The sequence below is a fragment of the Chiloscyllium punctatum genome, chromosome 1 (assembly GCF_047496795.1).
Source record: "Chiloscyllium punctatum isolate Juve2018m chromosome 1, sChiPun1.3, whole genome shotgun sequence".
NCBI lineage: Eukaryota > Metazoa > Chordata > Chondrichthyes > Orectolobiformes > Hemiscylliidae > Chiloscyllium > Chiloscyllium punctatum.
In genome coordinates, this window is record NC_092739.1 from 23,960,436 (window position 1) to 24,062,030 (window position 101,595).

A 101,595-nucleotide genomic window follows, 5' to 3' on the forward strand; every position below is an offset into this window, starting at 1 on the left:
GGCAATTTTGTGACCAGATTTACTCTTTATTTCTAGATTGTGACCCCATTGTTCTATTTCTTAGATTACATCCTGAAGCATAATAAATATCAATCCGTGATTGAGGTCTAATCAGAAGGAAATTCTTTCAGGCATCACCATAAGTAATTAAAATAATTTAACAGGATTTTCCAAAAAAAACAGCCTAACTTGGAAAACTGTATTTAGCACAACATGTGAAGATGACGACTTATTTTGGTCCCTTAATTTTGAGCTGTTACAATCCAAACAAACCTCAAAGCTGGTCGAGAAACAATGTAAAAATGCTAACAATGTTCCATGACATTTTTATGTAAATTAGCAGGTGTGTGTGCATTCATAAACTTTTTTTTAAATGTGGAAAATACACAAAGTACTTTAATGTGTCAGAGAGGGAGGTGTGTGAAACTCTGGCTGGGAAAGCGAACGCAAAGTTCAACAGCATGTAGCAGGCTATCCGGGAGCAACGACAATGAAGCAGGTTGTGAACAGCGATTAGGAAGAAATAATATCCCGTGACAGCGCTAGCAAAGCCCAGACTTGTTTTTGATTAGGTTTCGATTATGGAGGGTACGGAGTGGAATGACGGTCCCGCTGGGGAGGATTTCCTTTTGTACACCATCGAGGAGGAGAGGTCGAGCCTAATTTCTGAAGGCACCGCTCGGGATTGCCGCTTGAAGAGTAACTGGGAGTTGGGGGAACCAGGAAGCGACCCTGTCAGCAAGTTTCTGGACAAGCCGGCAACAGGAGTCACCCAGTCAGACATGATACGCGACTCAAACGGTAATGCATAAAAGTTTTGATGTACTTTCCTTCAAAGATTAATTGTTTTTCCAGTGACTGTAATAAATAGTTTCTCAATTGAAATCAAGGCCCTTAAAGAGGACTTTGCTTGTTTTGTTTTAATTAGGTGGAATCTAACCTTTTTATATATTTAAAAACTCCTTAAAGTAATTGTGCTACAATAACGCGCTATTATAGAAAGCTACAACATTCTGTGCTCTGATACATAGTCATTAATGTAAATAGCAAGCACTTGTGGGCCCACGCAATAAGCCCGACTATATTCCACTTAATATTTCCCCCAACAACACCAACACAGCCAAAACATTCATTTTACCGAACATTTTAAAATCAATTTGCAAACTTTAACTTGAATCTCCACACCTTTTTGAGTTTAACTAGACCCCCCGATTTGGAACTTGATAAAATAACCTTTCTGTGAAAATCTTGAATGAAACTTTGAAGGGTTTATTACTGTTGCTTTGCGTTTTGACTTGCTCTGGACCAAGCAGGTTGGTCACACAGCACCTTCGCTTTCTAAAACTGCGTTGATTCCTGATAGCTTTAATAATGAAATAAATTATTTCACATTGAACTGAAGTTAAGTTTGCCATTTTGTGTGCTAGTTTGTCAACTTTCTTTACAATGGATACCTATGCGCTTAATTTTAATGTTTTGTCCCAATGACTTTGGTTGTAATACCATTATTAGGAACACTCAAATGAATTTCCTATTCTCTTTGTCTCTGTTAGTACTGTGTCATTTAGAAAAATCTAAGCCTGGAGATATGCTTGTTTTACAACTCTGATCTCATTTACATCAGCACTGAGCTTTTTAACAGTACTTTCATTTATGGAGAAAGAGAAAATGTATATGTCACCTCAAGTGAACACTAGGAGGAAGTAATCATTCAGCATTTTTATTGTTTTATCATCCTCTTCAGGTTTACGCTTGTTTTGTATGTTTAAATGTTCCAGCCTTTTCTACTGTGGTATCCTGCTATTTTACACACTTTGGGAAATATGCTGTTGTCTCCATTTTATACAGTTAATTGGCACTTCTAAATGTAATTGGTATACATTACTAAATATCTTGCTAACTTGTTGGAGCTGCTAGTTTGCATGGAACGTAATATGGAGGCTCCGGTGGTGTCTTTACACAATCCTGCCAAGCGGATGCCAAGGAAGCTGGTCTGAAAGCATCCTCTCCTGAGATGAGATGCCCAGCACCAAGGTACCAATCGCTCAAAATGAGCACCTTTTGGGTGGTGACATTCGTATGCCTTACAGCAGACTGTTATGTTTGGAACTTGATCATGGCAGGCGACTCTGAAGTGACAATAGAAATGCTTCAGGGATGTCCTTCATGCATCCCTAATGGTGTCAGACTTTGCCAGTTCATGGAAGTCTCTGACTTGGTGACCAATCACAATGTGAAGGTGAGACTTCATTTTGAACATGCAGTGGAGAAGTGACACGTTGGAGAGAGTGTTCAAAATTCCAAAGAATTCATCTACTTAACCCTCCATGCACACTCTGTAAGAGGCAGAGGTTACAGATTGTGCATTGGACTTAACCAACCATCCCAAGAACTCAACGAACCAAAGTGAAAGTAGTTTATCCTCAATCCTACGCATCTGCTCAAGAAGGAGAAGAGGACAAGGCTAAATTGGAAAACTTCTGTTGGAGAAAGGGAACTTAGCTAAGTGTTAATCCTTTAATTTCCATGTGCATGGGGCAGCTGCGTGTTTTAAAAGTGGATGCCTGTCATTTGTTACGAACAAATAAGATGTATGCTGTAATTTTGTCTGGAAATGTGTGTGCACTTTCTGCAGTTAAAATAGTAGGGACTGCCTGTTGGCATCTGAAAAACAAGTGCTTTAAGATTTTGGAAGACAAAAGAATAATTTTAGTATTCCTGCATTGTAAGTTAGGGAGCTGATCGGTGCACCGATCAGAAATTGAGGCCTATTGTGCCTATTGTCCCAACCTTTTTGCCCTGGAAAAGTAGCCAATCTCTGTCTGTCATGTGCTGCTGGGCATAGGATGCATTTTCAGCATTTTCTGATTTGATTTTTGCCTCATCCCACAGATTTTTTTTTTAAGGATTACATAAGCAGTGCTCATTTATTTCTTGTTACACTCAATTTTTAGGGAGGTCAGGGAAAAACACTTCTACTGGAAAGAAATCTGGAGTTGGGCTCACACTGGCCTTGTATTATTCACTAAATGGGAATGCTATAATTATTGTAGATATTTGAATAGAATATCTCCTCAAAGAGATGGAGGAGGGCACAGCATCCTGCCAAGGGGATGCAAAACAAAACCTTGGAATAGGAAGATGAGGATCAGAAAATGAGAAAGGGGAAAGAAGATGAATTTGAAAAGGAGAATTGAGAAAAATAGGGGCAAAAATGTGTTCTTCCAGTAATGCTTGAAGTTGCTGCTGCATCAAGTAAATTGATTTCCCAGGAACAAGCAGCAATGATGGCTCAGCTGTATGGTTCACTTAATACTCACCATTTCTCATTAATATCAATAAAATGTGGTCTATACAGGTAGCAGTCTACATCGGTAATTTGTGAAGGGGTATTATAGGAATAACTATTTCCCCCTGTAATATATATAGCAGTAACTTTTACATGCCACAGTGTCTGTTCTTCTATAATACATGATCCATATTTTTAGTGCTTTTTCCCTGTAAGTTTTAGGAGAAGAATCAGACCCCCTGTTTGGCTGTATCAGTGATTTTTATAGGACATTGAATAGGGATTAAAGCAGAAAGAGGCTGTTCACTCAAATCAGGGCAGCACGGTGGCTTAGTGGTCAGGGACCTCAGGGACCCGGGTGCGATTTCAGCCTCTGGCGGCTGTCTGTGAGAGTTTGCACATTCTCCCCATGTTTATGTGGGGTTCCTCCCACAATCCAAAGATGTGCAGGTGAGATGAACTGGCCATGCTAAATTGCCCATAGTGTTCAGGGATGAGTAAGTTAGGTGCATTAGTCAGGAGCAAATGTTGAGTAATAGCGTAGGGGATGGGTCTGGGTAGGTTACTCTTTAGATGGTCGGTGTGGACTTGTTGGGTCAAATGGCCTGTTTCCACACTGTAGGGATTTTATGATTTTTTATCATCTAAATGATTGATATAGCTTGCTGAAACTAACCGAATTTACAGTCATAGGGTCATAAAGGTGTGCAGCATGGAAACAGAGCCTTCGGTCCAACTTATCCGTGCTGACCAGATATTTCAGATAAATCTAATCCAATTTGCCAGTGTTTGGCCTATATCTGTCTGAACCTTTCTTATTCATATACCCATATAAATGCCTTTTAAATGTTGTAACTGTACCAGCCTTCTCCATTTCCTCTGGCAGCTCATTCCACGTACGCACCACTATCTGCATGAAAAAGTAGCCCCTTAAGTCCCATTTAAATCTTTCCCCTCTCATCTTTTGAACCTATGTTCTCTAGTTTTGGACTCACCCACCCCAGGGAAAATCACCTTGTCTATTTACCCTATCAATGCCCTTCATGATTTTATAAACCTCTATAAAGTAACCCCTCAACTTCCAGTACTGCAGGGAAAATAGCCCCAGCTTATTCAGATCAAACCCTCCAACCGTGACAACATCCTTTGGAAATCTTTTCTGAACCCTTTCACGTTTCACAACATCCTTCCGATAGGAAGGAGACCAGAATTGCATGCAATGGTTCGGTCACATTTAGAACAATGTCCTGTACAGTCGCAACATGACCTTCCAACTTGAATACTTAATGCATTGACCCAAAAAGGCAAGTATACCAAATGCTGCCTTCACAATCCTATCTACCTGAGACTCCACTTTCAAGGAACTATGAGTCTGCACTCCAAAGACTCTTTGTTCAGCAATGCTCCCCAGGAAATTACCATTGTGTATAAGTCCTGCACTGATTTTGTCTTTCCAAAATGCAGGACCTCACATTTATCCAAATTAAACTCCGTCTGTCACTACGTGGCCCACTGGCCCATCTGATCAAGATCCCTATTTGGTCAAGATTCTATGTTCACATCCAAATCATTTATATAAATGACAAAAAGCAGTGTACCCAGCACCGATCTTTGTGGCACACCTCTGGTCATAGGCCTCCAGTTTGAAGAGTAACCCTCCACCACCACCACCCTCTACCTTCAAGTCAGTTCTGTAACCAATAGCTAATTCTCTCTCTCGTCTATGCTAACCAGTCTATCATGAGGAACGTTGCCAAATGCTTTACTGAAGTCCATATAGATCATGTCCACCGCTCTACCCTCATAAATAGTCTTGATTACTACTTTAAAAATAGTGTATCAAGTTAGTGAAACACTATTTCCCATGCCCAAAGCAATGTTGACTATCCATAATCAATCCTTGCTTTTCCAAATACGTGTAAATCCTGTCCTCAGGATTCCCTCCAACAACATGCCCACCACTGATGTCAGGCTCACCAATCTATAGTTCCCTAGCTTTTTCTTACCACCTTTCTCAAACAGTGGCACCATGTTAGCCAACTTCCAGTCTTCTAGCACCCAACTTGTGGCAATTGATCCAAATATCTCAGCGAGGGACCCAGGAACCGCTTCCCACAGAGTTCTAGAGTACATCTGATCAGGTCCTGGGAATTTATCCACTTGTATGTATCTTAAGTTGTCCAGATCACTACATCTGTAATATGGACATTTTTCAAGATTTTTCACTATTTATTTCCCCATGTTCTATATTTTTCATATCCTTCTTCACAATAAATGCAGATGCAAAATTCTTGTTTCGTATTTCCCCCATCTCCTGAGGTTCTGCACATAGGTGGCCTTGCTGATCTTTAAGGGTCCCTATTCTCTCCCTAGCTACCCATTTGTCCTTAATGTATTTGTAGAATACCTTTTGATTCTCCTTAACCCTATTTGCCAAAGCTATCTAATGTCCTCTTTTTACCCTCCTGATTTCCCTCTTAAGTATTCTCCTACTGCCTTGATATGTTTCTAAGGATTCATTCATTCTCTACTGTCTATACCTGACGACATATGCTTCCTTCTTTTTCTTGACCCAAGTCTCAATATATCTAGTCATCCAGCACTCCTTACACCTACCAGCCTTGCCCTACACCCTAACAGGAACATGCTGTCTCTGGAAAATCATTGTCTCATTTTTTTTTAAGGCTTCCCATTTTTCAGCTGTCTCTTTACCTGCAAGCATCCACCCCCAATCAAGTTTTGAATGTTCATGCCTAATACTGTCAAAATTGGCCTTTTTCCATTTTAGAATTCTAATTTTTAGATCCGGTTTATCCTTTTCTATCACTATTTTAAAATGAATATAATTAAGGTTGCTGGCCTCTGTCTTTTGACACACTTTCCTCTCTGGCTTGTCCTGAAGGTTTTGACTTCTTATTCAGAAATGATATTTGCGCTACAGTATCTTGTCAAGATCTGACCCATCCATAAGGTGGAAAGACATGTTAATGTTTTAGCTATGGGCCATTTATTGGGCCTCGTCAGGGCAGCGTCAATGAAGAAACTGCGCTCGTCTACAGGAGTAGTGCCAGAGGACTGGAGGCTAGCAAACGTGGTTCCCTTGTTCAAGAAGGGGAGTAGGGATAATCCTAGTAACTATAGGCCAGTGAGTCTCACTTCTGTTGTGGGCAAAGTCTTAGAGAGAATTGTAAGGGATAGGATTTATGCACATCTGGATAAGGATAATGTGATCAAGGATAGTCAGCATGGTTTTGTGAAGGGCAAGTCGTGCCTCACAAACCTTATTGAATTCTTTGAGAAGGTGACTAAGGAGGTAGATGAGGGGAAAGCGGTAGATGTGGTATATATGGATTTTAGCAAGGCGTTTGATAAGGTCCCCCATGGTAGGCTACTGCAGAAAATACAGAGATATGGCATTGAGGGTGAGTTGGAGGTTTGGATTAGGAATTGGCTGGCTGGAAGAAGACAGAGGGTAGTAGTTGATGGCAAAGGTTCATCTTGGAGTGCCGTCACTAGCGGTGTTCCGCAAGGATCTGTTTTGGGACCATTGCTGTTTGTCATTTTTATAAATGACCTGGAGGAAGGGTTAGAAGGTTGGGTGAGCAAGTTTGCGGATGATACGAAAGTCGGAGGAGTTGTAGACAGTGAGGAAGGATGTGGCAGGTTACAGCGGGATATAGAGAAGCTGCAGAGCTGGGCAGAAAGGTGGCAAATGGAGTTCAATGTAGCTAAGTGTGAGGTGATTCACTTTGGTAAGAGTAACAAAAAGATGGGGTACTGGGCGAATGGTCGGATACTTGGTAGTGTGGAAGAGCAGAGGGATCTTGGTGTCCATGTACACAGATCTCTGAAAGTTGCCACCCAGGTAAATAGTGCAGTGAAGAAGGCATATGGCGTACTGGCTTTTATTGGTAGAGGAATTGAGTTCCGGAGTCCTGAGGTCATGCTGCAGTTGTATAAGATTCTGGTGCGGCCGCATCTGGAATATTGTGTGCAGTTTTGGTCGCCATACTATAGGAAGGATGTGGAGGCACTGGAACGGGTGCAGAGGAAGTTTACCAGGATATTGCCTGGTATGGTAGGAAGATCCTATGAGGAAAGGCTGAGGCACTTGGGGTTGTTTTCATTGGAGAAAAGAAGGTTTAGGGGTGACTTGATAGAGGTGTACAAGATGATTAGGGGGTTAGATAGGGTTGACAGTGAGAACCTTTTACAAGCTATTACAAGGGGGCATAGCTTTAAATTAAGGGGGGGTAGATATAGGACTGATGTTAGGGGTAGGTTCTTCACTCAGCGAGTCGTAAGTTCATGGAATGCCCTGCCAGTAGCAGTGGTGGACTCTCCCTCTTTATGGGTATTTAAGCGGGCATTGGATAGGTATATGGAGGATAGTGGGTTAGTGTAGGTTAGGTGGGCTTTGATCGGTGCAACATCGAGGGCCGAAGGGCCTGTACTGCGCTGTATTCTTCTATGTTCTATGTTCTATGTTCTATAAAACAGAAACCTCTTTTCTGTCACCAATTGCAAATGGGTGTGTTGTTTATTTGGTCTTTCCAGGAGCTTTTCAAAATTTTATCTTCAACTTCCACAAGTGACTGTTCTACTGTGTGATTCTAGATAGTGGTGACAAGCTAGTTGAATGTATGGTCTTTGTAACTGCACTTGGTGATGCCTTTGGCTTGCATCCACATACATGAGCAGTTACATGGTCAGTGATCCGAAACGGAAACATGCGGGTGTGGATTTCACTCCCTCAGCAAATGGCACTGAGAACCAATTAATATTTATGTCACTGATGCAAGCTAACTAGTAGAATGCATCAAAGTGAAAGTTACTACTTTCTGCGCAAAGATATCTCAAATGTAACTGACCCAAAGATAAAATCACTGATTTTGGATTTGCCCAAAATTGCCATTATTACTTATAAAGATTACCACAATAAAACAGAAAGCAACACACTGGCTCAGTGGTAGCGCTGCTGCCTCACAGTACCAGGGACCCTCGATTGTTTCAAGCCTTTGGCGACAGTGCAAACTCTACTCAGACATTCTCCCCATGTCTGCATGGGTTTACTCTAGGTGCTCTCCAGTTTCCTCCAAAGATGTGCAGGTTAGGTGAATTGGCCACGCTAAATCGCCCATAATGTCCAGGGATGTGTAGGTTGGGTGCATTAGTCAGAGGTATATATAGGGTAGGAGGAATGAGTCTGGGTGGGTTACTCTTCAGCCCAACAAGTCCACACCGACCCTTCAAAGGGTCTGTTTCCACACGGTAGGAATTCTATGATCTTATGATCAATGCCGCGCTTTCATTGCAATGATTGCTATTCATATAGCAGAATCAATTTTGGTAATACCTATTGTGTGCATTCTAGATGAAATACACTTTTTTTGCTTTATTGGGGAAATGACTCTGTTTCAGATTGCTGCACTGCCCAGTTCTGGAGCAATAGAGGACACAGGTATTATTTAGGAATTTTAAAGTTCACTGATAATAATGAATTCAATTTTCTAAATGTAAGCAAAACTATACAAAAACGTGCCTGCCATTTGAAAAAATTACAATATATGTGCAATTTTCTAATTATGTACACTTGACAGAGTCCCTGAATCTGGGAAGTCCTTGCATAGGTAAAACATCTTCAATTACGGGAGAAGACCGTAAATAAACAAATTGTTTGTTTACTTTATTGTCAATTATTCAGAATCAGTTGGACCTAAATCCATACTTCTGAAGGTAAAAGCACTGCTGAAATCCTGTTGTTTTTTCCCCCTTGCTCTTCTACCTTTTCTGCCATTCTTTCATTTTATTCTCTCATTCACTTTCCAAAGATGTGCAGGTCAGATGAATTGGCAATGCTGAATTGCCGATAGTGCTAGGCGCATTACTCAGAGGGAAATGGGTCTGGATGGGTTACTGTTTGGAGGGTTGGTGTGGACTTATTGGGATGAAGGGCCTGTTTCCACACTGTTGGGGATCTAATCAAACTCCCTTTTTGTCTTCTGGCAATGATCAATTAAGCAAAGAGCATCGAGAATATTAGCAGTTGGTGAATGGGTTAAAATGAAAAGGATGATGCAAGTGTTGATGAAAGAAGTTTGAATTTGCTTAGTAAACAGGAAATATTTGTTCTGTAGAAGGAGTTCATAGCTCTACGTTCAAGTTAATCATCAGTATCCATCAGGATAAGAAGCTGAAGTGTTCAGCGTCTTCAGGAGGGATATCTATCCTTTTTCTGTAGTCAGCAAAATCTGAAAACATTGTTCTAATTGTTGGAGGCTGAATTAATGCAGGATTTGAACTTTGCCTTTGTAGTAGAATGACATGTCAGATTAGAGTGAAGGAGAAGTAAATATTTGTGTTACGTCAATTCGAGTTCCAAACAAAAAGCCAGAATATTTGATACCTTAGCTGAAATCCAGGGCCTTAAAATCACTAGATTTTCCAGAGTGAGACATACAGTAGACAGTTACATTAATGGATAACTTTCAACTGACCAAATTTATTTTTTGTTAAGTTGTGTACAGTTGTTTGGAGTAATTAATATAGAATTTTAAAAATGTAATTGCCAAGGATCGCAAATGTTTTCCTTTTGTGCCCCACCCCCACCCACCTAAACACGTTAGTTTGTTTTTGAATTGGTGCCTCATGGTGACAACGGCCTTCATATAATTAAAATAAATGGCTAAACTTCTAAAGAAAAACCTGATAGTTAACATTCCAGTAGCAACTATGCTGCCATTCATGGAAGTGCTTTAGATTAGTTGCCCTTGACAATGGTTAAAACACCTGATCAGTCAAATTTAGAATAATTTATTGATAGCTTTAATGTGATTTTTGTTAAAACCACACAGTAAATATTTTCTATTGAAACTATCTTAAGTTATGATTACAGAATGGAGCTAAAAATTCCCAATATGACTCCCTAAAAAGAGAACATTGGGAGGAGAAGCTAAAGTTGGCTTTTTAGTCCTTTGAGCCTATATATCCATTCAGTGAGATCATTGCTAATCTTCAGTTTCTTCTTTAGCCTCATTTACTAATTTCAATCGTTCAAATCTATAGAAGTCAAAAACATAGCTATTTCAGTTTTGAATAAAAGTAATGACTGAGCATCAAACGCTGTCTGAGGCAAAGGTTCATAAGCCTGTTGAATGAGCGCTTTCACCTGATCCCAGTCCAAAATGGCTGCCCTCTTCAAACATGATTGCAACCTCTAGTTCTATTCTCCTCAGACTGGGGAATATCCTTCCAGTGTCCATCTTGTCAAGGCTATTAATTTTAAGTAAAATTGATGTATTGTTGTCATGTGCCAAGAGACAGCGAAATGTGTTGTTTAGCATCCCATAGAGGCAGGTCGTACCATATCGAGTGCATCAGGGCAGTAGCAACATATAGTGTTACTGCCGCAGAGAGCGAGAGAGATCAACATTAACATTTAAGAGGTCTGTTCAAAAGTCTGATAAGTGGGGAAGGAGTTGTTCTTAATATGTGTTTCTATTAGATTCTCTCATTCATTCTTCTAAATGCATGTGAGTATAATCTATCCAATCTTCCATCACAGACAATTGTCTAATCCCAAGAATTAATCTAGTGAACGCTTGGCTCTGTAAGGCAATTAGATCCTTCCTTCAATAAGGAAACTGGGACTATACATGGTACTTGATGTATAGCATCCCCAAGATGTTTTGCTTCTTACACTTGGACTCCAGTCCACTTGCCATATCATTTACCATCCTAATTTCTTGGCTGTACCTGCACAGCAATTTTCTGTGATTATTATACAAGGTCACTCTAAATACCAACTTTTCCCTTTATCTGTCCATTTTGAAAAAAAACTGGTGAACTCATACTTGCAGCACCCCTCCAGCTAAACTTATTTGAATGAGACTGACCCGCTATTCCCATTCACTGTGCTAACCCATCCTGTGGATGCATTTTTTGTCTCCAATTCCACGAACTATAATAACCTTCCGATGAATGTTTTTGTCTTTGTAATGTACTTGGAGTTTCAGATTCTACCCTACCCCCCGCCCCCACCACCCCATTTCATTCACTCAACCTCTTAAAATGCTTTATCAAACATGTTTTCCTATACTTAAATCCAGATAAAGGAAGGTTCATGGCTCCCTTTTTTATTGATTTAAACCCTCTTGATCAGTTGCAACATTTTTTTTCAGCTTTTGTGTTTAAAAATAAAAATATGTCACAGTTTTAATTAATTGGGTAGTCAGACCAACAACAAAAGAGAACTAATTCCAATGCTCTTTTGGAGTTGAGAGGATGAAATCTTGTTACCAACCACTATGGACAATAATACTAAAACATATCTTCAAGCATAGATGTAAACAAAGGTAATGAACTTATGGAAGTGAGGAGTGGTATCTAGTAATGCAGGAAAGTAAAGGCAAATTCATTAACAAAACCTAAGAGTCCTTTGGTTACAAAGATGAAAAAAATCTGCATTGAACTGTTTGGTTGTTGTCCCATTTGTTTTGCAGTGACAAAGTTTACAGATTTTGCAGTTGCAGTTAACAATGTTCTCCATGTTACTTTTCACCACCACTGGTATCTGTGACTAAAACAGAGAGCACCCAGTATTCTTGCTATCATGAGTTCATGTTGCTCTAATCGTCTTTCTGCTCAAAGGTTGCTGTTAATGCATTGTCTTGGCTTGTCAGACGCCATATTAGGTTGGCAGTACACTCTATGAAGTTATTATTAGTTCATGGAAATCTTGAGTATTGAAGTCAAATGATGAAAATTGAATATTGATAGTCCATTTTCACTATTATTGTAACACCATTCAGACCTCTATATTGACTGCCTAAATGTATAATAGTTTCCAATCAACTCTGTTCCACATCTTCTATTCTAACAATTTCCTTTTGATGTCTGTCAAGCTGCCTTGTAATTCATTGTTTTCTCTGTCTTCCCTTTCTATGGGGCTTAGATTCAAGGGGAGTAATGAATATTTAAAAGTAGTGCATCCATTGCATTAGCCAGAGCCAAAATGGTTTTGTGAAAAGGAAATAATGTTCAACAAATTTGCTCGAAATCTTTTTGAGGCTAAAACAAGCAGAGATGATTAAGGGGAACCACTTTTGTAGTGTATTTAGTTTTTTTAATTTTAATAAGGTGCCAGAAAAGGTTATTGTACAAGGTAGGGCCTCATAGTATTGGAGGAAAGGTTTCAGGTTGGGGATTGCTTAATGCACAGAATACAGAGGAGAAAGTGAGGACTGCAGATGCTGGAGATCAGAGCTGAAAATGTGTTGCTGGAAAAGCGCAGCAGGTCAGGCAGCATCCAAGGAACAGGAGAATCGACATTTCGAGCATCAGCCCTTCTGCACAGAATACAGAGTCAGGATTAATGGGTCTTTTTTCAGATTGGGAAGATGTTACTAGTAGAGTGCCACAAGGATCAGTCACAGGGACTTAATTATTTAGTCATCTATATTGATTACCTTGATGGCCGTATGTAGTAACTCCAAACTTGTCAATAATACAAAAATAAGAGAAAGTGAGGACTGCAGATGCTGGAGATCAGAACTGAAAATGTGTTGCTGGAAAAGCGCAGCAGGTCAGGCAGCATCCAAGAAGCAGGAGAATCGATGTTTCGGGCATGAGCCCTTCTTCAGGAATAAGGGAAGTGTGTCCAGCAGGCTAAGATAAAAGGTAGAGAGGAGGGACTTGGGGGAGGGGCGTTGGAAATGCGATAGGTGGAAGGAGGTTAAGGTGAGGGTGATAGGCCAGAGTGGGAGTGGGGGCGGAGAGGTCAGGAAGAAGATTGCAGGTTAGGAAGGTGGTGCTGAGTTCGGGGGTTGGGACTGAGACAAGGTGGGGTGGAGGGGAAATGAGGAAACTGGATCATCCCTTGTGGTTGGAGGGTTCCTCGGCGGAAGATGAGGCGCTCTTCCTCCAGCCGTCGTGTTGCTATGGTCTGGCGATGGAGGAGTCCAAGGACCTGCATGCCCTTGGTGGAGTGGGAGGGGGAGTTGAAGTGTTGAGCCATGGGTTGGTTGGTCCGGGTGTCCCAGAGGTGTTCTCTGAAATGTTCCACAAGTAGGCGGCCTGTCTCCCCAATATAGAGGAGGCCACATTCACCTGCACCTCCACACACATCATTTACTGCATCCGCTGCATCTGATGTGGCCTCCACGTAAGGTTACTTAAGATAAAAGCCTATGGTCTTGGAGGTAGTATAGTGGCATTTAGCGAGTTGACTCTCTGGTGAATTGAGGTAAAGGGAACACTTTATCTCAAGGTGGTACGAGGGGAGTTTCACATCAGTCAGTGATGGGACTACAATTATATTAGCAACTTGAATAAAGAAAGTGAATGTACTATTGCCAAGTTTGCAAATGACAGAAAGACAGGTGGGAAGGCAAGTAAGTGGTGAGGATGACCGAGTTTACAGTGGGATATAGACAAGTTAAATGAATGTGCAAAGTCTTGGCAGAGAGCATAGAAGAGCTGAATGTTATTTAAATGGGGAAAGAGTGCAGAAAGCTACAGCACAGGGAATCACAAGAGGATAGCATCCTAGTTTAGGTAATAAGGAAAGAATTTGGATTGTTGGTTCTTATTTCAAAGGGAATTTGGTATAAAAATGGGGAAGCCTTGCTAAAGCTAAAAAAAAGTCACTCCATCAGGCCATAGCTGGAATAATGTCAACAGTTTTTGTCCCCTTATTGAAGGAAAGATCTATTGGCATTGGACTTGGTCCAGAGAAAGTTCACTAGGTTGATTTTCTAGGTATGGAGGGATTTTCTTATGAAAAGACATTGAATAGATTGGGCTTGTACTTAATGGAGTCTCGAAGAATAAGAGGAGAACTTATTGAAATTCATAAGATTCTTTGGGGGCTTAATAGGGTAAATGTGGAAAGATTGTTTCCCCTTATGGTAGAGCATAGGATCAGAGGCCATAATCTCAGATTAAGGGGTCACCCATTTGAAGTGAGATGAGGGGGAATCTTTTGAGGTTACTGACTCCATTGAATACTGTAGATGGCTGTACAAGCTGGGCTGTCAAATACATTTAAAGTTGAGATAGAGGAATTTGTAATCAGTGAGTGAATTGGGAGTTATGGAGATAAAGCAGGAAAGTGGAGTTGAGGATTATCATATCAGCCATGATCTTGTTGAATGGTAGGGCAGGATTGATGGGGCCAAATGGTTTACTTCTGCTCCTGCATCTTATGGACTTGACTAAGTATCTTTGCCCAAAGTCTCGAAGGCAGGCACAGAATTCTTTAAAGATTTAGGATCATTGGAGGCACCTCCATGCATCAACCTATCGAATGAGGTTAGAAACTATGCAGCAGTAAACCCGGTCTGCAAGAGAATGTTCCTTGGTCCCTTGGGCATCACCTCAGCATGTAGGAGGCCCAACAGCTCTCCCATGGGACTTTCTGATCTAGAAATTGTTTTTGTTCCTCAGCTACAGCTTTTGTCTGAGTTTTGTTTGTGCTGATTCTGTAATTGCAGGGCCCAATGAAGAGCTTTTGCCTGGAGGAAAAAAAATCTGGTTAAGATTTGGTTCTTTCAAAACACTAAACCCAGTCCCAGATTTGGAACATTTTATGGTGTTTTTTTGGGCAACATTTGCTGTCTTACTCTGTATTCTGAGAGTAAACTAATTAAATTAACTAATTAAAATTAATTAAACATTTTGCATTTTCGAAAACTGCACATTCCAATCATAAATAATTACAAATCGCAAATTGTTTAAACAATTTCTTTCTGTGAAATGCCAATAAATTACACACTCAATGTTTGTTTCAGGGAAGTCATCCTTCCGTTCATCCATAAGATCCTCAGGCTATTGGTCTGATCCTTCACGCAACTTGCTGGAATCCAGTTCAGCCTCGACAACAAGAAAGCAAGGAGGCCCAGATGAATGCTAAATACCCAAATATAAATCCACATTTGCTCAGAGCCTGGGATTGACTCCTGTTGTATAGTGCAGGGGTGAGACTGTTGGGAGTGAAATTGAATGTGAAATGACAAAATCAGTTCCTTGCCCTTGGATAACGGCTGGATGTCCAATTCAGGCATTGGAACATGCAAAAGGTCCCCTAATATGTAAAAATCCATCCACCAAGGATTTCCCACAGTTTTTTGCCCCCTAACCATTGGTTATTCATTCAGGTCAAAGCAAGGTACTGGTGTCTAGGTCAATGCACTGCTGAAAGTTAAGCCAAAAGGTGTGTTCCAGACCTAGGTGAGGAACGTTGCAGTGTTAACTGGTGTTTTGATCAAAGAGCTTAATTCCAATGGGCCTGCAAATTTTGTAATCTGTCTTGCTTACTTTCCATTGTGGTGCTAGGCACTAAACTTGACACAGTTAGTTTAATGTGAGTTTTAGGTTAATGACCTGATCCCTAGATAGACCCTGACCCGATGGTCTAAGTCCACAAGTAATGTACAAGTCTTGGTCTGCTATAGTTTCAAAGCAGAGCAAGACTGACAAGTTTTGGCCCATCTCTGAGTGATTATTAGAAGCTAGTATCAAAACAATTCAACCTTTTGTTAAATGACTGAATTGATTACTTTGAGATACAATTGATTGACAATAAAGTGGAGGTTGTTTAAATCAGTTGGCCGGACAGATGGTTTATGAACAACGCTAAAAGTGTAGGCTCAATTTCATGCAACAGCTGAGGTCACTATGAATGTCCTGTCTTCTCGATCTTGCCCCTCGCCTGAGGTATGGTGACCTTTGGGTTAAAATTAACACAATTCATCGTTTTCTTATGAAAGAGCACCCTAGGATTCTTTAGGACTTTGATGGCTTGCTGTAAAGTAATCCTAATCCGGTTGTCAGTGCAAAAAAAAGGCAGCAAATGGTAGAAATATGAAATAAAAATATAATATTATTTAAATACACTGCACATTCAATCGCTGTGAAGAGAGACAATAAAGGAATTTTTGAAATCCACCTTCAAGGATCTGTCCAAAAGCATATCAGGAATTTGAATATATGTTTAATTTGAATGGAAAGCTGAGGGTTTGGTTGATTTCCTGATATAAGGTGATGGTGGACAATGCTTTCTGCTGTGATCTGGCATAATAAAACTGTTCCTACAGGCTAATGTTATCAGATGTTAGAATTGTGAGTTGTTGTTGTTTATAAGCTGTCAATGACAGCACAATTTTGGTAGTCGGTGCAAAGCAAAGGGGCTTTCCTGCTAACTTTAAAAGAAGCTGAGAAATCCAGCTGTTTTTTGGTGAGATGTGGTGCGAGCATTAGTCCTTTCAGCGTACAATTGACGGCTCTGCAGCTTAATGAAAATTCCCAGTGTTTAGCTGCAGTGATCTCATCAAGATGTCTAAGCAGTCAAATACATTAAAGCGTTTTCATGGCAGCAAATCCGGAAATGAAAAACTTTCTTCAATAAAGCAAAATCAAACTAGGAAAATTTCCCTGGGCGAAGGTAAAATCTGAAATATAGTGAAAAGTCTTAAGACAATAATCATAATGGTGATATTTGACACCATTCCATTTTGGAGGCCAGATCAGCAATAGTTGTTACCCAGGTCTTCATCTAAACTCCTATTGAATAAAGAGTAAATTGATGTGGATTTCCAAACAGTGGCAAAGGAAACATCCCACCAAATGATTTCATGGGCTCTGGTTGGATTTATGCAATGGACAAAGAGAAACATGTGGGAGGGATAGTGACAGGCAGTGGAACTTTGCCATTCTTGGATAGAATAACACTTTTTAAAAAAGAGAAGTTTTCTAATGACTAACATACAGAATTCAAGTCAAGATTTCATGTTTAAGACTTTAATTGTAAAACAGAAACTGAAAGCAACATTGACTAAAATATTCAAATAAAAGCGCAATAATGCAGATGCTGGAAATCTGAAAAACTTTCTTCAATAAAGCAAAATCAAACAGGAAGTGTTGCAGAAACTCAACAGGTCTGACAACATTCATGAGAGTTGTTTCAAGACTAATACAACTCTTCAGTTCTTCAGAATTTAAAAATAATTCTTAGTAAGAAACTAATAAACTACAGAAAAGGTATTCCTTGTTTACTTCTAAACACAACTGCAAACCACACACCATGCTTATGCATATCTATAGAAATGAACTACTTTGTATCAAATCTCAAGCTCCTCCCATCTTTAACAGGATGTCTTATCCCTGCCTACATAATGAACCTTTCAGTGTCCATTTAAACAGCATCTCTTCACCCAATTTTGTCAGCAAAATCGAATGAACTTCCAGTAGCAATGCACTCACTGGTGACTCCTTGGGCTTTTACTCTTGACGAGCCTTGGCTGTTTGAATTGGAAGTCCATTTTCACCAGCACTGTGCTTGATCATTAGCCCCAAAATCCTTGTCTTCTGCTTGGCATAACAATGCCTTCTCAAGAGTCTATTTCCCCTTTTCTTTTTCTGATTGGCATTGTGTTGGTGTCAGAACCAACTGCCTCCTCCTTTCTGTCCAAGATGTTAAAATGTACACCTTGCAGTAAGTTTTAATTTGAATTTCAACCTCTGTATCAAGCAGGTCATGTTCAAATCCTGGCTGTTCTGTTGTTGATCGGATTCCCCCCCTTTAAACTATTGTATTTTAGTTTGAATTAAACTGTGCCCTTTAATATGAAACTTCACAAAACGGTTATGTTGAGGATTTCTGTTTTCCTCTATATTTACTGTCAGATTCGGAGAGCTGATGCTGATAATGATGAATGGTGGTGGTTTGCCCTGAAAACACTTGCAAATTTTAAGCTATTGTGTTTAGAAGGATTGCACAAACTCATGATATTTTTTTAATTCAATGCATTCTAGTACAGGGTCCATTAGAAGAAAATGAGGCAACCGTTTCACTTCCTGAAGAACCATCACATGATTCATCAGCCTTAGGATATTGGGAAACAGGTGAGAATGATCCACAATTATACGGTAGCAGTTACAATGTGCGTATGCTCCATAAATGTATTTGAACCATTATAAAACTGAAACCTTGCGTACTGAACTTTCACAACATTGTACTATCTCCTGTAGAATGTGTGACAATACTTTAAAAAGGTTTTTGTCCTTTTTTTTGGAAGAGAGGTTGTAAAAGGCAGAAGAAGTGCTTAAGGGTCTAGCTTAACAATGGAAGGGGAGTAGTCAGTTCTCCCAGTTCAGTTTATTTCTATCTTGTTTTTTGTTAAAGCAATCGCAAGATATGAGTCCAGGCGAGTTGCAAATCTCAGTAAGGAACTCCATTGACTTTCTTTTAAAATCTCTCTCTCTGGGTGGTGCTTCCTCCTGCCTGTAAGAATTTGTTTGAATTTACCTTTTTGCCAAGGGGTGTGTTCGTGGGATGTTACTATATTGGAACAGTTAATTAGCGATAGTTGCTATATCGGGTTGGTTAAGATTTCCAGTTGTTCTAAATTCTGCTTTCTTTTGTTTGTATTTCAACTGTAGTATTTAAATAAATTCTGTTTTTGCTTAAAGCCAAGTGGTTTGACCAGTTGCATCATACCTAGAACACCCACTACACATCTGCCTTTAAATAAGAAAAAAAATTAGGGTCCAGGTTACATACTTAAAATATTTTGAGGGGGTCTGGTCTGATCGATAACAACTGTAAGTATTAATGTATGGAGACTTGTGTAGTAAATTCTCCCCTGAATTACTTGTTGTTGAATAGGTAAATACGTTATCAAGAGAACTGTTTCAAATTTCTCACGTAAATAAAATTGCACCTGAATTCTCGTTAAAATTCTGCATCAGTTCCTTTTATCGCAAGTCACTTCTTCCTCTCTCAATAGGGTCAAAAGTTTATTGAAAGTGTCTCTTTCCCACAGTTGCCAGAACAAGTTCGCAGTGATTAATTGTTCCCACCATAATGGGTAAGAGCTGCTGGAAACTATCCATGTGACAGGTGTCACATTGAGGAAATTTTCAAAATAAAATGTCTTGAATTGGACATGGCTGGCAAAGCTGGCATTTATGGTCTACTTGCAGTTTCCCTTGAGAAGACGGTTATGCAGAACTTCCCAAACTGTGAGTGACATTGAGATTTTGGAGTAATCCTTTCCAATGCAGCAAAAGCTGGCGTACAGCTCAGACTGACTTGTGATAGCTAAGAGGCATTCATAAGTCTTTTTTTTTTGTGGCTGAGCAGACTGGTCTCTGCGGTTCAGTTGCTGCTGCTGCTGCTCCTTTGAATGAGGAGGCATTTTTTTTTTGTTTATTGGAAAAACTCAGCTTTTTAACCAACTACCACTATCCCCCACCTCAATGAAGGAATTGGTAGGGAGGATGTGGGAGTGAGATGTGGAGGTGGAAGGGGAGATATAGGATTAGCAGAGTTGTGGGATAGGGTGGAGCTGGGGTGAGAGGTAGAAGAGGGGAAATATGGGGCAGTGAAAGGGGGAGGGGAGATGCTAGGGGTGCAGATGGGTGAAGAACGATGAGGTGCGGGAGGATGTAGTTGGGTGAAGTAAATGGTGAAGGATAGGGTGAAGAAAGTGAGGGACATTGGGGTTGGAGATCTGTGAAGGAGGGGAAGGAGGGCCATTCATCGTGGAGTACTGAAGCCGTTAAGTGAAGGTACATGAAATCATGATGATTCAAATATAGCTAACCCAAAACCAAGGTGTGACAAAGTTGTCAGCTGTTCCTGCTGGCAAAATAGGAAATTCAATAGAAGGAAGAACATGAGAAACTGAAATTCTGAATTGAAGATCATAACTCTTTCAACTACTACACGTGTCATTTTGATTATTTTTTAGTGATTATATATTTATATACTTGGAACATTATATTTTGATTCGATCACCAATTCTCTCTTTCTTTCATTTGATAAGTGACCAACTTTTTCAGGGAAAACAGGTCTACTGTATCAAATCTCCTCTTGGTAACAGTGGTTAAATCTACCTTTTTAATCTTATTTGCTTTAAAGTCTACAATCCCAGTTTCACTAGTCCCCTCACAGAATCTAGATTTCTCCAGCTCTGGTAACATTCTCGTAAATATCCTTTGCAAGTACGCACTGTTGGCATGAGGTGGTGGAGGGAATGGAACTTTGAGCTGAAGCATGGCATGCAATCAAATGAATTAGTTTGTTTTGGTTTGCATCTAGTTTTGTGTGTTGCAGATAAACACATTCAGGCAGGCGAAGAACATTGAAGTGCCTTTTAAAGGCTAATTATTTCTCTGAACATCGCAATATATGCATAAGACCTTCGATGCAGGATCAAACAATATTTCACAGTGCCTCAGAGCTTGGACAAAAAAATCAAATCGGTTTTTGAAGCTGATTCAGGAAATGGAGTCGTACTGATGCTGCTGCTGATGGTCTAAACAAAGCAGAAAACCCAAATGTGCTCATTAAATATTAGGCAAGAACTTTCAAAAGTTGATTACGGGGAGTCAATGTTCACAGGTAAAGGGATGACTAGAAAATGGGAAGCATTCAAAAGTGAGATCACAAACAGTATGAACCTGTTAGGGTGAAAGGAAAGGCTGGTAGGTGTAGGGAATGCTGGATGAATAGAGAAATTCAGGTTTTGGTTAAAACAAAGGAAGCATGTGTCAGGTATAGACAGCAGAGAGCAAGTGAATGCCTAGAAGCGTATAAAGGGTAGTTAGAGTATCTTGAAGAGGGAAATCAGGTTGACAGAAAGGGGACATGAGATAGCTTTGGCAAATCGGGTTAAGGAGAATCTAAAGGGATTCTACAAATACATTAAGGACAAAAGGGTAACTAGGGAGAGAACACGGCCCCTTAAAAACTAGCAAGTCAGCCTATGTATGGAACCACAGGAGATGAGGGAGATACTAAATGAGTGTTTTGCATCAGTGTTTAGTGTGAGGAAGGATATGGAAGATAGATAATGTGGGGGAATAAATAGTGACATCTTGAAAAATGTCCATGCCATAAAGGAAGATATGCTGGATGTCTTAAAGCGCATAAAAGTGGATAAATCCCTAGCTGGAGTACAACCTGAGAAAGTGTGAGGTCATGTACTTTGGTCAGAAGAATAGAGTCATGGACTATCTAGAGTCAGGAAAGGTCCCGGATGATTGGAAGATGGCTGTAGTAACCCCCTTGTTCAAGAAAGGATCCAGGCAAAAGATGGAAAATTATAGGCCAATCAGCTTAACCTCGGTTGTTGGTAAAATTCTAGAATCCATCATTAAGGATAAGGTTTCTAAATTCTTGGAAGAGCAGAGTCTGATTAGAACAAGTCAACATGGATTTAGTAAAGGGAGGTCATGCCTGACAAACCTGTTGGAATTTTTTGAAGAGGTAACAAGTAGGTTAGACCAGGGAAACCCAGTGGATGTGGTCTATCTGGACTTTCAAAAGGCCTTTGATAAGGTGCCACACGGGAGGCTGCTGAGCAAGGTGAGGGCCCATGGTGTTCGAGGTGAGCTGCTGGGATGGATTGAGGGTTGGCTGTCTAACAGAAGGCAGAGAGTTGGGATAAAAGGTTCTTTTCCAGAATGGCAGCCGGTGACGAGCGGTGTCCCGCAGGGTTCGGTGCTGGGGCCACAGCTGTTCGCATTATATATTAATGATTTGGATGAGGGAACCGGGGGCATTCTAGTGAAGTTTGCCGATGATACGAAGTTAGGTGGACAGGCAGGTAGTACTGAGGAAGTGGGGAGGCTACAGAAGGATCTAGACAGGTTGGGAGAGTGGTCCAGGAAATGGCTGATGGAATTTAACGTGAGCAAGTGCGAGGTCTTGCACTTTGGCAAAAAGAATAAAAGCATGGACTACTTTCTAAATGATGAGAAACTTAATAAAGCCAAAGCACAAAGTGATCTGGGAGTGCTAGTCGAGGATTCTCTAAAGGTAAACATGCAGGTTGAGTCTGTGATTAAGAAAGCGAATGCAATGTTGTCTCTTATCTCAAGAGGGTTGGAATATAAAAGCAGAGATGTACTACTAAGACTTTATAAAGCTCTGGTTAGGCCCCATTTGGAGTACTGTGTCCAGTTTTGGTCCCCACACCTCAGGAAGGACATACTGGCACTGGAACGTGTCCAGCGGAGATTCACACGGATGATCCCTGGAATGACAGGTCTAGCATATGAGGAACGGCTGAGGCTACTGGGATTGTATTCGTTGGAGTTTAGAAGATTAAGGGGAGATCTAATAGAGACGTACAAAATAATACATGGCTTGGAAAAGGTGGATGCTAGAAAATTGTTTCTGTTAGGCGAGGAGACTAGGACCCGTGGACACAGCCTTAGAATTAGAGGGGGTCATTTCAGAACGGAAATGCGGAGACATTTCTTTAGCCAGAGAGTGGTGGGCCTGTGGAATTCATTGCCACGGAGTGCAGTGGAAGCCGGGACGCTAAATGTCTTCAAGGCCAAGATTGATAGGTTCTTGTTGTCTAGAGGAATTAAGGGCTACGGGGAGAACGCTGGCAAGTGGAGCTGAAATGCGCATCAGCCATGATTGAATGGCGGAGTGGACTCGATGGGCCGAATGGCCTTACTTCCACTCCTATGTCTTATCTCTTCTAAGTGGGGAGAAAATTCAGAAGTCTGAACTGCAAAGAGACTTGGAAGTTCTAGTCCAGAATTCTTTCAAGGTAAACTTGCAGGTTGAGTCAGTAGTTAGGAACGCACATGCAATAATGACATTTGTTTTGAAGGGATGTACCTCTGAGGCTCTTTAAGGCTTTGGTCAGACCACATTTGCAGTATTGTGCACGGTTTTGGGCTCTATATCTCAGGAAAGATATACTGGCCTGGAGTGTGTTCAGAGGAGAATGGTCCCAATATTGAAAAGCTTAATGTATGAGGAATGTTTGAGGACTCTGCGTTGATACTTGATGGAGTCTGGAAGGATCTAATTGAAATGTACAGATTACTGAATGGCCTGGACAAAGTAGATGTTGAAGTGTTTCGTTGGTAGGAGAGACTAGTATCCGAGGGTACATCCTTAGAGTAAAGGGAGGACCTTTGAGACAGAGTTAAGGAGAAACCTCTTCAACCAGAAAGTGGTGAATCTATGGAACTCATTACCACAAAAGGCTGTGGAAGCCAGATCATTGAGTATATTTAAGACTGAGATAGATAGGTTCTTGAGTATCAAGGGGATCTAAGTTTTATGGGGAGAAAGCAAGAGAAGGGGTTTAAGAAAATTACCAGCTGTGATTGAATGGCGAAGCAGACTCTAATTTCTGCTCCTATGTCTTAAGGTCCTATGAACCTAATCAGGCGTACCCTAGAACTCTGTAGGAAGCTAAGGAAGAGATTTATAGACCCTTTGCTGAGATCTTTGTAACATCGATAGCCACAAGTAAGGTGCCAGAACTCTGGAGATTGGCTAACATGGTGCCACTATTTAAGAAAGGTGATGTGGAAAAGCCAGGGAGCTTGAGACGGGTGAGCTTGACATCGATGGTATGCACATTGTTTGAGAGAATCCTGACAGACAGGATTTACATGTTGTTAAAAACAATGACTGCAGATGCTGGAAATCAGATTCTGGATTAGTGGTGCTGGAAGAGCACAGCAGTTCAGGCAGCATCCAAGTAGCTTTGAGGATTTACATGTATTTGGAAAGGCACGGACTGATGAGTGATAGTCAACATGGCTTTGAGTTGGCAGTTGTCTCACTGACTGGAGTTTTTTTGAAGAAATAACAGAGATCTGCTGATGGCAGGGCAGTGGATGTTATCCATGTGGATTTGAGTAAAACCATTCTACAAGGTTCCTCATGGTAGGCTGGTTAGCACCTGTCTCTTGATTAAATTTTAGAAAATATAAGCCATAAGTATTAAGTTAGCCTGGAACAGTGCTTTTTTAGAGCAATAAGACTGCTGTTTTCTGGGTCTGTAGATTGTCAAGGAGCAAAAGTGGCCTTCAGTAGAGTGATATGCTCTTCTTGTCAGATGTGGGTGTTCAGAGAGAGTCTGTATTACTGAGGATTTTATCTGCAATAAATGTCTTTTGGTTGTGAATTCTATCTGATTGAATGGATCAGTTGGAGTGACAGTTAATGGCAATGAGGAATTTATAAGAGCATGGGGTGTGATAGATGGCAGTTATAGGAAGGGAGAAAAACCACAGATACAGTTGGGTAGAAGGATTAGCTCCAGGAAAGGTAGGGGAGGTGTGCAGGTAGTACAGGAGTCTTCTGTGGCTATCCCCATTTCAAACAAGTATGCTGTTTTGGAAAATTTAAGGAGTGATGGACTCTCAGGGGAATGTAGCACGAGCAGCCATATTTCTGGTATCAAGATGGGCTCTAATGTAATGAGGGGTATGTCAGGTTCCAAGCGATTGATTGTGTTAGAGGGCTCTCTAGTCAGAGGCACAGACAAATGTTTCTGTGGCCAGCAACAAAAAATCAGAATAGTGTGTTGCCTCCCTGGTGCCAGAATCAAGGATGCCTCAGAGGGTGCAGAATGTTCTCAAAAGGGAGAGGGGCCAGTAGGAAGTCATTGTACACATTGGAACTAACAATATAGGAAGGGAAAAGGATGAGATTCTGAAGGGAGAATATAGTAAGTTAGGCAGGAATTTAAAAGGGAGGTCCTCAAGGGTAGTAATGTCTGGATGACTCCCAGTGCTATGAGCTAGTGAGGGTAGGAATAGGAGGATAGAGCAGATGAATGTGTGGCTGAGGAGCTGGTGTATGGGAGAAGGGTTCTCAGTTTTGAATCACCTGGAATCTCTTCTGGTGTAGAAGTGACCTGTACAAGAAGGATGGATTGCACCTGAATTGGAAGGGGACTAATATACTGGCAGGGAGATTTGCTAGAACTGCTTAGGAGGATTTAAACTAGTAAGGTGGGGGGAGTGGGACCAAGGGAGATAGTGAGGAAAGAGACTGACACTGGTACAGTTGAGAAAAGAAACTAGTCAAACAGTCAGGGCAGGCAGGGGCAAAGCAGAGAACAAGGCAGGATTGATAAATTAAACTGCATTTACTTCACTGCAAGGGGCCTAACAGGAAAGGCAGATGAACTCCAGGGCATAGTTAGGAACATAGGACTGGGACATTGTCGCAGTTACAGAAACGTGGCTCAGGGATGGACAGCACTGGCAGCTTAACGTTCCAGGGTATAAATGCTACAGGAAAGGTAGAAAGGGAGGCAAAGAGAGGAGAGGAGTAGCATCTTTGATAAGGGATAACACTGCTGCTGTACTTGGGAAGGATATTCCTGGGAATACATCCAGGGAAGTTATTTGAGTGGAACTGAGAAATAAGAAAGAGGTGACCACCTTAGTGGGATTGTATTATAGACCCCCTAATAGTCAGAGGGAAGTTGAGAAACAAACTTGTAAGGAGATTTCAATTATCTGTAAGAATAATAGGGTGGTTATGGTAGGGGATTTTAACTTTCCAGACGTAGACTGGGACTGCCATAGTGTTAAGGTTTAGATGGAGAGGAATTTAAGTGTATACAAGAAAATTTTCTGAGTCAGTATGTGGATGTACTGACGAGAGGTCACCAAACCTTGACCTACTCTTGGGAAATAATGCAGGGCAGGTGAGTGAGGTGTCAGTGGGGGAACACTTTGGGGCCAGTGACCATAATTCTATTAGTTTTAAAATAGTGATGGAAAAGGATAGACTGGATCTAAAACTTGAAGTTCTGAATTTGAGGAAGGCTAATTTTGATGGTATTAGGCAAGAACTTTCAAAAACTGATTGGGGACAGATGTTTACAGGAAAAGGGACAGCTGGAAAATTGGAAGCCTTCAGAAATGAGATAATAGGAGTCCAGTAACAGTATATTCCTGTTAGGGTGAAAGGCAAGGCTAGTAGATGTGGGGAATGCTGGATGATGAGAGAAATTGAGGGTTTGGTTAAGAAAAGGAAGGAAGCATATGTCAGGTGTAGACAGGAGAGATCGAGTGAATCCTTAGAATATTAAGGCCGTAGGAGTATACTTAGGAGGGAAATCAGGAGGGCAAAAAGGGGACATAAGATAGCTTTGGCAAACAGAGTTTAGGAGAATCCAAAGGGTTTTTATAAATACATTTTAAGGACCAACTGGTAAATAGGGAAGAGAGTTGGAGATGAAAATGTGTTGCTGGAAAAGTGCAGCAGGTCAGGCAGCATCCAAGGAGCAGGAGAATCAATGTTTCGGGCATGAGCCCTTCTTCAGGAATGAGGAAAGCAGACTAAGATATCCCCTCAAATATCAGCAAGGCAGTCTGTGTTGAGCCACAGGAGATGGAGGTACTAAACGAGTATTTTGCATCAGCGTTTACTGTGGAGAAGGACATGGGAGACATGGAATGTGGGGAAATAGATGGTGACATCTTGAAAAATGACCATATTACAGAGGTGATGGTGTTGGATATCCTGAAACGCAAAATGGTTGGTAAATCCCCACTACCTGGTTGGGTGTACCCTAGAACACTGTGGGAAGCTAGGGAACTGATTGCTGGGCCCCTTGCTGAGATATTTGTATCATTGTTTGTCACAGGTGAGGTGCTGGAAGACTTGGAGGTTGGCTAACATGATGCCACTGTTTAAGACAGGTCATAAGGGCAAGCCAGGGAACAAATGATCTCTTTGTTCAACAATACTCCCTAGGACCTTACCATTAAGTCCTGCTAAGATTTGCTTTCCCAAAATGCAGCACCTCGCATTTATCTGAATTAAACTCCATCTGCCACTTCTCAGCCCATTGGCCCATCTGGTCCAGGTGATCCTGATGTCGGTGGTGGACAAGTTTTTGGAGGGAATACTGAGGGACAGGATGTACACGTATTTGGAAAGGCAAGGACTGCTTAGGGATAGTCAACATGGCTTTGTGGATGGGAATTGTGTCTCTCAAACTTGATTGAGTTTTTTTGAAGAAGTAACAAAGAGGATTGATGAGGGCAGAGCAGTAGATGTGATCTATATGGACTTCAGTAAGGTGTTCGACAAGGTTCCCAATGGGAGACTGATTAGCAAGGTTAGATGTCATGGAATACAGGGAGAGCTAGCCATTTGGATGCAGAAATGGCTCAAAGGTAGAAGACAGAGGGTGGTAGAGGCTTGCTTTTTGGACTGGAGGCCTGTGAGCAGTGGATTGCCACAAGAATCCGCGCTGAGTCTACCACTTTTCGTGATTTATATAAATGATTTGGATGTGAACATAGGAAGTATAGCAGATGACACAAACATTGGAACTGTAGTGGATAGTGAAGAAGGTTACCTCCGATTACAACAGGATCTGGACCAGATGGGCCAATGGGCTGAGAAGTGGCAGATGGAGTTTAATTCAGATAAATGCGAGGTGCTGCATTTTGGGAAAGCAAATCTTAGCAGGACTTATACACTTAATGGTAAGGTCCTAGGGAGTGTTGCTGAACAAAGAGACCTTGGAATACAGGTTCATGGCTCCTTGAAAGAGTCACAGGTAGATAGGATGATGGAGGCATTTGGTATGCTTTCCTTTATTGGTCAGAGTATGAGTATAGGAGTTGGGATGTCATGTTGCGGCTGTACAGGACATTGGTTAGGAATATTGTGTGGGTTCAGAAAAGATTTACAAGGGTGTTGCCACGGTTGGAGGATTTAAGCTGTAGGAAGAAGTTGAATAGGCTGGGGCTGTTTTCCCTGGAGCGTCAGAGGCCGAGAGTGACCTTGTAGAAGTTTATAAAATCATGAGGGGCATGGATAGGGTAAATAGACAAAGTCTTTTCTCTGGGGTGTGGGGAGTCAAGACCTAGAGAGCTTAGGTTTAGGGTGAGAGGGGAAAGATATAAAAGAGACCTAAGGGGCAACGTTTTCGAGCAGAGGGTGGTACGTGTATGGAATGAGCTGCTAGAGGAAGTGGTGGAGGCTGGTACAATTGCAACATTTAAGAGGCACTGGGTATATGAATAGGAAGTTTTTAGAGGGATATGGGCCAAGTGCTGGCAAATGGGACTAGGTTAGGTTGGTACATTTGGTCGGCATGGACATGTTGGACTGAAGGGTCAGTTTCTGTGCTGTACATCTCTATGACTCTATATAGCTATTTAGTTACAGAACTGGCTTAAAGTTCGAAGGCAGTGGTGGTGGAGGTTTGCTTTTCAGAATTAAGGTGTGACTAGTGGGGTGCTGCAAGTATCAGTGCTGGGTCCACTGCTTTTTGTCATCATAAATGATTTGGATGTGAACTTAGGTATGATTATTATGTTTGCAGGTGACATCAAAATTGGAGGTGTAGGGGCCACCTAAAAAGGTTACCTGCAAGTACAATGGGACCTTGATCACATGGGCGATTTGGCAAGTGGAGTTTAATTTAAGTGAGATAATGTGAGGTGCTGCATTTTGGAAAGGCAAATTGGGGCACGACTTATACACTTAATGGTAAGGTCCTGGGGAGTGCTGCTGAACAAAGAGACCTTGGAGTGCAGGTTCTTAGTTCCTTGAAAGTAGCGTTGCAGGTAGATAGGATAGTGAAGAAGACATTTGATATGCTTGCCTTTCTTGGTCAGTGCATCGAGTATCGGAGTTGGGAGGTCATGTTGTGGCTGTACAGGACATTGGTTAGGCCACGTTTGGGATATTGAGTGCAATTCTGGTCTCCTTCCTATTGGAAGGATGTTGTGAAACTTGAAAAGCTTCAGAAAAGATTTACAAGGATGTTGCCAGGGTTGGAGGGTTTGAGCTATAGGGAGAGGCTGAACAGGCTGGGGTTGCTTTCCCTGGAGCGTCGGAGGCTGACATGTGATTTACAAAATCATGAGAGGCATGGATAGGATAAATCGACGGGGCTGGGGGAGTCCAAAACTAGAAGGCATAGGTTTAAGGTGAGAGGGGAAAGAATTAAAAGGCATCTAAGGGGTGATTTTGTTTTCACGCAGAGGGTGGTGCAGGTATGGAATGAGCTGCCAGAGGAAGTGGTGGAGCTGGTACAATTGCAGCATTTAAAAGGCATCTGGATAGGTATGTGAATAGGAAATGTTTAGAGGGATATGGGCCAAATGCTGGCAAATGAGATTAGATTTCTATAGGATATCTGATTGATATGCATGTGTTGGAACAAAGGGTCTAATTCTGTGCTGTATATCTGTGACTGTAAGGCAGCATCTGTGATGGGAGAAGTCAAGTTAGTATTTCAGGTTGATTACTTTTATCAGAGCCTGTGTTTTTTGTCTCTGCGCATATACCCTAAGTCTTGCTTTCAAGCATATCTTAAATTATGTTTGTCCTGTGCAGAGGAAAAGGTGACAAACTGAAAGAAGTGCATCTAAATTGAAACTGCTGGGGATTCCCGAGTGTGGGAGCAAGAGGAATTAGGTTGAAAAGAGCTGCAACTGCACCACCATTGGCAGAAAAAGATGCAGGCATCACCCCCTTTCAAGTTCCTTCTTGTATTTTTCCTGCATCCTTTTCGCATTCTCCCAGTTTGTGAAATGCTTTCCCACTGCAACTAATAGTATTGAGACTATGCTGAACTTGCTGAATATCGCAAAATGTTCACATTGTGCTCAAAAATACTCATGCACAGAAATGTTAGCTTGTTTAAACTATAGCAGTTTTTTTTATTTGAACAGTATCAAACTTTATGAATTTGCTACACTATCATTTCAGAATGTGTGAATGTAGTTCAGATATGGTGTGGATTTCCATAAAATTTCTAATGAGGGTCGATCAAGTAGTAAGACTTGGAAAATGGATGATTATCTGCAATCCAGTATCCTCCTTTGCAAAACAAAAATTGACTATTTTTCAATGTTAAAAGATTGTTGTGAGATACAATGGTAATCAAAACCATATAACCTTATGACAGTTTAAGTTTTCTGCAAATAATTTCAATACATTCCTTACATTGGATTTGCTGCCTTTCATTGTCATGTTTTGCTGGGAACTTAGCTTGGTCAATTTTGATCCACAGGTCTTATTTTTGCAGTAAATTCATTCACTTGGGCGAGGGGGAAAAAATTCAGCCAAAGGCAAACTCTCTTTCTTTTTATCCCTTTATTGATGGAATCTCTAGCAACATGAGGAAGACTGCAAAGAAGTTCTTTCTCCAGGCCAACAAGAGGGATTGAGTATAGAAGCAAAGAGGTGCTTCTGCAGCTGTACAGGGCCCTGGTGAGACCACACCTGGAGTACTGTGTACAGTTCTGGTCTCCAAATTTGAGGAAAGACATTCTGGCTATTGAGGGTGTGCAGCGTAGGTTCACGAGGTCAATTCCTGGAATGGCAGGATTGCCTTACACTGAAAGACTGAAGCGACTGGGCTTGTATACCCTTGAGTTTAGAAGACTGAGAGGGGATCTGATTGAAACGTATAGGATTATGAAAGGACTGGACACTCTGGCAGGAGGGAACATATTTCCGTTGATGGGGGAGTGCCGAACCAGAGGACACAACTTAAAAATACGGGGTAGACCATTTAGGACAGAGATGAGGAGAAACTACTTCACCCAGAGAGTGGTGGCTGTGTGGAATGCTCTGCCCCAGAGGGCAGTGGAGGCCCAGTCTCTGGATTCTTTTAAGAAAGAATTGGATAGAGCTCTTAAAGATAGTGGAGTCAAGGGGTATGGAGATAAGGCTGGAACAGGATACTGATTAGGAATGATCAGCCATGATCATATTGAATGGCGGTGCAGGCTCGAAGGGCAGAATGGCCTACTCCTGCATCTATTGTCTATTGTCTATTGCCACCATTTTGTTCAAGCTCCATATGCAATGCCGAAAGGGAAATCAAAATATATATATTTTTTAAAGAAAAGCAGCACATAAGACCAAGATTCCTTTGTAGGGCTGCAGGTGCCAGTGACCTCTGTTCCTGACACCATTAGAGAAATCTGGTGACAACACAAGGTTCCGTTACAATTTGTAGCTCTAACAGGAAGCAATTGGTACGAATTGTTAAATGCAGGTAAGAATTCCATCTGTAAAAGGGTAGTTACTAATGTAAGTACAAACTACTTGTACATTTATAAAGTGCAGTAACTTTTGTAGAAGTAAATTCCTTGCCTATGTTTCCTTGATAGATATTTCACTGAAACTGATAATGAAACGACAAACAACAGGACTTCATGACATTCAGCTGCAGGACATGCTGAGAGCAAAGCTGCGCATTCTAGAGAATGACTGTGGAGAGGTTGTTGTCCTCCTTAGTGTAAGTGACAATACGAAGACTTGCTTCTTCGCTGCACGTAAAGTGTAGTAAAAATAAATAGGGATTGGGAAACGTGTTTTGTTGGGTTGTCTATTCCGACTCTGGAAATTTAGAATTTTCTGGGGAAGCCCAAGTGGGCAATAACTGAGCATATCTCTGCTGTTGGCATAGGCTCAGCATTATTAATAAAATTAGAGGAATGTTCCTGATTTTCCTATTTAAACTTTCAAAGTATCCTTTCTGAGGTGCCCAGATTCTGGCTCCCCAAAAATATGGTGCTCAATACCCTGGAAATCCTTAAGGACTGGGTCTGAATCAGGAATGACTGAAGTTACAAGTCAGATTGTGTCATTACCTCTTGTAGTTTTCAAGGAGGACGTTGAAAGTTTGGGCTTACCAGCTGCCATTGTAATTTACTGTTCCAGTCCCACATTGATTTTAAAAAAAGAGAATACTCTGGATGCTGGCAATCTGAACGTTTCCAGTCCTGAAATGCTTACTGTTTGTCTCTCCACTGTCTAACCAGAGTATTTTCTGAATGTTCTGTTTTTTTTAGATTCACTATAAAACCTTATTTTCCTCCATTTACTTTTAGGTAAGCAACCATCAGTATGACATTTTCTCACCAACATACTCGATGCTCACCATTGTGCTGTTTCTCCATCTCTCTCTCTGTTTGAGGTTTTGCACACTCATTCTGCTAATTTTCTTCAACCTCTGATTGCTTCCCAATGTTCCCCTCACCATCTAGCACCATTTTCATCTCCCCCACCCCAAAGAACCATGTTAACAGTCCCTTTCTCACCTTCCATCCTACCAGTCTCTGTCTTCAATGATGATCCACAACCAATACCAGTGAGATTCTATCACCAACCACCTCTTCTTTCTCTGTTCGCTTCCTATCAGTAGTTTGAAAGAACCATTCCTTCTTTAACACCCTAGTACACCCTTTTCACATCTCTCTCTCTCGTGCTCTCTCTCTCTGGGTGGAGACTTAACACAGACTGTGATTGCTTAATTTAAAAAAAAAGACTGCTTTGTGGAACATCTCAATTCAATCCACAAGCTTGACCTGTTGCATAACTTTGTTTCTGACCTTTTTTTAATCCGTGTCCTACTTTAGTGAAAATCAAGGCAAGCTTGAGGAACAACACCATCTGCTTCAACTGGACACTGTGTTCAGCCTTCTAGACTCAACCCTAGATTCAACATTTTTATTTCATAATCTCTGGCTCTATCTTTTTTCCAGTGTTGGTTTGGTTTGATCTTGTCTTGTTTCTTTCTTTATTCCTTCATTTCTTTCACATACTCATTGCTGCTGTCTTTTGACTTTTGCAGCATCATGTCTCTCATCATTTAATCCCTCCTACCCATGATTATTTGTTATGACCATTCCTTTTGTTATTCCCTCTGCCATCAACTCAAAATCTATGACATTTGTAACTTTCTTTAGTTCTCATGAAAGGTTATCTCATTGAGAAGTGTTGGGCTGGATATTGCAAGGCCCAGCAAGTTTGTTTTCACACGTGGGTGGTTAGTGCGTTACCTTTCCATCCAGCCCTAAGCTTACACCAAAGTACAGAGCATGGGTGGGTGCCAAGATCATCAGTCTGTAAAGAAATAAGTAAGGGTGAAATTAGTTTATTAAAAGTTTAGTTTACCTCATTATTTCTTTGCCCTTCAGCAACCCTTTTTTTTTTGCTTTTAAAATTATGTGAAGGGAGGATGCAATCTTCGGCTACGCTTTTTGATTTGGGGGGGTCCCCTCAATGTAAATAGAATCCAGTTTTTGCACCTACGTATCCTTTAAAGCCCAGTTCTCCCTCACCCTCATGCGCCATAAGGAGGGGGTATGTTCCACACCTGGTACTCCTGACTTGCTTCACTCTGGCATTCATCAAGCCGTCTTTGTAAGCCAGTCTGTGGTCTCAGCAGTGCCCTCTACTGAGATCCATCACTGCCAACACTCTTGGAGCTGCTGGCCAATCAAATTGGATGTCAGTTCCAGAAGCTCAGACTTTCTGCCCAGTTTCATGCTCTACAGTGGACAGTGAAGCAGGTTATTTGAGTACAGCAGGATCTTGATCAATTTGGCCAATGGGCTGAGGAATGGTAGATGGAGTTTAATTCAGATAAATGCACTTTGATAAGACAAGCAAGGGTAGGACTTACAAAGTCAATGGTAGGGCCTTGGTAGGTGTCAAACAGAGACACCTAGAGGTTCAGGTACATTGTTCCTTGTAATTTGCATCACAGGTTGTCAGGATGGTGAAGAAGATATTTGGCACGCTTGCCTTCGTTGGTCAGGGCATTGAGTATAGGAGTTGGTGCATCATGTTGCGCTATACAATATGTTGGTCAGGGCACTTTTGGGGTACTGTGTACAGTTCTGGTTGCCCTGCTATAGGAAATCTGTTATTAAGTGGAAAAAGTGCAGAAAAGATTTGCATGGATGTTACCAGGACTGGAGAGGTTGATTTATAAGGAGAGGCTGGACAGGCTAGAACTTTTTACCCTGGACCATAGGAAGTTGAGGGATTAGATTAGATGAGATTACATTCCCTACAGTGTGGAAACAGACCCTTCGGCCCAACAGGTCCACACTGAACCTCCGAAGAGTAACCCACTCAAACCCCTTTTTCCCTCTAACTAACTAATGCACCTAATTGACAATTTAAGCATGGCCAATTCACCTAACCTGCACACCTTTGGACTGTGGGAGGAAACTGGAGCACCCGGAGGAAACTCATGCAGACATGGGGAGAATGTGCAAACTCCACACACAGTCACCCGAGGCTGGAATTGAACCCAGGACCCTGGTTCTGTGAGGCAACAGTGCTAACCACTGAGCCACTGTGACACCCTACAGGGGTTCATAAAATCATGAAGCGCAGAGATAAGGGGAATAGCAAAGGTCTTTTTCTGAGGGTTGGGGGACTCAAAACTAGAGGTCATAATTTTAAGGTGAGTGGAGGAAAATTTAAAAGGGACCCGAGGGGCAACTTTTTCATAGCATGTGGTATGTATGTGGAATGCACTCCCAAAGGAAGCTTTAGGTACAGTTATAACATTAAAAAGATATTTGGAGAGGTACATGAATAGGAAAGAATTTAGAGAGATATGGGCCAAATGCAGGCAAGTGGGACTAGTGTAGTTTGGGAAATCTGGTTGGCACGGATGAATTGGACCTGTTTCCATGCTGAATGAATCTATGACTCAGTGACTCTATGGCTTACAATATGTTAAGGCTGTGGAGATTTTCTACTCATTGCCATGCTGTAGCCTTTTTTTCTATGATCCTACCTCTGTCCTTAAATCCTTTGCCCCATTACTTTTTCTCCCCAGAAATGCTGCCTGGCCAGTGTTCTTTTTTTCAGGAGTTTGTTTTAAGTACACCTTCACATCTGTATTAATTTTACTTTTGTGAGAGTGCAGCTGATGATGTGGAAATGGACATTTTTAAAAAAAATCTTTTTTTAAGAAGTATCAAAGAATAGACTTATTGGGGAAAATTTTAAAGTGTGACTAAAAGAACAGTGATTATGGATGTGAAATGGCTAAGGAACAGAAAACAAAGATTAATGATAAACAGTAGTTTTTCAGATGTAGAGGCAGTACACAGTGAAATTACCTGTGTTTAATATTGGAACCATCACCCATTTGAGTATATAAATGGCTTGATATGGGCACATAGGGAAGAATTTCAAAATTTGCAAATGATGTACAGTTCAGAAATATAATGGTGGGTGCAGTTTAATGCAGATGAGTATAAATTGAAACATTGTTTCTCATTATTTATCCTGGAAAAATATGAACAAGAGTGACACAGTGGCCCAGTGGTTAGCATTGTTGCCTCTGGGGATTTGAGTTCAATTCCAGCCTTGAGCGACTGTCTGTCTGTGTGCAGTTTGCACATTCTTCCTTTGTCTGCATGGGTTTCCTCCCACAGTCCAAGGATGTACAGATTAGGTGGATTGGCCATGATAAATTGCCTGCAGCATCCAGGATGCGCAGGCTAGATGGATGAGCCATGGTAAATGTGGGGTTACAGGGATAGAGCAGGGGCCTGAGTCTGGGTGGGATGCTCTTCAGTTTGTCTGCAAACTTGATTGGCCAAATGGCTTCTTTCTGCATTGCAAGGATTCTGTGATTTTGAAAGTAATTATATGGGATAATTAACTGGGCTAGTGTACAGTAGAAGGCAGTCCTACTAAATCTATTGATGATATTTCAGCTGGAGTATTATGTTCCGTTCTAGGAATTACAGTTTGAAAAATGTCAAGGCTTCAGGGAAGCTATGCAAGAGCTTTACTGCCAAACCTTCAGCATGATTGGCTATTGGGCAAGAAAGGCTGCAACACAACAAGTCTTCAAGCAAAAAATAAATAGTGAGGCATGGAAAGGTTGTGGTGGGGTGTCTGAAGGTAGCTGGGGGATTAACGAGGCCAGTGGTTTCAAGCCTGAGAAGTGGGTAACTTTCTGCAAGCACACCTACTCCTCCTGGCTTACAAGCAGTGCTGTAAATGCACTTCTCTCAGTTATCCAAATGCGGCCAGCCTGCTAAAATTAGAAATGTTGTTTAAAAGCTTGTCTCGAGTAAGCTTCTGCCTCATCTTGCCTCTGACAAAACCATAATTAGGTGAGTTTGATATGGTTCCTCCATCAGATATTTACCTTACTAATTTACTTCCTAACCTAAAACACACATTTGGGAGTTAAATTTGTCCAATGCTTTTATATCCCATATGCTCTTGAACAGTCTTTAAGCTTTTTGTACTAGTGTCAATGTTTTCTGTATTTAAACCCCAAGGTTTCAAAGTTCCTGCATTCCCTTAAAAAATGTAGCATTTAGTATACATTGCACACATTATTCCTTTCAAAGTACACTTCTCCGTATTACATTTCATTTTCAATTGTCTTTGTTATCTTACCAGTCTGAAGTCTATTACCATCTTCACCACTTAATTAACCTTCCACTTTTCTTGCATCTAAAGTTGAAATTATCTCCTGTATACTCCAGTTGAGGCCATAAATACATATTTAGCTGTATTAATAGCGTTCATTCAAACAATCTGAACCATGTAGAGCACACCATTGCTTTTAAAATTAAAAGGTGCCATTAACAAAAGTTGATCAAGGGAAATATCCATATTGCATCTCCTGCAGCTCTCCTCAGACTTAGGTCAGAACAGCACAAGAGAAAAGACTGGGTGAATTTTGTAACAGTGTATATTAAGTATGTGACTTTGTTTAAATGACTTTTTATTTAAAAAGAATGATTGGTTGCATATTTTTTTTTGTGTGATGTTGACACATTTGACATTCCCCAGGATTCTTGGCTCTACTTTTGAAGGAGAATGTTAGATATTCAAAGGATTTTTTTTTCTGTGTAATCCACTTTTACTAGTTGATGGGCATGTGAGTCAGATATCATAAAATACTATATAGGCTTTTTAGTGGAAAGAAAAAAATGAGGCATTACATTCTTTTGCATTGCCTTATTGTAATGCTTCATGCTGTTACACCAAGACCCCATGTAAAACTCCCCAATTTGGTACTATTTCAGATAAGAATACTCTAAACTGTTAAGCTCCAAGGTAGTGAACTGGCTCACCTTCATCAATCATTTGTCCCCGGTCAGTCACATTTACGGTTAATTTCAAAAATGAAGGTGAGGACACCTTTCAGATCCAAATTAACTTTTGTTTCATAAAAAAATTTCCAGGCTTTCTTGAGTTAACAAACGAGTTTTTTCAATTACTACATGAGAGAAGAGCAAATAATAAACACACTAATTAGAAATAGGAGGTGAATCCTTAAAGATAAAAACATTTACTGCCAAAAAAAGGCTTGGGCTCTGAATAGTTTGTGAAGTGTGGACAGTTGAACTTTGAAGCAGTTGTTGTGGAGGTTCGTCGTATCATCGACATTGATAGTTGAACAGTCAGTTTCCAGCTTTTTAGTGTTTGAAAATTGATTTGAGATTCTGTTGATTTGAGTCATTTTGACTATGATTGATTTTAAGGTGAGTGTGATACCTTTTGTTGTTCTGTTTCCTTTTGTCTGGCTTGCTAGTCAGCTGACTTCCAGCACTTGAGGAGTGAGTCCCCTTTACCTGCAACACAGAGGTGATTAGTGGATAATTCTTTGATTAGGATCTTTACAGCATGCCAGCACTAAAACCTAAGCGAATACACATGAGAACTTCAACCCCACTAGCGTAAATATGGGAACATTCAGACCCACTGACACACTCCAGTGGGTCAGTCTGGCTTTTTAGCCTTTTATTCTTGTGCATCTTTGAAAAGGAAAAACACAATGTGTCTGGAATTTGAGACATAATCTGCAGAGGACAACTTTTTATTGAGCAGGGCACCATCAGCCCCTCATTATCTTTTGTGGGCATAAAAATCACAGTCCAGCCTGTTTAGGCTCACTTCTTTCCCCCTTTATGAAGGATGGCCGTTTGAAATTTTTGCATCTCTTTGAGCAACATTCTCTCTCCTAGTCTCTTTCTCTTTCTTCAGACCAGCATTTCGTTTACATTCACAGCCATTTTTGTTGTATCAGTCCTCCTAGAAAATAACATTTTGGAATTACAAATTAAAAATACCTATAATATTTTGAGATTCTGATCTTACCATAACAATAGAAACACTTTACATTTACAATTATGCAGATAAAATTTTGTGGAAAATGAAACATAATTTGTGCGTTTTTAGGCACAAGTTTCCAATGATACCAAAATGAAAACTTTAACCCATTGCATGTTTTCCCGTTTATAGCATGTTCCTTACTCATATCAGAAGTTAATTAATTCCTGTGTATTATGCCTAACAGCAAGTTTGTGGCTCAGCGGTTTCTGAAGAAGAATTCTATCAGACTCAAAACTCCACTGATGTTGTCAGACAGTGTCTCTGGCATTTGCTATTTTTATTAGCCAACTGAATTGATCGGCACGTCGTTCCATAGGAGACGTTTACATAACAGTTGCTGATTATGTTGCTTTTTAAACTTGTCCATTTGAAGGAAAAAATTGATTAGTTTAAAAATGATGCCCTCTTCCAGAACAATTCTGCTATGCCGCATGTATTTGTAATTGTTTAATTATATCCATATTTCCCTTTCTTTTAGGAACTTTCAGCCAGGCTGCTGTCCATACATAGTGACCAAGACCTGATTATAATTACTTTTAAAACGTTTGAAGAAATTTGGAAATTTTCAACATACTACTCACTAGGTAATAGCATTTAATGCTTTGATGTAGTTTACCTTTTTTAAAGGTTACTATGGAAAAGCAAGAGTTCATGGTGTAGCATATTGGCATGAATAGGTGATTGGCTGGCTGGAAGTAGTGTGTGTCTATTTCAGATTGGCAGGATGTAATAAGTGGTGTTGTACAGGGAGTTGTTTATACAAATTGTACCAACTGTAAACTGACTTGGATGAAGGGATGGAAGTTATGGTTGCCAAATTTGCTGATCACATCAAGGTAGATAGGAAAGTAAGTTGTAAACAGGACATGCAGAAATAGATGGTTTAAGTGAGTGGGCAAAGATGTGTCAAATGGAGTATAATGTGGGGAAATGAGAAATTGTTCATTTTGGCAGGAACAGTAAAGAAAAGCATTATCTAAATGGTGTGGGCTTGCAAAGATTTGAGATGCAGAAGATACCTGGGCATCTTTTTTGCATGGATTGTATAAGATTAATATTCAAGAATAGTAAGTATTAGGAAAGTTAACAGAATGCACTGTTATTGTGAGCAGAAATGAAAACAAAAGTATGAAGTATATGTTTCAGTTGTATAGAGCATTGGTAGGACAATAACTGGAGTATGAGGCACAGTATTTATCATATGATTTAAGGAAGTTATAAATTCTTTGGAGGCAGTTTAGAGATTAATAGCTAGAATTGGGTTGGAGGAGGGTATGGTGGGAGATGCCTTAAGGAGAAAGGTTCACTAGACTTGGCTTGTGTTATGAAGATGTGGGTGTACTGGACTTTTAAGAGAGTTAAAAGCGAGCAGTTACAGCACCAAGTGTTCTCAATAAAACAATGTAACATGTGCTCCTTCTACTGGAGTAGCTGGTTGCCTGGAAATGAAAACAAACCAGATTTGAATTTGGCCAATCAGTTTAAATTATACCCTTAAAAATACCAAATTCCAATCAAGTTTGAATCAAGTATATTGACAATCTTAAAAGCCAGTGACACAATCTGATGCTTTGGGGTATAAGACCGGGGAAACATTGAACAGTTGGGAGGAGAACTGCCAAGCCCCAACAGGTAAACAGACTGCCTGAAAAATAGCTCTCTTAAAAGGTACCTTTTTTGACCAGTAACCTGTGTGAAGCAGAAATCCCTAAGAAGAAAAGAAGACACAGGAAGATCCACATAGAAGATCCGAAAGCTGCCTGGTTTTGAGAAAGAAGTTTCGTTTTGTAAATCTTAATTGGGAGTTTTATTGGACTCTCTCTTATAGAAGGGGAGGTAAAAGATAGGTTAGAGGAAGGAGTTGTGAATCGTTGTTAGTTAATTATTCTCTGTTATACTTTTAAAAATTAACTTTATTTCTTACTTTAGCTAGTTCTTGGCCACTCAAATATTTACAGATTACTGCACGAGGTAAATCTTTTCTGTGTTGCTGGTTTTTAAATTGCAGGAGAGTTTACCCCATGTCATAATACTTGTATTCTCTGGACTCTAGAAAAGTAAGAGGTGACTTGATTGAAACATAAAAAATCTTCAGAGGTCTCGACAGGGTAGGTGTGGACGCATGTCTCCTCTTCTGGTAGACTCGAGAGTTATGCAGTCAGTGTTTAAAAATCAGGAGCTACCCTTTTAAAACAGTTGAAGCAATAATATTTTATTCAAGGTTGAGCATCTTTGGACCTCATTTTGGGAAAGATGGTGGAAGCAGAGTCCTTAAATATTTTTAATCAGAGGCGTGTAGATCCTTATTAAGCAAGGGTTGATAATCTGTCAGGGATGAGAGAAAATGTAGATTTTTGCCCAATCAGGTTAATCATAATGTTCTGGAATCGCAGAGCATGCTTGAGGGACTGAATGGCGTATATCTGCTGCTAACTTATATGCTTGTACATCTTAAGGAAATCACCTGCATCTGTTTTATTATAATTCACTCTTAGAAGTGTCCACATTCATTGTACAATAATATGAAACAAATATTTTTGAAGATTTATACTTAAATATGTTAACAGCGCAAGCACTGAGTAGAAAATAAAAATTGATAGATGTCTAGATGATCACTGTCTTGTTCTGCAATTACTATTCCTGTTGCTCTTTTAGGCTTGGTTAGTCACTGCATGGAAAACACACTGTTAGATCAAGGCTTTTGGCTGAATTGTCTTGATGAAGAGGATATCAGAATTGAGGTGCAAATAAGTGACGAGTCTCTCAAAGTAATGTGCAAAAGTCTTCTTTTACAGGAAGGTGAGGATCTGTTATTCTAAATTGCATTTAAACTAAGAATGACTCTCCCAATAACTTCAGTCTCAACTTGCATTTACATAGCACCTTTCCCCCAGTAAAGCCACATAAGGCACAACACAGGACCACTATCAAACAATAACATCAAGCCACATGTGACTAAGAAGCAGCTCAAAGATGTAGCTTTTAAGGACCATTTTTAAAGAAAGGGAAAAGATATTAGCCTGGACTTTTGCTGAGTTAAGATGATTTATAAGCTCTTTTTATAAATGAGTGTCCAGCCCTGATTTTCCAGACCCGATGCTTGGTTTTCAGCTTTTTAATCACAAGGACCTTTTAAGGGCATGGCTTGTTTAGGACCAGAGTCTACACCTGGTGCTCCAGACCAAGTTCGCTCCATTGCAGGGTTAGGCTTGACCAACTCCATAACCTTCATGGAATATGGTCAGCATTTTCAAGACAGTTCACTAAAATATTGAAATGCAGAGAAACCATGGTCCACATAAGAGAATCCTTTTGGTGCACGCACCAAACTGTCTCAATTCCATGTCTTGGTTTAATACTTCCAGTCTATTTACATAAGTTTGATGGTTCAAGTGCATGATTGACATCTCAGTTTGTCAGTGTCTGATCTGTACTACTAATTTCACAGTTGATTTACATAAGCCTGTATTAAAAAGGTGTTTTCTTTTAACATAGTTGAAATTTTAAAAAGAATAACTTTGACTTATTCCAAGAATTTGTTGTACAACTGCTCTTATTTATTGCTACTACAGTGTTCATTGCTGCTATATAGTCTGTAGTTTATACCCTGGCATGTTGAGGGGGTTTGGTAATGAGCAGCCATGAGGGTTGTTTTGGGGTTATGAGATGGCATGAAGGAACGTGGAAAGTGTTGAGAGGTTTTTGGCATGAGGACTACAGAGCTATTCTAAGTGAGCTAAGTGAGTCAAAGTTTGCCAACACCAAGGCATCCTTTTCACTTCCACCCCCTGCAACCCATATCTACCACCAAACCTTCTCCCAGGCCTGACTTGCAGATTACAGTCACCCCTGTTTGACTGTTGTCGGAGTTGCACTCATCTAGGCAAGTGGGAATATTCCATCATATTCCAGAATTTTGCGTTGTAGATGATGGACAGGCTTAAGGCCATCAGGAGGTGAGTTACCTGTTGCAAGATTCCTAGCTTCTGAAATGCTCTTGTAGCAGCATTATTTATATGGCTAGTCCAGTTCAATTTCTGGTCAATGGTAGCAGTTAGGATGTTGATAGTAGGGGATTCAGTGATGGTGACATCTGTGAATGTTAAGGGAAGATGGTTTTATATTAGATTCCCAACAATTTGGAAACAGGCCCTTGAACCCAACAAGTCCACACCGACCTGCCAAAAAGTAACCCACCCAGAGCTTCCCTCTGACTAATGCACCTAACACGATGGGCAATTTAGCATGGTCAATTCACCTGACCTGCACATCTTTGGACTGTGGGAGGAAACCGGAGCACCCGGAGGAAATCCACACAGACGCAGGGAGAATTTGTAAACTCTACACAGTCCCCCGAGGCTGAAATCTAACCTGGGTCCCTAGCACTGTGATGCAGCAGTGCTTACCACTGAGTCACTGTGCCGACCATGGTTAGGTTGTCTCTTATTGACGATGGTCATTCTCTGACATTTATGTGGTACAATTTGTGCTTGCCATTTTTCAGCCCAAGCCTGGATATTGTCTAGTTCTTGCTTTGTTTGAGCATGAACTGCTTCAGTATCTGAAGAGGCATGAATGGTGCTGAACATTGAACATTGCACAATGAACATCCCCGTTTCTGACCTTATGATGGAGAGAAGGTCATTGATGAAGCAGCTGAAGATGGTTGGGCCTAGGACACTACCCTGAGGAACTCCTGCAGACAGATCCTTGAACTGAAATGGCTGACCTCCAAAAACCTTATTTATCTTTCTATGTGCCGGGCATGACTGTGATCAGCACCAAGGAGGATTGTAGATTTAATTGGAGCTCTGATGTCTCCAGTCCAGGATATCTCTGCAGTGACTTGAGCTGATTAAAAACTTTTTGCCCTTGTCTCAATTTGCAGCATATCCTGTTTAACCATTACCCTGTACGCACTGATCTGTTGACTCTTGGGTAAACAATGCCAATTTTGCTTCTTGTTTTCACATTCTTATAGACTTGTTGCTTTCTCCCTGTCTCTGTGAATGTCTCCAGCTGCACACCTGTCTGAGATACCTGAGCTCCTCCAATTCTGAGCAGATTGAGCATTCCTGATTGGAATTGTTGTACAGTTGCAGGCCTTAGGCCAGACCAGGAGCTACCAAGGCCTTAAACTCTGAAATGCTGTTTTTAAACTTCCCATCTCTTTTTGCTCATAATATATCATTTTAAAATCCACTTCTTTTAACCAAGATTTTGATCATCTGCCCAAGAACCTCCTATTGGAGCTTGGTATCATATATTTTGTTTGATATTGCACCAGTGAAGAAGCACCCTTGGACATTTCACTATGTTGAAGTTGCTTGATATAAAAACAGATTGCTGTTTGCTCTGCATTTGGTTATGCTCTGTTGGATTGTTTACAGGTACGCATATCAATTATCTGAAATGGAAAGTCCTTCAATCTCTCGCACTGACATGAGCCCAAACTGATTATTAAATTAGAAGCATCAAGTAGCACTGAAGCTAATGATTTATTCCTGTTACTGTCCAGCTGTGAATTCCTTGTTGTAAATCAAGGACCTGAAAATCTAAAATTCACTTCCAAACAAGGTCATCAAAATGATCAGCTTAGGAGTTGACTCCTGTTGGGTAGTGGGGCTGCCAGACTGTTTGATGTTTTCTCACTTATAATTTTATAGAATCCCTGCAACGTGGAAACAGGCCATTCAGCCCACTGAGTTTACACTGACCCTCTGAAGGCCATCCCACTCAAACCCACCTATACCCTGTAACCCTCATTTCCCATGGTTAACCCATCTCGCCTGCACATCCCTGGACACAAAGAGCAATTTAATTTGGCCAGTCCACCTAATCTGCACATCTTTGGGTTGTGGGAGGAAATCCATGCAGACACTGGGAGAATGTGCGAACTCTACACAGTTGCCCGAGAGTGGAATTGAACTCTGGTCTCTGGTGCTGTGAGGCAGCAGTGTTAAACATTGAACCACTGTAGATGTCCACTGGGGGCTACTGAATATTCTTGCACGCTGTGTCTGAGATAGAGGGGATGAGCAGGTCCCCTCAAATACAGGTGTTCTGATTGGGATAGTGGTCTGTGGTGTCACATGAGCACAATATTAAAATTGAATGACATCTCCCTGATCCCAGACACTCTGGTAGGGTCAGAAGTAGAAGTTGCTAAATGTTTGTTAGTTCACATTATTCTTTTCTTTTCCTTAGGAATATTTTTTGTGAAGTATCCCTTCAGTTTTCAGCAAAATGAAGAAAATGACCAGCAGCCTAAAGGGAATGACCTTGTTGCTGTCGATAAACCAAAGAGTGGTTCTCACTTGTCAGGAAAGTCTCTGATCAGTGGAAAGAAGATTTCAGTTCCAAAATCTTACATGGAGCTGCTTGTCCCTTTTCATCAGTAGGTGCCAGAATTTCTCTGATCCTGTTGCTTTAAAGTAGTGAATTTTAGGGAGAGGCTGGCAATTTTACAGTAAGTAATTCTCCTCCCTTTATATTTGGTCTTTGTTATTCTTGTATGGGGTAAGAACATTTGTTGCTTACAAGGTCATGCTGGAAATTGGGGTAAGGAAGACAAGTTGCAAACACATTACAGTTGGCTGGAGTCCCATGGAGGCTAGATTGGGTAAAGTTGGCAATTTTCCTTTCCAAAAGTGCATTAGTGAACGAGTAACTAGTTTACAATAACCGATAATAGTTATGATCAACATCACTGAAACTAACATTTTCTTCCAGATGTATTAATAGAACTGCCATGGTGGAGTTTGAAGTTGTGTCCCCAGAGGGTTAGCCTGGACCTCTGGAATACTGGCCCAATGACATTTTCACCATTTCCAACACATGAATCAGAAGTGTAGTGCCATTTTCTCCCATTACATGGTTAATGAAGCTCCAACAACATTTAAGATAGCCAATACCTTCCAGGACAAAGCAGCCCACTTGATCAAAAGCCTATTCAAAACTCCTTTCTTCCACTGTCAGTGCACAGTGGCAGTAGTATGTAAGATTTATAGGATGCACTGCAGCATCTCTGAATGCAGCTTCTAAATCCAGAATTTCTACGACCTAGAAGGACAAAGGGCAGCAGAAGCAAAGCCATCATGTGCTAGCTCACCTCCAAGCCATGTCTTCTCCTCTGTGGTCCTAATATAGTACTTATGAAATCATGCAGTTGCCAGTCCATGATTTTACTCCCATTCATTGCTTTGGGCAGAAACTGGTATCATGCAAGTGAAAGGTGAAAACCTCTGAAATATGAGTGTAAAGGTAGATTTACCTTCATGATTTTCTTGCTGAGCAGAGGACACAGATTAAAATGGCTAAAATTAATCATATTAACTGCATAATAAATTCATGCTGGAATTTTCTCTGCTTTTAAGGTGGTTTTTCAAAAGGCACAGTGAAAGCATTGGTACACTGAATAACATGGCAGCAGAATTTCCTCATCCACTTGGTAAGCAATTAATGTTTTACTGGATTCTGGATTAGTGGTGCTGGAAGAGCACAGCAGTTCAGGCAGCATCTGAGGAGCAGTAAAATCGACGTTTCAGGCAAAAGCATCCTAGGATGCTGCCTGAACTGCTGTGCTCTTCCAGCACCACTAATCCAGAATCTGGTTTCCAGCATCTGCAGTCATTGTTTTTACCTAATTAATGTTTTACAGCAATTCATTGGTATGAATTACTTATGGAAAAGATGCAAGCAGTGGAAAAATAATTTGTCATAAGGGACATTAGTTTTAAAATTATGGATGAGTAAAAAGCTGCATTAAATATAGCTGGCAGTGTCTCAAAAGTGAGTTAATATGTTTTAATTGTTTGGCCAGGGCAGGGATCCTGTGTGGCAGAGGTTAATTATGAAGGTGTTGGACCTGAGGAACTGAGCTTTCGAGTGGGTGAAAAGATTGAGATAATTGGCTTCCTCAGTACATGTCTGCAATGGTTTCTGGGGAAAAATGAAGCAAATGGAAGAATTGGATTTGTGAAAATAACTCACGTGAAGCCAGAAGACTTCACACCCCTGTAAGTAGCTTGTTTTAAAAGGTAGGTTGTGGACACTGGTCACTGAATGAATGAAGTTACACCAGTCCTATCATTCAGCTGTTATTCGTTGTCCATCTTATAAATGAAGAACAGTCTCTTAAATAATGAAGTGGAGGCTGGACATGCTTTTGAAATGATACATGAGGTTAAAAAGAACAGCACCAAAGATGAGTTGAAAGCAAACAATTGTGATTATTTGCGATATGATCTATTCAAGTTAAGAATTAGGTATCGGACAAAAGGCAGTTGAGAATAACCAACAAGTGTATAAGTAAAGGGAGGAAATTTTCAAACCAGTTCAGCACTAACATTGCACACTACAGATTAAACCCATTTTGTGTAATTCTGATTGTCTTATTCCTTTAAATGATCTGACATTTTGTAAGGAGTAGCAAGGATTCTAACATTTTAAAGCCATGTGGTATGAGGAGAGGCTAAACAAACCAGACTCCCCTTCATGGGAGAAAGGAAGTTTCGGCTCCTTTTTATAGTATTGAATAGTTAGGCAGATAAAGTTGTCAAACATCTCCAGTTTCTCCAATAGGCTTGGATAGAGTTTAAGCACAAACAATGGGAGGACCATGGGAAAATCTGAGCATTTGACTTGCACTCCCCCGTCCCCAAACGGCTGCCACCACCACTAAGCAAAACACCTCCAACTTTCTCATGGCAGGGTTTGTGGAGCCTGTTTTGTCACCTCTGGACCTACGATTCCAAAATGTAAGAAAGACACCTCAGTCTCTCGTCACTGCCTTAGACAACAACAATACTTAACAGGTTCTACTACTTAATTAATTCCCAGCACAACCTGACAAGCTTTGGTTATTGCATCTTTATTAACTATTCATATTGGGCTCAAATTATTAATTGCCTGAAGCAAAGTTAGAAAGTCAATCCTCAAGCCTGTTCAATGTTAACTCTGCTCTGACATAATTGATTGCAGATTTGAGAAAATCTCTCTCATAGTGAACAGCATAAAGCTTTTTTCATCGTTGCAAACAGAGACACTACTGAAATAAATTCATCAGTGAAAATACCTTCTTACCCTGAAACAACTGGATACAGAGGGCATCCATTTAACATAATGCTGTTGTGATACATGCCTTTAAAAAGGAATTAGGGGAGGAGAATTTAATGGGCAGTTTGCCCTGGTACATTTTGCCACCATCTTCACTTTTATTTTCTTTATATAATTAAATTTTTTTTGCAGTTGCTTTGTACTGAACATAAGGGATGTCGATGCTAGTTAACTAATAGACAGAAATCTCTACCCTAACAAAACTGAGAATGCTAGAAATCTGAATTAAAAACACAACTGGTTTTCTCTGTGGAGACCAAAAGAAAAGAGAATGTTTTAGGTTGACGACCTTTCATCAGAATTGGCAAGTTTTCTGTTCCTGCTATGAATCATTGTCATTGTTGCTTTGTTTTCTATATGAATAAATGAGAATTATAGAAAGATTTATCTAATAGAGTCTCAATTTTACATAAATCCATACTGTCAGGAGATAAAATATTTTCAAACCTAAACAATTTTTATTTTGTTTGAACTTGTCACAAGGTAAAAATTTAGTAACTTCAGGCCAGTCCCCTAATATCTAATACACACTTGGTAATTTTTTTTCTATAATAAATTCCAGGTCCACCAATAATAATGAGCTTCCGATATATGTTTGACATATTCTAATTATTTTTCTCATTCATAATTGTGGAAATCATTGGCTGAGTTAACATTTATTGCCCATTTCTAGTTGCCCTTGAGAAGGTGATGGTGAGATGTTTTTGAACCACTGCAGTTCATTTGGTGAAGGTGTGCCCATAAAGCAGTTAGTGAGGAGGGGAATTCCAAGATTTCAACACAGCAATGGTGAAGGAATAGTTCCAAGTCAGGATAGCGAGTGGCTTGGAGGGGAAACATGGTGTTTTAAGTGCTTTTAATTCCATGGTTAACATTTTGGTTGCTAGGTGTAAGTATCTCATTGATTGATTGTTTGCCAGCCTGTCTACTGATATCTCACTGCCTGTGTACTGAGACACTCCCTTGACTTGACACCAGATTTAAATTGCCCATCTAACTTTCTTTCCAGTTTTTAAGAAATCTAGATCAATATACACTGAAATAAAGTTTATTTTGAATGGGCATTTTTTTTTTAGTGAATTGGAATTGCTTCTATCTGTTCCCATTAAAACATCTCTTCAGCTAAGGTGGTTTATGTTTGGATTATGAGTGTCCACAGAGTTACCAGCAAGGAAATTACATGATTGTCTGATAGAAGACATTGTTTAATAAAAATGAGGTGACTTAAATTAGTTTTGCTCTACTTTAGGATATCTCAAAACTGGAAAGGATTGCAACCTTTAGCTTGAGATTTAAATACTGTAATATTAATTGTAATTTTGATTGTTTGGCAGTTTAGTTAGACTGCATCTAGAGGACTATATGAATTTTTGATTCGTTTATGTAAGGAAAGATAGTAATGCCACAGAGTGAGTGCAATAAAGGTCTTGGCAGGACCATCTGATTAAAGTGAGATTAGGCAAACTGGGTTAGTATTCTCTTGAGTTTTGAAGAATGAGAGGTGATCTCATTGGAGCGTACAAGAGGCTTAAAGGGATGGATAGGCTAGATGCAGGTAAGATGCTTCTTCTGGTTAGGGAGTCTAGAAGCAGTGGCACAATTTAAAAATTAAGAGGAATGTCACTTAGGTCCAAGATGAGAATTTCTTTTATTCAGAGGGTTTTGAATCTTTAGAATTATCTACCACAGATGTCTGTGCAATCTCAGTCTTTGAGTGTGTTTACGATAGAGATTTAATAGATTTCTAATTTCCAATAGTGTAATGGGCTATAGGAATAGTGTGGATTAAACGCATTAAACTGTTCAGTCTGTATTGAACAGCTGGGCATGCTTGATGCACTGAATGGCTTCCTATGTTCTTCGAGATTCTACACATGTAGTATCTCCCACCCACCCTCCTCCTCTAACCTTCTTAACTACTCTGCTTTTTCTTTTATGGTAAGGATTTTTATTTCTTTACCAGGGACTAGTTAAAAATTTACTTCGTTTTTTTTGTGTGTGTATACATCAAGTCCTTAGGGTAAAAAAAAAACTATAGCAGAGAGGTATCAGAAGGTATTCTAACTCATACTTGTACAAAGTAAGAAATTAACTAACTAAGCAGAGATGGCTGGGCAGGTGATGTGCTGTTGCTGTATGATGTGGGAGCTGGCTGATCCCATTGTGAACGGCAGTGACCACATCTGCAGCAAGTGTTGGTTGCTGGAAGAACTCCGGATCAGAGTTGATTATCTGGAATCTGAGCTTCAAACACTGCGGCACATCCGGGAGGGGGAGAGTTACCTGGATGCTTTGTTTCAGGAGGCAGTCACACCTGGGAGATTAATTAATTCACACTCAGCTAGTGATCAGGCACAAAAGAGTGTGACTGTAAGTGAGGCAGGTAGGGGGAACCTGAGTTCAGGAGTGGAGGAGCCTCAGCCCTTGACCTTGTCCAACAGGTACGAGATTCTTGCTCCCTGTTCGGATGAGGAAAAGGGCTCTGGACAGGATGAGCCAACTGACCAAGGCACCATGGTGCAGAAGGCCATTCAAGAGGGGGGAGCTAATAGACAAGTAGTGGTTATAGGGGATTCTATAATTAGGGGGACAGATAGTATCCTTTGCAAGCCGGATCGGGAGTCTCGCATGGTGTGTTGCCTGCCCGGTGCCAGGGTGCGAGACATCTCTGACCGGCTTGAAAGGATATTGGAGCAGGAGGGGGAGGATCCAGTTGTTGTGGTCCACGTTGGTACCAACAACATAGGCAAGACTAGGGTGGAGGACCTGTTTGGGCATTACGAAGCACTAGGCAGGAAATTGAAGCACAGGTCCTCAAGGGTCATAATCTCCGGATTACTGCCCGAGCCACGTGCCAATTGGCATAGAGACAAGAAAATTAGGCAAGTAAACATGTGGCTAAGGGATTGGTGTGGGAAAGAGGGATTCCACTTCATGGGGCATTGGCATCAGTTTTGGAACAGGGGGGATCTGTACCGTTGGGACGGTCTCCACCTGAACCGATCAGGTACCAATGTTCTAGCGAAGAGGATAAATAGGGTGGTCAGTAGGACTTTAAACTTCTGAGTTGGGGGGAAGGGAAAGTGAAAGCAACAGGGAGTATGGAGGTAAATGGAAAGATAAGCAGCAGGATAGCATGTTTCCAGGCGGATTTAAAATTGAGGCAGACTGAGAATGCAGAAAAAAGCAAGGATAACTTAGGACATATGACTTCCAACATCTCTAATGATAAGGAAGTTAGCATTAAGGCACTTTACCTGAATGCTCGTAGCATTCATAAAAAAGCCGATGAACTAATGGCACAGATAATAGTGAATGATTATGATGTAGTAGGCATCACAGAGACTTGGTTACAGGGGGGTCAGGACTGGCAGTTAAACCTCCATGGTTTTTCAACTTATCAAAAAGACAGAGAGGTGGGCAGAGGGGGTGGGGTTGCCTTGTTAGTTAAGAACAAAATTAAATCTATGGTATTGAATGACATAGCGTCGGATGATGTGGAGTCTGTGTGGGTGGAATTGAGGAACCACAAAGGCAAAAAAACCATAATTGGAGTTGTGTATAGACCTCCTAACAGTGGTCAGGACCAGGGACGCAACATGTACCGGGAAATAGAGAAGGCATGTCAGAAAGGCAAGGTTACATTGATCATGGGAGACTTCAATATGCAGGTGGACTGGGTAAATAATGTTGCTAGTGGATCTAAAGAAAGGGAATTCATGGAATGCTTACAGGATGGCTTTTTGGAACAGCTTGTCATGGAGCCCACAAGAGAGCAGGCTATTCTGGACCTAGTGCTTTGCAATGAACCAGACTCTATAAAAGATCTTAAAGTAAGGGGACCCTTAGGAAGTAGCGACCATAATATGGTAGAGTTCAGTCTGGAGTTTGAAAGGGAGAAGGCAAAATCGGATGTAATGGTGTTACAGTTGAATAAAGGTAATTATGAGAGCATGAGAGAGGAACTGACTAAAATAGACTGGAAGCAGAGGCTAACCGGGAAGACACTAGAGCAAAAATGGCAGGAGTTTGTAGGTATAATTGAGGACACTGTACAGAGGTTCATTCCCAAGAAAAGAAAGGTTAACCGGGGAGGGATTAGACAACCTTGGCTGACAAAGGAAGTCAGGAAATGTATTAAAGAAAAAGAGAGATCCTATAAAGTGGCTAAGAACAGTGGGAAATCAGAAGATTGGGAAGGATACAAAAGCAAACAGAGGATAACAAAGAGTGTAATAAGAAATGAGAGGATCAAATATGAAGGTAGGCTAGCCAGTAATATTAGAAATAATAGTAAAAGTTTCTTTCAGTACATAAGAAACAAACGACAGGCAAAAGTAGACATTGGGCCACTTCAAACTGATGCAGGAAGCCTAGTGATGGGAGATAAGGAAATAGCAGGAGAACTTAACAAGTACTTTGCGTCAGTTTTCACAGTGGAAGACATGAGTAATATCCCACAAATTAAAGGGTGTCACGGGGCTGAGTTGAGTATGGTTGCCATTACGAAAGAGATAGTGCTAGAAAAGTTAAAAAGTCTTAAAATTGATAAATCTCCTGGCCCCGATGGGATACACCCTAGAGTTCTGAGAGAGGTGGCTGAGGAAATAGCAGAGGCATTGGTTGAGATCTTTCAAGAGTCACTGGAGTCAGGAAAGGTCCCGGATGATTGGAAGATGGCTGTTGTAACCCCATTGTTCAAGAAAGGATCAAGGCAAAAGATGGAAAATTATAGGCCAATCAGCTTAACCTCGGTTGTTGCTAAAATTCTAGAATCCATCATTAAGGATGAGGTTTCTAAATTCTTGGAAGAGCAGAGTCTGATTAGAACAAGTCAACATGGATTTAGTAAAGGGAGGTCATGCCTGACAAACCTGTTGGAATTTTTTGAAGAGGTAACAAGTAGGTTAGACCAGGGAAACCCAGTGGATGTGGTCTATCTAGACTTTCAAAAGGCCTTTGATAAGATGCCACACGGGAGGCTGCTGAGCAAGGTGAGGGCCCATGGTGTTCGAGGTGAGCTGCTGGGATGGATTGAGGATTGGCTGTCTAACAGAAGGCAGAGAGTTGGGATAAAAGGTTCTTTTTCAGAATGGCAACCGGTGACGAGCGGTGTCCCGCAGGGTTCGGTGCTGGGGCCACAGCTGTTCGCATTATATATTAATGATTTGGATGAGGGAACCGGGGGCATTCTAGCGAAGTTTGCCGATGATACGAAGTTAGGTGGACAGGCAGGTCGTACCGAGGAAGTGGGGAGGCTACAGAAGGATCTAGACAGGTTGGGAGAGTGGTCCAGGAAATGGCTGATGGAATTTAACGTGAGCAAGTGCGAGGTCTTGCACTTTGGCAAAAAGAATAAAAGCATGGACTACTTTCTAAATGGTGAGAAAATTAATAAAGCCAAAGCACAAAGGGATCTGGGAGTGCTAGTCGAGGATTCTCTAAAGGTAAACATGCAGGTTGAGTCTGTGATTAAGAAAGCGAATGCAATGTTGTCTCTTATCTCAAGAGGGTTGGAATATAAAAGCAGAGATGTACTACTAAGACTTTATAAAGCTCTGGTTAGGCCCCATTTGGAGTACTGTGTCCAGTTTTGGTCCCCACACCTCAGGAAGGACATACTGGCACTGGAACGTGTCCAGCGGAGATTCACACGGATGATCCCTGGAATGACAGGTCTAGCATATGAGGAACGGCTGAGGCTACTGGGATTGTATTCGTTGGAGTTTAGAAGATTAAGGGGAGACTTAATAGAGACGTACAAAATAATACATGGCTTGGAAAAGGTGGATGCTAGGAAATTGTTTCTGTTAGGCGAGGAGACTAGGATCCGTGGACACAGCCTTAGAATTAGAGGGGGTCATTTCAGAACAGAAATGCGGAGACATTTCTTCAGCCAGAGAGTGGTGGGCCTGTGGAATTCATTGCCACGGAGTGCAGTGGAAGCCGGGACGCTAAATGTCTTCAAGGCCGAGATTGATAGATTCTTGTTGTCTAGAGGAATTAAGGGCTACGGGGAGAACGCTGGTAAGTGGAGCTGAAATGCGCATCAGCCATGATTGAATGGCGGAGTGGACTCGATGGGCCGAATGGCCTTCCTTCCACTCCTATGTCTTATGGTCTATGTTCTTATTTAACAGTTTGGTAATACAGGATCATAGATTGCAATATACATAATGCTCTGTTACTTGCACACCATTGCAGGAAAGCTGAAGGCATACATCAACATTTTAACACTTAATGTTGCTATTTTAAAGCATGTGAATATACACATAGCATTCTATTTATCTGGCAATTCTAGCAGTAAAGAGTTAAAGTTAATCCAACTTCCTCTGTTTATTCATGTCACGGAATTCCAACCAATTGTACACTGTTAGAAGTGGATAACAACATTCTACCCGAATAAACTGCTGATATCCACTGACCCTTGTCAATACAATCTATGTAACTGATTTCAAATAGCAACATTTATTAGTTTTATAATCCATGATGCATGCTTATACGCTGTGCTGGGAGCTGAAGTGTGCCATGTTATAGGCAGGTGTGCTTGGTGATAATACAGTTTCAATTCTGGCATTACTGGAAGCTGATGAATTGAGGACAGAGGAGTCCTAAATGTGAGAGTATACGAGAAGTACTATATAATGTATTCAGCCAGCTGTGATCTCTTGCTCCTTCTTGAGGCTGGTTGCAGAATGTCACACTTTTAAAACATTTGGTTGTCCATAGGGCAAATGATCTGCTGTTCATTGATGAAGAAGAAAAGTACTATTTTACGGAACAGGATAAGTTTACTGAAGAAGATTCCTTGGAGATGCTTAAGCAGATGACGCAAACCGACATCAGTGTAGTATATCGAATGGGTAAGTGAGGACTGCAGAAGAAAATAAATAGGCTATGAGTGCTTTATGGTTATGAGACTTGCAACTCAGAAGCCATCATGGCACATTTTAGGGATGAAATTTAAAAGAAATGATACTCTGTGGGCTAACACAATAAACCTAATATTCTCACCTGAGACTTTTTGAGGAGAAGGACTTTGCTTGCTTGATGCAAATCGATTGACTTATGCGAATCTAGTCCCACATGACATCATTCAGTAGAGTTAGAACACTTATAAAAGCAAATCAAAAGAATGGCAGGAAGGTTAGAAAGAGAGATTATGTAACTTCAGACAACAATTTGTCATTTAAATTCATTCTTATCCTTGTCCTTTCCTAAAGCTTCTGCTTATTTCTACTGTGTTCCATCATACTGCTCCTTAATGACTTTACATAACTTGAATAAGTGTCTTCAGCTGCTGAAAGGCACATTTTTATATTTTGACTGTTTTAGATCCCCTCTAAGGAATTCAGTGCTTTTCTTTTATTGATGTGGCATGTTTTCTTTTCCTAACATGAATATTTTTGACAGAAGCAAAATATTGCCAACCTGGAAACCTGAAATAAAAACAAAGAATGCAGCAAGTACTCAGCAAGTCTGTCATGGTTCTGTGGAGCAGAACACACTTATGATTCAAGATGACCTTTCATTGGAACTGAGGGAAGATAGAAAGTTTTGGGTTTTTGAGTTCATGGAAGAAGGAAAAACAAAATAAGGAGGTCTGTGATTAGATGGTGGGCTAGAGAGATTTAAAGGACATAAGATTTCATGCTTCAAAAAAAACCAAAGCGTGAGTAGGTGAAAGAAATGAATGGTGTGTCCAGAAGAGGCATGAATGATTACAGAGCAAACCATATGAACGCTACATGAGTGATAGCAAAAGAAACAAAACAAGACCAACCTAACTAGTGAAAAAAACAAAACACGTGATGGAGGCAGGGATTAAGATCTAAATTCTTTTAATTCATTTTTGAGTCTGGAAGACTGTATATTGCCTAATGGAAAGATATGCTGCTATACCTGGACCTTATGTTGGACTTAATTGGAACATGCAGGAAGCTAAGGACAGAGGTCAGCATGAGAGTAAAATGGAGTGTTAAACTGACAGATGATCATCAAGCTTAGGGTCACAATTATGGACTGAATAGAGATGTTTTTGGCTTGCCCAATGTTGAGCAAACTATATATTGTGAACAGTTACTGCAGTAATACAAATTGGAAAAAGTACATTTAAACCACTGCTTCACCAGCATGGAGTGTTCAGGGCTTTGGGTCATGAGGAGAAAGTAGGTAAAAGGACACCTTCTGCAGTCCCATGAAAAGGTGTTAGAGGAAAGAGAGGAGGCATGGTCAGGGTGGGGAAATGTGTGATTGAAGACTGGACCAGGGTATAATGGAACAATCCTTTTCGAAAACAAAAATAGAAATTGCTGCAAAAACTTAGCAGGTCTGACACCATCTGTGCAGAGAAAGCAAAATTAACATTTTGAGTCCAATGAACCTTCAAAACTGGAGGAACTTTTTCCACCAATTTTTGCTTTTGTTTCTGATTTCCAGCACCTACAGTCTTTTTTTTTGTTTCATCTTTTCTGGAATGCTCAAAGAAGAGATCAGGGAAGATGAGTTCAGTGTTGGCATTACATTGGAGCTGGCACAAGGAGCAGAAGACAATCTGCTGAATATGGTGACTTGTGGGGTGAAAGCTGAAGATGGAGGAAATGCTGTCATGGTTCTGCAAGTTGGGGAAGGGCTGACAGCAGGTGTATGATGTAGATGGTGGTGCTCTGTCAACCATACTGATAGAATCCTCAGTTGGAGAAAAAGGAGGATGCAATAGAAGTGCAGGTGTGAAAGAATGCATTATCTGAACAGATACAGCAGAAACAGTGAGGTAAGGGGAATGAAGTCCTTGCAGAAAGTGAGGGGGAAGAATTGTCAAGGTAGCTGTGAGGTTCTATGTAGTTGAAAATGTGATGTGAGTCAACATTTATATATTTTTAGTGTGAATTTGAGATTTTGCTTTTTGAGTTATGAGTTTGAGTTTTAATGTGATTTTTGAAATTAATTATTAACATTAAGTATTCCTGTAAATATGAGAATTTTTCAAAAACAGGCTTGAGGCCTAGCTTTAGATTTAGTGGGTTTCTGTGCTTCACTAATGGAATTTTTTTTACCTTTGATTGTTTTGCAATCCTGCAAGATAAGATTGTTAGAGATTCCTGGGACTTTGTTTCCCTTAAACTCAAAATAAATTCTATCGTTGAGAGAGAGAGAGGGGACTTTTTTTGTTTTGCTTTGAATTTTGGGCAGGCTTGTGAGATTCTTGGATGAAGATGGTTGTATGCATCAGCACTTATCAAAAGGAAAGAATATTATGAAACTAGATTACCTTGGAGTGAAGGGTTAGTATTTGTTCCAGATCAGACGTTTTGCATTAAAACCCTAATTAATTTACATTTAAACTCTAGTATATAATAAATCCAGAAAGAAGCTAACTGCAGTCCCAGTCTGTAAGTAAAGTTAAAAGTGACAACCCTATTGAGGTGTTAGTGATAGGGGCTCTGGCATGAGTGCTATATTGTGCAAATGGTATTTTTTGGGCTAGGCGCAAGATATGTTTTGGTGACTGCTGTATCAAAGCTTTTTTCTCTTTTTCAGTTTATGAAGGAGTATTTTGGATTTAATGGATTTATTTGTACTGTGTGCTTAAAATATTTGTTATTGGTAGACAGTTTGATTTATTCTATTTTATCATTTCTTTTGGTAATAATCTTTTTTGCTTTATTGTTAAAGTAAACTATGCGGTATTGTTTGCTTATGTTTCAGCAAGAGACTACTTTGTTGTATTACAACACAGAGTAAATCCTTCTAATTTGAACCAGACCCACAGAAAAGCTCGTCTCCCCTCGTAATCTGTTCAAGTATGAGTGACCAAGAATGACAAATATCCCTCTATATGTAAATAAAAAAAATTAACAATTTGTTCTTTAACTCCAAGAAACACAAGAACATTAAACACCAACTATCTACAAGGTAATCGTCCTTTGTCTGATTAATTTATCTCCCTCCCACAGTACAACAAAATACCGATCTGATAAAACCCCCGAATTAATTTTAACAAAAAAAAAATCAAATTTCAAAACCAGTTGTTGCTTTTCCCTTGATATCTTTGTCTGTCATTTTCCAGGTCTTTCTTCAGTCTTCTACTTCACAATTCTCCTATGAAAAGGTACCTTTCAGAGAGAGGCTTGCAGGCTGTATTTTCAATGGTGCTCTTTGCCGCTTCGGCTAACTGTTCAAAGTACCCCAAACATCAGACTGTCTCATTGGTTTGGTGTCATCACAACAGTAAAATTCAAATTCAATTGGACTTTGGTATCTTGGGGCATAATGTACGGTGATTGGCCACATTCAAATTTGTTGTATACCATAGCAATGCAGCTCCAGCTATTTGTTTCACAACCAAATGTTACAGTTTTACATTTTTCAGCACACTCTGTGCCTTTACAGGTCCATGTCAACTTCCACACACTCTCTTAAAGGTACAGTGCACACCTACACCTTCGTAACAGTTAAGACCAAAACAAAATCCATCTTCTATCAAGCCAGGATTTAGTCTGGGATCTGACTTGTCCAGTAATAATATCAGCTGAGATCATAGAGAATGTGAGCTCTCAGTGAATTATTTGAATTCACTGAATGTAAGAGGGGTCGGTGTTTTTCTTCTTAAAAATAATGGCCACACAGCAGTTCTGGACATGAAATAGATGTCATAGAATCATAGAGATGTACAGCATGGAAACAGACCCTTCACCCCAACTTGTTCATGCCGTCCAGATATCCTAAACTAATCTGGTCCCATTTGCCAGCACTTAGCCCATATCCCTCTAAACCATTTCTATTCATGTACCCATCCAGATATCTTTTAAATGCTGTAATTGTACCAGTCTCCACGACTTCCTCTGGCAGCTCATTCCATACACGAACTATCCACTGCGTGAAAAAGTTCCCTCTTAGGTCCCTTTTAAATCTTTCCCCCTCACCCTAAACTTATGTCCTCTAGTTCTGGACTCCTGCACCTCAGGGAAAAGACCTTGTCCAATTACCCTATCCATGCCCCTCATGATTTTAATAGGCCTCTAATGCTCCAAGGAAAACAGCCCCACACTACTCAACCATTCCCTGCAACATCCTTGTCAATCTTTTCTGAACCCTTTCATGGGTTGTGGCAATGTTTGTTGCACAAAATCTGAAGATGGCTTTGAATGCTGTTAAGGATTTTCTGGAAGTTGAAGACCTAACTGGGTTATTTGAAATCTGAAGCTAAAATTTAGGGTGGCACGGTGGCTCAGTGATTAGCACTGCTGCCTCACAACACCAGGCTCCCAGGTTCAATTCCAGCCTCAGGCAACTGTGTCTGTGTGGAGTTTGCACATTCTCCCTGTATCTGCGTGGGTTTCCTCCAGGTGCTCCGGTTCCCTCCCGCAGTCCAAAGATGTGTAGGTCAGGTGAATTGGCCATGCTAAGTTGCCCATAGTGTTAGCTGCATTCGTCAGAGGGAAATGGAACTGGGCAGGTTACTCTTCGGAGGGTCGGTGTGGACTTGTTGGGATGAAGGGCCTTTTTCCACGCTTTAGGGAATCTAATCTAAATGGAGACATTTAGCAAATAAATTTAAGGTTGAAGTAAAAGCAGGGTCCTATAAGGATGAGATGCTTTGAGTGATTACGCAGCATTCAGATTTGTGGGGAAACGATGAAAACCTGAAACTGGGAAGTTTACGGCAGGAATTGGCTAAGATACAATTATAAGTGAATAGGACTAGACGAGGAAAGAGAAGTTAAGATTTAAACTTGAAGAAAGTGAAAAGGGTCATGGAAAGAGAGGAGAGAGAAAAACAAAGGGTAATAGTTAAGTAAACTTAAAATGGAAAGATGTAAAACAAGATCAGAAAGAAATGGAATTAAAAAGACTTGAACCCCAAAGAGACAGAGAAATTAATGAAAAGAGTCAGCAAAAAAAAAGCTTAAACTCTATCATTATGAAATGAGTGTCCCTTATTCTGTGGCTATGTCTCTTACCCTAAGATTCCTCCACTTATGAAATAATTTCTCAACATCCAATCTGTCAAGCCACCTCAAAATCTTGTATGTTTCAATAAGATCAGCTCTCATTCATCTAAGAATGTTAATGAATGAAGACCTAACACATTTAGCCATTATTGGTAAGTAAATCCCTTCATCCCAGGAATCAGCCTCGTAAATCTCTCTTGAACAGCCTCCAATACGAGTATACTCAATTTTTGTTTTTAAAATGTAGGGACAAAACTGTGCACAATACTCCAGGTGTGGCCTCACCAACACACTGTCCGGTTGTAACTAGCCTTCCCTGGTTTTTAACCCTAACCCCTAGCAATAAAGTTCAAGGATGGAAGTTGGAAATAAAGTCAATTAAATTTGGTGAGAGCAGGAAGCTGTACGAATATTGTCATTAACTTACCAGAAAAAGTAGAGCAGGACTAGAATATGGCATAGTCCAAAAATCTCTCAACACGACAGGGTACCAAAATCAAATGGCATCAGCTTTTAGTTATGTCTGTCTTCTCAATTTTTTTATAACCATTCCATAAAAAAATAACTTTGAAGTCATTTCAGTAGCCGACTTTTTAAAAACAGGATTCTCAATAAACCATTGTTCTTGTTGGATATGGAACATGTTCTGTATTCAGAATAATTATTAACTTAAGGTGTGAACATTTCTTAATGATGCTATTACCCAAAGCCTTTGTTTCAAAGTGCTTGTGGCTTTTTCTGTCTGGGTGTTGTTTGCCTGACACTAGTGTATTCTGAGACACATCAAGACCCAAGCCTAATGTTCCCCAAAGGTATAAATTACCACTCGATGCATGTATAACACCAATGATCTATAAATTCAAGATGATGTATAAGTGCACATTGTTATTGTTGTATCTTGGATCCAGGCACAAAGTTGGGAATAAGTGTGAGATTAGGAAAGATAGCAAATTAGAGGGGAGAGAAGTGGTAGTGTTGTTGGGGTGGAGAATGGATGCAGTGGATTAGTGTTGGGTGGATTGAAGGTAGACTAAGGTTGGAAATATGGAGGATGCAGAGGAGGATGTAAGGCAAGAGATGATAGCAAAATTAGAAAGAGAACAGGGACATGTGGAGACAAAACGTGTGGTGCTAGAAAAGCACAGCCAGTCAGGCAGCATCTGAGGAGCAAGAGAGTTGACGTATCGAACATGAGCTCTTCAGCAGGAATGATTGAGCTCAAGAAATCAGGAACTCTTCATTTCTTCATTCCTTATGAAGAGCTCATGCTGAAAGCATTGACTCTCCTGCTCCTTGGATGCTGCCTGATCGGCTGTGTTTTTCCAGCACCACACTTTTCGACTCTGATTTCCAGCATCTGCTTTCGTCCTCGCTTTCGTCTACATGGAGAGACATGAAGACCAGTCAGTGGATTTTGAAACCTCTGTGTATGCTAAGGATTGATGTATAGAGGGTTTTGTATTTGATAGAGTAAGGTGCAGTTTATATAATGTAACTTGCAGGGCACCAGTTAAGGATCTTTTGGAAAATGTGAGACAGATGAGTTTGACAGAATGGAGATGAGTTACAGTGGACACAGTTGATATTTTTGAGATTATTCATCTGCATTGACGATGTTCAATTTCACTGAAAATATCTTAAAAAGTTCAGCTGTTCACTGGCTTCAGTCTTTCAATATATGGAATATTTGTCTTTTGCCAATCCAAATTACATATTCCTTCATCCAGATGTTCCTTGGCTTCACATCATGCAAAATGTGCATTTTCTCCAGTTTATACTATCTATTTAACTTGTTTTCTTCATCATAGGCCTTACCAACTTCATAATACAATTTGTTGTCATAAATTCTGGTCAATATGTATTCATCCATCATTAAGGTCTATGATTTTTTTTAAAGACAATTGGCATCAGTTTTAAACAGGATGCTCAGAAGATGAGCCCAATTCTGCATCAACATCAGATTTTGCATTTCAAACTAAAGTCAAAAACTAGTTCACTGAACAGAAGCCTTGTATTTTAAAGCTGCCAGGTCCACATACAGGGCATTTTTCAAGCTGGTAGTTTCTGGCAGTTCCATGTCGACATCAATCCAAATAGAGAGTTGCAATAATATGTTTTTAAATAAAAATATTTGATATGATGATCCTAAAGATAATGTTTATTTTATAACATTCATGAAAATATTTAATTGGAAATATACAATATGTCGAGATATTATTGAAAGGTATTATCAGTCCTCATTTTGGAGTGTTCTCTGTTTTATTTAAAAACTTATTGTTAATTGAATGAATACAGAATACTTAACCTGTTTTGCATACAACTAACATGCTAAATAATTTAAGACTTCCCTCATGATTATATCCTTTTTATATCCAGATACGTTGAATCCACAACATGAAGAGAAAGGTAATAAGACACGAATTTAATGTAAATGTAATATTTAATTTATAAGGGATATCACTTATTCATTTGGGATCTTTGACTTTTTGATATTCCTGAATGCGTGAATTTACAAATTAAAAATAGCTTTGCAAAAAGTATTACAATATAATTACAATACTGATAAGTAATTAAACTTATTTTCTATATTGAAAAATGATCAAAATATTTGTCAAGTTTTTGAATGTATGCACATGGTGTGTAAAGTTATTTTCATGAGTGCCTTGTGTTTTAGCAAACGGGCAGATTTTAATGAAAAAGGCTGTTCACTTCTTTCTGATGGGATATTTTTAGACTAAGAACTTAGTGATCTTCCCATTCAGCTTTTGACTGTTCTTTCTAGGATTCCACTGACCTGGCTTTAACCAGATTTCTGAGTCTCACACTCTGGTGATTAAATATTCTTTTTCTCTCCTTTTAATGTTCTATTTCATGGCAGAGTATTAAGCATCAGGAAATCTGTTGCAAAATTAAATTTTTATTTTGAATTTTCTGCATGACCTTAGATCAATTCCTTTGTCTTGCTTTCATAGCATATCTGGAAGTATTATTTCCAGTTTATCAAAAGTTTTAATTTTTTTAAAAAAATTCACTTGGAGATATTTCTCTTCAAAGCTGAAGAACCTGGGTTTTACATTTTTTCAAAAATCAGAAGTCTTCCCTCGAGTTCTACTCTGCACATACAATGATAATTCCACATAGAGTATGTTACTGAAACTACGATTAAAATACAATAGTGATAGCAGCAACTGGTGTTTATATAGCAACTTTTCATGTAGTCAAAAAACCCAGTGTCCGCATGTAGGGTCACCTGTGAATACTTCTGCTTCATAGAGATGACTATGATTAATTTGTAATGACCACTTATATGGTTAACATTGCTTGTGGCTAATATTTGCATCCCACACGATTGGTCACTGTCCAGTCAACATGCAGGATACTGTGATTACAGTATCTTTTAACCTGTACCTAGTGCCTAATTATTGCAGTAGTCCCTTGACGGTCGTCACTAGTCCAACTTGCATGCCTAAACCAGAATAGGACACTTACTCCACTCACTGTGTGGCAGCCTTTTTCATTTCCATTGTGCATTTGTGATTTGGATGAGGATGTAAGTCACTATGGGTAGCCCTTCACATAGTAAGTCACAAGCTCAGTCCTCAAATCCTCTTTCTCTTTTCTTCCTTGCACTGTGTCAACTGAATTTAGATTTGAACTTCCAAACATTCCCAACCAACTTATTGATTTAACTCTTTATCTCCCCCACCTTATCCCTAAGCCCCAATCCTATAGCCTAGTTATATTGAGCATCATGATATATTGTCCCACACGTGATCAGGGTCAGACTACTGATAACTGTTGTGCCTGTAATAACATGTTCCCCTCCCCCGTATATTGAGTTGCCACCCCACTACCTTTCAGAATTGTTGTTTTCTCTGCATTGTTTCAAAACCTCACAGTTGACTTTACCAACTTTCCTACGACTGCAATGTCCAAGATAAATGCCCTGAGATCCATCTTGTTTTGATGCATGAGATGGCTGCCTATCCTTATGCACAGTGTCCTGGTAGCAGCTTTATGAAAGGTGTCTATGAGCTTCAAAGTGTAGTATTGAAGTGGTACACTGTATTACAGTTAAGTCTGAGATGTGTCTTGTGGATGTGGTGAGCTTGGTTCCTGGCCAATTCCAACCTCCTGATCGGGGAGGAACAGGGAGTCACTGCCAATGAGCGTGCCTTGAGGTATTGGGAATGCTGGGTGAGATGGTGGTCCAGATAAGACACCGGCAAGCTGCAGCTGCCAGATATCTGATCAGATTTTTGTATTAGGAATTGGCACCATCTAGTTTCTGTCAATTATCTGGGAAACTGGTGGCTTATTTATAAGTGAGATTGGGTAGTAATGAGGTTTTAATGCATGAAATAGGCAACATGCCACAAACGCATGAAATTCTCATTTAGCTGTTAATACCTTGGGTTGAAAATCAGACATTTTCTTGATGACAAGAATCAAATTTTTCCATTCTCCTCCTCATTTCCCAATTGACTCATTGATGCTCACATTGTTCAGAGAGGGGAAGCTTCTATCACTTACTTTCACAGAGCTTTGTGAAGCTGAACTTGGATTTTCTTCTCAATAAAGACCTAGTCTTGACCATGAACTTGAGAGAAGTGGAAGTAAGTTACTTTCTCAGACCGCAGTACGCAGTAAAGTGAGTTGGTTCAACCTAGTCTACCTGACCTCTAAATAAAGAAGATTAACCACAAAAATACCTGAAATAAAGCGTTATAATAGTCCTCCTGCAGGCTTTCTACATTAACCCAAGCCAAACCTAATTTTCCTTCAAAAGTATTTAAGATAAATTTGTAAAAGGTACCTATTAACAACAAATAATGTCATGTTATTTAACTGCTTTTGGTAAGTGAGTTGATTAACACTGACTAATAATGAGTATAGCTGCATGCTGTTTAGAATATCTGTGATACTGAGATCATGAATGTGCCATTTATCTGGTTTGAGTTGAACATGGTCCTTATGTTTTGGTTAATAGCTTGGCTATATAATTTCCTTTGGTTGACTTCTGGTTAATAAGTTTGTGTAAAATAGATTGTGTGACTTATTTTAACAACTATTTAAAGAATGGCACAGAGATGCAGTCACTTTAACAGAAAATATTCCATTTCTGGACTGTCTCTGCATTGCGTGAATCATGATAAAATATTATGCACTCATTCCCACATTGCTTTATGTTCTGTCTAGAAAGGAATGGTAAATGAGCTCTTACTTATATTGTGGCTATTTTTGGCTAGTGTAAATGGAGTTAAATCTGTATATATGTCAGTTTTCTCAATGTGTTCTTAAACTAGACTTTTATAAAGCAATTCTACTTGTAAATTTATTAGTGTTAAACAAATACTGTCATGCTTTTGGTGTGTATATTAGAAATAATGAATGAAATATTCTTCTACAGCAATATTGTAAATAAGCTGATACAAGATTTCCTGGCTTCTGCTTTGAATGTTGAATTTTTTTTTCTGTCACGTGCGATTAAATAACAATTACTTTCTTGCAGAAGAAAAACAAACTCCAAGTACTCAAGAACTTGAATTGTTAAAAGCCAAGTTGAGTAAGGCTGTAAGTAGGTTAGAAGAGGAAAAGCCTACCCCTTCAGTCAACATGAGGGAATCTGTTGAACAGGGTTCTGTAAGTTGTGACCAAGAGGATGGACTTGACTCAGAGGAGCCTTGGTTGCTTGTAGATCATACAGGTAAACTGGACAATCTGGAAATCTTCCATCGTTTCTTAGTCATGCTTAATAATGAGGAATACAGCAAGCACTTCAAACATCTGTATGACTCCTCTTTTTCATTTCTAAAGTCCATCTTTCATAACTTTTGTGAAGAAGAAGAAGTGGTTCGTTATCTTGAGGTGGCAAGGGAGGCAGCGAGAAAGAGACAGATGCAGTGGGCCCAAACAAGAATCTGTTTTCTACTGGGCAGAATGTGTGCCAAGAAGTTCAAGTACTCTCAAGCCAGAGTTTATTTTGAAGAAGCTCTCTGTGTAATGAAGGGTCAATTCACTGATTTATTTCTCTTAATCGCTCTGTATACAAACCTTGTTACAATATACTTGAAACAGAAAAACAAAGAAAAATGCTCTGCCATTTTTGAGAAAATTGCAGCCTTACTCTTGGGTATTCCAAACTACATTTGTACCACTGAGATGGAAGCAGAAGTTCTGAATTATATTTTAGGGAAAGCAGTGCTATCTGAAAATAAACATGCTGAGGCAAGAGCATGCTTCCTTTTAGCTAAACTTCATATAAATCTTAAAGAGTATGAAGATGCATTGCCTTTCATTGAAAGACTGCAGTTTTTGAGAAATATGTTAATGCTAGAGAGTAGGACTTCCTTAGACTTTCATTTTACATTAGGGTCACTGTATTACCAAAAATGTCTGCCAAACCTTGCTATAAGCTGTGCCAAACTTGCATGCATACAGCCTACTAGAACTCTAATGGATTGTTTGAGAGGTGCTAACTTTGTTACGAAAGGGACCTCAAAGCTCTGTGGAATGGGTAGACTGTCTTCCACAATTCCAGTACAAGTAGTACCCTACCTTAAATGGGCAGTTTCATTGGCAAACATCCTAAAACAGGACCATATTAGCCAAGGCCTTTGCCACAGCTTGTCAGACATTTACAAATTGCATGGAATGTATGGAAAAGCAATTCATTATATGAAAATGGCCATTAACACAGACGTATTCACTAGTACGGAGGAGATGGTGTCTTTGCTCATTTCTTTTGCATGGTTGCACATTGTGAACAGCCAAGCTGCTAAAGCCGTTGTCTTTTTAAGCACCATACTGGAGTCACCTTCTGTTCAGAATTGCCCTGTCCGACAGGGGATTGTTTACAATATGGTTGCTATCTCAATGAGAAGAATGGGAAATGTCAAGGAAGCTGCTAAGAACTACCACCAAGCCCTGTCAATCTCTGTAGTTTCGGGGCTGAAATTGAACCAAGCTATTACAAATGCCAATTTTGGTTTGCTCTGCCTTTGGTTGAAGGCCTATCGTATTTCTGAACAATTTCTTTTGAAATCCATTCATAACTTCTGTGAGCTGACAAATGTTGCATCAGAAGCAAATTTTTTTCAGGTCCTGATTATCCTGGGACAGTGCTACATCGAACAAGAATTAAGAGAAAATGGAAAACTTTGTTATGAATGGGCACTTTTAATTGCACTGAAAGCAAATCTTATTGAAAGTAAGTATGTTTTATATAGTCAAAACTGATACATTTTTATTATCATTAAAAGGCTTGGGGGCCTTGCATTAATTGCTGACACGGTCCAATATCCGAAGTACCTCAGGAGCAGGTAGGACTTAAACGAAGGCTGGATTAGTGGTGCTGGAAGAGCATAGCAGTTCAGGCAGCATCCAACGAGCAGCGAAATCAACATTTCGGGCAAAAGCCCTTCCTGATGAAGGGCTTTTGCCCGAAACGTTGATTTCGCTGCTCGTTGGATGCTGCCTGAACTGCTGTGCTCTTCCAGCACCACTAATCCAGTATTTGATTTTCAGCATCTGCAGTCATTGTTTTTACCTTAAACGAAGGCTTCCTAGCACAGAGGCCACAAGAGTCTACTAATGGATTGGGTATATTTGAATGTCCAAAAACCTCTGAAGTACCTATGACTTTCATGCTCAGCCAAGCAAGCAGGAAAGCAAATGCATGTTGGCTTTTATTGCAAGGTGGCTGGAGTAAAGGAGTAAGGAATAATGCTACAATTATTCAGGTCTTTGGGGACAAAGCTGAAAGTACCGTGTAGTTTTTTTCACTTTCCTTCCATATCAATATAGGGATATACTTGCAGGATACCTGATAGCTAGGACCATTTAGATCCTACTTCCATTGAAATCACCTGGAATTCCCTTCCCTCCAATCTTCAAAGCCACCTCCACATAGCTGTAAGAATCCTGTTCATTGATGCTCAAAAATTGATTCATCTGGTTAAAGAGCCTATAACTAGAGGGCATCATTTCAGGATAGGGACCAATTATTCAAGACTGTGAGGAGGAGAATTGTTTTCACTTAATTGTGAATCTTTGGAATTCTGTGTTGAAGGCTTGTGGCTTTTCAGCCATCAAGTATATTCAAAGCTAAAATAGGCAGATCTTTGCTTGCTAGGAAAGTCAGGAGAGGCAGGGAAGGAGGATGGAAGTCAAAACACAGCCATGAGGTTATTGAAAGTCAGAACAAGCTCAAAAGGCCTTGCATTCTACTCTTCAATCTCCTCTTTATTTGACTTGAAGAGGCCCAGATTTTCAACAGGCTTGACCATTTGTTATTCTAGAGGAGATGGATTGCACATGAGGGTCCTGTATAGTCTCTTTCGGACCAGATTCCAAAGGATTTGCTGGTAAATTGAAGATACTGTTGGAAAATTCCTGTATGCCTGGTACCCTCCAAAAGAATCCACTTTATTCAAAGAATTTTGAGGGTCCTGATGAAATTAAGTAAATTGTGGCTCAGGAAAAGTTAAATACATAGTCCAACTCCTAAGTAACTATTGAACAGACTCTCACACCCTCAAGTAAACCTACCTCTTTCCCTGCTTTGGATCTGATACTTCTCCACCAGCTCAAGACCCAGCCTCTGTTCCCAGGGACCTAATCCTGCTCCTTTTTACCTGGCCAGCACCTGCCCCCAGACCAAAAACCCATGCTCCCTCCATCTCCTGCTGGACCCACCTAAGTTTGCCATCTTTAAACCCTGGCACCCAATCTAACTTCCTCCTGGCACCATACATCCAGTATCCTACTGCCTAGCTACTTGGCATCTTTCCTAACCAGATAAGCAGTAAGCTGATATGCTACTTAGCTAGTACCCTGTACCCTATCCCATATCCATCTGGCACCCTAACTTCACACTTTATGTACTTACAGCCACTCTGCAGGCTGCTATCAAACAGTATGTGGATCTGGGATGTGATTCCCAGCTGAACCTAATAAGCATAAGGAGAGATGGGATACACTGAAACTGAAATGTCAATCCTCTCCTGCCCTCTGATTACCACACTTGAGGTGGGCAAATCATCCAATTTCCATGCTCCAGCCCACCCTACCCCCACTCATTTTATGACCTGGTCAAGCAGTTCACAGTTGGAGGAGTGTAGTGACACCGTGATGTGACCCTTGCTGCCGCCACCTTCCACCACCACCTCTGAACCTGGTCAGTTCACTTTTTTTTTAAAAAACCTATGCTGCTCAATTAACAGAGAGCCTTTTTTATCCATGTTGAAGCAAGGTCTAATTTTTGTCACTTGCCTCTTACAATTGGCAAATAAGATATTTGTTCACATGACTTTGAAGGTATGTTGTCAGTGAAATTGATGAAAGTCACTGGAAGGAGAACTGGCAGCAAAAGCATGAAGGGAGTGTTAGTTCATTAGTATTTGGCTCTGCAGTACTGCTTTCATTGGAAGGTACCCTCTACTCCACATGATGTGTGGTGTGTGTGTGTAAGTAATCGTTCCAGTCATCTATGGATTTCTTGCTGTGTTTGCTTCCATGTTTAGTTAGTTAATTAATTACTCACTTTGCCTCCTGCTGTGTTCTCCCTATTAACACACTGATACCTTTTTTTATCCATGTTGAAGCAAGGTCTAATTTTTGTCACTTGCCTCTTACAATTGGCAAATAAGATATTTGTTCACATGACTTTGAAGGTATGTTGTCCGTGAAATTGATGAAAGTCACTGGGACCCTCTTTCCCCCTTTGCATGTGGTGTTCATAGGTTTTGTTTTCCTGGTATGATTATGTGGTACACCCTCTTTACTCTGGTGTCTGATCATGGGAATTTCACTAGTTAAAAGTGCAAATCATTATATACTAATTTTGTCCATCCAATGATGTGTTACTTGGCAACAAACACAATGCTGTTATTATGAGACGATGCAATACCCTTACAATATTTTCACGGGCAGTGGGAAACTGTTACTATAAATGGCTTTGGCTAATGCACTACAACAGTGACTGATGACACCAGTCTGCAAACCTGCACAAAGGCAAAGCAAATGTACCACAAGATTTAACATGTTCATTAAATTTTCCATGCTCACACAGCAGTTCAATTGCATTGACCATTTGGAGATGCCTTCTATTATAGCTCAGATGTTGTCTGGTACATGGTATGTTTTCAGAAGTGCGTTCTTAGAGCAGGCTATCTGCTATGACCAATTATCTTTAAGGATAATCCTGTAATTCAATGGGGCTCTCTTGCATTCTGCAATAACTTTAGTGGAGCTACAGAGGGATGGCAGAAATACCATAGAGTGGAAGAGCCACAAAACCTGAGGTTCTACATATTGGAAAGCAGAGTCAGAATGATGTGATTTGTTTTTCGCCTTGTTTTATTCCTAAATCAGATTACATAACTTGCAGTATAAACTGCAGTAAGTGTTGCATGGAGCACTCGGCAGATTTGGCAGGACCTATCTTTTGAAACATCATTAACCTGAAATGCTGACTTTGTTCATCTCTTTACAAATGCTGCCTGATCTTCTGAATATATCCAGCATTCTGTTTTCATTTTAAAACTTTAGATTTCCAGTATCTGCAGTATTTAGCTTTGTAACTGTTGTCTTGTAACAAATTGGCACAATAGGCACAAAAAGATTGTATTCAGTATAAAAAGTGAGCTCATTGGCATTGGGAAAACATAGGGTGATGGGACAAACTCAGCTGTTCTTCTTTGTGATTTTTCTTGATTCTTGAGGGTATAGAATGAGGCACAAAGACTCTTAGGACATCTTTTGGTGGATTTTTACAGTGGTGAAGCTAATGGTATGAAACTATTGTTATTTCAAATTATTGTTTCAAATTGTTCCTGAGTCAATATATGATACAAATTCTGTAATATATCTCTTGCTTTGCAGAAATGGCAGAAAGTTTAATCAAAACAGTTTTGTCAGCACTGGCTGTTTATTTTATCTGGCTGCCATGACACTTGAAGTATGAAACAGGAGGTTAATCTTTTGTTCAGTTTTGGCTGCTAACTATAACAATATCTAATAATTAGCACTTCATTGGGAAGCAGGAGTAAATAATTAAGTGTCAAAGATGTTTAATAGGTGTAATGTGAGCTGGCACCTGGAACGCTGTCTTCATTAACAGTCTTAAAGCTTTTTATTGCTAATTTCTCAACACCTTTTGAAATAAAAGGTGCAAAGTAGTAGAACAATCTGCTATTGCTCTCTGCTGGGTTTACATATATCTAAACTATTGAGATGAAAATGTAGCTGTAACTGATTTGTGATTGTAATGACAAACATTGAAAATTTGGTCTGTCTTCTCTTGTCATTCTTTGGATTAGCTGATGACATTCATGCCCAAGCAAACACAAGCATGAACAGAAACTTGGAGGAACAGGATATAGGAAACAGAGCATGTCATTCTAATGGCAATAAATCAGTGTTATTCAGTCGACTCTGTTGTGATACTGTTTAGAACATTTGGACTTGCTGCAAGTGAAATGAAGAAAATTTGTCTCAGGGTGTTAATTCTTGCAACTAAGTTGCCTTCGATCTTATTGTCAAGCTGCATTTATATGGTGCAAATTTGGTTGAAGTCTTTTGGAGATGCACTGATTTGGAAACAGTAAGGCAGTTATTATCCTTTTTTATTCTCCAGCACGTTCTGCTCTTTTTGCTTCAGTTTTTGTTTTTGAATTTAGACCAAGTACGAGCCACTCAATTGCTATGTCAGTTCTACAACTCTATCATACCTAATGAGGCCCAGTGCATCATCTACAATGAGTTTCTGCTCCACCTCACTCATAAGCTGGCAGACAAAGAACTGGAGGGACATGTTTTGCAGAACACCAGTCAACTTTACCTCAACCTGAGAACTGAAAGGTAAAAGATTTTAACTAAATGATGCTCAATGATAGCTGATAGTTGGTTCCACTGTTGGTATATAGTGACGATGGAAACCTCTTCCTTTGTATATAATGTACTATTCTGTTGCATCCTGTACAGTGTTTGCAAATTTATCATGTATAAGAACGTTATAATAATTAATGGATATTCCAATTTGTGTTTTTTAAAAGTTGAGAAGACTAATTTGGTGCAAATTTGTTGTGTTCACACTTTTTTAGGTGGTGTTTCTTTTTTCCCCCTACTTGGGCTCCAACAAACACAAGACATTTTTTTCAGAAAGAGACTGTTTTCAGGCAGTTCAGCAGCTACCTTAACCTTGTTCAACCCCTGCACCAGGTCCCTGAGTCTGTTGCGGAAAATCTCCACCTCTAACCCTGCAATACACCTACTATCGTGTCTTTGAGTCCATGACTGTAAAGTTGTTTGGGTCAGGCAAGTGTCTCCTTCAAATCTAAAATGACCCAAAATTTGAGGTGGTAAGTACACTGACCTGAGATGTGTCAGTTTGGTTACAGCAGACATTAATTGATAGAGAAACAGAAATTGCTGCAGAAACTCAGCAGGTCCAGCAGCATCTGTAGGAAGAAAGCAGTTAATGTTTCAAGTCCAGTTCTGGGAGAGGAGATCCAATTGACGTATATAAGACACTAAAGAGACTGACAGAGTGCACGTAGATAGGACATTAATCACATTGAGTAGATCTAAAAACACAAGGTCATAATTTTAGGATAAGGAGTAACAGATTTAAAAGACAGTTGTGAAAAGTTACTTCTCTCAAAGGGCCATGAATTGGCGGAGTGCACCGTGCACTCCACAGACATTGAGTAAATTTAAGGATGAGATAGATATTTAATTAGTAATGGATTGTGAAGGACTATATGGAGCAGGCAGGAAAGTGGAGTTGAAGCCAAGATAAGATGAGCCATGATTGTATTAAATGGCAGAGTGGGCTCGAGGGCTGAATTGCCTGCTCATAGTTCATATTTTCTTGTGTATAAGATGTTAGTGGTATGTTCAAGCCTATACTTGGTCTATAAATTAACTGCCCCCAACCCTTTTTAATTTTCTAATGATTTTTTTCTGTCTGTCTAACTTTATTTTTAATTCAGTCATGGAATGAGGACATCACTGGCGGGGCCATCAATTATTGTCCACGCTACATATATACTAATTGATTATACTAGTTGCAACAAGATCGTTACTTTAAAATAAAAGTTGAAATGTTGTATGATTGCATGAATTCAGTCATTTTAATGGGGAAACAACATTGAACTTCAGAGTTACATGCAAAAATATGTCTAACAGATTTAAAAGATGTAATTTATTGAAACCGTTAAGAATTTACATTAAAATGTATATTGCATCCTGGTATTTAAGAAAAATGTTAAGTTTAAAGTGATCTGTTAAACTATACAGTCAGCAAAATTCCATGGGTGGCATGTGTACGTTTTGTCACATTGGCTTTAAGGATTATCATAACCTACAGTAAGTTTACAATGACCTTTATTATCTGTTGAGACTCAAGCCAGGGACATTGGAGGGGACTAAAAGCATCTCAAAAGCAATTGAATTTGGGTTTCAGTGTATGTCCGAAAAGAGCCTTTGAGTCATAATAAGTGAAGAGCTTATTTCTTAACAACTACAAAGCAGGAATTAAGTTTTTTGTGGAGTTACATGCGTCAATTACTACAGTCAAACGCAGATTGACAAGTCCTCATTTTTCTATTGGTAGATTTTAGTGGAGAGGAAAGTGTGTTATGCACGTTTAGTACATCATTTGTTAGGTGTAGTTAGATGGGTGGAAGCAATTTTATATTTTCTTTATAGCAAGGCATCAGAGGAAACTGGATTAATGAAAGAAAATATTGAAACTATTTCACCTCCTCAAGAATAGAATTTAGTTTTGCTATGCGCTCGTATAAGTGGTGTACAGTTTGTCAGCACCTTCTCAATGGGGACAAGTCCAGGTATTTACATTCTTCATCGAGGAACAAAATACTAAGGGTTCTGGAAATCTGAAGTCAAAACAGAAAAGGCTGGCCAGGTGGACGGCAAAACAGAGTTGATGTTTCAGCTTCAAGTAATTTGAGCATTTCTGTTTTTGATTCCAAGTATTTTTTTTGTACAGCTTGAAATTTACATACTGTGTATATAAAACTCTGCCAAACCTTTGGAAGAATATTTTAAGCTTCAAAACTCAACTTTGATCTATGGTGTTCATTTACTTTATGGATATAATAAACTTTATGGATAAAATATGTATGTGTAATTATGCCTTGATACTGTTGCACTAATATAAATATATACGAATGTGTGAATGCTTGCACCCATCCTCCACATATATACACATACCACAATGTAAGGAGTATTTTTGTTCCTCAAGGAGATGTTGCTAGTTTTACCATCCCTCTCTTGAATGTTGACATCAAATCCTCTGGCAAGAGTTCTGTTGCCAGAACTCTGTAAAGATACAGCGTGTTTAAAGCACATTGGCTTTTTGAAGGTAAATGACCAGAGTCCATATGAATTTGACCATAAATGTTCTTTTAATTTATGTGAGATTTCATAAATTATTTTACTTTGATTTTATGAAAAGTTCACATCTACAGACAAGCTCTATTAGGAAGCATCTTTCGATTGTAGTGGTCATACATAAACTCCTTTTAATACAATCAGGGACTGTCAATTTTCTGTAGGTCAGTATGTAGTGTTGAACAGCCAATGTACTAATTTAATGTACAATCCAATCTGGTAACACAGTTTGCCTTTTTATATTCAGGGCATTCAGGTCAGCACTGGAGTATACCAAACGGAGCCTCGGCATCTTCATAGATCTGGAGAAGAAGGAGATGGAAGCATATGCTTGGTTGCAGGCTGGGAAGATATATTACTTGCTGGGAGAAAATGAATTGGTAGACATGTACTTACAGGTAAAAATGATATTGAGATATGTTAATCTAAATGGTATCTTTTTTTTCCTCTTTTAAGGTTTTATGCATAATTAGATCCTAATGTTAGAAGCAGTGATCAAGTGCTGAACACTCCCCCTTCACAACAATCCACCACAAGAATTTACAGTTTATGTACAAACTCCTTGCTTCCCGAAGTAAAGTATTTATAATTCATTACTTTCTGCTCTGGCACATTGAGACAAAGATCTTGCACGAGTCCATACTTTAAAGTTTTATGCTGGTTTGCAGTTGTCCCTCACTGAAAACAGCTCCATGATCATTTTTCCAGCTGTATTCCCTTTAGAATTAATAATGATCATGGATTTGCTGCATTTGTGTTTCTGCCATTCAGAGATAAATCATGTTTTAGACTGGTGTGACTTGCCTGTTGTCCTTTCTATTTTTAATGCCTCGTTATGTGTACTTTGTGTTGCAAGATCAAAGTGAATGCTCAACCTGTGTGGAGAAATGCTAAAATTAATTATCATTTAAACAGGATGTCAATTTATCAATTTTGATTATTGGAGAATGGAGCTCGGTTCAGCAGCAGATAACTCCTTGATCAGAGCCCTAAATGATGGTACATCTTTTAGTACCATCATTACTCCCTTTGTCATAAGTATTGGAATAAAAGAATATTTCTTAATTAATTCATTTCCATTCAGCGTTTCAGTACTACCATCCTAACAAATAAGTGGCTTTTGCATCCACTGAAAGACAAACTATAAAGGAGAATAATATTTTTATGCTGAAAAGATCATGCTGATCAGTTGGCAAGTGCCTTCTGGTAGTGATATTGGTATCGCAAATGTACCCGTTGATAATGACTGACATTTGTTTGCCATACTGTATTTAAATTTAAATTTAAACCAGGCAGGTTAACCTCTCTCAAGAGGATGTAAAATACCTCATGGCATTCTTTCAAAGAAGATCTGAGGAATTTTCTCTAATGTTTTATCATTCTGTCAGCACCACTAACATCGCACAATTAGCAAGTTTGGGTATGGCTGTCCTACCTGCTCCAAAGAAGCTCAAGGTGTAATAAATGAACTATTTGGTAGAATAAGTAAGGAGAATGGTTAGTAAATGGACATACATCAGTAAAGTAAATGATAACCTGTCTAGAGGCAAGAAAGGGTGATTTTTCTTTTTGAAACCAGTTAATTTATGGCTGCAGTGCCCTTGTCTCAATGTATCAAAAGCCCATTTCATAACTTTTAAAAGGGAGGTAGATAGATGCCATACATTAAGAAGAGAAATTAGCACAGCTGTGTGGAAAGGGCAGGGGATGCAACTATCCAACTTTGAGGCAGCCAGCACAGGCACAATGAACTGAATGAACATTGGAGTTCCTTATTTTGTTTAGGGCGTACCAAAAAGATAGGATAAGCTTCTTTAATGGGTTAATGAGTAAATACAGCATCCCATATGTTATGGTAAAAAAATAAGAAGGCCTTTCAACTTAACTCCACTCAACTCCAGAAGTAACTTTGTGGAGCAATGATTCAATGATCCTTGCTGTAAAACGCACGTATTTAAATCAGAGTATAACCTCTGATCATATACTTGGCTTATTTGACTTTTTCACAGTACAGTACTGAGCAAATGTCAAGCTTTTCAGGAGTCAACTTGTGAATATAGTTGGATTTTAAGAAGATTTGCACCATGATAATACTGACTTATGCAAGCATTTTGTAATACAAAATAAGGTTGCTCAAGATGCAGCAGTGTGCACAGAAAAATTGGACTTCGCACTGGAAATTTTTGAAGCAGCTGGAGATGTGTTTTTTAATGGGTCTGGGGACAGAGAGAAAGCTGTATCCTTCTTTAGGGTAAGTACCTCCTACTGCACTATAAGACTCGATTCACCTTATACTTTGCTCTTCTGGAAATCAAATTATATGTGGTCTGATCAATTTTAGTGAGGGCCTGTGACTCCCAAAGTATGGGATTGTGCTCCTCATTTGGTGAGCCAGAATTTGAGTGGAATATTCTCTGAAATTGATTTCCATCTGATTCCAAATTTGAGTTGGAGGACGTCCATAGGCAAGTGTTTATTCCATCATGTTATGATGATTATGGGACATATCTAAGAAGGTTTCAAGCTTGCTTGAGGAATTCCATGAATTCCTCTAGGCCTGACCAAATAATTAAACTTGCTTCAGTTCCCATATGGTCTACTAAAAGCCCTAGAATTAGCTGAGAGGAAAGTTGCCAATCTTAGTACTTTTTTTGAAAAGTAATCAGTTACTACTATCTGTTTCCTTAAGGAAAAGGGGAAAAATGTGCCATGCCATTACAAACGGAAAACTCTGGAAATATTCAACTCAGTTGGCATCTATGGAGAGAGAAGAAAGACCAATTATTTCCGTCCATTGATGCGGCCAGACCTGTTGATTATTTCTAGCATTTTCTGAGATTTTCTAGCATCTGCAGTGTTTTGCTTTTGGTTTTTTCCCCCTCAGGTCTGTCCATGATCTCCAACCCCACATTGAAATAGTGTGGCACTGCACTGATTAGGAAGGAGGACAGATTTCTTGCTGTGTTACTACAAGTAAAAATCACTCACCCAAACTATTACCTCAAATGCACTGCTCGTAGAGATAGGATTCCCACACCAACACACTGTGGTAATAAAACGGTATGTGTGTTTTACTTGATTTGGATATTTTAGAAGGGATTGAGGTGAGATATCCTGCCTTCATATATCTTATTTATGAAGGTGCTATAATGTTGCTACAGATGGTAAATATCAGGAATGGTTGCTTTGCCATATGTTTGGAGAACTTTTATAACAAGCTCTCCTCATCAAATATGAAACGTATTTTTCATAAAGATTGAAAGCTCCGCACCCATGAAATGGAGCTAAGTTATGTAAATAGAGGTACAATGCCCATCATTGAGTCACACAGCATGGAAACAGATTTTTTGGCCAAACCAATCCATGTCAAACATATTCCCATCTGCTTGCTCCTGGCCCATATCTGTCCAAACCTTTCCTATTCATGTACCTATCCAAATGTCTTTAAATGTTGTAATTGCACCCTCATCCACCACTTCCTCAGGAAGTTCACACACGGACTACCCTCTATAAAACATTTACCCTTCGTGTCATTTTTAAAATCTCTTCTCCCCTTAAAGATATGACCCCAGTCTTGAAATCCCCTATCCTAGGGAAAAGACAATTACTATTAACTCCGTCTATACCTGTCATTATTTTATAAACTTCTGTCAGGTTACCTTCAACCTTCAGTGAAAAAAATCCCAGCCTATCCAGGATTTCCTTATAACTCAAACCCAGCAACATCCTGGTAAATCTCTTTTGAACCCTTACCAGCTTAATAATATCCTTCCTATAACTGGGCAACCAGAACTGGACACAGTATTCCAGAAGAGGCCTCAGCAATGTTCTGTACAACCTCAACATGTCTTCCCATACTGAAACAGCCTTGATCTACTTGAGTGGCAGACAGACTCAAGAGTCTGACTGATCTTCATATTAATCTTCCAGCAGCTCAAAACTTTGAACTCGTCACCTCCTTATGTCTTTTTATTCCAAACTACAATCTGCAAGGTTTAAATCATGGCATCACCAAACAATTACTCTTTGATTTACCTGACCTCTGTAAAAGCATGTTTGCTTATGCACTTGGATTCTGCATCAGGTCATCTGAAGACTTCTGAAAAAGCCACAAATGCTAAAGAACTGTTCGTACTGCAAAGGAAATGCTTGTTTATTCAAAAGTAATTTTCTAGCACTTTTTTATAAACTGTTGTGTCATGTGGTGATATAAATTGCATTTTTCTTGACATGGTATTGAGTTTACATTATTTTCTACTTTTATTGTGCCTTCTGCAGTATTTGTACCTGCTTCTACAAATGTACATGTACATTTACACAAATGTACATGTAACTATACTGTATATATGTGCCAAAACAACTGTTGTCAACCCTTCTGAATTAGGTGGTATATAAAATCAAACAAAGATTTATTCTTGTGCTCATTCTTTAAAAGAACAATCATTCTATACTCATGCTTTTAGTTAATAGCCCCAGAAATTCCTTATCCTCAAGCATCTGTCAACCCTGGTTTAAAATTGTTTATGGATCAGCTTCCACCTCTTTTCCAAGTATAGCATTCTTGACCCCAGCAACTAAGTAGGGGGAAAAGACCTCTAAATTCTCCCTCAAGATATTCTCAACATGTTTCGAGCTGTGGTCTCTCTTTTTTTGGATTAGATTCCCTACAATATGAAACAGACCCTTCGGCCCAACAAGTCCACACTGACTCTCCAAAGAGTTACCCACCCAGACCCATTCCCTACCCAATATTTACACCTGACTAATGCACCTAACACGATGGACAATTTAGCATGGTCAATTCCCCTGACCTGCACATCTCTGGACTGTGGGAGGAAACCCACGCAGACACTGGGAGAATGATCAAACTCCACACAGACAGTTGACTGAGTTGGGAGTCGAACCTGGGTCCCTGGTGCTGTGAGGCAGCAGTGCTAACTGCTGAGCCACCGTGCCACTCACTTATTTATCTACTTGCCAGACAGAAAAGGTTTTCTCGCAAAATATTTCAATATCTTGCACTCCTTTATTGAAACATCTCTTTAAATTTCACCTGTTCCCAAAAAAGGTCCTGATTTCTCCAACCACTCCTGAAGAGTTATATCCATCATCCCTGTTTATATCCTGGTAAATATTTTATATATCCTTCCTAAAGCTTTATATCCCTTCTGAAATTTGGTGCCCAGAATATGTAAATTAAGCTGAAGAAGTGATGTATCAAGTTCTAGCTTCTATTTGAAAACCCAGGTCACCCATATACTTTTCCACCTTTTAATGGCATGTGCACATGAACACCATAATCCTTCTGCTCATCTGCGCTTTTCAAGACTTTACCATTTATAGTACACTGTCGATTTACTCCACACTTCTCTGCACTCACCCCTAATTGCCCCGGAGTAGATGATGGTGAGCAGCCTTCTTGAACTATTGCATTCTGTGTGGAATAGGTACACCCACCGAGCTGTTAGGAAGGGAGTTCCATAATTATGACTGAGCAACAGGGACATGTCAGAGGGGTGATTCCAAGTTGGAATGACGTGCAGCAGAGAGGGAAAGTACAGGTCATAGTGTTCTCATGCCTCTTGTCTTTCTAAGTGATAGTGCTCATGGTCTTGGGAGGTGCAGTTCTGGGAGTGCTGGAGAGTTGTTGCAATGCACACTGTAGATGGTACACACTGCTCCTACTTTGCAGCAGTGGTGAAGGATGGGTTGCAAATAAAGCAGACTGCTTTGTCCTGAATGGTATTGAATTTCTTGAGTGTTCTGCAAGCTGTTTGCATCCTAGCGAATTTTGAGAAATCCATTTATACCCCTGACTTGTGGCTTGTGGACAGACTTTGGTGAGTTACTTAGCACAGTATTCCCAGCCTCTGATCTGTTTTTTTTTCCCAGTTCTCTAACATTTCTGAGGGCACCTTCTTGTGGATCTGAAGCTAGACTGGTGAAGGATGGCAGATTTTCATCCATAAAAGATATTAAAGAATTAGATGTATTGACATGACAGTTGATTTGATTTTCATGCTTAGCATTGCTGAGATGAGTTTTCAATTCCAAGTTAATGTATTGAGTTTTAAATGCATTGATTTGAACCTGTGTTCTCAAAATGTTAGCCCGGGCTCAGCTTGCTAGTCCACAGATGTTACTATACACCATTTTCCCTATCCATGCAGCCACAGTATTTATACTGCACATCAACTTCTGGTCAGCAGTAAGCTCTCAATGTTTATAATGGGGGATTCAGCAACGTTAATGTCACTGAATGTCAAGGGAAATGTTTTAATTCTCACACGGTAGAGGCAGCCATCGCCAGGCACTTAGGTGGCATAAATCTTACTTGCCATTTATCAATGTAAACCTGGATGTTGTCCAGGGCTTGCTTCATATAGGTATAGACTGCTTCGGTATTTGAGGATTCAAAGGTTTTGGGAATGGTGTTGCACATGGTGCAATCATCAGTGAACGTTCCCACTTCTGATCTCATGATGGAAAGAAAGTTATTAATGAAACAAGTCTGTGACGGTTGGCATCTAACGCATGACCCTGAGGAAGTGTTGCAGTGATGTCCCACTGCTAAGATGACAGACCCTCAACAAGCTAACTTCCTTTGTGTTGAGTATGAAGTTGAGAGTTTTCCCCCTAATTTTTGTTGACCCCAGTTTTGCTCAATTTTTTTTTGCCACATTTAGTCAAATGAGGTCTTGATCCCAAGGGTAGTCCCTCTCCTGTCACTTCTGGAATTTAGCTCTTTTGTCCATGTTTGACCAAGGCCTTAATGAAGTTAAGACTGGCTCTGGCTCTGGCAGAAGGCAATCTATTGGGAAGTAAGTTACTGAACAAGTGTCACTTGATAGCACTCTTGATGACCCTTTCCATCACTTTGATGATTGAGAATAAACTAATGAAGTCGTAATTGGCCAGGTTTCATATATCCTGCTTTTATATATACAGGGCATGCCAAGACAATTTTGTACAAGTTGGGACGATGTAACTGCATTGGAACAGCTTGGCTAGGAGTACAGCAAGTTCTGGAACACAAGTCTTCAGTACTGTTACTGGAGTCTTGTCAGAGATCATAGCTTTTATAGTATCCAGTGCCTTTAACTATTCCTAAACCTACATTATTACCTTGATCAGCCTTCCTGTTGTAGAGTCATACAGCATGGAAACAGCCCAACTTGTCCATGCTAACTAGGTTTCCTGAACTGAATTTGCCTGCATTTTACCTATATTCCTCTAAAAATTTCCTATCCATGTACTTGTCCAAATGTCTTCTAAATGTTGTAATTGTACTTGCCTCTACCACTGACCAGATTGAAGACTTGTCGAGAACAAAACTGAGGATTCTGCAATCACCACTCTTTTGGTGATGACTGTTTCTGTGGAATTTGAATGAACTAAAGCTGATATAGGAGGTTATTGTTCTCCACAGAGATCGTAGTAGTTCCTGAAGTATGAGGCTGAGAACTACTTACAATACTCCGGTTGAGACTGAACCAGTGTTTTACATAGATTTAGATATTAGACTTTTCAAAAATGTCTAGATCACTGGACTAAAGAGCTGGAGAATTGGTCATTTTAAAAAGTTTAAAAAGACACTATGGTCATAAGGGAATTCAAAGAGCAAAGGTTGCACTGTTCTGTTACCCACATGGATAAAATGTAGAGTATTTTATTGAATGCTATCTGTTACACTGTAAAGCCATAATATCAAATGAAGCTGTAATTCAGTTAGCGAATTTTCCGATTAAATGTGTATTTTCACAGGATCGAGCACTTCCTCTTGCTATCAAAGTTGAAAATGCAGAAGTGGAACTCCGACTCTGTAACAAGCTGACAGAACTACTACTGCATGTGAAGACTTATGCAGAAGCATTAGAATATGCTCAAACTGCTCTGACACTCAGTGTGACACTGGGTAAGTGAAGCGTTCTGTTTCTATTTTGCTCTTTAACTAGTTCAACGGAATGGAAGAAATGTCCAAATTAATCTTGACTTTTGAATTACTTTGGGGGCTCTCCTTATAAAACGTCGGGAGCCAGATTTTAATTCTTGGGGCAGAACGCACTATATTTGGGTTCTGATGTCAGACTCAGTATCTAGTCTGAACTCCACATAGTGTCAGTGTGAGCTGCCTGCCATGACTTTCATTAGGAATCCCTGAGGGCTGTCTCTCAATCCAGGTTAAGGATGGCAGGCTTCTGAGATTGGATGGACAAAAGGAGGCCTTCCACCACTTAGAGACCGGAAACCTTTATTTGGCTACCTGTCACATGGGAGTGTTTACTTGTTTCAACCCTGACCCAGTCCCTTTGAAAACTGCTGGGACGTAGGTTTGTGCCCTCCGAGGGCATGCTTGTTAGCAGTGAAACAATCTAGGCCAACAACCTCCAGAATTAATTGAAAATTTGGTTCAGGTTATAATAGTTACAAGAATCAAAGGTTACAATGTGGTCTTGTTTGGAGTGGATTAGGCTGCTACACATTCATTTCTGGGATTTGGGTTTGAAATCAGCACAAAATTTTAGCTTCATAATTGATGTTAACATCCCCAGTTGATAAAAGGGGGATGGGACAGTGACAGTGGTGTGACTCAGTTCCAACTCCAAAATGGTCTATTACTACTTAGAAGTTGCAGGTGACAAGGAGACCTGCACCCAGTTAGTAAACAGGGGAGGCAATCGCCAAGTGGCATTATCACTGGACTGTTATTCCAGAGACACAGTTATTGTTCCGGAGACCTGGCTTCGAACCCTGGAACGGCATGTAGTGGAATTTGCATTCAACAGACATTTGGAATAAAGAGGCTGGTGATTACAGTGTTGATTGTTGGAAAAAGCCATCTGGTTCATGAATACCCTTTAAGAAAGGTAACTTACATGGTGTGGCCGACCTGTAACTCCAGACCAACAGCAATTTGGTTGACTCTTAACTGCACTTTGGGCAAATAGGGATGGGCAATAAATGCTGGCCTAGCCACTGATGCCCACATCCCGTGAATGAACAAAAAAAGAGTGCTCTTGTACAAATGGAAGCTGATCTCCTATTTTAGTTTGGATCCTGAACAGAGGAGGATGTGGCCAGTTTTTCTAGAAGAAAAGGCAGCAACGCTCTTCAGACTCCACTAAATAAACTGTAGATCCTTGCCAAGCAGACTCTGTACAAATAGCAAGATGACAGCAGAATAGGCAGCATCTGGGCTATTGTGCTCAGGCTTGGCTCCTTTGTCCACTTTCTTTTTTCCCCTTTTTCTTTCTTCCCCTTCTTTTTCCTAAAACTTACCTGATAAAGAGTGCTCTTCTCTGAGAAAGTGGCTACAATGTGCTCTGGAGTGATGACAGCATCTTCAGAGGAAGTGTGGCTAGAGTCTGTTGGTCAGCCAATGAAGCCAGGAGAAGAAGACACACTACCACGTGGAATGGCCCCCTGACACGATGGCATGGCGTCTTCCCGGCCCAGTGTGGGACTGTGGCAGCAGTGAAGGAAAAGTTGGCCTCATATAAAGTTATCTCATTTGAAATTTTATTCGAAGTTAATGTAAATGGTGTCTACGTATAGTGTCGGTACACACTTTTCGCTATTTTATACACTTGACGATAAATGATTCAATTTGTATTTAGGATGGTGACTGTATCCCTGGTTCCTGCCTGTGGCTTCCTGCCAACTAATTTTATTGACTGAGCATCACATCCCTCCCGTTGCCCTAACTGATTTGATTAGGAAGTCAGCAAATGGCACTTAAGTGAGGCCTGGGCATTAAAATGAATGGTGCCAACTTGCTGTTGCTCTCAGATGGGGCCCACTGCTTTGCTGCACTCCCACTGGTGAATTAAAATTGAACTTTCTGCTCGCTATAAGACGCACCCATGAAATATTTGTGGCTGCCTCAACTGGGTTTATATTGAACTCGGCGACAAACCAAAAGGTAACAAGAAGCTGTATAAATATCTGGTGCTGGAAATGGAGGTATCTTAGTTGTGCACTCGGGGGTGGCCTATGCAGAAAGTTTAAAAGTAAGATAGAGTTGAAGGAACTTTGCATTAGGATTTATATGAAAAGAACAATGTATTTATACTGTGAATATGTTCCTAAGTACTTTGCAGTCAATTAACTATTTTTGAACTCGAGCCACTGTTATAACATCATGCTTGAAAGTCACAAAATATAAACTAACAAGATCTACAAAATTAGATCTTTTATTTATCTGATATCAAATGCACGTTCTTTTGCTGCAACTTAAATTGGCAAGTGCCAAGCTTTAGGGAAACTGAAGTCTACATAGGGTAAAACTGGAAGTTAAAACTTAAAACTGATTAAAACCATCCAGCTCCCCAATACAACTGAAAGATAAGATACCTGCTGTTTATCCAACTAGGACATCCCACTTTATAAGGGCATGAGCTTGCAAACTAGTAGTAAGAATCTTGGCCTTCTCAGAAGGGGCTACTAATGTAAGGTTCATCATCAGCAATGCATCTGCACAAAGGTGAGCTCAGGCCTGGAGACAAGATCTCCCCTCCATTAGATATTGGATTATGCATCATGCTACAGAAAGTTGACTGTTGGATCATAACAAAGACTTGCAGGTTTTATTGGAATTATTTTTGAAAGAAATTACATTTTAATTACAAACATCAAAACAGTACAGCCTTGGTCCAAATGTGCACATAAAGGCTGAACTGAAGGTGAGGCATTACTGAATGACATTGGCGTCAGGCTGCAGAGTGTTACATCAAAAACCTGAAGTCAATGGGAATCTGGGGGAAATTTCTCTATTGGTTAAAATCATATCAAACAAAAAAGCCAGTGGAGGTGGTTGGATGTAAATTCTCAGCTCCGATATCTCTATGGGGGTTCCTTGTGATGGTATCCTAGAACTGACCTGCTTCATCAATGACATTCCCTCCCATGAGGAAGTCAGGAGTGAATGTGTGCAAACAAGTTAACAATATTCACCATTAAATGTGACACCTCATACTGAAGCAATTAGTCTCTGTATCCTGCAAGATCTGGATAATGTCAAGTAGTTTAATAAGTGACAAGTAATATCTTCATGCCACACAATTTACAAATAATGATCATCTTAAAGAGAATCTAACCATCAACCCTTGACGTTCAATGTCATTACCATTTCTGAACCTAACCTGTCAGTCTCTTGACATTGATGCCGAGCACCTATGTGAAGTGCAAGCCCATGCACACATCCAACAGACACTGAATGTGCTTGACCTGACTCTAGTGATGCTCACTGGCCTCTCCATGGAGACATGTGTACACATGCTGGAGCCAGCACAGCACTCCAAATGTTTGGAGACTCCTCCATCCTTTGATTCATTTTATGACTGCCTCTGACAAACCTGCCTGCTGATTCTGTGCAGGTCTGGGTGTTTTAAAGTTATTAATGGCTGAGACCGTGGGGTCAGCTTTTCTCTGGGACTGAGTAGGTACCTGGTCTCTGGAAGTCTTCTGCGTGTGAGAAATGTGTGTTTCTTCCTAAACCAGATCTGGCAGTGATGTGCCCACCAAATTGTGCTCCTGTGTCCAATCTAAATCAAGATCCCACCAAAGTGGGTAATGGAGGTGAAAGTCTTACTGGTGTATTCTTCAATGGTTTCCTCCTTTTACAGGCAGCGGTGGTGGTGGAGGAGCTGAGGGTCTCCAGGACCGGCCTCCCCTCATGGTGGAGCTACTAATGCTTGCACAAGAGCAGAGAGGGTTGTGGAAGGGATAAAAGTTCATAAATATTTAGGAGGTGTTGGTAATGGGACAGCGAAGGAGCTCAGCACAATGAGGCTTAGTACAGCACAGTGAAGCTTTTAAATGGTTGGTTATGCGTAGAGGTCCTTTTCATTCCCACCACCACCTCCAGCTGGATCCAAGAGCTTTCCCCCACGTGACATGAAGAGCCTTGCATTTGTCAACCTATATCTGACCCTCTTGGCCTGGTTGTGAGCCTTTTTCTTTTTGCAATGAAGTGATCACCCAACATAGCAGGGTGCCTCAAAGTGTTTTTGTATCTGCTTCTTTGAGGTAAGGTTATGTAAATCTTTAATGAGAAATATTTTAGGTTTACCACCCAAATTGCTTTTTCTTGCTGTATATATTTGAAGATGGGCTAAATTGTTGTAGAGCAAGTCCTTTATTTTGACATCTTATTTGTTGAATTTGAAACATTATTTTGACATCTGTGAAATCTAACTTGTGATCTTAAACTAGAATATTCCTGCAGTTGTCACTTTTTAAGTTATTAACATTGAGCATTCAACAGAAAGATTTAAGGCAACAGTGTTTTGTGACAATAATAGAGAATGTTGGTTACACCCAGAAGATTAACCAGCATTCTGGAGAGAGAAGCAGATGTAACATTGTAGGTTGACGTCTTCTCATCAAAACTGGGAGAACTTAGAAATGTTTTCAGTTTTATCCACTAAAAGGGAGGAATGTGGAGAAAGAATAAAAGCAAAGGTCTGCGATGGAAGACAGGCAAGATTAAATGGCAAAAAGCTTGAGGTGCTGTGATAGAGATAATGACAATAGGACAAGTAAAGGATCAAAAGATGTTTGAATGGTGGAGTGGTGAACAGTGACACTGCAATGTGAAGCAAAAGAAAATTGAGAGCAAAACCAAACACGACAAAAAAAAGAATCAAAATGGAGGCAAAGATCACAGTTTGAAGTTGTTGAATTCACTGAGTTTGGAAGGCTGCATAGTGCTGAATAGAAAGATGAGGCACTATTCCTCAATCTTGCATTGAGTTTCATTGGAGACTGCAGGACGTTTAGGACAGATCGTTCAATGTGAGAGCATGGTTGAGAATTATATTGACAGGACATAGCCAAGCCATGCCTGCAGACTAAATGGGGTAGTTTTTGCAAAGGGGTCACTCAATCTACTTCTCCTGTCTGCATTTGAGCATTGAATACTGTCCAACAAATGCAAATAATTACATTTATATCATTGTTTCATCTGCAAAAAGTGTTTAAAACATTGAACAGTGACAATAGTGAAAGGCCAGCTTTATTGCCTCCTGCTCTAACTTGGAAATACATTGTAGGAAGGGGATGGGTTGATTGAGGAATGGACCAAGTTATCACTGAAGGAATGGTTCACTGGAGGGGCAAGATGTATTTGGTGGTGGTAGCATGTTGGAAATGGTGGAGCATAAACTGTTGAAGACTGGTGCAGTGGACAGTGAAGGCAAGAGAAACACTATCATGGTTCTGAGCGGAATAGTAAATGAGACAGATGCAGTCATAGACCCGTGTGGGAGATCCTCAGGTGAAGGAAAACAAAGACTGTCAGAAGCACTGATGTGAAAAATTGCATCAACACAGCTACAGCAGCAACTGTGAAGCTGGGAGAATGGGATGGACTCCTTTTTAGGAATTGGGCTGTGATAAAATGTACTCAAGGTCACAGTGGAGGCCAGTAGACTTGTACTAGATATTAGTTGATAACTGAACCCCAGAAATAGAGAGAGGTTGAAGAGGAAAGGGAAGAGTCGGAGATGGACCAGATGAAACCAAGAGAAGAGTGGAGTTGGAAGCAAAGCTGACTAAGTTGTTCAGTTCAGGCATCAGAACCAATATGGTCATCAATGCACCAGAAAACAGGTGAGCGAGGAGGACTGGTACGAAAAATGTTCCACATTTCCCACAAGGCAGGCTTTACTCGAACCCATCTAGGTGAACGTGGGAAGAATTTTTTTCCCCCGCATATTTTTTTAAGATGGATTACACGATTACCAAAAAGATAGATTTTAATGTTCAGGGCCAAGCACTTATTTTTCAACATCAGACAGTTAAGTCAAGCATGTTAATATCATTGTTTAATGATCCAAACCTTGATTGCATGAGGAAAGAATTTTCCACTTTCTTTTGTCCATTGCCCCTTGGAGTACAGTAATCTATTAATGGAAAATTTATGGGTGATGGTGGACAGTGTCATGATTTAGAAATTGCATTGAAACACTTTTCACATTAGACCTTTACAGCTGAAACAGAAGGATTTTACCCTGTCTGTCTGGGCTTGTTGTAGATCTACGTAAGAGAAAGTGAAGACTGCAGATGCTGGAGTGGCAGCTTCCAAGAAACAGAAGAATCAACGTTTTGAGCCTAAACTCTTCATCAGATGCTGAAGATAAGAGTCAAAAAGCATGGTGCTGGAAAAGCACAGCACGTCAGGCAGCATCCGAGGTGCAGGAGAGTCGACATTGCGGGCATAAGCCCTTCATTAGGAATGTGAAGGGCTTAGGCCAGAAATGTAGACTCTCTTGCTCCTCAGATGTGGCCTGCCCTGCTGTGCTTTTCCAGAGCCACACTTTCTGATGTAGATCTGCATAGAGCATCTAACCCACTAAAGCATACTTTTCTAACTCTATTCTGAAAATTAAGCATTTTGTTATTTTATAACCCAAATTTGAGCCTGGTGTGTTGTCCTTTGTGTTGCCAAGACTCTTGGATTTCCAGGCAAACAGATATTACAAGGATGTTTAAGGTTTTCATGTGATTTTCCAGAGATTCTATTTATTATACTGTAATAAATGGAAGTTATTCCTCCATACAAATTCAAGACTTGGTAATTAGTTTTAAATACTAAATTATGCCTCTTAAGACCAAGAGATATAGGAGCAGGATTGGTCATTTTTTACTGAGTGAGAGCATGGCTAATCTGATAAAATTGAGCTCTACTTTCCTATCTTGTCTCATAAACCTTGATTCTTTTTCTCATTTAAAACCTATCTCAGCCTCAAAAGTACTTAAAGACCCAGCCTCAATAGCCCTTCAAATTCCATAGATTAATTACTGTTTGAGAAGAAAAATTCTATTTTGTTCTTTCTCTTAAATGGGTGACCCCTTATTCTGAGATTATGCCTCTGGTTCTAGATTCTCCCACAGGGAAAATAACACTTGCGTTGTCAGGGCCTTTTAGATGAGGTGCATTATTGAACGCCTTCTGAAGATCTAAGTATATTACATCTAATGATTCCCCTTATCTATCATGCTTGCTACTTCAGAGAGTACTCAGAATTTTTTTCAGGCATGAATTCCCCTTTACGTAACCATGCTGACTCTGCATGATGATAATTTTGTATTTCTAAATACTCTGCTATTACTTTCTTTGCAATAGACTCAAATATTTTCCAATGACCGATGTTAAACTAACTGACTGATAAATACCTGTGGTTTTTGTTTCTGTCTGGCTTCAATGGTTCATGCATCAACATTTCTTGTTTTAGATAATGTAAAGTATTAATGTGTTCTTCATCAAGGGTTCACCTGTATTATAGTTAGTGCAGGGTAGGATTTGGGAAGAGCAACTTTACTCCAACTTTCTTTAAAAGCGTTTACAACAAAACATCACGTAAAATTTTGGATCTTTTGGATATGAATGACTTAGGATGCTTTGGAGACCCATTGGAAATCTGTGTTCAGCATGAGTAAAATTCACCTGGTGTTTTGGCAGCAGTGTCCTGAAAGAACCAGAAATTTCTGGCCCTATTGTAGTATGCAAGCAGTAATATGAAGCAGTATTTAACTCTCTGAATATCTACGATCTCCATGTAACATTAAAAAGAGCAGAGTCTTCTGTCACTTTTAAGTATTGTAATACTAGGTAAAAACAATGACTGCAGATGCTGGAAACCAGATTCTGGATTAGTGGTGCTGGAAAAGCACAGCTGTTCAGGCAGCATCCGAGGAGCAGTAAAATCAATGCTTCTGGCAAAAACCCTTATCAGGACTTCCCGAAACGTTGATTTTACTGCTGCTCTAATGCTGCCTGAACTGCTGTGCTTTTCCAGCACCGCTCTAACCAAGTATTGTAATACTGCCTGTGTTACTGTTCTCTGAAACACTTACTATATACATTTTCTTTTGTTTAATAGGAGACACCCTTAATGAACGTGTTGCTTATCATCGACTGGCACTAGTACATCAGTCCCTTGGTCAGTGTGAGCTGGCTGAGCACTTCTATCTAAAGGCACTTTCCCTTTACCCCTGTCCAGTGGAATTTGATGAGGAGGCAATTTACTTCGTCAGAGTTTACGTACAACTGGGAGATATGACATTCTATGATCTCAAGGTAAGAAAAGAAATAGTCCAGGGAATAAAGATTGTAGTGATACGATTGAAACAGATTATCAGCCACAGTTGATGGGCCGCTTAATAGATTATCGTGTGGTTCAGAATAATGCCAATAGCATGAGTTTAATTCCCATTGTGTCTGAGGTAGACTTGGGAATTGTCTCCTCACTTCCTGCTCCTGAAAGTAGAAATAGGGGGAATGGGAAATAGTGGATAGGGGACAGTGGCTCATCTTTTGTGAATATGTGCATCAGTTACTTTAAGGTGCAACTAATAAGGAGTAGAGATTTCTATAAGGATCCCCTGACCTCCCACCATAACTTTGACAGGAAGTAGGAATTGCAGAGAAAGTGCTGGAAGAGCTTAAAAGGCAGTTTCTCTAGGATTTCTGAGAGATCCGAAAACTCCTTCGGTTGTCATTGGTGTAAGCTGCAGTAGAGGAAGTTATAGTCAATTAAATATAGGTCAACAACAGGTCAGTTAATTGTAGTTATATAGTTCTAAGAGTTGATGATGAGGAATGTCATAAGCACTCATTACTATGATGCTGTGATAAGGACTTGTAGGCAGAATGGTTTATGATCTAGTCCTCCTCCTAATAATGTCTGTGATTATTGCTAACTATGAGAGTTAAGTCATTTCCCTCTACTGCATATGACCAAGCAGATTCTGCAGTTTTCCACACTTTGAGGATGGTGACAGCAACCGATATCACTGAATGCAAGAGAAGAATAGTCCTGTCCCCCCCCCTTTATTGTTGGAGGTCTTTTCAAGAAAATTCATTTTTTGCATCAAAAACTTGGCTGTTGTCTTTCCCACAGCTTTAGCACAAACTCTGGTGATAAAACTGTATATTCCAAAGAGATCAATTACAGATGCTTTCTATATAATCTTTATTCAACAATGTGATGCATGTTAGTTGATGTTTTTTTTAACATTTTAGGATCCATATGATGCCGCAGGCTATTACCACTTAGCTCTTGCTGCAGCCGTGGATTTGGGCAGTAAGAAGTCTCAACTGAAAATCTGCACTAGACTTGCCACTATCTACCACAATTTCCTTGTGGATCGGGAAATGTCACTGTATTTCTATCAGAAAGCAAGGAAATTTGCCAATGAGCTTAATATTCGAAGGTTAAACCTTTCTCCAGCCCAGTATTATAAAACTGTAGCACAGGCACCTTCAAAATTTCTCTTTTAAACAGGAGGTGATTACAATGCTACTTTGAAACAATTTGCTTGAAGAGCCATCAACAAGGATCTGATCATTCTATTTGGGTGCTAAACTTAAGCTAGTGAATTTAAATTCCTTTTTTGGTTACACCACCTCTTTCTCATCTGGCTTTGTTTTCCAGCAGAATGAAATTGAGATTGCCACCAGTCACCGTGCCAGGGCAGAAAAATATTTTACTTTAGGAAAGTAAGTTAATTCAAGATTAGATTTGTTTCTTTACAAATGTTTGCAGGGACAGTTTTTTTAAGAAAGAAAATGTATAAAAGAGCAAGTTCTTCATTCTGATGCACCAGCAGCTGAGATATTTAAGAACACCTAAAATGTCAGTATTAAGCAGTGACATTGTTGTCATTTGCATTGAGCAAGATCCTTTCTTGTTGCTTCCTCATTTACTTTTTCCCTCTTTGTTTTTCTATTTTTCTTCATGACTGGGGCCACTTGTCTGGTAAAACTTAAATTTGCTGCACGGGGAAATATCCCAGCTCACATTCATTCATGGGTGTCCAAATGTGAATAATACTGAAAACACTTTTTACTTGTCAGTGTCACTAATTCTGGAGAGATTGCTGTTTACATACATTGCACAATTTAGTTCTAAACACTTCAGGAATATTGTATTGTTCCTTGTTAAGCTGAATAGCATTATTGAGAAATCTAAATGAGGGAGAAAATGGCTGCTTTCTGCTCTAGCTATTCTGAAATGTAAGCAAATAATGTAAACAAACATTCTTCATTTATCAGAATTGGTCTGTTGGCCCATATGTTCTGTGTTGTTCAAGTTGTCAATTATTTATTTTTCCAATTTTTAAAATAGAAATTGGATCCAGAACAGTGCCTTTTCTTAGCCAATTTTTCTGCACTTGTTTCTTGGCACAGGAAATACCAATAGTCTTATACAGAACTAACCCAGTGGTCTTGTTTCTTTGCTATAGTTGATATTGTACACTTTGACCTTTTTAATGATTAATGTATTGTCACTAATAAATTCCACAAAGTTTAGAAGGCTGATGGCTGATCTTCTCAAGGTAATTAACATGAATGAGATTTGAGGTGTGGATGAACTATTTCCTCCTGATGGGGAAATTCTGATCAAGAGTGAACAATTTGAGTTAGAGTTGGTCCATTTAGAAATGAAATCAAGAAATCACCTTGACTCTCAAAGGATAAAGAAAATCTGGAAATTTCATGCAGCATGCACCATCTTCCCTCAACAGAAAATAAAATTTTCATGACAAAAATTGAAATATTTTAAGGCATTTCTGTCAAAGGATTTGGATCAAAGGTAGATAGAAAGAGTTATGATAAAAAATCAAGTTGCATGATGGAACAGACCTAAGGCCTAATCCTTTTCTGTGCAACTTTCTTATATGAAAAGTCAACTAAGAGCTTGGAACTAAATATCACCTGATAAACGTAGATATAGCTATTGATGTTACACTGGAATATACAGTTTGGGGTTCAAAGTCCTGCTTTAGCTTATGCCTTTCAATGCCAATCACCAAAGTGTCCAATAGAATGCTGGTGAGCACATGTATTCCACAGTGGAAGTAGCATTTTTTTGGAGGTATCCTGGATTTTTTTTTATTTGCATCTGCAAAGAACTTAGTGCTTCAGATTTCCTTCACCAATTGTTTTTTTGCCCTGATCTTAACCATCACTAGGCTGTGTTCAGGAGAACGAAGTCTATGTGTGATCTATATACTGAACTGCCACCTGCAATTAAAAGAATAATTAAAAATAAATACATTTGTGAATATGAAGCCAGGTATTGAAGAAATGCTTCTCGTGTCACCATGTAAAACTGTCGATCACTCATTTTCATATTTTATGCAAAAAGGCTGCTGCATTTGTCCTGCATAATAGCAAACACTGGACCTCAAACATTGGATTTAGTTAAATGAGGTACTTCTTGAGACATTCCTGAGAGATGTAGCTGGGTGATAATGCAATGCTTGAATGTATTTTTACTTTCTTGGAAGAGCCTCCTACATTTGTGCATGCATTCTTCCTGCTCCTTGAGGCTATGTTCTGACCATTTTGTGTATGTGTATGTGTGTGTGTGTGTGTGTGTATGTGTACACGTACTTTGCTATAAGGTCTCTGAGTCAGTCTGTGGTGGCTGTCCACATTGTATAACCAAACACATGACACCTTGTCTTTATCACATCTTGGATAGCTTTCTTTTATGACCCAATGACATCAATGGAGTTACTCATGAAGGATCGCCAGATGTGGTTGCTATCAATAGTTGAATATACACTGATTGTCTTGCATGGCACCAATTAATAATCAAAGTAATTTATAAGTTAAATAAATGCAAGCTATTTTACTTGTAGAAGGCTTGAGTTGACAGAGGGCACTGGCTTGCCAGTTGAATACACAAACCATTGCTCTTAGTCTCCAGTTGTGCAAAGCTACATTTGCTCATTGATCCTTTCAACCTACTCAACATTGTGGTTTAAATGTGGCACAATACTGGATCTTTTCAGATGAAATCTTAAATTTCTCCCAGAAATGTTGTAATCTACACAAATTAAACTGAAGGAACACTCAAGCTCCACACATTCATCTTTTATTCACCCTCTTCCTTATGTTTTACAATGGCATTTTTGTTAGTATTAGACACTATGGATGCAATTTTTAAATTGGGATATCTGCTGAGGCAGTGAGCCTTCTTGTTGGGTTCTTGGTTATTACTACTGAGGCGTACTTCAGCATGTCTGTTTAACTCCATAATGGTATTAGCACCCTGCTTTTTGGTTGTGGATATTAAAACAGCCGTCCCATGGAGGCTGAGTTTAAAGGGACAGCAGCACCTTTATGCCTGGGTCCTGGATTCAGTATCACTAAAGATTTAGTGATCTCACGGAGTGTTGAGTATCATCACACTCTCTGGCCTCTCCAGAGTTCTTCCATGCTGCATTTCCCTGACAAACACACTTTGGCAAGGTCACACATTCATTTCCCTCCAGCCATCTTCTCAAAAGTCCATCTTAGTGTGGCCATAGCCATGGAATCCAAACTATAATGGGAGAAAAATTGCCAGCAAAACTTACTGGGCATCAGCGATGCACAGAGAGGGTCACCTCGAAACCTGATGACCACATTACATGAAGAAGTTGGTCAGTTAGCATTTAATAATGGGGTAAAAACAATGACCGCAGATGCTGGAAACCAGATTCTGGATTAATAATGCCTCCTGTTGAATGATGTTGCCATTAAATGAATTGCCCCATTCTCAAAGTCAGCACATCTATCATACGTCTCCCACCGGCCCTTCATGAATCTTGGAACATTGCCTGAGTTATCAGACTCTGGAGTCCGCGGGGGGGGGGGGGGGGGCGGTGAATGGGTGAATATTCTAAGGATGCACCATTGCATGACACTTTTTCAAACTATCCACCAGCACCGAAACAAACACCTCAATGACTGCCGCAGTAGAGAGACTGAGGTTTGTTACACCTCACTGGGTTAGTGCATTGGAAATCAAACTCTGCTATTCTCAGAATCCTCACAAAAAAAATTTACAAAAGTGTGCAAAATTCTGAAAATTACTGGGTTTCTAGATCCAAGTTGATAGAAGTTTGGACCAGGTTTCTGCATTCATCAGTAATTACTATTTATTACAAATAAATACTTTCTAACTATAGATAAACAATGAAACTCAACTGGTTAAAACTCTAATCCCCTTATAAAATTTCCCCTGACACAGATAGATAGACCAACACAAAAATATGAGAGGAGAGAAAGATAGTAGAAGGCAGTTCAGTGATCCTTGTCTGCAGTATATACTGAAATAATCTTTTATTGCTAATTAGAATGCTGCTTCTTGATCTTGCATATTCAGCTACTTATTTGCAAGAGGCACAAGGTCACTGGGTCACATTTATAAAAGCCTCTATTTGTTAACTAAGTCACAATTCTCATTAACTAATAGGTGAAATAAACTGGTTATCTTGAGGCTTGAAATGCTTTTCACTGCACACTCATTTCCCCCTCAGACCTCTGGTTTATACCCCAAACATTCTCATCCTCAAATTGTTCAGCTTCTTGGGAGCCAATCACACAGTTGTTGGCTGGGTGGATGCCTTGGCCTTTGATAATTGAGCACCATTTCATAGACCAATCAGCAACTTGTTGCCAGCCAAATCTCCATTCATATATAGACAAATGCTTCTGCCACTTGAACCAACAAGCAACACTGAATGAGTGTCCAGTTAATCCTTCAACAATCCTCTATTTTTAACAAATTATTTTCCTGTTTTAGTCCACAATCAAAAATGCAGAAAATGAAAAGATGTGGTCTTCACAGATTGTCATATGGAAAGGAGACGGATAACGGGGTGGGGCATTCTGGTAGAGAAAGCATTGCACTGCAAGCTCTGTTCAACTGGACATAGGTTCTGAACTCAAAGGTTGTCAATGAAAAGGCAATATGTGCAAGCCACAATGGGAAATAGAACGTAGAACAGTACAACACAGTACAGGCCTTTGGGCCGAGTATTTATCTTAATCTAAGATTAACACCCCTCAAATTACTGCTGTCCATGCACATGTCCAGCAGTTGCTTAAATGTCTCTAATGTCTCTGACTTTACTACTAAATGTGTGTGTTACCAACAGGCAGTGAGAACCATTAGAGATACATTGAAGGAATTTATCTCTGTGTAACATGATGTGTCAGACATGTGCACTGCTTTGGCTGCCAGGCTGAGTCACACAGCTGCCTCTTACCTGATGACTGAGTCTGTCCCTATATAGGTGCAGGTGGGGCTGGAAATTCAGCTGACACCACAGAGTTTGCACTGGGTAGGAGTCTGAGGAAGCATTTCATGAATGGGTCTTAATTTAGGAGTTCTGCTAGTGATGTGTTTGGTGGGGGGGGTGGTGTTGGTGTGTGTGATTAAATTGCCTGTAGCCATTCAGCTATCTTCCTACCATCCTTCAACCCAATGGAGGCCTTGTGTCCAATAATTGAACTCCTGGGAGGCCAGACCAATGTCGAGGTGGTGTGGAAGAGTGAAAAGCTGTGATTGCCAATGATTAAACGAAATTTGACAGCATCCTAGATCCCCAGGACAGACCATGCATTATCACCGTAGTGGGACTCACAAGCTAGCTGAATGTTAAGGGATTGAACCAAATTCCTGGTTATTCTGACAATATCCAGATTGCCACACACTTACACTCAACACTCCCTGTACATATGAAAAGCCCCCAAACCCATCACACTCAAACCCAAAACAAAACATAGTGTTGAAGAAACCCAGCAAGTCCAGCAGTATGAGAGAAATGAGTGGAATGATGTTAGATTTCCAACATGATTTCACTTTTCAGAGATTTAACATTGCAACTGAACTTGCCTGGATCACATACTGTTAAAAATCACACAACACTAGGTTATAATCCAACTGGTTTATTTGGAAGTATGAGCTTTCACAGCACTGCTCCTTCATCAGGTAACTCATGGGCAGTGTCATAGACACAGAATTGATAGCAAAAGATAACCGCAATCTAGGTTTGTTCAAAGTGTTGTTTTAATTGCATGATAATGTGATCTTTTGCGATAAATTGTGTCATATGATCCTGTCCCACTAGTTATCTGTTGAAGAAGCAGCACTCTGAAAGCTAGTATCTCCAAATAAACCTGTTAGACCATAACCCACCCCAGTCTAACACCAGCACCTCCATTGTCTTTTTTTCAACTTATGGGACATAAAAAGATGAGCAGAAAGAGCATACAAAGGACAAATGTAATTTAAATGCAGAAAAGAGCATTTGACAAGAGAGAAGATATAAACTTAATGACACAATTCTAAAGAAAGTGCAGGTACAGAGGAACTGGAGATTCATGTACATCAATCTTTGGCGGCAGAACATATTGAGAGAGTCATTTGCGAAGTAGTGGGATCTAAGGCTTTATAAGTTGTGGTATTGAGTACAAAAATGGGGAAAATATGATGAACATTTTTAAAACTCTTCATTTGTGTTAAAATTGAGGTATTATATTTGGCTCTGATCACTGCATTTCAGGAAGAATGTGAAGGTACAAGGGAGATTTATCAGAATGATTCTGGGATTGAGGGTGCTTCACTACAAACTTCAGTCAGAGAAGCTACAATTGTTCTCCTTGGAGCAGGAGGTATTGAAGTGAGGACTGATGAAGTTATATTTGATTATGACATTTACACAAGGTAGGCAAATAAAAGCTGTTTCCAATGACTAATGGTGTAAGGACTTGGGAACTGAGAGTTAGCGGTTTTTGAAGGAATGGTAAGCGAAACAGCTCTTTTATGCAGCACACAATGACGAGCTGAAACTTTCAGTGTACAAGGGTGGTGGAAGTGGAAACAATTGATTATAGCGAGTTTTGAGAAGATTTGTAGCTCAGGTTGAAGTTCTGGATGTAGGTTTGCTTGCTGAGCTAGAAGGTTCGTTTTCAGATGTTTCGTCACCATACTAAGTAACATCTTCAGCGAGCCTCCAGACAAAGCACTGCTGATGGTTCCTGCTTTCTATTTATATGTTTAGATTTTTTTGGGTTGGTGGTGACATCAGCATAGGAAATGACATTTCTGGTTCTTTTTCTCAGTGAGTGGTAAATGGGGTGTGTTGATAGCGTTCCAGTTGGAATGCCATGCTTCTAGGAATTCTCGTGCGTGTCTCTGTTTGGCTTGTCCTAGGATGGATGTCTTGTCCCAGTTGAAGTGGTGTCCTTCCTTATCTGTATGTAAGGATATTAATGAGAGAGGGTCATGTTGTTTTGTGGCTAGTTGATGTTCATATATTCTGGTTTTCTGCCTGTTTGTCTAATGTAGTGTTTGTTACAGTTCTTGCATGGTACTTTGTAGATGACATTAGTTTTGCTTGTTGTCTGTATAGGCTCTTTCAAGTTCATTAGCTGCTGTTTTAGTGTGTTGGTGGGTTTGTGGGCTACCATGATGTCAAGGGGTCTGAGTAGTCTGGCAGTCATTTCTGAGATGTCTTTGATGTAGGGGAGAGTGGCTAAGGTTTCTGGGTGCATTTTTTCTGTTTGTTTGGGTTTGTTGCTGAGAAATCGGCAGACTGTGTTCATTGGGTACCCATTCTTTTTGAGTACACTGTATAGCTGACTTTCCTCTGCTCTGCATAGTTCCTCTGTGCTGCAGTGTGTGGTGGCTCATTGAAATAATGTTCTGATGCAGCGTCGTTTGTGGATGTTTGGATGATTGCTTCTGTAGTTCAATATTTGGTCCATGTATGTTGTTTTCCTGTAGATGCTGGTTTGAAGTTTCCTATTGGCTGTTTGCTCTAGTAGGAAAACAACACATATGGGCCAAATATTGAACTACAGAAGCAAACTACAGAAGAGAAAGGACCATAGGACTTAGGAGCAGGATTAAGCCATTTGGCTCATTGAGTTAGCTCCGCTATTCAATGTGATTGTGGCTGATCTGATAATCCCCAACTCTATTTTCCACTTATCTCCACAACCCTCAATTCCTTTCCTGTCTGTCTCAGCCTTAAGCCAACCTCTACAACTGTCTGGATAAAGAATTGCACAGATTCACTACCCTCAGTGCAAAAAAATTCTTCCTCATCTCTGTCCTACATATGTGACCCCTTACTGTAAGATTATACCATCTGGTTCTAGAATCTTCCAAAAGAGGAAAACATTTCTCCACATCTACCCTGTCAAGGCCCTAAAGATGTATCTGTGTTTCAATTATGTCTCCTCTCATCCTTCCAGTGAGTATAAGCCCAACTTAATCGATCTCTCTTCATAAAAAAAATCCCTCCATACTCAGGATCCACCTGGTGAAGCTCTTCCTTATTGCTTTCAATGCCAGTAAATCTTTCCTTAGATAAGGGGACCAAACTGTTCACCATATTCTAGGTGTGGTCTAACTAGTGTCTTGTATAGTCTTAGCGAGACCTCCCTTTCTTTGGCCTGTATTTCAAAGGGAATACATAATAATGTTGCATTTGGCTTCCCTATTACCAGTGAACTTCACTTCTGGCTTTTTGTCACTTATTCCAAGGACTCCCAATGAGTCTGTGCTGTAGTTTTCTCCAGTCTTTTCCCATATAAATAATATTTATCTCCTTTATTCTTCCTGCCAAATATCACATCACATTTTCCCATATTGCTTTCTATCTGTCAAGTTGTTGCCCAGACATTGGGCGGCACGGTGGCACAGTGGTTAGCACCGCTAAAGACCCGGGTTCAATTCCCGCCTCAGGCAACTGTGTGGAGTTTGCATGTTCTCCCAGTGTCAGCGTGGGTTTCCTCCGGGTGCTCCGGTTTCCTCCCACAGTCCAAAGATGTGCAGGTCAGGTGAATTGGCTATGCTAAATTGCCTGTAGTGTTAGGTAAGGGGCAAATGTAGGGGTATGGCTGGGTTGCGCTTCGGTAGGTCTGTGTGGACTTGTTGGGCCAAAGGGCCTGTTTCCACACTGTAATGTAATCTAATCTAATCTAATCTGATTTAACCTGTCCGCATCCCTCTGGAGGTTCTTTGGATTATACTCACCATTTGCCTTCCCATCTATTTATGTCATCTGCAAGTTTAGCTGTAGTTCATTCAACTGTATTGTCCAGAGCATTGAAATATATTGTAAAGGATTGTAAACTTTAAAAGCATCTTGAAGGAGAAAGAGATAGAGAAACAAAGGTTTAGGGAGGGAATTCTAGAGTTTAGGATCTAGTCAGTTGAAGGCTTGACTAACAATTAGAATGCTCAAGCCAGAATTGGTTGAAAGCAGATAATTTGGAGGTTTATGAGCTAAAGGAATCCATAAATTGGGTGGGCTGAGGGCATGGAATGATTTGTAAACAAGAGCATTTTAAGACTGAGGTATTGCTTTTAACAAAGTGCCAGTGTTGTTTGTCAAGCAAAGGGAGTGGATGAACATAACTCTGTGAGTTCAGAGCCATGCAGCTGTACTTTGGATGAGCTCAAATTCACAGAGGATGGGATTTGAGGTGGGCCAGGAGTTAAGTCATTATTGTGTAACAGAATGCTATTTATTTTGACTAAGAGCTATTTAGGATGTGGAACCTTTGGATTAGATAATAAATGGTGTGTACTCTAACCTTGATCTGTTTGACATGCATCAAAATGTGTTAAAATGCACAAAGTTAACTCCCACTTAAAGCAGCAAATGCTAAGAGTAATTTGAATTTCTATGTCTTTTAAAACATTAGTAAAAGCCTATCATATGAACAGATTTTGCATCTTAAGGAAAATAGACCAACATATGATACCTTTCAAACTGAAAATTCTGACATAATTTTAAGACATGACAAAAACTAGATAAGATTTATTCTACTTGATTTATGTTATTGGATGACACTTTTCGAGAGGGTACACATGATCTCATGGGATTCATGTATATCATTGCACTGGAGAGCTCTGCTTGACAACCCACATCGAGATATAAATAAAGAGGCGTTATAGCATATAAGGAGCTAAAGAGCATTACTTTGTGATAAAGACTAACCAGCCTCAGGGACACCCACAGCCTGATACTCCAGACTATTACCTCAATGTGCAGATTGCAGTATTAGCTTCAAGCATGAGATAAAGCATTGCACATGAAGACAGAAGCAGAAGTAGCTATTCAACATCTTAAGCTTGCTCTATCATGTTACATTCTGGCTGATCATTCACCTCAATGTCATATTCTCACACTATCTCCACATCTTCCAATATCATTACTTTCTAAAAATTGATTGATCTTGCTCAATGGTTGAGCTTTCATGGCCCTCTCAGAAGGAAAAGAAATTCCAAACATTCATTCCCTCCCCCCCCCCCCCCCCCTCCCCCTTCAAGAAATTTCTTCTTACCTTACGCCTAAATGGCTTGACCCTTATTCTGAGCCTGAGTTCATTAATTCGAGACGCTCCCACCTAGGGAAATATCTTTTCTGTAACTACACCGTCTAGCTTTTAGAAAATTTTGTACATTTCACTGAGATCACCTCTTATTCTTCTAAACGCAAATGAATGAAGGTTCAATGTCCTTAATTTCATCTCACAGGAGAGTCCCATGATCCCCAAAATCAGTCTGGTGAACTCTAATCTAATCTAATCTAATCTAAACTCCTGTTGCACTCTCTGTGTAGAAGGTATGTCCTTTCTTTGGTAAGGAGAACTGAAAGACAGTACTCCAGATATGGTCTCAACAAAGTTCTATACAATTTAAGTAAGGTATCTTTATTCCTGTATTCAAGTCCTCTTGCAATAAAGGCCAACATACCATTTGCCTTCTGAATAATTTGCTGCACTGCCTGCTAGTTTTCAGTGACTTATGAACAAAGAAACCCAGGTGCCTTTCAACATTAACTTTCCCAATCTCTCACCATTTACCAAATACCTTTGTTTCTCATACCAAAGTGGATATCCTGTTGCACATCCACATTATTATTGCAACTGACTTATTCTTGTCTCCCAATCAGCCTGTCGAAGTCTCCTAGAACATTGCAGTATTGTTTCAATCATGTAAATGTATACATCTCAAAGAAAACTATTTAAATTTTAGTGGACTTTACTAAGCTAAGTTAAATGTGATTTATAAATTCTGGTGATGCAATTTTGGATCGATTTATTTCTTGGTATTGTTTACTAATGGGTAAAGAGAGCAAATATATTGCAAATCAGTGTTAAAATACATCTGTCAAATTGCATTTGTGCTGTCAAGTTAAAAATGAAAAGCGTTACAATTTATTATTGGACATTTTGTAAGAAATAGATACTTTTTTTCTCAGTACACTGCTGTGTATTCTGTATTCTATCAGAACATATA

General features: G+C 39.9%; 1 protein-coding gene across 3 annotated transcripts; it reads left to right on the plus strand.

Annotated features, from left to right (window-relative positions):
- Positions 1-442: 442 nt before the first annotated feature.
- LOC140481565 (SH3 domain and tetratricopeptide repeat-containing protein 1) lies at positions 443-92,544 on the plus strand. 3 transcript variants are annotated; one of them, XM_072578016.1, is made up of 18 exons: positions 443-801; positions 18,101-18,190; positions 18,471-18,509; positions 31,220-31,347; positions 38,482-38,587; positions 40,659-40,802; positions 44,211-44,400; positions 45,380-45,453; positions 45,826-46,021; positions 53,850-53,983; positions 61,451-61,480; positions 64,587-66,284; positions 70,756-70,936; positions 73,740-73,890; positions 75,621-75,743; positions 81,257-81,407; positions 89,377-89,573; positions 90,519-92,544. In XM_072578016.1, the coding sequence occupies exons 1-18, from the start codon at positions 582-584 to the stop codon at positions 90,774-90,776; spliced, it is 4,110 nt and encodes a 1,369-aa protein (XP_072434117.1). In that variant the 5' UTR covers positions 443-581; the 3' UTR covers positions 90,777-92,544. The 3 variants fall into 3 exon arrangements, with proteins under 3 accessions (XP_072434117.1, XP_072434207.1, XP_072434294.1); XM_072578106.1 differs by lacking the exon at positions 18,471-18,509; XM_072578193.1 differs by lacking the exons at positions 443-801; positions 18,101-18,190; positions 18,471-18,509; positions 31,220-31,347 and adding an exon at positions 35,716-35,735.
- Positions 92,545-101,595: the final 9,051 nt, after the last annotated feature.

Excerpts from the sequence above, each read along its gene's own strand:
- LOC140481565 (XM_072578016.1), top strand. The coding sequence starts at position 582 with ATGGAGGGTACGGAGTGGAATGACGGTCCCGCTGGGGAGGATTTCCTT. Across the intron at positions 66,285-70,755 it reads GAAAGCAAATCTTATTGAAA|ACCAAGTACGAGCCACTCAA; the intron begins GTAAGTATGTTT and ends TTTTGAATTTAG. Across the intron at positions 73,891-75,620 it reads TGGTAGACATGTACTTACAG|GTTGCTCAAGATGCAGCAGT; the intron begins GTAAAAATGATA and ends ATACAAAATAAG.